The 144,179-nt window shown below is 37.0% G+C and overlaps 1 pseudogene; it reads left to right on the forward strand.

Moving 5' to 3' along the window:
- The first annotated feature begins 93,957 nt into the window (after nt 1-93,957).
- On the forward strand, nt 93,958-94,289 carry LOC129087927 (60S ribosomal protein L35a-like; annotated as a pseudogene).
- Nucleotides 94,290-144,179: the final 49,890 nt, after the last annotated feature.

Genomic DNA, 144,179 nt, shown 5'->3' on the forward strand with positions numbered 1-144,179 from the left:
GAGGTCAGTGATAGTCCATTTGTGACAATAACCTGATGGGTAAGAGTACTAGAAGGATATAAATGAATGTCATTTTATTTTAATATTTTTCCCAATATATCATGTTTTCATTTCCAACACGTTAATTTTTCCAAGCACCCAAATGCTCTGAGTTTCTGTTTGTTTCTTTGTTTGTTTATGTTTATTGTCAGGAAAAGGTGAGAACTAAGGAAATGTTTGTTTATAGGTTTAAGAAGACTTGAAATCAAGGGTATATGTCTTTTCTGAATGGGGGAAAGTAGATCTCTGATAATGTAGTTTCAATTCTCAAAATTGTATTTCTCAGTGTACTATCCACATAAGCAAGACACAGAACAAAACTACAGAAATCTGTGTAGTTTAGAGTGTTAAAAACTAAAAGGAATAAAAATTTCTTTAAGTTAATAAAAAGGAATAAAAAGTAAGAGGGATTTGGTTTTCAGGTTTCTCAAATTCAAAGGCCTCATCAGAATTCATAAGACAATGTGAGCTACTCGACAAAGCTCAAGTTCCTGAAGGCCCAGGGGGCCTCAGCTTTTGAAGATGCTGCCTATTCCTTTTAACAAGCTCAGTTCGCATTTTCACTAAAGGAAAGAAAGGAGGAGAGAATTATTCTTTAAATGCTCAGGAAAGTGAAGCGATATTTGCTGTATTATTATGAATCCATCCCACTAGCTGCAGGTAGTTTTAGCATTTGGTCAGGCAACTCCTAAAGAAGATCCATGGAGGGTCAGGAAGACAACCTGGGAAAAAACTGAAAATTGTCAGACTCATAGAATGAATGGTTGCCAGGGGCTGGATGGAGGTAAAAATGTGGAGGTGATCATAGGTTAATTTGCATCATAGGTTAATTATGCAAGGTAAATAAGCTCTGAAGATCTACTATACATATATATATATATATATATATATATATATATATATATATGGCACAGTGCTGAAAGAGTCAGTAACACTGCATTATATACTGAAAATTTCCTAAAGAGGTATATTTTATGTTAAATGTTCCTATTACATACATGGACAAATATAATTAAAAGAGCAGGAGGAAATTTTGGGAGGCGATAGATAATGTTTATGGTCTTGATGATGGTGATGGTTTCACAAGTATATAATTGGCCCCAAACTCATTGAGTTGTGTACATTAAATATGTACAGTTTTTTTTACATTTTGATAATACCTCAGTAAAATGGTTTAAAAATTTTTTTGGCCATTTATGGAAATGACACTCAAACATGGGTTGTAATCCCAGACTCAAGTATGACAGCAATTTTTGTCTTCACAAGCAGAGAGAGGAGAAAATGTGGTAACACTGAATTTTGTCTGGGAAATGAGAGATCAGAAAATCTAGGGACCAAAAAAGATTTTTAGAAATTATCTTTAATGATCAAAATAATCAAGTGAGCTCTTCATCCAGGTCAATTCCACACTCTATGGTATAAGGCTGGTGTTCAGGAATTTGAGAAAATGTAAGATTATTTCTACCAAACCTGGTAAAAGTAAAAATGCAGTCAAGTAGTATTTTGCATCATAGGATAAAAAAATTAATTTTTGCAAGGTATTCCAAATCTAGAATAGGCACTAGAGGGGGGTGAACATGAAGAAAAAGGTTAGAAATGTTGGGATTGTTTAAAATAATTATAAGGTCCTTGTTCATAAGGGATTTTCACTCAATACAGCAAAGGAAAACAACACGTCTGTATTGAAAAATAATAACCCCAAGGAAGGGAATAACTTTGATTAACAAAGATGTATTGGGCACTGCATTGAGCACTTAATACCTATTATTACCTCTGAACCATTTGTGGGTGGATAAAATATTTCATTTTACTAAATAAAATGCCACTCAGAGATGTTAATATTTTGCAAATATATTTTGCAAGATGCACTGTCAACTGAGTATTACAGAACCTTTAAAACATAAGAAATTGAATCCTGAAAAATCTGTGTGTATATTCTGTATATATGTATATATGTGTATATAAATGTGTCTATATATGTGTGTGCATATATATTTATATATATTATATATTAAATATATATATTTTATATATATATATATATATATAAATTCTTTAAATGTGCTGCTGTCTGCTTAGCCACAAAAGTGTCATTTGACTTTTGGTTTATAACATCTCTTTGCTATTTTTTAGCTCCCATTGTGGGGGATACAGCATGATGCTTATAATGCAAGTTAGATTTGGTAGTTTCAAATTCCAGCTCTATCATTCACTAGCTATATGTCCTTGAGCAAGTTATTTAAGCTGGGTAAGTCTCAGCTTCCCCAACTATAAATGAGAACTAATGAGAGCTACCCCACAAACTTTGTGAAGATTAGCTATTTAAGCCTGAGCACAGTGATGTAAGAGCACTCAATACAAGTTAGGTATTAATTTTGTCTGTTTTCTCCACTGTCCAACACTTTGAATAGTAACCAGCACAAAGTACACAATCAATAAATATTTGCTGATTAATTGCATGAGTTTCTATGAAGGTAAAGTTTTACCTGCCAAATCTCCTCCATGACAGACAAGTGTAAAAGGCATGGAAGGCTCTGTCCAATTGACCTGCATTTGTAAAGTGCTGCTGGGACCCTCAGTCTGGTGTCAGAAAATGAGAATCACACACATGTGAAGAGAGGAAGAAAGCCTCTTTATTGAATGAATACAGCAGGCTTCTACAGCAATGTATTCTCTTCCAAAGAACCCAGATGTCATTAACCCGAGGTCAGCCTGTCCCAGAACACCTCTTATATATCACTTCTTCTGAGACATTTATTTCCCTGACATCATACAGATGAGTAGAACAATCAAAGGAGAAACAGAGCTGTAACTGCCCCTCTTGAGCTAACTGAACTCTAGTGTGTGATGAAACAACTCAACATTATTCTTTTACTCACTTAAAGGAACCTCATAGGCCAGGGTGAAAGGAGAGAACAGGAGGAGAAAAGGTCTTGAGTATATGAACATGAAATGTATCCAGGCCCAGAGTTAATCTTCATTTTTCATATAGAGATATTTGTTGTTCTATTTCAAGAGTTATATGCCATTGCAAAGAGATGTATTAAAATGTTAAGCTTTTCTATGGGAGGCACAGCTAACATTTACGAAGAAACTTCCATGGGCTGATGTCTGTGCACATTACATACATTGCCACATTTAATCTTCACAATGGCCCTTGGAAGAGTTATGACCCCAGGTTTCAGATGAGGAGACTGAGGCTCAGATACATAAAATAAACAGCCCAATCACTCAGCTGCTGTTGTTACATCAAGTCAGTCTAGTCCCAAAATGCATGTATCTTAATCTTTAACTATAACCATACAGGAATTTCACAGTGTTAATTATTTCTTGAAATGAACAAACCTCCAGATGATTTGACCATAATTCTTGTTGCATGAATTTTTTATTCATGGTAATATTGGTAATATTTGTGGTGAAGGGATGGAAGTTCATCTGTATATAATCTCAATCAACATTTTATTCATCAACAAATGCTCTCTTGAGTGCCCCGTAGGTAACTGTTTATTCCTTTTTGACTTTTTAAATAAATCTGTCATTAAATGTGTATGTAGATGAAAAGTTTACTATAGACATTGCAATCATTTAAATCAGCAGTTTACAGTTCACAAATCTGTTTTCTAATTCATTTAATTCTCAACACAAATTCCTAGGGTAAATTGGTTTTCTACCTCTCTCCAGTTGAAGTGTGGGGCTATACATAGCTTCTTAATAGCAGAACCAATACCCAAATCCTGTGCTCTTCCAACTCCAAGACCAGTGCTTTTCCCCTTGTATCACAACTACTAAACTACTGATAACAGTGCACTTGTAATCCATCCAGTACAAGCCACCTCCTCCATCATATACTCCCTATGAGCAGATTAGCATAAGCATAGTTGCTGGGTTGCTGGTTCAGTGTAAATATTCATCAAAAGTGTGCACATTAACAGCCACACACAATAATTAAACCCAAATTAATTTTCTTAGTTAATACATGCCATACAATTAAATTAAACCTTAACAGAAAACAGGGCAGACTGTGACTATTAATCTTCCCCTAAGCAGCAATAATTATTTTTGCCAACATTTGTTTTATTTGCATATATAATGTTACATCACGAATATTCACACACCAGTAAAAATTCTCTCTACATTGCCGGATTGCAAATTAAGAAGTATTAGTTCAGATAGTCTGTCAGCAGAAATAACCACAAATCCTGTTCAAGAGCAAACTGTTAACATTTGGGGCAGCCAGGTTCATTAAAATCAGTGCTATAATTCACAATTAATTCAATGATTGTAAATGGGTGTGCAGAATTAACATACACCCCATGAATGACTAAAGACTAATTGTATAATATATGGAATGTGCCTATAAGTCATATATGAAATACTTCAAAAAAATAATATGTTCATCATTTTATAATTATTATGGGTATCAATCATGGTTTTCTTTGATTGGAAAATTATGTGTGTAAAATTCATTGGTTTTTTTCAATAAATTCTTTTTGGAGATGTCTTATGTGACAAGATCTATGCTAAATCCTGGGAAAACAGTGCAAAAACAATCAGTTTTTTTTCCTTATAAATCTTGCTTTCAATGGCAGACAGATACAGTTAGACCTAGAAACTAAATAGCTCATGCCAAAAGTGTATAATGCCCATACAAGATAAAAAGTGTTTGGGAAACTAATATGAATCTGGTACTCATTCGATTTTGAAAGTTTGAACAACTTATTTAACCTCTAAACTTCAGTTTTCAGTTTCTTCACTTGTAAAACCTGGTATGAGGGTTCGATTTAAAAAAAAGAAAAAAGATATTTGCTATGCTAAGTGCATGCTCTCTATATACTAAGCACTGTACTAAATACTTTAAATGTATTTTCAAATGTTTTTGTTTTGCATATGTATTTTTTATTGACTATGCTATTACAGTTGTCCCATTTTTTTCCTGCCCTTTATTCCCCTCTGCCCTGAACTCCCCATCCGACCAGCATTTCCCACCCCATTAGTTCATGTCCATGCATCGTGCATATATGTTCTTTGGCTTCTCCATTTCCTATACTATTCTTAACCTCCCCCTGTCTATTTTGTACCTAGCAATTATGCTTCTTATTCCCTGTACCTTTTCCCCTACTCTCCCCACTCTCCTCACCCGAAAAGAAAGTGTTCAATTTCTTTCTCTTCTTCTTCTCCTTTTGGCACCCCTGGGATTCGGATGTTGGAACATTTCAAGTTGTCCCAGAGGTTCCTAAGCCTCTGCTCTTTTTTGAATTCTTGTTCATTTTGTTCTGGTTGAAAGTTTATTTCTTCCTTCTGCTCCAAATCATTGATTTGGGTTCTGGTTTCCTTCCCTTTATTGTTGGTTCCCTGTATATTTTTCGTTATTTCACTTTGCATAGACTTCACTTTTCCCTCCATTTTGCAACCATACTCAACCATTTCTGTGAGACATATGCTCTAAGGGACATATAGGTGAAAATATTGATGTGTGAGATATTTGAGAGTTTCCTGCCCCTGTTCTCCTCTAGGACTTTTATGGTGTCTTGACTTATATTTAAGCCTTTTATCCATCTTGAGTTTATTTTTGTGTATGGTGTCCGTTGATGGTCAAATTTCAATTTTTTTGCATGTAGCTGTCCATATCTCCCAACATCATCTGTTGAAGAGGCTATTTTTACTTCATTTTATACTTCTGTCCCCTTTATCAAATATTAATTGACCATAGAGACATGGGTTTATTTCTGGGTTTTCTATTCTGTTCCATTGATTTATGTGTTTGTACTTATGCCAGTACCACACTGTTTTGATTACCATGGCCTTGTAATATAATTTGATATCAATTTTGTGATCCCTCCTACTTTGTTCTTCTTTATCAAACTTGCTGTGGCTATTCGGGGTCATTTATGGTTCCCTTTAAATTTTTGAAATGTTTGTTCTGTATCTGTGAAATATGTTATTGATATTTTAATAGGGATTGCATTGAATCTATAAACTGCTTTAGGTAGTATGGACAGTTTGATGATGGATTCTTCCAATCCATAACATATGTTTAACTGGTAGTTCAGACATGATTAAAAAAACAAAAAGAAAAGCATAATGAAACTCAATAAAAAAATGTTATCTCTAGTGGGTACAGTTCTGCAGTTTTCATTCAAGCATATGTTACTTCTGATGAGAAACATGTGAACTCCATGACAGAACTATTTTTTGGCAGCTAATTAATATTTCCTTGGCTACGAATGTAATGGGGACATGAATGTTCTTATAAACAGAAATATAATCTAGAAGACTGTCACTCTCTCACTGCTCAGTTACTAAGTTTTTTAAGGCAATAGAGAAAAATCTATAATTTGGTGAGGAAATAATAGCTGCTAAGTAAATAAAGAGATTGGCTGTTTATATGGAGTCCTGCCAAATAATGTTTTTCAAGAAATGCTTTAATACCCTATTCAATGAACCAGTGATTTTCAGACTTTTTAATCTCACGGTACACATAAACTAAATACTAAGATTCTACAGCACACCAGAAAAATCTATTATATTTTTTGCCTCTCTAACAAAAAAAAGTAGGTATAATTTTGATTCGTTCACACAGGTGGTTATTGTTGCATTGGCTGTTACTTTTTTCCATTTGACAATCTAAGGGAAAAGTAGTCAGTGCCCATGACTAAATAGTCAGGTATTGCATGTTTTAAAAAACTCTTGTGGTACACCAGTGTGCCTGTTATAGCACACTGGTTGAAAATTGCTGAAATAGACCAAGGAAAAAAAAGACCCAGAAAGAAAATACAATAAACAAATCTAGAGTCCTTTCATTGAGTATTTCACTGGTTGTATCATACTGCTTAGATCAAGATCCCATAAAATGTTTTTGATTTGTGTTTTGATTTTAAAATATTTTAAATATATTTTTTGATTATGCTATTTTAGTTGTACCATTTTTTTCTCCTCTGTTCCCCTCCACCCTACACACACCCTCCCTCCAGCATTCCCCTTCTTCTTAGTTCACGTCCATGGGTTGTGCATATAAGTTCTTTGCCTTCTCCATTCCCTATACTATTCTTAACTTCTCCCTGTCTATTTTGTACCTACCAATTATGCTTCTTATTCCCTGTACCATTTCCCCCATCCTCCTTTCCCGCACTCTCCACTGATCTCAGTCTATGTGATCTCTATTTCTGTGATTCTGTTCCTCTTCTAGTTGTTTGCTTAGTTTGTTTATGCTTCTGTTTTCTTAGATTCGCTTGTTGAGAGCTGTGAGTTTGTTGTCATTTTACTGTTTATAGTTTTTGATCTTCTTCCTTTTTCTAGATAAGTCCCTTTAACATTTCATATAATAAGGGCTTGGTGATGATGGACTCCTTTAACTTGACTTTATCCAGGAAGCATTTTATCTGCACTTCCATTGTATATGTAGCTTTGCTGGATAGAATACTCTTGGATACAGGTCCTTGCCTTTCATGACATTGAATACTTCTTTCCAGCCCCTTCTTGCCTGCAAGGTTTCTTTTGGAAATCAGCTGGTAGTCTTATGTGAACTTTGTAGGTAACTCTCTCCTTTTCTCTTGCTACTTTTAAGATTCTCTTCTTATCTTTAATCTTGAGTAATTTAATTATGATGTATCTTGATGTGTTTCTTCTTGGATCCAACTTCTTTGGGACTATCTGAGCATCCTGGACTTTCATGTCTAGTTCCTTCACCAATTTGGGGAAGTATTCCTTCATTATTTTTTCAAATAATTTTTTAATTTCTTGCTATTCCTCTTCTCCTTCTGGCACCTCTCTGATTCAGACACTGGAAAGTTTAAAGTTGTCCCAGAGGTTCCTAAGCCTCTCTTCATTTTTTTTTAATTCTTCTTTCTTCATTCCGTTCTGGAAGAATGTTAATTTCTTCCTTCTGTTCCAAATCCTTGATTTGAGTCCCAGTTTCCTTCCTTTCACTGTTAGTTCCCTGTACATTTTTATTTATTTCTCATTGCATAGCTTTCTCTTGTTCCTCTATTTTGTGTCTGTACTCAATAATTTCTGTGAGCATCCTGATTTACCACCCTACTCAATAAATTAGAGTTTTGATTTACCAGTATTTGCATCTAGTAGTTTGTCTATCTCTTCATCACTTAGCTCTTTTTCTGGAGTTTTGATCTGTTCTTTTATTTGGGCCATATTTCTTTGTCTCGGTGCACCTGTTATGCTGCAAGGGGGCGGAGCCTTAGGTATTCACCAGGGCAGGGTAAACCGCCCTGCTGCATTGTGTCACTCTCTGTGGGAGAGAGGTCACAGAGAAAACAACGCCACTCACTAGCTCTGCTCCAGCCCCACTTGCCAATGAACTCTCATATAAGACTGGGAGTTCCTCCTGCCTTCGCAACCCCTGCAGTATTTTACAGGTATAGGTTTTGAGTCATTAGTCTCCCAGTCAGCCAGCCAACCCAGAACTGCACAGTCTACTGCCTTGCTGTGGGTCCCCTACCAGTCTGGACTAATGTTTCTTCTTTGATTCCTTGGTTGTTGGACTTCCATATAGTTCAATTTTATGGTGGTTCTGGTTGTTTTTTGTTTTTAAATTGGTTGTTGTCCTTGTTTTGGTTATGCAAGGAAGCAAAGCGTATCTACCTATGCCTCCATCTTGGCCAGAAGTTCCTGACTCTACAAATACTTTTTATTTGTAAATTACAGGTGATATACTATTATATTAATTTCTGATTTACAACATAGTGATTAGACATTTATATAATTTGCAAAGTGATCACCCTGATAAATATATTACTCCTGACATCTTACATAGTTATTACAATATTATTGTAATATCCCCTATGTTGTACTTTACATCCCCACGACTATTTTTACAACTGCAAATTTGTACTTCTTAATCCTTTTACCTTTATCACTCATCTCCATCCCCCTCCCATTTGGCAACCATCAATTAATTCTCTATCTATGAGTTCGTTTCTGTTTTGTTAGTTCATTTATTTTGCTTTTTAGATCCGACATATAAGTGAAATTATATGGTATTTGATTTCTCTATCTGACTTATTCCACTTAGCATAATACCCTCTAGGTCCATCCATGTTGTCACAAGTAGCAAGATTTCCTTCCTTTTTATTTCATTCCTTTTATCATCCTTCATCCATTCATCTATAAATAGACACTGTGGGTGGGAATGTAAATTGGTGCAGCCACTATAAAAAAAAGTATGGAGGTTCCTCAAAATATTAAAAATATAACTACCATATGACCTAGTAATTCCACCTCTGGACTTTTGTCTGAAGAAACCAAAACTACCAATTTAAAAAGATGTATACACCCTTATGTTCATTGAAGCATTATTAACAATAGCTAAGATATGGAAGCAACATGAGTGCCAATAAAATCATTATATTTTATGCAGCTACCACCTGGTTGAATTGCTCTGCCAGAGTAATTGTAAATGAAATGGATTTCAGTTTTTAGCTTCCCCAATGAGAAGGAAATGAATTTTTGGTATTATATATCATTTCCACTTCCTTGGTAGAATCGCTTTCCCTCCTTCAGGTGTTTATTTGGCTGCCTCTCTGTCATACAAGAATCAGTCTCCCTTCTGGGGGTTCCTAATATCTGTATGGGAATCAGTGTGGTTTCAGAAAATTTATTTTTTTTCCTTTTTCAATTCTGTTTTTGTTTTGTTTCCCCCCCTTTTTTTGAGAATTGTGGTACAAAGGCATTCTTTATTTCTCATTTTTTTGTGCAAAGGAAAGACATGGCCCTAGGAGATTCAGACAGTGATCTTGGAATCCATGGAAAGCTAGATTTTAAATGTAATCAAGAAAAGGCAAGGAAGATAGAGAGAAAAAGAAGAAAAGAGAAAAAGAAGGGAAGGAAAAAAGCAAAGGAAAGGAGAGGAGAGGAGAGGAAAGAAGGAGGGAGGGAAGGAAGTAACTTTGACCTCACTGCAATGCTGCATTAAGTCTAAATTGAAGCTGGAAAAGCAGTGAACTTTTGGGGTTTTTTTATGTTTTCTAAAATTTTTCTATTATTGTTAAGCCAGTTTGAGTTGGTTTCTCTGTTATGAGCATCATGAACTATCTTATAAATAGCAACTTATACAAAAGTGCACTGGGTCCATTAAGTCCAAAACTTCTTTCATACATATGATAATCAACTCTTTTTAATTCTTAGACTTTTAGAGCCTATCTGATTTTCCTTCTCCCATCCAGTGGGTAAATAAAAATATCAAAGTGACAAAATGACTCAACCTGTGTTATAGTCCTGAATCACTGGAGTTAACAATCAGGAGTATTGGTTTTGGAGTCATATAGATCAGGCTATCAATGCAGTCTTTTAGGTTATCAACTTGAGATCAGTTCCTTACATTGCCTCCACCCCAATTACTTTGATGTAGTTGTTCTGGTTTCTCTGGATTTCATAACAAATTCCACAAAATTAGCAGCATAAACAGCACAAACATTATCTCACATTTCTGTAGGTCAGAAGTTTGATATGGATCTCACTGCCCTGAAATGAAGGCAGGCATTTGTAGGGCGGTGATTCTTTCTGTCTCCTGTAAGGAGAACCCATTTCTTTTTCCATCTTCAGGCCTCTTCTTCTATCTTCAAAGGCAACAAGGTTACTCTCACTCTCTCTTTTGTTTTCTTCTGCTTTTCAGGACCTTTGTGATTACATTGAGCCCATCCAGAAAATTCAGAAAAACCGCCCTATTTTAAGGTCAATTGTTCAGCAAGTTTAATTCTATCTGCAGCCTTTATTCCCCTTTGCAGGTAAAGTAACTGATTTACAGGTTCAGGGATTTGGATATGGACAGCTTCAGTGGTCATATTCTGTCTACCATAGTACATACACTGTGCTACTTTCCCTTGTAGGCTTGTAAAATTAAATGGCATAAACTATACAAAGTGCTTTGCACTTAATAAGTGCATTATAATTTGCAAGTACTATAATTAAGTAACAAGGGGAGGAGGAGGAAGTAAGAATGAAGTCAATTATTTGATATTCCTAATACAAATGGGAGATCAGAGTCTCAGGATGCAGAAAGAATTATGCAGTTAGCATTGCTTCTCCAGCCCACTCGTCCATGAACCCCATCCCAAATGGTCACCATCTTTGCATTACTCTCTGTCTTCCTGGTGCTCAGATGTCTTGCTCTGGGTCTTACCTGATCCTGTTCAAACAAATTCTTGGCATTCTGACTCCAGATATTCCCTGGACCTTAACAAAGCAAGCCTGGGGGAATCAAGATGGCAGAGCAATGAGTGGAAGTCACACTGGCCTTCTTCTAGGACCAACCTGGAATTACAACTAAATTGTGGAGAAATCACCTAGAACAAACAAGTGAACAATAGTGAGAGAGGAGCCTTATAACCTCAGAGACATAAGAATTGGCTTTTGCACAATCTAACTGGTAAGGAATACAGTAGAGACTCGAGAAGGCCAGAGGGGCACCCACAGGTGGCAGCACTGGAAGGATATTGAAATGGCCAGTTGGATCCCCCTGAGAAGAGCAGAGTCTAAACCAAAAGCAGAGATCTCTAGCCTATAGCACCAGAGCCCAAAAAGTACACAGAAAACAGCCAGCTGCAAAAAGTGGCAGGGTTGTTCTCTACCTGAGACTGGCGGGTGGAGACACAAAGAACTGTTTAAAGGGGTCAACGCATAAATTTTTATATGCAGCAACTTACCCTGGACTCTGGCGAAAGTGGGGGCAGAGTGGGCTAGAAACGCCTGAGACAGACTGGGGAAGGAGGCTCTGGAGAGAGAACTGAGAGAGTAGCTAGCAGGACCTCAGTGCTGACTCATCCCCATGCGGTAGCAGCCATCTTGCCTGGCAGAGACCACTCCTCCTGAGCGGCAACAGCGTCCAAGGACCCAATAGTCCCACCTCCAGGTGGGATTCTACCCTGCCCTGTGCTGTCTAAGCCGTCTGCGGAGTGCAGAGTGCTGCCACAGACAGTAGATCCCTGGCTAAAGGGAGTGCAGAGAGGTCTGGAGACATTTGAGGAGAGACTGGGGACAGAGGCTTTGAGGAGAGAATGGAGAGAGTAGCTGGCAGGATCCCAGGGCTGACTCCTCCCCCATATGGCAGCAGTGTGAGAGGACTCAATAACCCCGCCCCCAGGAGGACTCCACCCCACCCTGAGTTGTCTAAGGTGGCCTGCTGAGTGCACAGTGACTAGATTACCAGCTGAAGTAGACAGCCAGAGACAGTAGACTCCTGGAAGTCTCAAACAGACTGTCTAAAGTCAGACAAGGAAGACATATGACATCATCAGAGGCAGATCCAGAAAGTAAAACCAGCGGTCACCTACCATAGAAGTTCACACCACAAAGTCAGGAAATCAAGACAGATCAACTTAAGAAGCAGAAGCAAAAAAAGAAGAGACTTATAAATAATGGGAAGACAAAGAAATACTACCCCCCACACTCGAAGGGAACTAAGTGAAATAGAGGCAATTAAACTACCAGGTATTGAGTTCAAAACAACAGTTCTAAGGAAGTTCAATGAGCTCAGTAAGATCAAAGAGAATTACCAAAAACTAGAGGGAAATTACAAGGAACTTACTGCAAACTATATCAGTGTGAAAAAGGACATAGAAACTATCAAAAAGAGGCAACAGGAAATGGAGAATACAATTTCTGAATTGAAGAACACAGTAGAAGGAACCAAAAGCAGGCTAGATGAAGCTGAGGACTGAATCAGCGAGACGGGGGACACGGTAGAAAAAAAGCTCCCAGAAAGAGCAAAAAATGAAACAAGACTCAAGAAGAATGAAGAGGCATTTAGGGAAATGCAGAACAACCTGAAATGTAATAATATCCATATAATAGAGATACCAGAAGAGGAGGCTAAGGAAGGGATAGAGAACCTGTTTGAAAAAGTAATGATGGAAAACTTCCCCAATTGGAGGACAGGAAAAGTCCCACAAGTCCAGGAAACACAGAGGGTCCCATTCAAGAGGAACCCAAGGAGGCCCACTCCAAGACACATCATCATGAAAATGGCAAATTGCAAAGACTAACAGAGAATCCTAAAGCAAGCAAGGGAGAAAGAGGTAGTAACATACAAGGGAGCCCCAATATGGCTATCCCCTGACTTCTCAGCAGAAACACTGCAAGCCAGAGGGGAGTGGCAAGAAATATTCCAAGTAATGAAAAGCAAAGGCCTGCAACCAAGACTGCTCTACCCAGCAAGGCTCTCAATTAAAATAGAACAAATAGAAGGGGAAAAAAGGAGTTTTCCAGACAAAAGAAGGGTAAAAGAATACACCTCCACCGAACCAGCATTGCAAAATATGCTAAGTGGTCTGCTTTAAGATGAAGAAAGAGAGTCTGTGAATACTCAGTTCCTTTCACAGTTGCCAGTACTTGATATTACCAATATTTTTTAATATGTTTAATCTGATTATGACAATGATGTGTTATTTTCATTGTTCCTTTATTCTTTGTTGAAACTGAACCTGTTTTTGTATATTTCTTGCCTATTTCTATTATATTTAAAAAGCTTTAAGTGACTTTTTGGTATTCTTTATCCATTTTTTGATTAAATGTTTGTAGAACTTTTTTCCCTAAAAAAACTCCCAACAAAACAAACCATTAACCCTTTTTTAGATGTGTTGCAAATACTTTCCTATTCTATGACTTGTCCTTTAAATTTATATATATATATATATATATAAAGTTATGTATATATATAAAAAACACTGTACAGTCTTAAATGTTTAATATAGTCATATTGTCAATATTTTACTTTATAGCTTCTGGGTTTGAATATTTACTCAGGGTAAGAAAAATATTAGTTTGTTGATCTGTTTATGATGGCCATTCTGACCGGTGTGAAGTGGTACCTCACGGTGGTTTTAATCTGCATTTCTCTGATGGCTAGTGATGCCGAGCATCCTTTCAAATATCTCTGGGCCCTCTGTATCTCCTCCTTGGAAAAGTATCTGCCCAGGTCCTTTGCCCATTTTTGGATTGGATCGTTTGTCTTCTTGGAGTAAAGTCGAGTGAGTTCTTTATATATCTTGGAGATCAAACCTCTATCTGGTGTATCATTAGCGAATATATTTTCCCATACGGTTGGCTCCCTTTTCATTCTGCTGATGTTTTCCTTTGCCATGCAGAAGCTTCTTATTTTGATGAGGTCCCACTTGTTTATTCTTCCCTTTATGTCCCTTGCTGTAGGAGACATATCAGTGAAATAATTGCTGCGTGGGATATCTGAGAGTTTCCTGCCAATGTTCTCCTCTAGGACTTTGATGGTGTTGCGACTTATATTTAAGTCTTTGATCCATCTTGAGTTTATTTTTGTGTATGGTGTCAGCTGATGATCCAATTTCAATTTTTTGCATGTAGCCGTCCAGCTCTCCCAACACCATTTGTTGAAGAGGCTGTTATTGCTCCATTTTATGCTTCTGCCCCCTTTATCAAATATTAGATGCCCATAGAGATCTGGGCTTATTTCTGGGCTTTCTATTTTGTTCCACTGGTCTATGGATCTGTTCTTGTGCCAGTACCAGATTGTTTTGAGTATAGTGGCTTTGTAGTATAGTTCGATGTCCGGTATTGTATTCCCTTCTACTTTGTGTTTCTTTCTCAAAATTGCTGGGGCTATTCGGGGTCGTTTATGGTTCCATATAAATTTTTGAAATGTCTGTTCTATTTCTGTGAAATATGCCATTGGTATCTTAATAGGGATTGCATTGAATCTATAAATTGCTTTGGGTAGTATGGACATTTTGATGAATTAATTCTTCCAATCCATGAGCATGGTATATGCTTCCATTTATTTGTGTCTTCCTTAATTTCTTTTTTCAATGTTGTTTAGTTTTCTGCGTAAGGTCTTTAACCTCCTTGGTTAAATTTATTCCTAGGTACTTTATTTTTCTTCTTGCTATATTGAATGGTATTTTTTTTTCTGATTTCTTCTTCTTCTCTTTCATTGCTGGTGTACAAAAATGCCTTTGATTTCTGAATGTTGACTTTGTATCCTGCTGTTTTGCCAAATTCACTTATTAGTTTGAGGAGTTTTTGGTTGAGTCTACAGGGTTTTCTATGTATACTATCATGTCATCTGCAAACAATGATAGCTTTACTTCCTCCTTTCCTATTTGGATGCTTTTTATTTCTTTTTCTTGTCTGACTGCTGTGGCTATGAATTCCAATACGATGTTGAAAAGAAGCAGTGAAAGCGGACATCCTTGTCGTGTTCCCAATCTTAGTGGGAAAGCTTTTATTTTTTGCCCATAGAATATGATGTTGGCAAACAACAGGTGCTGGTGAGGCTGTGGAGATAAGGGAACCCTAGTACACTGTTGGTGGGAATGCAGACTGGTGCAGCCATTGTGGAAAGCAGTGTGGAATTTCCTCAAAAAGCTGAAAATGAAACTGCCTTTTGATCCAGTGATTCCCCTGCTGGGACTATACCCTAAGAACACCAAAACGCCAATACAAAAGAACCTATGCACCCCAATGTTCATAGCAGCACAATTTACAATAGCCAAGTGTTGGAAGCAACCTAAATGCCCATCAGTAGATGATTGGATCAAAAAGTAATGGTACATATACACAAAGGAATAATATGCAGCAGAAAGAAAAAAAGAACTACTAAACTTTGCGACAGCATGGATGGAACTGGAGAGCATTATGCTAAGTGAAATAAGCCAGGGAGCGAAAGACAAATACCATATGATCTCACCTATAAGTGGAACCTAACCAACTATACAAAGATGCAAGGAAAATAAGACCAGTAACACTGAAAGGAAAAGAAACCAACAGAGACAAGAGGTAAGGAGGTAGGGGGGAAGGAAGGGAAGGGGCAAGTCAAGGAACATATGGCAAGGACTCATGGGCAAATCCAAAGGGGAAGAGTTGGGGGAGGGAGTAGGGGAGGGTGGTGGGAGGAGGCAGAGACAAATGTATTTGAATAAATAAATAAATTAATTAATTAATTAATTTTAAAAAGAGAAAGAGAGACAAAATGATGATCTAGTCAAATCAGACAAAAAATAGTCCAAAAAATTAGAAATTATAATGAAGCATCTTTGAACTATGGATTTAAATCTAATATTTTTAACAATAGACATTGACCCAAAATGTACATTGTTCTTGAGTTTTATACATGAAATTGTCGTGATTATTGTGACATTTAGAAATGAAGTATCCAGAGCTTGCAGGTCAGCTTTTTTACAGTGACGTTTTAGTCAGGCAATAAAAAAAAAAGAAAAGAAAAGAAAAGAAAAAAGAAAAATATTAGTTTGTATTTTCTCCTAAAACTCCTTAAATTCTACATATTGATTTTTAACTCACCAGAATATTTCTTGAATAATGTGTGAAATAAGGCTCTATATTTGTTTTATTGCAAGTACTAATAGTCCATGCAACTTAATTGTTGAATAAGGCTTATTTTACCCATTGATTTGAAATATAAACTTAATCATATATTACATTATTAGACAGATATATACATTTGTCTCTAGAATGCTCATTATGCTTCATTGATCTACTTGATTATTTCTATGCTGGTGTCATGTTGGTTTAATTGCTGAGACTTTATGATGGTTGTAAATTTTTTAATATTTTATAATTACGTTTGACATTAAAAAAATAAATAAAACCAATGTGCATTTAAGAAAGAAAGAAAGAAAGAAAGAAAGAAAAAAAGAAAAGAAAGAGAGATATGGAACTCCTACGTTTTGCAACATGGATGGAACTGGAGAGTATTAAGCTAAGTGAAATAAGTTGATGAAAGACAAATACCATATGACCTCACCTATAAGTGGACTCTATTCAACAAAATAAACTAGTGAACAAAATAAACCACAGGCACGAAGACATGGAGAAAACTGAAAGTGACCATATGGGATGGGGAAAGAGGACAATAGTGGAAAGAAGAAGGGACTAGACAAAGAACATGTATAAATGACCCATGGACATGGACAACAGAGTGGGAATTGACTGTGGGAGTGGGGGGAGGGTGTGGGATGGGTGGAGGGGTAAAAATTGAGACAACTGTAATAGAATAAACATGATTTATAAATTTAAAAAAATTAAAAAGAAAACAAAGCAAGCCTGTATTAATCCCACATATTCTGATAAGTTATTAAACTAATTGGTTGAGAACATTGATTGTTAAATCCCCTGGCCATGTAAATTATTACTTTCTAACAAAAAAACACCAAGGCTCTAAACCTTTTTATCCTAAACTCAGCTATTTGAATTCCACCTCCATGATATTTGTCATAATATTAAATCTCTGTTAATATTAAAATATATTAAATCAATTATTTATTTCAATCCAGTTACTTAAAATAAAACTTTATATCACCACTTAACATAACAAAAACTAATAATACTTGTCATAAACAAAAAGTAACCAAAAAAGTAAATATAAGAAAATGAAAATAATGTCATTCAGATCCAGGTGTTTATCATTGCTTGCCAAGTCTCCGAACCAAAACAGAGATTATAATGGTATTGAAAGCCCATGAACCCAAATAATTCTCAACACAGAATAAATAAATAAATTGTGGAGTATTCATACAATGAAATATGAGATCAAACCCTATAAATCAAAAAGAATGTATAAACTACAACTGCATCCTACAAAATGGATCAATCTCAAACATAAAGTCAGCTCAGAAAAGTCAGACAGAAAATAATACCAGGTGTGTGATGGCACTGCACTTACATAAAGCTCAAAACCAGACAAAACTAACCTGTGGTAGTAGAAGTCAGGATAGCCCTTCCTAGGTATGAGCACAGGTATGAGGGAACTTGTGGAGGCTGGTAAGTTACTGTTTCTTGATCCAGGTCCAGGACACAGCATGCTTATTCCATGTAATACATCAAGCTATAAACTATTATGCATTTCTTGTATATATGATACATTTCAAAGACATGTTTGCTTAAAAAACTTCTCTGCAAACATACACACTAGCAACAAATTGCGTCTTTTTCCTACATGGAATCTAAAGACTCATTACTACACTTTAAGGAACACTGCATCAAGCCAGAGAAATAATGGCAGTAGTATATACACCATAGACCAACAGAGGTCTCTCTCCATCTGATGGCTCTTTACCCAAGGGCTTATTTGGATTGTAGCATCTATACCTCTGTATGCAATAAGATTATTTCCTTGAGGGCAGGAACTGCGTCTTTACCTGTAGAGCCTCAGCACCTAACAGGGTACCTGACAGGAGGTGCTCCACAATATCTGTGGAATGAATGGATGAGCATATGAATTCTTCTCAGAACATGAACTACACTGAGATCCTGAAAAGACAGAATAAGGCCATGCATCTGGATAAGAGGAGGAATTGTATGTAAACCCTAACACTATCATATTTACAAGTCTGAGGATAAACAAAGACTGGAGCACTCATAATCAGCTTGAAATCCATTAAAGGACTGCTGCTATTACTTTGCTTTAAAAGAGCCTTCAGTGGAACTCTGTACAGAGTCTGGTACTTTTTACTATTTAAAGGGCCCAAGGTGGTGCTAGAGCTGTAATATCAGTAATGAAATCAAATTTGTGAGCTGCTTGGACCTGTTAAAGAGAACTTATTTCAGATATTCAGAATAAGTACACATGGAGAGGTAAAGTCATTCCCTTTTTCTTCTTGCTGGGGATGACTAAGAGAAATAAGGATGTCTGAATTCTCCAGATAAGGTCTCAAATGCCTTTCACTTACAAGTTTACAATCAGCAGAACCAATATTTTGTGTACAAAAATGTGCCATATTTAGTCTGACCTAAATATTACAAAAGCCCCAATATCCTCAGCAAAGTATCTGGTATTAATTAGACATTCAGTAAACGAAAGACTCTAACAAGCTCAACTCCTATTTGTTGGCCATTAAAAAAAAAGAGAGAGAAAAAGAGAAATTAATAGATTTTTAAGGTACAGGATGTGTAATGGAGGGAGGAATAAAGGGCATGCAAGAAAGAATTCAGAAGAGAGAGAGAAAGGAAGAGACAAAGAGAGAGGGAGGTGGGTAGGAGGAAAAGGAGGGAAAAAGAGAGGGAGAAATTTTAAAAAAGGAAGTAAAGTGGGCATAAGAAACTCAATATATTCTAACAAACCATTCTGGATGTTTTGCAAAAGGAAAAATAAAAAATTAAACCAACAAAGTGAATTCTAAATGCATTCAATAATAAAAGATGGTGTTATTAGGTTAAAGCTAATGATGCTAACACAGATCGACGAAGAAAAGACAAACGATGATGGGACTTAATTGTTTATTGTCCTACAATATGGAAATTTTTGCTTCAATGTTCAGATATCCGAAATGGCCTGTGCTAATAAGAACAGCAAGAATCGAAAGGGGAGTAGACTGTGGAGAAATGCACCAGACTGGAAAGTCATCAAGCAAGGTAGTTCATTCAACTCCCTATTTTTCAGATTTGGGAATATATGAAGTCAGAAACAAGGTTATTCATACAAAAATGCAAGCAACAGTGCCCCTATGTCTATATTTCATCAGAGGGATATTATGAAACTTATAGTCCAGACTATGAGAAATGATGTAACCTACCCTAATTCATAATTCTCTAAGTTCTTGTTATTTATTCATTGTAGACAGCCTGCTGCTAATTTTTGAAAGAAACTTGCTCACTTAGGCCCCTGATTTCATACTATAGTTGCATATGTAAGATAAATACCATCAAAGTGACTTAAAAATGGGCACTATGTTATATGGTAGATTGTATTACTAAGTTTCCAAAAACTCCTTCTTTAGTATGCTCCTCCCTGAGGATGAATTAAACATGTCTACTCTGTTGAACCCAACAGGTTGCATTTTGTTTACTCAAAAAAGGCTGAAATGAACTCTATCTTTTTCCAAGCAGAAGCTCTAGAGCCAGGATGTGAGTTCCATGCTTCTTTTCCTTCTGATACAACAATAAAAATGTTTTCAGTACAAGCTGCTCCAACAATCTAGGATCTGGAGTAAACACAAGGTGAATCAATCCATGGGAACATGCATGTCCTCTAATTATATAAACCATTAACTTACCCTATTCTAAATAATACAGTACCCAGAGAGAGGAACACAGGTACAAGGAGGGTAATATGGCAATAAATAAGTACCTATCAATAATAACTTTAAATGTAAATGGATTAAATGCTCCAATCAAAAGACAGAGGGTAGATGGATAGATAAGAAAACAGGACCTGCACATATGCTGCCTTCAAGATACCCACCTCAGAACCAAAGACCTACACAGACTGAAAGTGAGGGATTGGAAAAAAACATGCCCAGCAAACACACATGGAAAAAAGAACAAAAAAACAGGGTAGCAATACTTATATCAGGCAAAACAGACTTCAGAATAAAGGCCATAAAAAGAGACACAGAAGGACACCTCACAATAGGGGTGAATACATCAAGAAGGCATAAATATTGTAAAGATACATGCACCCAACACAGTAGCACCTAAATATGTAAGAAAAATCTTGAAGGACTTCAAGAAAGATATAGGTGGCAACACAATTAGAGTAGGGGATGTAAACACTACTATCAAAAATGGATAGATATTCCAAACAAAATATCAACAAGGATATTGTGGAACTGGACAATGCATTAGATTAAATGGATGTACCTGATATATATAGAACCCGTCATCCAAAAAGAAGCAAAATACACTTTTCTTTTTTTTCAAATGCACATGGAACATTTTCAAAGATAGACCACATGACAGGACACAAAACAAGCCTCGATAAATTCAGGAAAATCGAAATTGTATCAAGCATTTTCGTGTACCACAAGGGCCTGAAACTAGAAACAAACCTCAAGGAAAAAAACTCAAAAACATTCAAACTCATGGAGACTAAACATCACACTATTAAACAATGAATTGGTTAATAATGAGATCAAAGAAGAAATCAAAAATCTTCTAGAAACAAATGAAAATGAACACACAACAGTCCAAAACCTATGGGACACAGCAAAGGCAGTTCAGAGAGGGAATTTCATAGCAATATATGCCTACCTAAAAAATATAGAAACATTTCAAATAAACAACCTAACCCTACGTCTGCAAGAACTGGAGGAACAACAACAAACAAAGCCCAGAACAGGTAGAAGGAAAGCAATAACCAAGATCAGGGCAGAATTGAATGACATAGAGACTGTGAGAACAATTCAAAGGATCTATAAATCCAGCAGCTGGTTCTTAGAAAAGATAAACAAAATCAACAAGCCTTTAAGCAAGCTCATCAAGAAAAAAAGGGAGAGAACCTAAATAAATAACTCAGAAATGAAAGAGGAGAGAATACAACTGATACCACAGAAATACAAAGGATAGTAAGAAATTTCTATGAAAAACTATACGCTAAGAAATTTGAAAACTTGGGAGAAATGGACATATCTCTAGAAAAATGTAATATTCCAACAGTGAATGATGAAGAAGGAGAAAGCCTGAACAAACTGATAACTACTTGTAAAACTGAAGCAGTAATAAAAAATAAAAATAAATTTTAAAAAAAACCTCCCAGAACACAAAAGTCCTGGACCAGATGGTTTCACAGGAGAATTTTACAGAATATTTAAGGAAAAGCTAACCTCTATCCTCATCAGACTATTCAAAAAAACTCAAGAAGAGGGAACACACCCAAACTCTTTTTATGAGGCCAGCATCATCCTAATCCCAAAACCAGATAGACACAGCAAAGAAAGAAAACTCCAGGCCAATATTGCTGATGAACACAGATGCTAAAATCCTCAGTAAAATATTGGCAAACTGCAACCAGCAATACATCAAGATCATCCACTGTGATCAAGTGGGATTCATTCCAGGGATTCAAGGATGGTTCAATATTCACAAATCAATAAATGTAATACATCACATAAACAAAAGGAAAGACAAAAAACACCTGACCATATCAATAGATGCAGAAAAAGCATTTAATAAGGTACAGCTTCCACTTATGATAAAAACACTCAGCAAAGTGAGAATAAAAGGGTTATACCTCAGCATAATAAATGCCGTATATGAAAAACTTAGAGCCAACATCATACTCAACGGGCAAAAACTAAAAGCTTTCCCATGAAGATCGGGAACAAGGCAAGAATGTCCGCTTTCACCACTTCTCTTCAACATAGTATTGGAAGACTCAGCACAGTGATCAGATAAGAAGTAGAAATAAAAGGCATCCATATTGGAAAGGAGGAAGTAAAACTGTCATTGTTTGCAGATGACATACGAGTGTACATAGAAAACCCTCCAGGCTCCACCAAAAACCTACTTGACCTAACAAGTGAATTTGGCAAAGCAGCAGGACACAAAGTCAGTATTTAGAAATCAGAGGCATTCTTGTACACCAACAATTAAATATCAAAACATGCATGCCCCCTAATTTTATAAGCCATTAATTTACCCTATTCTGGATGATACACTACTCAAATTAGTGAACAGAAAAATGTGCCAAATACATAAATACATTAATTCATCCAACAAATAGCTATTGAATGCATTCTAATCTGCAGTCTTGTGCCCAATTCTGGGGATAAAATTATGGGTAAGACTTTATCTTTAAAGACAAACAGACTAGGGTTCTAGAAACTCACAAATAAGAAAGCAACATGGGCTTGAGAATTGTAAAGGAAAACCAAACAGAGAGTTGCATCTTGAGCAGAACATTACCAGATGGACATTTTTTGGAGATGACATTCCAAGTAGAGGAGGTAGAACCACTCATACAGGGCCTAACTAAAGGGGAGACTTTGTGTAGGGGAATAATGGAAGGAAAGTGCAGAAACAATTAGGGTTAAGTCAAGGGAAAGAAAATCTTTATTAACAAATTGAGGCATAGAGAGGCAATGGGAAATTAATAGATTTTTAAGGATAGTGAATTAAGATTTTTAGGTGCTTGTGAAGAGATAAAAGGAGAAATAAATGGACTGAGGACTGAAGCTAAGCCCACTTTTTTGTAATTTAATATGACTGTATCAGTATTTTTTGTATCATTAATTTAAAGCCATAATGTCATTTTGTCAAAATCATGTATTGAGGCCACTAATTTTTAATCTCGTATTTCATACCACCACCCTGTATTTCTCCCACAGGGGTTGGCTAAGCTTGAAATCCATTTCATTTAAACAGATCTTCCATTATCTTTCAAATTAGTTTTATCAGCATAGGCTAAATAAGTGTCCAGAATATTTTTTAACCAGCAATTATGGCCTCTAATGCCCCAGGTACATTCTTTGAACAATTAGAACTTTCTAAATCACTACTTTGGTTAGGAGGGAGGGGGCAAGGGAAAGTAGTGGGGGGTAGGCAGAGACAAATGTATTTGAAAAAATAAATTAAAATAAAATTTAAAAAGAAGAAAAAGAAGGAAAAAAAAGTATACCATGTAGTTACTCAGAGGCACTAACATATGTTGGCACAGCATTTTGGTGTCCAGAAACTAGGTAAACACATCAGTAAAAACAACTAAACTGTTTAACTCTAAATGAATCTGCAAGGGAGGCAAATATACAACATATGAACAAAAAAGGGAACTTTATAGTTCTTATAGACCTGTGATTACCAACATCCTTATTAGGACCAAAGAGGAATACACAGGGACCATAAATGAGTTGCATAGCACAAATTTTCAAGAAGCCACAACCACAATTTAAATAAAACTTCGCAAATGCTAAATGGCTTATGCAACTTTTTTTTCCTGAGCCTATTTTTCACCGGCAAGGTTCAGAATATTACTTCCAAGTTCATGGTCAACAGAGTCCCGGTTCTTATTTCCTGGGAAAAAGCGAGAAAGGGAACACTGTATTTGGAATTATCAGCCCCCATAGAAGTCTTGCAGACCACAAACACTCAGCCAGCTAATGAATATGTGACTATTTAATAAAAAGCTGAATCAAGTCCAGGAGGTGAAAGGTTAATTGGAAGTGGTTCACCAACACCACCATTAGGATGACATGCCTTCTTTGCCCGCTTAAGCATAAAAGTTCTACGTTGAACTTTATGCAAAACTTTTTTTAAAAAGAGTATAGTCAGTGATTGCATTCCCATTCAAATTTTACTACAATGTGAAACATAAAATGTAGAGCATAAATTGAGTCTGGCTTTTTATGAATTTGAGGTTATTTTTCTGAATAAAAACATGTAAGTACTCAAGGAATACTTTTACTGAATCCCACAGGCTATAATAAGCATTTATGGTATAATAAACTCCCTTCTAATTTTATTCATTCTCTAAGGAAAACAAACCAACCAACCAAAAAAGTCCTGTTTCATTTGACAAATTCTACCTTGAGAAAAAAATATTCAAAGTGATGGAAAAGCAAGGACCCTCAACTAAGATTACTCTATCCAGCAAAGCTATCAGTTGGAATCAAAGGACAGATAGTTTCCAAAACAAGAACAAGCTAAAGGAGTTCAACACCTCCAAACCAGTATTATATGAAATGTTAAAGGGTCTTCTTTAAGAAGATCAAAAATATGAATAAAATGGCAATAAATACATATGTATCAATAATTGAATCTAAAAAACAAAATAAACAAACAAGCATAACAGAAACAGGATCATAGATACAGAGAATGTTTTGATGGTTGCCAGATAGGAGAGGAGTCTGGGGGGAATGGGCAAAAAATGCCAAAGGGATTAAAAAGTACAAATTGGTCATTTCAGAATAGTTATGGGGATGTAAAGTACAGTATAGGGAATATAGTAGCCAAAGAATATTCACATATATGCATGATTCATGGACATAGGCAATAGAGGGGATTACCTGAGGGAGTGGGCAAGTCCTGGGTAGAAGGGGGTCAAAGGGGGAAAATTGAGACAACTGTAGTTACATAAACAATAAAATATAATTGAAAAAGAAAAATATGAAGGTAATGAATGAGATCACCAAGAGAAAAATGAAAGAGAAAAAGTCATAATTGAAAGGTCTGTACTCTTCATCAATTTTCTATTTTAAAATTAAAAGGGGATATCAGTGCCTATATTAATGTTTGTGCAGGGGAAAGGTGGGTTCTTTTAAAAATTGCAATGGACACTCCATGAAGAGACATACAGAATATCAAAAATGCAAGTTTTTCTTCAGTTAGAAAGTATCGCTATAATTGTTTGTAGGCTTGATAAAGAAATATCTGTAGTGAGTGGAAAACCAGTTTCTGTGACAGATGTGAAAAGATTTAGAGATGCAGTGGTAGAAAAAGTGAATATAAGAGACATGAATGGATACAATCATATGTGTCACCTGACTCTGAAGAACTTAGCAGCTCTTCACATCCTGACTCACTAGTATGTCCATAAGTTGCAATCACTTAGGAAATGTGCTCCAACTATTTTTATGACAAATTTCTGAAGTTTGTGAGTGTTTTACTATCACTTAATAAATCAAAATAAATTCAGAATTATTTTTGTAGTAATATGTCCTCACTTATACTCAAATAAGCTTGTTTGAGTGGGAGATAAAAGGGTACATCTCAACAGGGTTATACCACTTTACATGAAAATATTTAAAATAATATCTGTTATATATTAAAGCTATGGCTCCAGCTGTCCAAAACTGCCAGGAAAGACAACTACCTGCACTCACTCACCTGGTGTCAAGAAAGGATGCGAGCAGGTAGTCAAAGTAAAGGCATTCTTAAATGTGTGCATCTAAGCAAAATATCTGAACAAGGTTTTCTTCCATTGGGACAAGAAACATTCAAACATTGGCTGAACCATCCTTTATCCCACCATGGCTTACTCATCTACCTGAATGAATCATGTTAAGAGGCCAACTCAGGGGCCACAAATCTTGCTCATGTGAATAGAAGTTCAGAGATTCAGAAATCCACTTCATGTTGCATATAGATATAATAGATGCTTTTCGATTCCGTTTTCAAGTATGTGCTACTAGTTCTTGCTCCTATGTTTATGCATGCAATAGTACTTCTGGGGAAATAGAATTTGGAGCTTCTTAATTATTCATAAGATAATTCATAAAAACACTTCTATATTACTGCCTAACAAACTCATAAAAGGCAAAAATTCAGTGATTTTTCTTCCATCACTATCGCTACCTATTTATATACTGCTTCCAGGCAGATCTTTCCAAAGCCCATGTTCAATGGCATCAGTAACTACCTTGGAAATCAACAACTTCTCAGTTTCTGCAAATGAAATACTACTATCAAACGTTAGGATGTAGTATGGTATAATGGGTAAGGCTTCTGGAGTCAGACTGCTTGCTTTTTAATCTAGGCCCTGCCCTTTATTGCCTGTGTACACTCAAGTAGGTTATTTTATTTCTTGGTTTTCAGTTTATTTGTCTAAATATTTTAGGTAGTTATAACAATGTTATATATAGGTAAGAGGTATATTATATATATACATATATATGTATACGATCTGTCCAGAAGGTATCTAGGCATGTAATATGAAAAATAGAGACATTTATTGAAGAAGATACAAGATACAAGAAACATTACACACAGGACAATGGCACCTTAGTCTCATTCAAAGTAGGCATCTTGGGACCTCACACAGTTCTTCCAATTGCCATCAGCTGCCCTGTTGTATTTTCCTGAATCTCATCAATGGTCTGAAAACTTTTCCCTTGCAGAGGTGATTTTAGTTTTGGGAAAATCCAGAAGTTACAGGGCACCAAAACTGGGCTGTAGGGGAGCTGAGTGACCTGGGTGATTTGATGTTCCACCAAAAAACTACACGAGATGTAATGCATGAGCAGGTATGTTGTTGTGATGAAGCTGACAATCACCAGTTGCCCACAGCTGCTGCCTTTTGAATCATTCAAACAGTTACTGCAGAGCAATGTTCAACTTAATGCAAAATTTGATGCATATTTGTTGCTTTACTCACTCAGTCATTTTGAATGCAATGGCCACACAGTACACATGCTCAATCAGCTGGCATCTACCACTTCCAATGACTAGCACAGTGAAGTCCTCATTGTTCACGCATGCACATACCAGTCCGCTCTCCTTGGCTGTCAGGTTACATTGATGTCGCATAAACCATTCTTGTTATATTAAAAATGTCAAGGCTTTTCCAGACATATTTCATATAAATGTATTATATAATAAGATATATGTTTAACATATAATATTATCAAACTATATTTAAATAATAAATATAAAATATATATTTCACTTACATATGTCTGCTATATTTATATATGTATATGTGTGTATCTTAGAATATTAAACTGCTTGACATATTGCAAGCACACAGAAATATTAGCTGTTTTGCTTTTATAACTCTAGCATTTGGCATTCAGTGTGACCCAACCATCCTTTTCTGGGTTTTTATGTCATCCCATTCTTATATATAGCCCAAATTCCAGCCAGACTGCATAATTACTATTCATCAGTCTATCCAAGCTGTCCAGCTGCTATATATTTGTTTCTGCTGCCCGGGCTATTAAGACCACCTCTCCTACCCTAGCTGGGTGGCCGAGTTGATTGGAGCGTCATTCCATACACCAAAAGGTTGCGGGTTTGATTCCTAGTCAGGGCACGTACATGAGGCAACCGATAAATGTTTCTGTCTCACATCAATATCTCTCTCTTCCCCCCTCTCTCTCTCTCACTATCTATCTATCTTTTTCCCTCTCCCTCCACCTCACTTCCTCTATCTCTAAAAATCAATAAACATATCCTCAGGTGAGGATTTTTTTTAAAAAACCCGCTCTACCCACAAATCCCAATTAGGATATCTCTGAAAACTCATTCATCCTCTTAGACAAACTTAAACATTACTCATCCAGGAAGGTTTTTCTGGTCCTCAGTCTCCCACCTGAGAGCATCAACTGAAGAATGGCAAGTGTGTTCACTTTCATTCATTGGCAGTGGCTTCAAAGAAACTGTTGAGACAAGTCAGAGATCATATCTGAAGGATAAGGAGCATCATGATCAATTGGTCATGTCTTCCATGGGCGCTAGAATTGAAGACAGCATCTATTTTCCATCTCTACCCATTTTTTCCCATTTATATAAACACAAAGACATTTGAATTATTCAACTGCTTGTTTTGGTTCAGTTTTGACCTGTGTTGTACTTCTTTGAACATATTTCACATTCCATGAAAGAATAGGCTCCATTTACTCAAATCTGTATTCCTGCAGTGTCTAGTAGAGTCTGGCATACCATATGTGCTCAAATTCTGTTGAATTCGTTTGAGTTGCCCAACCTCACATTCTCTTTATGTAAAAAAATTCATTTATTTTTTTAAATTTTTTATTATTCCAATACATTTGTCTCCATTTACCTGCCACCATTCTCCCCTGCCATACCCACCCCTTCCTCCCTCCCCCCTCAATCCTTCCCCACTTTGGTCATCCATGTGTCCTTCACACCTGTTCATTGATCTGAACCTTCCCCTTCTCCTCACTACCGCCTTCCCTCCCACACTTCCTCCAGTCCCTGTCAGTTTCTTCTTTCTTTCAATGCTGCTAGCCATATTTTCCGTGCCTGCTTGCTTTGCTGGTTAGGTGCCACTTATAGGTGAGATCATATGGTAATTCTTTCACCACCTGGGTTATTTCACTTAGCATGATGCTCTCTAGTTCCATCCATGCCGTCACGAAGGGTAGTAGCTCACTCTTCATTTCTGCTGCATAATATTCTATTGTGTAAATATGCATCGTAGTTTTTTGATCTACTCATTTATAGATGGGCACTTAAGTTGCTTCCAATACTTGGCTATTGTAAATTGTGCTGCTATGAGCACTGGGGTGCATAAGTTCTTTTGAACTGGTGTTTTGGGATTCTTCAGGTATAATCCCAGCAGTGGAATTGCTGGGTCAAAAGGCAGTTCCATTTTTAGCTTTTTGAGGAAATTCCACACTGCTTTCCACAATGGCTACAACAGTCTGCATTCCCACCAATAGTGTACTAGGGTTCCCTTTTCTCCTCAACCTCACCAGCACCCGTTGTTTGTTGATTTATTTCTGATGGTCATTCTGACTGGTGTGGAGCGGTATCTCATTATAGTTTTAATTTGCATTTCTCTGATGGCTAGTAATGAGCATCCTTTCATATGTCTCTGGGCCCAGTGTATGTCATCCTTGGAGAAGTGTCTGTTCAGGTCCTTTTCCCATTGTTTAATTGGATCATTTTTCTTCCCAGAGTGGAGACATGTTAGTCTTTATATATTTAGAAGATCAAACCCCTACCCGAGGTATCATTGGCAAATATATTTTCCCATATGGTTGTCTCTCTTTCATTTTGCTGATGTTTTTCTTTAGCTGTGCAGAAGCTTCTTATTTTCATGAAGTACCAGTTGTTTATTCTTTCATGTCCCTTGCTCTAGGGGACATATTGGTGAAAAGATGGTTGTGTGGAATATCTGAGAGTTTCCTGCCTATGTCCTTTCTCCTCTAGGACTTTTATGGTGTCAAGACTTACATTTAAGTCTTTTATCCACCTTGAGTTTATTTTTATGTATGGTGTAAGCTAGTGGTTGAAGTTCACTTTTTTTGCAAGTAGCTGTCCAGCTCTCCCAACACCATTTGTTGAAGAGGCTATTTCTACTCCATTTTATGCTTCTGCACCCTTTGGAAATACTAATTGACCATAGAGACATGGGTTTATTTCTGGGCTTTCTATTCTGTTCCATTGATCTATGTGTCTTTTCTTATGTCAGTACCAGATTTTTTTGATTACAGTGGCCTTGTAATATAGTTTGATGTCAGGAATTGTGACCCCTCCTATTTTGTTTTTATTTCTCAAAACTGCTGTGGCTATAGGGGGTCGTTTATGGTTCCATATCAATTTTTGAAGTGTTTGTTTTATATCTGTGAAATACATCATTGATATTTTAATAGGGATTGCACTGAACCTATGAATTGCTTTGAGTGGTATGGACATTTTGATGATGTTAATTCTTCCAATCCATGAACATGTTATCTGCTTTCATTTATTTGTGTCTTCCTTAATTTCCTTCTTCAGTGTTGTAAAGTTTTCTGCCTACAGGTCTTTTACCTCCTTGGATAAATTTATTCTTAGGTAATTTATTTTTCTTGTTGCCATACAGGATTTTTTTCCTGATTTCTGCTTCTGATATTTCATTGTTGGTGTACAAAAATGCCTTCATTTCTGAATATTGACTTTGTGTCCTGCTGTTTTGCCAAATTCATTTATTAGATCTAATCGTTTTTTGGTGGAGTCTATGGGGTTTTCTATGTACACTATCATGTCATCTACAAAAAATGATAGTTTTACTTCCTCATTTCCAATTTGGATGCCTTTTATTTCTTTTTCTTGTCTGGTCTCTGGAGGTGGTGAAAGTGGACATCCTTGTCTTTTTTCCAATCTTAGTGGGAAAGCTTTTAGGTTTTGCCCTTTGAGTATGAAGTTGGCTGTAGGTTTTTCATATATGGCCTCATTATGTTGAAGTATGCCCCCTTTACTCCCACTCTGCTGAGTGTTTTTATCATAAATAGGTGCTGTGCCTTTTCAAATGCTTTTTCCACATCTATTGATATGATCATGTGATTTTTGTCTTTCCTTTTGTTTATGTAAGGTATTACATTTATTGATTTGTGAATATTGAACCATCCTTGAATCCCTAGGATGAATCCCACTTGACCATTGTGGATGATCTTAATGTATTGCTGGATGCAGTTTGCCAATATTTTGTTGAGCATTTTAGCATCTATGTTCATCCGTGACATTGGCCTGTAGTTTTCTTTCTTTGTTGTACTTTGTCTGGTTTTAGGATTAGGATGATGCTGGCCTTATAAAAGAGTTTGAGAGTGTTCCTTCTTCTTGGATTTTTGGAATAGTCTGAGAAGGACAGGGGTTAGCTCTTCCTTAAATGTTCTGTAAAATTCTTCTGTGAAACTGTCTGGGCCAAGAATTTTGTGTGCTTGGAGTTTTTTTGATTAGTGTTTCAATTTCACCAGCTGTTATCAGTCTGTTCAGGCTTTCTGCTTCTTCATCATTCACTGTTGGAATATTATATTTTTTGAGAGATGTGTCCATTTCTCCCAAGTTTTCAAATTTCTTGGCATATATTTGTTCATAGTAATTTCTTAGAATCCTTTGCATTTCTGTGTTATCAATTGTTATTTCTCCACTTTCATTTCTGGTATTATTTATTTGGGTCCTCTCTTTTTTGTTCTTGATGAGTCTGCTTAAAGGCTTGTTGATTTTGTTTATCATTTCTAAGAACCAGCTTCTGGATTGGTTGATTTTTTGAATTGTTCTTTCAGTCTCTATGACCTTCGCTTCTGCTCTGATTTTGATTATTTCCTTTCTTCTACTCACTCAGAGTTATGTTTGTTATTTTTTCTCCAGTTCTTGAAGCTGGAGGGTTAGGTGGTTTATTTCATATGTTTCTATATTTTTAAAAAAGTAGGTCAGTATTGCTATGAAATTTCCTCTCAAAACTGCCTTTGCTGTGTCCCTTAGGTTTTGGACTCAGCAACATAGGTTGTGTGTTCATTTTCATATTTTTTCAGAAACTTTTCAATTTCTTCTTTGATCTCATTATTGACCCATTCCTTGTTTAATAGCATGCTATTCAGTCTCCATGAGTTTGAATGATTTTGAGTTTTTTCCTTGAGGTTGGTTTCCAGTGTCAAGCCCTTGTGGTCTGCGAACATGCTTGTTATGATTTCAATTTTCCTGAATTTGTTGAGGTTTGCTTTGTGTCTTATCATGTGGTCTATCTTTGAAAATGTTCCATGTACATTTGAAAAGAGTATGTATTTTGCTTCTTTGGAATGAAGGTTCTATACATGTAAATTAAGTCCATTTGATCTAATGCATCGTTCAGTTCCACAATATCCTTGTTGATGTTTTGTTTGGAAGATCTATCCATTGTTGACAGTGATGACATTGTTAACAGTCCTAGTATCAGTGTGTTGCTGTCTATATCTTTCTTGACATCCTCCAAGATTTTCCTTATATATTTGGGTGCTCTTATTTTGGGTGCATATATATTTACAATGTTTATGTCTTCTTGATGGATTCTTCCTTTGAGTATTATAAAGTGTCCCTCTGGGTTTCTTTTTACAGCCTTTGTTTTGAAATGTATTTTGTCTGATATAAGAATTGCTCCTCCTGCTTTTATTCCCTGTCCATTTGCTTGGAATATTTTTTCCCACCTCTTCACTTTCAGTTTGTGTAGGTCCTTGGTTCTGAGGTGGGTCCCTTGTAGGCAGCATATGTGTGAGTCATGTTTTCTTATCCATTCAGCTATGCTATGTCTTTTTATTGGGGCATTTAATCCATTTATATATAAAGTTGTTATGCATAGGTACTGAATCATTTTTCATTTTTTATCTGTATTCCTCTCTCACTCTTTCTAATCTTCTTAAAGCAGTCCCTTTAGCATATCTTGCAGTGCTGGTTTGGTGTAGATGAATTCTCTTAACCTTCTTTTGTCTGGGAAACTCCTTATTTTGCCTTCCATTTTAATTGAGAGCATTCTGGGTTGAGTAGTCTTGGCTGCAGTCCCTTACTTTTCATTACTTAGAATATTTATTGCCATTCCTTTCTGGCTTGTAGCATTTTGTTGAGAAGTCAGCTGCTAGCCATATCAGGGCTCCCTTGTATGTTACTACCTCTTTCTCCCTTGCTGCCTTGAGGATTCTTTCTTTGTCTTTGCAATTTGCCATTTTCATGATGATGTGTTTTGGAGTGGGCCTCATTGGGTTTCTCTTGAATGGGGCCCTCTGTGCTTCCTGGACTTGTGGGATTTTTTCTCTCCTCCAATGAGGGAAGTTTTCCATCATTACTTTTTCAAATAGGTTCTCTATCCCTTTTACCTCTTCTCCTTCTGGTATCCCTATTATACAGATATTATTACATTTCAGATTGTTCTGCATTTTCCTGAATGCCTCATCATTCTCTCTGAGTCAGTTTTCATCTCCTTCATCTCAGATTCAGTCCTCTGCTTCATTGAGCCTGCTTTTGATTCCTTCTACTGTGTTCTTCAATTCAGAAATTCTATTCTTCATTTCCTCTTGCCTGTTATTGAGAATTTCTATTTTTTTGGGGGGGGGGGGTTATGTTGTTATTTTATTTTATTTTTTTTTATTTTTTTCAATCTTTGTTTTTATTCTCATTCCACATCACATTTAAAACTTCATGGATTTATTGAAAAAAAAATAAGTGAAGGAATTATATAAATATGTGTCTAAGGAAATTTTATATATAGCATACAGCAAGTTCAATGGTTTTCTTTTTTTTTTCCATTTTTTAAATTTATTTACTTTTTAAATACATTTGTCTCTGCCTCCCCCCCACCTCTTTCCCTTGCCCCCTCCCTCCTTCCCTCCCTCAGCTCTTCCCCTTTGGTTTTGTCCATGAGTCCATGCTATATGTTCCTTGACTTTCCCCTTCCCTTCCCTTTCCCCGCCCCCCCTTCCCTCTTGTCTCTGTTGATTTCTTTTCCTTTCTATGTCTTTTTTCACGCTGATATTGTTTGCAATAAGTTCCATATAGTTTTCCTGTAGTTTCTGGTAATTCTATTTGAGCTCATTGAGCTTCCTTAGAACCATTGTTTGGAACTCAGTATCTGATTATTGACTTGCCTCTATTTCATTTAGTTCTCTTTCTGGTGATTCCTCCTTTCCCTTCGAGTGGGGGATATTTCTTTGTCTTCCCACTATTTGTGAGACTCTTCTTTTTAGCTTCTGCTTCTTAAGTTGATGTCTTGACTTTTTGACTTTGTGATGTAAACTTCTATGGTAGGAGACCACCTTTTTTTTTTTCTTTCTTTCTGCAGCTGACTCTGACAATGTCAGCTGTTGTCCAGTCTACCTTAAGCAGTTTTTAAGTGACTTCCAAGAATCTGCTGTCTGTGTCTGTCTCTACCAGCTGTTAATGTTGTCACTCTGCCCTCAGCAGTCAGTGCCAGGCTGAGTCCCTCCTGTGGGCAAGGCTATTGGGTCCTTTCACACTGCTGCCACTCAGAGGAGTAGTCTGCCTGAGCAAGATGGCTGCTGCTGTATGGAGGAGGAGTCAGCCCTGGGGTCCCCCTGGCTACTCCCTCAGTTCTCTCCCTTATGCCTCCATGTCCAGACTTTCCTCAAGTGTCTCCAGACCACTCTGTGTCCCCATCTGTAACTGCTGTCTATGCTCAGCAGTCGGGCTTGCCCAACCTAGGCTGGGGCTGAGCCTCCTGGGGGCAGGGCTAGTGTGTCCTTTCACACCGCTGCTGCTGAGGGGATTTGTCCACCCAAGCAAGAGGGCAGCTGCAGAATTGGGGGTGAGTCAGTACCGGGACCCCACTGGCCACTTTCTCAGACTTCTCCCCAAAGCTTCTTCCCTAGTCTTTCCTCAGGCAGCTCCAGCTTACTCTGCTCCCACCTCTGCCAGAGACCAGAGGATGTGGCTGCCACTACAAATTTTTGCACTGACCCTTTAAATGGTTCCTTGCATGTCCAGCCACCTGTCTCTGGCAGAGAGCACCCTGCCACTTTTCACAGCTGGCTGTTATCTGTATGCTTTTTGGGCTCTGGTGCTATAGGCTGAAGATTCCGTCTTATGGTTTAGACCCTGCTCTTCTCAGGGGAATCCAACTGGCCATTTCAACATCCCTCTGGTGCTGCCACCCATGGGCATCTATCCCACCTTCTTGAGGCTCTACCATACTCCTTACCAGTTAGGTTGTGCTAAAGTTAACTCCTCTGTCTGTCTGAGGTTTTAAGGCTCCTCTCTCACTACTATTCAGTTCTTTTCCAGGTGATTTCTCCACAATTTAGTTGTAAATCCAGATGGTCCTGGGAAGATGTCAGTCCTGGGAATATGTCAGTGTGACTTCCACTCACTCCTCCACCATCTTGAATGTCTAATAAATTCATTTCTTATTTCACTTTGGAACTGATTCATGTCTGAGCCAAAATGGTTTTACTCAAGGGACCTTGACTGGGTCCTCTTTACCCCCATCTGCAGTTCTGCTCTGATCAGACCAATGCCTTCAAAGGTGAAGGTCTAATTAATTCTGAAAGACTCCTAAAACTTATAATTATTCCTCTTGCCTTTTTTTCTACATCTGCATCTTTGTCATCCTTCTGATTCCCTTGTATATTAACTACAGTTTCTTATTTTCTGTATTTTTGATGCTCTGCCATCTGGCGTTTCACCAACTGTGGAGAGCCTGGGCCTCCCAAAGCTAGTCAATTCTTAGATATAACAAATAACTATGCCATTGATCCTTGTTTTGTTTTTCTGCCAGTATCATACTGTTTTGGTTACTATAGCTTTGTAGTATAGTTTGAAATCAGAGAGTGTGATCCCTCCAGCTTTATTGTTTGTTATCAGTTTGATTTGGCTATTTGGGGTCTTCTGTAGTCCCAAATATAGAGTTTTTTGTTTTTATTTCTGCAACTTTACTATATTTATTTTTTCTAATAGTTTTTTAGTGGAGTCTTTAGGGTTTTTTATAGCCAATAAATGAAAACAACCAAAGAGTATAGATGAATGGATAAATAAGATCAAGTATATGAACTTGGTGTACTATTATGCAGCCATAAAAAGGTGAAGTCCTGCCATTTGCAACAACATGGATGACACATATTGCATTATGCTAAGTAAAATAAGTCCGATGAAAAAGACAAATATTGCATGATTTTTACTTATATTGGGATATAAAAGCAAAAACTAATATAAAATAAATGAACAAACAAAACAAAACAAAAACAGACTTACCGAGGCAGGCAACAGAGTGGTGGTTACTGAGAGGAAGGGGGATGAAAAGAAAGCAAAATGGGTAAAGGTGCTTAAATGTATGATGAGAAATGGAAACTAGACTTTTGCTGGTAATCATGATACAGTACTTACAGATATTAATTTATAACTATATAAACTATTGTTACCTCAATAAATTTTTTTAAAAAGAAAGAAATAGTAAGAAACACACCCTGGGATTGTGCTTTTCACATGCAAATTAACCAATCCAGAGTCCATACTCCAAACTACTTTCTCTATCTGGCTCTTACACTCCAGGAGCCAACACTCCTTTGTTCCTAATCACTTAGCACCAGGTACCAGATAAGTAGAGATATACCCAATATGCCACAGCCTGCTACAGTTTTTCCAACTGGCCAATCCTAAGCCTGCTTACCTTCCTTTATCTTGCCTTCCCAATGGAAACCACAATAAATGTTCCAGCTCATACTTCCCCCCTCTCCCTTTGTCTCCTGAGTGGCCCTTGTGCTTTCCCCATTTGCTCTGCATAGAATGGCATGATTCTCCTCTTGGGAACTGTGAGTAACAAATGATCTTTGCAAAGGCAATTGTCTCCTGATCTGTTAGCCTGGCCATACCTGAATAATAATGAAGCTTACGTTTTAAATCAACTTGCCATTCCGTATTCATTGATTCCATTTCCTCACCTCGTTTTCAATCTTGCTTTCCAGAACTCAGAAGAGAATCATTATGTGCCTTGAATGACCAATTTTTAAACCCTTTCCTCCATTAGTTTAGAGATAACCATATGCATCTTCCTCCCTAAATCACCTTAAAGAAGTCTCTCAGTAGGAGCCCTGTTCTGGTTTATTACCTCATAGGATAATGTCATTAGAGATAATCACATTTTGTAGATATCATCTGCAAAGAACAATTGCCTTAAGAGTCCCCATTGAAATATTTTTTTCATTTATAACAAGATCTTAAGATAGTCAAAAAATAAATACAGCACAGAAACCTAATTCTCCGAATCTCTAATGCTGTGAACTGTCATGCAGATCAACACACCAGCAGGTTTTGGAAAACCTCCCAGAAAAAGTGAAATTTCATGATTCCCTTTTTTCTTCTTATTTTTATATTTTTCAAGAAAGTGAAATAGAGTATATGATACTACTAAGCAATGGACTTGTGTATTTTAAATAAATTTTATTTTTAATCTTAGTAATATACAGAATCTGTAATAGTAAGAAACAATAACAAAAGCTATATTGGAAATAAGATTTTTTATTCAACTACCCTCTATCACCCTTCTCATCCACCTAGTCATCATCACATGTTCATATTGCTATTTCTGAATTTATTCATGGTAAACATTATACATTGATTTTATATTATAGTACATAAAGGTTTACCTTCTTTAGGTCACATTTTACCATCTCCATGAATATCTGTTAACCATAGACTCATTCTTCTAATGTATTTATATCATAATTACTAATTAAATAAATCATCAGAATTTGGTTATCTATGTTTATACCTTCAAATTTTGGGGTGTAGCTATGCTAGTTTTTCCCACAACATACAGAAGCCTCTCCATATGGCTTTTCATGATGTCAAATACAAAATTTCCATTTTTCCCTTTAGGGAACTCCCCCTGGGGCCTTCTGCCTTTCCATTCCAAATGGTCCTGGTGTTCCTCTAGGCTTGCTACAGAGCTTTTATTCTGGGACTTCCCATCACTATCAACTGAAATGTACCCCTTGAGAAAGCTCTGTTTCCTGAATTCCATGTTTTCTTCTCACTTGGTGTGTTTCCTATTTTAATAGAGAATATATCTATAGCCTCCTGGGACAGGTGCAACAAGTAAAAATGTCTAAAATTTTCCTTTTCTTAAAATGTCCTTATTAAATACATTCTCTTAAGCCAGAGTTCAATATTTGCACTCAATATAGAGTATTTCTCTTTATTTTTTATATTTCAGTGTTTGCTGAGTGCAATTGATACCCAATCTTTTGTACATATTGCTATTTCTTCATTGTCCTTCTTTCCTCTCTGTTAAAGTATAATCATCTTTTTATCTTTGTTTTTTTCAGGTCTGAGATATTTTCTTGTTCCTTGACATTTCCCTATTATGTTTTCTCCATCTCTTTTCCTATAACATTATTAGGTGGATGTTGGAGCTCCTAAATTAACTCTCACATTTTCTCTACTACAGCCTTGTTGTTATGTTTTTTGACATTTTCCTCCAACCCTTTTACTATCTTAAATTTTAGTTGCTAAAATTATTATTACCAAGAGTTCATTTTTTTCTCAAAAGGTTATCTTATTTCATGGATGGATAATCTTTTCTTATTTCTCCAAGAACATCAGTTTAAAATGCAATTTACTTTGTTACTTTTATTCTTCTTGATTTTTCTTTTCCTGTTGATTTTTGTATGCTTTGATCTCCCTCTTTCATATTGAAGGCTTAACACAAATACTTGGTGGTATTTTTGCTATCCACTTAATTTTAATAGGAAGACACTAAAAGAAACTAGACCCCCATTGTATGTGGGCCAACCTATGAACTAGTATATACCAATACAGTGATCTGGTAATGCAAATGCTTCTACTGGAGAGCACAGAGGTATCTCTAGGGAATATGGTCTGGTCATGGCATTTAGGGAAGGAGGGCTAGAGAATCTTTGAACTCTGGATATACGTCTGACTCTTTCATCAGACTGGTGCCTCAATCATGCCATACTCTATGTGGTCTCCCAGAACTTCTCTGAGAGGAAAAAAAGCGGGGGGGGGGGGGGGGGTAGTTACTTAGCATCAAGAAGTGAAGATGGAGTCTTGGTATTTAACTTTTCTTTATATTTAATTTCTTTATACAAATTGGTGCTTCCAACTGCTGAGCATTTTTGAGTTTCTGAAAAATGAACTTTCCATTTTTCATCAGGATCCTCCTCTGCAAGCACTTAGTCTTTTCTGCTTTCTCTCCTATGTTTCATTCTCATCAAGTCCATTCTTTCATCTCTGTTCCATCATCCAATATATGTTGACAGCTTTCATCTGCTACTGTCTCTTTTCCCTTTCTCATCCTGGTAGGTCTATATTTATTTAATTCCCTTAGTTGCTCTTTATTGGAGTGTCAGCAGTAACCAGAGGAGATAAATGCATTAGTTCTTGTACCATACTTAAAGTTAAAGACAGGTTTGTACATTTTAATGACTAGATTGTTAAAGAAATGAACTATGACTGTGTTAACACATGGGGAATCAATAAGGTAAATGGAGATTTATCCATTCCAGCACATAGATCAGGAAGCCCAAAAGCAAGACATGGACCAGTACATAATGTCATTTAGAAAATTTGTTAACATAGAGGCCCAATTCCTGGAGTTTGGGATTTAGAACATCTGGGTGATGTCTAAGGATTGATATATCTAACAAATTCCTGAGTTGTTTTTATGGTAAGCCACAGACTTAGGTCATTTTGTTATTTAAAACAAGAAAAAAATTTGCCACTGAATTTAGTCATGCAATTTAGAAAGTAAGAATGCATCTCACTAACAATTTTTTTTCACTGAGCTTTAGACAAAAAAGAGAATCAACATTTGTCAAGCACCTAGGCCTTCTGCTAAGTGGCTTTTTAGAACACTAGATCTAAATAGTGTATAAATAGGTCCCCCATTATATAGGCCACTAAGTAATTATCAGAGATAATAAGTCATTTATTTAAAATAATGTGACTAATTAGTGGTAAAGTCTGATTTAAAATCCAAAGTCAGGGTCAGTCCTTAATATAACTCTGCTCAATCAATAAGATGCTTCTGCATGCTTTCAATAATCAATTATAATCAGCTGATTACATGCTGCATTTAGCCAGTGAACTAACCACCAATAAAGATCTGAAGAGAAATGTGATGTGTCCCTCACCCTTTCTAGAAATTGAGAATTAAATTGAGAAATAAAACAAATATTCATGAAATAATCAGAGTCTCTGTATGATCTAAATTCCCTGACTTGGATTCCAAGAATGTTAATATGTACAGGTAGCGGAGAAAAAGAGGAAAGCTTCCATAATCAGTAAATTGGGTAATTGAGTTAAACAACTTTATTTATTTTTTAATTTATAAATCATGTTTATTCTATTACAGTTGTCTCAATTTTTACCCCTTTACCCTCCTCCACCCATCCCACCCCGCACCCATTGTTCCCACAGTCAATTCCTACTCGGTTGTCCATGTCCATTGGCCATTCTTCATGTTCTTTGTCTAGTCCCTTTCCCTTCTTTCCACCATTGTCCTCTTTCCCCATCCCATCTGGTCACTTTCAGTCTGCTCCATGTTTCTGTGCCTGTGGTTTATTTTCTTCATTAGTTTATTTTGTTGAATAGAGTCTACTTAAAGGTGAGATCATATGGTATTTGTCTTTCATCAACTGGCTTATTTCACTTAGCTTAATAGTCTCCAGTTCCATCCATGTTGTTGCAAAAGGTAGGAGTTCCATCTTTCTCCCTCTCTTCTTTCTTTCTTTCTTTCCTAAATGTATACTGATTTTATTTATTTTTTAATATCAAAGGTAATTATAAAATATTAAAAAATTTAAAACCATTATAAAGTCTCAGCAATTCAACCAACATGACACCAGCATAGAAATAATCAAATAGATCAATGAAATATAATGAGCATTCTAGAGACAAATGTATATATGTCTCATAATGTAATATATGATTAAGTTTATATTTCAAATCAATGAGTAAAATAAGGCTTATTCAACAATTAAGGTGCATGGACCACAAGTACTTGAAATAAAACAAATATAGAGCCTTATTTCACACATTTTTCAAGAAATATTCAGGTGAGTTAAAAATCAATATGTAGAATTTAAGGAGTTTTAGGAGAAAATACAAACTAATATTTCTCTTACCCTGAAGTAAAATATTCAAACTCAGAAGCTATAAAGTAAAATATTGACAATATGACTATATAATACATTTAAGACTGTACAGTAATATACACATAAAAAAATTAAAGGACAAGTCATAGAATAGGAAAGCATTTGCAACACATCTAAAAAAGGGTTAATGGTTTGTTTTGTTGGGAGTTTTTTTAGGGAAAAAAGTTCTACAAACATTTAATCAAAAAATGGATAAAGAATACCAAAAAGTCACTTAAAGCTTTTTAAATATAATAGAAATAGGCAAGAAATATACAAAAACAGGTTCAGTTTCAACAAAGAATAAAGGAACAATGAAAATAACACATCATTGTCATAATCAGATTAAACATATTAAAAAATATTGGTAATATCAAGTACTGGCAACTGTGAAAGGAACTGAGTATTCACAGACTCTCTTTCTTCATCTTAAAGCAGACCACTTAGCATATTTTGCAATGCTGGTTCGGTGGAGGTGTATTCTTTTACCCTTCTTTTGTCTGGAAAACTCCTTTTTTCCCCTTCTATTTGTTCTATTTTAATTGAGAGCCTTGCTGGGTAGAGCAGTCTTGGTTGCAGGCCTTTGCTTTTCATTACTTGGAATATTTCTTGCCACTCCCCTCTGGCTTGCAGTGTTTCTGTTGAGAAGTCAGGGGATAGCCATATTGGGGCTCCCTTGTATGTTACTACCTCTTTCTCCCTTGCTTGCTTTAGGATTCTCTGTTAGTCTTTGCAATTTGCCATTTTCATGATGATGTGTCTTGGAGTGGGCCTCCTTGGGTTCCTCTTGAATGGGACCCTCTGTGTTTCCTGGACTTGTGGGACTTTTCCTGTCCTCCAATTGGGGAAGTTTTCCATCATTACTTTTTCAAACAGGTTCTCTATCCCTTCCTTAGCCTCCTCTTCTGGTATCTCTATTATATGGATATTATTACATTTCAGGTTGTTCTGCATTTCCCTAAATGCCTCTTCATTCTTCTTGAGTCTTGTTTCATTTTTTGCTCTTTCTGGGAGCTTTTTTTCTACCGTGTCCCCCGTCTCGCTGATTCAGTCCTCAGCTTCATCTAGCCTGCTTTTGGTTCCTTCTACTGCGTTCTTCAATTCAGAAATTGTATTCTCCATTTCCTGTTGCCTCTTTTTGATAGTTTCTATGTCCTTTTTCACGCTGATATAGTTTGCAGTAAGTTCCTTGTAATTTCCCTCTAGTTTTTGGTAATTCTCTCTGATCTCACTGAGCTCATTGAACTTCCTTAGACCTGTTGTTTTGAACTCAATACCTGATAGTTTACCTTGTCTCTATTTCATTTAGTTCCCTTTCTGGAGATTCCTCTTTCCCTTCGAGTGGGGGGTATTTCTTTGTCTTCCCATTATTTATGAGTCTCTTCCTTTTTTGCGTCTGATACTTAAGTTGATCTGTCTTGATTTCCTGACTTTGTGGTGTGAACTTCTATGGTAGGAGACCACTGTTTTTACTTTCTGGATCTGCCTCTGATGATATCAGATGTTGATCCTGTCTAACCTTAGGCCATCTGTTTGAGACTTCCAGGAATCTACTGTTTGTGGCTCTCTCCTTCAGCTCTTATCTAGTCACTCTGCACTCAGCAGGTTACCTTAGACAGCTCAGGGCGGGACAGAGTCCTCCTGGGAGTGGGGTTATTGGGTCCTCTCACACTTCTGCCATATGGGGGAGGAGTCAGCCCTGGGATCCCGCCAGCTACTCTCTCCATTCCCTCCCAAAGCCTCCGCCCCCAGTCTCTCCTCAAGTGTCTCCAGACCTCTCTGCACCCCCTTTACCCAGGGATCTACTATCTGTGGCAGCACTCTGCACTCAGCAGATGGCTTAGATAGCACAGGGCAGGGTGGAATCCCACCTGGAGGTGGGGCTATTGGGTCCTTTGACACTGTTGCCGCTCAGGAGGAGTGGTCTCTGCCTGAGCAAGATGGCTGCTGCCACATGGGGAAGAGTCGGCACCGAGAACCATTCTCGTCTTTGAAGGCTAGAATGGGTACCTCCTCATTTGTCCAGGTTAAGTTTCTCTTTCAACAATCAACATATTGTCATTCTCTATTAGCATTTTTTTTCATTTTTTTCCATGTGATTTTAAGATAAAAAATGACCACAGCAGGTGGAATGAAACTCTATGGTTTAAGATAAAAATCCCATGGAAAAAAATGAAAAAAGACTAATAGAGAATGGCAATATGTTGATTGTTGAAAGAGAAACTTAACGTGGACAAACGAGGAGGTACACATTCTAGACTTCAAAGACATTGGCTAGCCTAATCCTTGTCTGATGCCACATGGGTGGGAGTGAAGAGGTTAGGATAAAGTTGGCCTGTCTCAGATGGAAGGCTTACCCGACTACGATGAGAGCGAATGCAAGAGCCAATTAGAAACAGATCCAAATGTCCTGCTTGGGTTTTGGGGTGGGTGCTAGATTTGGTATAAAAACTAAAATAATATGACTAAAACAATGAGGTTGATAGTCTCCCAGACCATTCCTAACTGTGATATCCTGGAGTTTAAAGAAAACAAAACAATAAGGAATAGAAGATAGGAAGATGACTCTGTTCACTTATCAGGTAGCTTCTATATATCACTTACCATGTGGTCCCCTATCTATGTTCAAAACGCATGTCCTGAGTGTATTTATTCATATTACAGCTATATAAAAAATAAAAAATACAGTAAAGAGATATTATTGTTATTATTGGTAATGACACTATCTTTTTTAAAATAAAGGCTGTAGTCATTCATTCTGGTGTGATTTATTATTCAATATTTACCAAAACCTCTGGCAATTTAGAGAGCAGTAATTATCATCTTTGACATGTCATAACTGAGGAAAGATATGTATGTCAGAATGCTTTTGGTTCCAAGTGACAGTATCCAACTTTAACTTGAGAGAATTTATTAGTTGTATTAACTCAGAAGGGTGTTACATCAGTTTAAAGTATCAAAGGAAATAATAGATTTGTTTGTTTCTAATTTTCCCCACAGGAGGGTAGAGACCTTGTGTGTCTTGTTTGTGTCTTCTCCCTAGTACTTTGAATATAATCTGATACTTTTAAGGCACTAATTAAATATTCACTGAAGAAATGAATAGTATAAATATATTCTAAGTAAAATATCAATGATCATGTGTACAGGCACCGATACTGATTATAAACAATATGTTCTTAAGTATAAAGTATTCAGAGAATAAACTGCAATAATTTTTTAATTTTTTTAAACCCTCACCCACAGATACATTCATTGATTTTAGAGAGAGAAGTAGGAAGAGAGAGAGCAAGAAAGAGACAGAGAGAAATACCAATTGGTTGTCCCTCGTACCCATCCTGACTGGGGATCAAAGCCTCAACCCAGGAATATGCCCTGTGCCTTGAAAGGGAATCAACCTATGACCATTTGGTGTACCAGATGATGCTCCAAGAAACTGAACCACCCGACCAAGGCTACAATAACATTTTTAAATTAAAGAAAATGGGATAGTAGAAAAGAATATGAGTTTTATAGAAATACTAAATTGCAACTTACCATCAAAAATGCCCAAAGAACTTGATAAAATTAACTGGAGAAAATCATTAAAAGTTACAAAATGGAATAAATACTCATTTTATAAATTTGGCAATGATTGCTTACAGATTGTGAAATATCTTAAATCCAAGAATTTCCTTTTAACAAAATTTGGTTTCACTAGCAAATTGGATTAAACTGTCCTCTTTATTTGCATTAAGGAATAATTTGAAGTGAGTATTAATTAGAGAAATTATATTTTAGGGGGAAAGAAGAGCAACCAGGGGAAATATGGAGACAGACAAACTTAAATTACATTTAGGCCCTAATAGCTAGTTCAGTTTCATAGAAAGATGGAGTTGCTGGGTAAAATAAGTAGTAAGTTAAAGTAAAGTCATACTCTGGAGGTCTTTGAATGCAAGGGTAAAAAGACTGTTTTTAGTTTCATGGTCACTAAAAGATTTTCAAGCAGGAAATTGTTATTTAGAAAGAACAATGTGGCAACATTCCTTACAAAGGATTACTGTGAAGAAAGCAGCATCTTCTTAACTAGAGACTTGACTACAGGAAAAATAACTGAAGTTTGAAGGAAAGATATGGCAGTGGAGAAGAAACGACAAGAAGGGATAGACAAGGATGAAGAGGAAATGGTTGTGCATGTGAGGTCAGACAAGGACCTCAATCTTGGCTTTACCACATTTCACACACTGGTTACCTTGGACATGACACTCAGTAATTACCCTTTGCCCAGCAATTTTACATCTCACTTTTACTGGTTCCAGATCTCCAATCCTGACCACAAAGGAAGCACATGACCCAGGCCTGGCCAATCACAGGGAAGCATCTCCTTGGTATCAGCAATCATGTGACCCAAGCAGGCTGAGTCAGCACCCTTCCCTGGGACTTATATATTACACTAAAAGAAACTCTCCATGTGCAAAAGTCCCCTTTGCAGTAGAAAAGAATCACAGAGACAGGAGAATGTTCAAAATGAATTGAGTTCCCAGTTCTAGTCGTTAAGGCACCCATGCATACAGCTCTTCCCTGATCTTAGAGCTGTCTCAATATGATTCTTAGCTACATAAGCCAATGAATTCCTTTATGAAAATTTATGTTTAATTTTTTCACTTGAAATCAAAAGAGTTTCAATAATGCAAAAGCTCACTGATGTCAGTTTTCTCAATTGTGACATGGCAACATTGACAAAAAGAACCTCACATACCTTCCAGAGTTGTGGTAAGGCTCAAAGTGGAAATCATATTCTAAACCATTAAGCACTATCCAAATTAAAGCTCTCTACTCTGAATAGATGTGTTTTTTTTACCACAATTACCTTAATATATTGTAAATTCACAACCATTTTCCTTTCTTTAAGACATATACGTATCTGATCTAAAACCATAAGGATGACAATGATAATTTATAATGCCAGCTTTTATGTACATAATGTTTTATAGAGCCAGTAAACTAAGAAATAATGTAATTGGAATAAAAATTCAGAACACTTTACTGGAGAATTCTCTTACATAGATGATCTAAGCAATTCTCAGATACAAAGTTTTAAAAAAGGTAATGGCATAACCTTTTTCTGTTAATATACATCTTGACCACAGTAGATGGAATGAAACTCAATGGTTTCAATTGCTTAAAGATTAACACAATCACTAAATGTAGTATAAGTTGAAAGTTTTAAGTTTTGACAATGATTTGCTGTGATTTTTCAACCTGTTCTTGATATTGTTCAATTAGTAAGATCATTTAGAATCATTACTCAGCTATTTTAGATTCTACTTTTTCTTTTCATTTAATTCCACCTTAAGCCCCTTTAACTAAGCCCAAGTGATCAAGCTATGAAAGATTGACTCTAAGATGCAAATTAATTAATATCTAAGATTGTGTGAAAGATTACATTTTGAAATACAGGGAAATCATCTTTTATACTTACATTACCTAAATTTAGAAAGAACAAATTTTTCCATTTGGTGTCTCTACAAAAATGGTGGTATGGAAAATGAATAAGTTTTACTGTTAGTTATGAAGTTTGCTTTGAGATGTAAAATAAAGTTTTTAGTCAAACAGGCATCATCAAATAATAAAATTACAGTCCAAATCCATTAAAGGGATACTTTTCAATTAAGCATTAAACCTCATCTCTCTTCTGTTAATTTTATATGGTTGCACAGGCAAAGAAATTATGAAATATTATTTGAATTGCAAATACAAGCCAAATAATTGTGCTAAAAAGAACAAATCCAACCCGATGGCAATTATCCATGTGAAAAATTAGTTTTCTTAGGAGGTGGCATTGTGCAATTTGGCTTCTAATTGGTGTATGGAACCAATTAATGTCTAACAATGCATTTAGCAAATGAAAGAAAATTTATTGAAAATAACTGAGTAAAATGTCATGCTTTAGTAGAACAGAATAATGTCAGTGTTTTTCTCCTACTCCCTTATTATTTTATAATATTTTATTTTTTCTCTTGCTGTTTAGGACTCATTTGCATTTTCTCCTGGTCCTGTCTTAGCTACTAGTCTTTTCTGGGTTTCCAACTTTGTTCAGATAACAACTGATAGACACTTACCCACATTTTGCTGCGTGCCATGCTATGTGATAGGCCCTGGGGCAGCCACAAACACAATCAAGATATATTCTTGCTTTTATGTTTCAAGGTCTCAGCTCTTGTGTCTCTTTTTCTATAAGCTTTCCTTGATATTCTAAAATTGGTCCCGCCTCAGTATTTCCATAGCAACTTGTAGTTATTTCTGTTTTGCAATTACAATGATGGTGATGATAATGACTAATACTCATATAGAATTTATTGTGTGCCAAGTATCTTTTTTTAACAACTTTACACACATTAACACATTTAATCCTTACAAACCTGTAAAGTAACTATTATTATAATTACTTCCTTATTTTATAGAAGAGAAAATTGTGCCATATAGTAGTTAACTTTCTCAAGGTCATGCAGCTAAACAGGAGAGTTACATTTCAAACACAGACTATCTGCAGTGTCTGTGTTCTTGGCCACTGCTCAATACAGTCTTCCTCTTAGCCAAACTCCACCTACTGACTCAGTGGATAAACTGAAAAAGAAATGAAAAAAGTGCCAAAACTATGAGAATGTAAATTAGCATAAATGCTCAAAACATGTTTGAAAAGTAAATAAGAGTAAGACAACCAGAAATGATGTGGAATCCCAATCAGTAGACTTACACTAAGAAAAATAACAAATGTTTGCACATATGTTTATTTTAACCTAAAATAAAATGTTTTACAAAATATATGTAATTTTTATTAAAGAGTTGATTAATAGAAATTATATATACACACACACACTCCACATACATTTATATGTGTATATGTGTCTGTATATATATATATAATATGTATGTGGTATGTATATGTATGAGTGTATATAAAATTTCTATTAATCCATTCCTTAATAAAAAATTACTCAAATGACTAAAAATCCATCCTGATTATATTAGCTAATAATGTTTTCACCTTTCTTAAATTAATCTGCTTACTTGTATCTTTCTCCCATGAGTCTCTAAGCTGTTCATTTAACAACATGGTCAGCAAGGTTTTTACTTATATATCATGCTCACAAAATACCCTTTAGATAGATGGGCAGACAGATAGACAAGGTGGGAATGGTATAATGGAGAAAAGGAAGTCTGGTAAAGTTAAAGCCTAGAAAGTGAAGAGAGTTGGAGATGGTAAGAAAAGCTTAGGTCAGATTGCAAGGCCTCTGTTGTGTTGGAAAGTTTGAGGACTTTTTGAAAGTAATTGGGAGCCACTCAACTTGAGGATAGGAAAAACATGATTATATACATGTACTAAAAAGAAACTTATGGTGATAGACTAGGTGAAGAAGACATAAGACACAGTAGTATTGAGTGTATGACAGCCATAGGATTGTGCATCACAGATACTGAAGAACAGGAAGCTGAACGGGCCAAGGGCCCCAGCTTCCTCTGAAATCCTTCCTAGCTTTTACCTTGAATCCAAGGTTCCCATGGGCTGCTCACAGGAAATGACTGACCATGGCAGGAATACCAAGCTAGTCCTGTTCCTGGAAACATGAACAACTCTAATGGCTGACTTTGCCTCAAAGACTCCCTGATGGCCTCACAGAACTATTCTTAGATGCAGGGCATATTGGGACACTTCTCACAACTTCTCTCTTGCTTTAACTAGGGGTCAAATCTGCATCACAGTCTGATGATTCTCCCAGCCTCCTCTGGCTCTTTTCCTATTTTCTTAGTAGGTATATTTCTCAATAAATTTCTTGCACATTTTATCTTACCTTGGAATCTGCTTGGAGAAAAGACAAGTGGTGTGCTAGAGCCAAATCATACAAGCCTGTGAGAGCAAACAATTACATTTTCAGGAATTTTGCAAGCTAGTTTTTAAATAGTCCACTATAAAAAATTAAATTATATACATTTATAATTAAACTGTATTAAAATAAGATTAATAAATACTCAAAACTTATGATTTTCTAATTTTTTTACTATATTTTTCTATTACTTATGCTATTCAAGTTAGTTATTTCTAATGAGGCAGACCCTATGTAATGATGTTCTACTGCACTCCTCTCTGTGGGCAGCAATGTCACATTGGTAATTTGAAAATGGCCACAGTAGGGGTATTTATGCCATAGAAATTAACAAATCTACAGAAATCAGCAAATCAGTATTTTTTATCCACTTCTATCACCTCTTTATTTCAGAAAGCTGGTTGTTAAACATTTGCTAGCACACCATTTATTTGCGTTCCTATTGATGCAATTTTGACTACAGAATTTTTGTAGAAAATATATTCAGAAATAACATAGTTGTAATATCAGGCTAGGTTGTAAATTCTCTGAGGTTAAGAACAATGTTTAAATTTTCTTTACAAGTGTGGTAGAGCAGTAGGATACTTGGAAGTTAATTTTAATAAAATATTTTTTAAAGAAAGGAAAAATATGGAATGCTAAGAGGAGAGTAAAACTTAAAAATCAATTTAATTCAATTTCAACATCATAAAATTAAAACAGATCTCCAAAGTTGCTCATGCTCCCAAAAATAATACTGAAAATAGAACTTAAAAAACAAAGCAAAACAAGAATACTCTATATTGCAAAAAACAGAATGGTGTATATTTACAGTTCTAAAGCCACAGCATTTTCCTAGTTTCCCCCATTTGTTCTTTTGTCTAAACTGTTGTAGAAATAGAGCTTTTCAGAGGAAAAAAATCAATATTATTTTCAGACACATAATTTGTTTCAATTCTATCTTCATATATTAAATTCATATATTAAATTAGATATCTTATGTCAAGTTAAGCAATAAACCAAAACTATTATTGGGACTGCCTGTGCAATGCCTCAGAACAAAAGTAATCTAAATGCTTATAAATAAAAACACTTGTTCAGGGATTCAAAAGAAATCCTCCAAATTTGGAGATGTGGGACAAATGTTTTTCATTTTATTTTAACAGGAAGCTGAGTCACTGTCATGGTGATTCTCAGACTTTGGTTTGTAACACCTCTGTAATGTTCCATGACATTTTCAAAATAAAATTTACTTCAATTCATCTCCACTTTTAAAATATAGTACATTTAGAGCAAATGTGATTGGTAAAATCAGTCTTATGTTTGAATAAAATGTGTTTGAACTAGAATGTAAATCACTTCTGTGCTAAATAATCTCCCTGAGTCTTAGAATTAAAGCTCACAAGAACATTTTCTTGTCCCCTCGTTTCTGCCTGGACCTCAAATTTTTCCTCAGCTGATTGCAAAAGTAAAGAGTTTCTAGGGTAATCATATTCCAAGTGTGGTCCTCAGACCAGCAACATCATTTGAAACTTGTTAAAAATGGAAATACTTGGCCATCGCTAAACCAGAGGTTCTAGGGATGATGCTCGCTAGTGTGTTGGTATAAAGCACATCTAGGTGATACCGATGTACATAAAAGGGCAAGAACCACTGTTCCTGGTGTTTAGGTATCTGACAGGATCTATGAAATGAACTTGGATCTTTCTAAGAATGTCTTATCACAAAGAAAAAGCATATAAGGTCATATAGACATTTATGTATATAAATCAGATATTCAGGAAAATAGGAAAACATATTTCCACCAGTTATTTCCAAATATCCATGTGTTCTTAACTGAATAGTACAGACATCTGGATGATGGTATAGATTTTTATCTATCAAAATTATATAAATGAGGAGTTACTTCCTGTTAACCTATTGTCTGTAATAGACACCCACCATCGTGTACACCCCAAGAACACTATCTGCATTAATTTTGCCCAAGGGCAGTTTTTTTTTCTTTTTTTTTTTTTATTTACTTTTTAAATACATTTGTCTCTGCCTCCCCCCCCCCCACCTCTTTCCCTTGCCCCCTCCCACCTTCCCTCCCTCAGCTCTTCCCCTTTGGTTTTGTCCATGAGTCCTTGCTATATGTTCCTTGACTTTCCCCTTCCCTTCCCTTTCCCTGCCCGCCCCCTTCTCTCTTGTCTCTGTATATTTCTTTTCCTTTCAGTGTGGCTGGTCATATTTTCCTTACTTCTTTGCATTGTTGGTTAGGTTCCGCTTATAGGTGAGATCATATGGTATTTGTCTTTCGCCCCCTGGCTTATTTCGCTTAGCATGATGCTCTCCAGTTCCATCCATGCTGTCGCAAAGTTTAGTACTTCCTTTTTTCTTTCTGCTGCGTAGTACTCCATTGTGTATATGTACCATTATTTTTTGATCCAATCATCTACTAATGGGCATTTAGGTTGCTTCCAAGACTTGGCTATTGTAAATTGTGCTGCTATGAACATTGGGGTGCATAGGTTCTTTTGTATTGGTGTTTTGGTGTTCTCAGGGTATAGTCCCAGCAGTGGAATTGCTGGATCAAAAGGCAGTTCCATTTTCAGCTTTCTGAGGAAATTCCACACTGCTTTCCATAGTGGCTGCACCAGTCTGCATTCCCACCAACAGTGGACTAGGGTTCCCTTTTCTCCACAGCCTCGCCAGCACCTGTTGTTTGTGGATCTGTTTATGATGGCCATTCTGACCGGTGTGAGGTGGTACCTCATGGTGGTTTTGATCTGCATTTCTCTGATGGCTAGTGATGCTGAGCGTCCTTTCAAATGCCTCTGGGCCCTCTGTATCTCCTCCTTAGAAAAGCATCTGCCCAGGTCCTTTGCCCATTTTTTGATTGGATCGTTTGTCTTCTTGGAGTAGAGTCGAGTGAGTTCTTTATATATCTTGGAGATCAAACCTCTATCTGATGTATCATTAGCAAATATATTTTCCCAAATGGTTGGCTCCCTTTTCATTTTGCTGATGTTTTCTTTTGCCATGCAGAAGCTTCTTATTTTGATGAGGTCCCACTTGTTTATTCTTTCCTTTATGTCCCTTGCTTTAGGAGACATATCAGTGAAAAAATTACTGCGTGGCATATCTGAGAGTTTCCTGCCAACATTCTCCTCGAGGACTTTGATGGTGTTGCGACTTATATTTAAGTCTTTTATCCATCTTGAGTTTATTTTTGTGTATGGTGTCAGCTGATGATCCAATTTCAATTTTTTGCATGTAGCCGTCCAGCTCTCCCAACACCATTTGTTGAAGAGGCTGTTATTGCTCCATTTTATGCTTCTGCCCCCTTTGTCGAATATTAGATGTCCATAGAGACCTGGGCTTATTTCTGGGCTTTCTATTCTGTTCCATTGGTCTATGGGTCTGTTCTTGTGCCAGTACCAGATTGTTTTGAGTATGGTGGCTTTGTAGTAGAGTTTGATGTCCGGTATTGTGATCCCTCCTACTTTGTGTTTCTTTCTCAAAATTGCTGCGGCTATTCAGGGTCGTTTATGGTTCCATATAAATTTTTGAAATCTCTGTTCTATTTCTGTGAAATACGTCATTGGTATCTTAATAGGGATTGCGTTGAATCTATAAATTGCTTTGGGTAGTATGGACATTTTGATGAATTAATTCTTCCAATCCATGAGCACAGTATATGCTTCCATTTATTCGTGTCTTCCTTAATTTCTTTTTTCAATGTTGTATAGTTTTCTGCATACAGATCTTTTGTGTCTTTGGTTAAATTTATCCCTAGGTACTTTATCTTTTTTCGTGCTATATCGAATGGAATATTTTTTCTGATTTCTTCTTCTTCTATTGCATTGCTGGTGTACAAAAACGCCTTTGATTTCTGAATGTTGACTTTGTATCCTGCTGTTTTGCCAAATTCATTTATTAGGTTGAGTAGTTTTTTGGTAGAGTCTACAGGGTTCTCTATGTGCACTATCATGTCATCTGCAAACAATGATATTTTTACTTCCTCCTTTCCTATTTGGATGCCTTTTATCTCTTTCTCTTGTCTGACCGCTGTGGCTAGGACTTCCAATACGATGTTGAAAAGAAGCGGTGAGAGCGGACATCCTTGTTGTGTTCCCGATCTTAGTGGGAAAGCTTTCAGTTTTTGCCCGTTGAGTATGATATTAGCTGTAGGTTTTTCATATATGGCCTTTATTACGTTGAGGAATGCCAAGGGCAGTTTTATCTAAAGAACTGTGTGACTAGCCATAGGTAAAATCTTAAAATACCTAGGCACTGGGGAATTGCTTGAATCTATAGGTAGCTTTCATCCTCTTGCCTTCTGCTGGTTGACCTCTATTTTTAAACACAAAAAAATAAACAATCTCTAACATCTCTCAACTTCCTTCCCCAACTGGATTCTCATTGTACATTGGTGTTTCCCAAACTTTGTTCGTCATTGAGCATCCCATTTAATTATGTTCTCCTATTCCCATAAATGACTCTATTAATTGTAGGATTTTGTCTAGCAAGATCTATTAAGCAATACTAATTTTGTTTTCTTAGATCCATTAAAGACATAATAAAGAGGTACATCAAACTTCTGATTTACACAAGTGACCAATTATTCCCCCAGCATTTTTGTTTAATAATTACAATTTTTGGTGGCCATTTTGTGTGTGTACTTATGGTTTCTTGCAGAAACATAGTACATATTGGAAATAGCTCTTCATTATCCAATATGATCTACACAATCTCAAAGGAAATAGGTTCTCTTCTCTGAATTCCTTTGATAGTATCTTGCACAGGTATACTTTCTGTGTGCAATTATTCAAAGAACTCTATTGCTTTGAGAAGAGAGTGCAAAATCCCTTATGGGGCTAACAAAGATTCTTCCTCTCCATGCACACCCCATTTCTGTCCTTTGTCTATAAATTTTGACTACCCTGGCCTTATTTCAGGTTTTCAAACAGGCTTCCTGTTTCCCATTCCAGAGACCTTGCACATGATCTCCCCTCTACCCCAAATCTTCTCCCAGCTCCTGTAGCTTGATTACCCCTATTCATTGTCCAACTCTCAGTTCAAATATCTCTTTCTGGAGATAATTCTGTAAAGTCTCCTTCCTTATCATCCACTTCCATGATTTCAGCTCCAGGGTTAGCACAAGGTCTCTAAAGCATTACCTGTTACTACTCTGTGTTTTCCCTCCACTGCAATATACTTATGTCATTATTTGATGACTCACTCTCTTTTCAAAATGAAAGCTTCATAGAGGTAGGACCCATATTTAAATTGCTCTCTTTGATATGCTCAGTACTTACCATGGTAACCAACATATAATTAGGGTTAATTAATATTAGTTGAATGAAAATGCACAAATATAACAAATGCATTGGTTTTTGATTAAGGCTAAGGTATGCAGTAATTCCTGAATGGTTTCTTACTGCTGGAAATAGACAATCTCTGACTCTCAAACTGATAGGATTTCAGAGTTCCATCTAAATATCTAAAGAACCATTGTTGCTGGATTTTGAGACTTCACATGGGGATTTTTCAATTACATGATAAAATGCTTATGAAAAGCCCAAATAAAAATTCATGAAATACATTTTTATACTCAGTATGAACCAAACTATGTAAAAATATAAATGTATGAAAAAATAAGAGTTTCTGCTCCCTTTATCACCTTATCCCATCATTGTCAATGAGAAGGAGGGAGAGTTTAGAACAATAATGCATTCAAATTGTTATTAAAGGAAATCAACATAGGGAGTAGAGGCAATTTAAAATATTGTTATAAAAGAAAGCAATAGTAAGGGCAAAAATAATAATAATAGTAATGTTCTTACAATGTGCTAAACACTATTTTATATGTTTTACATTTAATTACTCATAATAAACTTATGAAATTACTCCTATTTTTATCTGATGTGTTTATCTTACAGGTTCTCCACTCTGAAAACTGTAGGTATTTACTGTTGCCTTTCTATATTAGAGAGGCCATTTTAAGAAGTTAACATGTACACAAAAGATGTACAAAGGATGGGAAGGATCTAGAGCCCTGAGTGTATTTGGGAGGGAAAGAAGAAACACGGAGGGAAAGAAAAGGAAATCCAACAGAAAGAATCTCTTGAGTACCTAATTAAAGAGATTTAATATCAACTGAAGAACTTCCATAAGGGAAGAATAAAAAAATATTTTTGTACCACACTTTGGGTTATAAGATAGTTACTTGTCAGCTCCTAGGGAGATTAAGATCTTTCTGGTAATAGATTGTGCCAGCATTAACTCCCAGATGTGGTGGAACATAATAACTAGGAGAAACACACTCATACATACACAGACGACTAAGAACTAGAAGGAACTAGGCCAACATGTTCATATTGCTTACCTCTGGTAGTGAGTTTATGAATGACTATTATTTTCCTCTTTGTGTTATTATTAATGATAATTTTTGTAAGTTAAAACACAAATTGCCAGAATATATACTGTGATCAGTTTTTTTATATACCAACACTGAATTTATCAATATAAATCATTTATTGCTGCAGTTGTTTGCCATGCTTGTGTCCTCATTCCTTAGTTCCAAAGATGCCTGAGAATCTGAACACTATAAACACAGCCCAAACCTAAGCAGACTGTAAAAGGACTCGTATTGATTCATTAAATTCATGCTTAGTTTATAAGTGTAGTTTAGTTTATGTTTGAACAAGGCAAACGGAGAAAGAAAGTGTTGAGAGGTATTCAAATTTATTTAAATAATTCTGTATTTGAGGGAAATGCAAGGTTTTTGAGTAGATTTTCTGGTTTCTTTCTTTACATGCATTCATGCATTCAACAAATTTACTGAATGCCAACATTACTAAGGGCTGCAGGATAAAACAGAGCATAGGCTTCAGTGGACTTTGAGGATGTATAATCTGTATATTGGACACTTGTCATTCAAGCTACCTTAAATTGTGTTTTTCTTAATATGATTCAATGGCCTTTTGGAAAAATACCTCCCCATTCCCTCTTCACTTATACTCATTTCAGATGTTATGAGAAGGACTGAGCCATTTTCAGGAATGAGCACATGACATAAACCTAGCTGATGAGAGAACATCCCCAACATAGTCACAAATGAGAAATTGCAATTGTTTTAGGAGAGGCATGTGACCCAAACCAGCCAATTAAGAATGATTTACAAATGTATTAGGTAAGATAATGCTAACTACTATTACAAATTGATCCAAAAATATGGAATGATTCAAACAAACTAAAGGTTATGTCTTATACAAATAAAGTCCAAAACGGATTCTTGATTGAAGGCAGTTCTTCACAAAGTAGTGAGTCAGGGACTTTGGCTCCGTGTTTTGGCATCCAAAGTCTCACATGGGCCTCAAGGGAAAGAACATGGAGAATCACATGTGGAGAGATTTTATAGACTGGCCTGGAAATAATGTGCACCATCTCTGCTCACATTCCATTGACTAGAATGCTAGCTTATGGCTGACTCTGGAAGGGGCTCATAAATATAGTCTTCCCTGTGGGCCAGGAAGGAAAGAAATTGGATTTGAGGAATATCTGGACAGTCTCTGACATAGAGACTTTTCTAGATTTATTGGAAAAAGTATTCATCTTTTTGGAGGAGTTGCCAGTCTTGGAGACTGTATACCCAGAGCCACTGGTACCACCTGTGCAGAGTTAACAGGCAGGCCTCACACTGCTTATTCTCAGAGGCCTGCTTGCAAGGCTAGCCCTTGGCCTTTGGAGCATACCTAGGAACTTAGGTTTCAGAAGGCTATCACTCTTTTAAGAGGTAAGATTAACTCCTGGGGCCTCAAATATTTGTAAGAAACAATGTGGTTTATGCTCAACACCTGCCTTCCTCTGAGAACTTAGAATTTTAGCATGTGCTAGTCAGAGAGTATCTACCTGACCAGTCCTTCAAAGAACCTTAGGCACTGAGTCTACAGTGAGCTTCCCTGGTAGACCACATCTCAAATGTGCTAAGGGGAATTAGTGCATCATTAGTGTAACTCCCCTGGTAGAGGACTCTGGACCTGGTTTCCTCAGGACTTTGCTCCATGCAGCTTTTACCTTTGCTGATTTTGCTTTGTATCTTTTCGCTGCAATAAAGTGTAACCATGAGGACAACTATATTCTGATACCTGTGAATCCTCATAGCAAATCATTGAAGCTAGGGGTGGTCTTGGGGGATACTTAATGCATAACCGCACGGGGAGAGTCTATGTGAGACCAAAGCTAATGCAGAGGAAAACAATCAAGAGATACAGAGAGGCAGATTCCCAAATGCATTCCTTAGTCACTCAGATCAAGTTGTAACTGAAGCCAAACTCAGTTGCTGACTTTTCTGTTATTGAATCAATGAATCCTCTTTCGTGCATAAGTCAGACTAAATTGAGGGGTTTTTTACTTTTAAGCATAAATAGGATTGACTTATACAGCATGTTATCTAAATATCTCTTAAAAATATAAGTTGCTTCACTTAGTAGATAGCAAATTAAAGGAACTCGAGCTTCTGGAGCAGAAGCATAGGAAAAACTTCAGAAAGCAAGTTGGCCTGAGAAAGATGGAGAGAGGTCAGTAGTAGCAGTCATTGGAAAATGAAGTCACCAGAAAATAGGGAGAATAGAAATTAAGAGGACCCAGAGTCAAATCATGGTACAAAAACAAGTAAGCAGGAGATGGCCCAAGGATATTTGGTGGCAGAATAACATTGTCTGTAATTTGTGCATAGGGAAGCTAAATAGAATAGAATAGAATAGAATAGAATAGAATAGAATAGAATAGAATAGAATAGAACAGAACAGAATAGAATAGAATAGAATAGAATAGAATAGAATAGAATAGAATAGAATAGAAAAGAAAATATAAGCTCAGTAAAAGTAGGAATTTTGGGTTATTTTATTAACAGCCCAGGTGCCAAAAAAGTGCCTGGCACACAGTAAGCACCCATTAAATATTTTTAAATGACTAAAAGGATGCAGAATTTCATAGAAAACATAAGTCATTAACTACTTTGAAATCAGGAAACTATAGCTGTCATTTTGCATTCATTCTTTAATTTCTTCAGTGATAAATAAGAAAGTCAGACAATGTCTAAATTACAGATATGATATCGAATATTAAAAAACTATATTTCTAGGAAATTTATGCATGGAAAAAATGTAAGTAACAGAGCTCAACATAACATGGGACTAGAAATGTTGAAAAACATACTCATTAGACCTGCTTAGTTCACAGAAATCAAATCATGACAGATATTTTTATCAGTAAAGGAAATCACTGAAATCATCTAATCCAGGGATTCCCAAATCCTTCTGAAAATTGGAACACTCTGGCACATTTAAAAATACAGATTTTGGGGCCCTACCAAGAACAAACAAATCAAAATCTTGGGGTGAGGGTCTGGGAGAGAGGTATTAGGGCAAGGGACACCCTCAGGTGATTCTGATGGTGAGCCAGTTTGAATACCTCTGCATTTTGTCTACCGCCTTAATTTCCCAGAGAAGGAAACCAACACCCAGTGGAAAGCTTGCTTCTATAAGAGAGGATGGCATTTTATGGTCACCAGGATCAGAACTCAAGTATTCCCCCCATGATACTATACTATCAAACTTGGTCAGTACCCCAAACACACAAACCCTACTTTTTGTGGGATACAAAACTCACTAGGAGTGAGTTCCAAAATTCAAACAGAGGAGAAAGAAATACAGGTGTGAGAGGCACAAGATCTCTTGGGTCCCTGTCCTGAATTCAAGATTCTAAATTTCTAATATTAGTATTCAAATTGGGTCCATATCTTCTGAGTAGAAAGCTGAGGTGATAAGAGTGAATTAGAAGTCTCAGACCACCATATTCAGCCTCCAGACATACACACACCCTTTGAGCCAGGCTAATGGAAGTAGGTGAAGCTGAAGCATGATGCTTGTTACGAGTTCAGTACTCACAATGTAAAAGCTCACTCCCAGTTTACAAACTGATGGACTCACTCCATTTCCTTGTTGCCTCAGCCATAGAGTTTCACAGCTCATAAAACTAGAATATATGCACAGTAAATGACCTGAAATTGTTGGAATGTTAAATTTGAGAAGTCTGTGAGTCACTCTAGAGCTGTCCGATCCATGGGAGTTAAGAATCAGGTTTGTCTTACCACCTGTACCCCAATGAATTTTTTCTTCCTCCCTGATTACAAAAGCAACAAAAAAGGGTTTTTTTCCTCAATTTAGAAAGCCAATTAGAGGACACAGTGATTAGTGGCATTTTGAAATTCTAAATGCAAAATTTTAGTCTCAGTACCTTACTTAAACAAATATAAAACAAATAGATTGGTAGGGGCTTCTCTACCTAAAAATTGGGTGTTCTCTTTTTCTTGAATATTATTAATTATGTCAAGTAGAGAATAGCCTTATGAAGATTAAAAAGAATCTGAGTTTTCTGAGAAATGCTATTTATTCTGAGAGGAAAGAATTTGACATCAAACCACTTAGTGCTTACAAAGAGCTCAACAGCAAAAACAAAAGGTAGCAGGATTGTGACTTTGTAATTGTCTTATTCTTAGGAAATCAGCATTTAACATGGAAAAAAGATGAGGTTTGCCATAGCTAATTCTACTATAGATATTTAATTCACCATGTCATATCAATTATCTCATCAAAGGCTGTTCAGGTATTTTTTTCTCACATTTTAACTGCTGGAATGTTCAGCTCTATCTTTTGTTCCTTGATTTATAGCCCAATTTACTTGCCATAAAAACGCATGTGCTCATGCATTTATCCACTTCACTAAGAGTCTTAGAACCATTTGTCTGAGCATATTCCATTTCTTCTTTGTAATTCAAAAAACCCCTGAATAAACTAAGGGACACTTCATTCCTCAGTTTTGTGTTTATGAACCAAATCTGAGATACTGCCCTACTCCATTTAAAGCCATTCACACCTAATGCATTTTCTATTCCTTTCAGATTCCAATATGATTTCTGCTTCATCACTTATCATTTGCACCATACAATCAGTATACTGTCATATAAGCCTTGTTCTAATATTCTCAAATTGTTTTACATGTGCTACTTTCTTTTGGCCTAGATAAAATTTTAAACAGCTTGAGGACAAACACCATTTCTCTGGCTCCTTTTCAAGATTTAGCCAAGGATCTAGTACATCGTCCATAGTAAATAAACATCTATTGATTGAGTTCAATGGTTGCAGATTGACCTAGTTATTCACTCATTGAACAATTATTTATTGGGATCTACTAAGACCCAGACTTTATTCCAGATCACAGGTTCTCAAACTCTATGTGAATAACCTGAGGATTAAAAAAAAAGATATTGATATAACAGGTCTGGGTTGGAGCCTAGGATGCTACATTTCCAACAAAGTCCATGTGATGCTTATGCTACTGGCCAATGAACCATAGTTTGAGTAGCAGGAAACTAGACGAAGGGTTAGAAAACACCTCCTGCAAAGAGCCACACTTAAGGCTTATTGGGCTACATTATCTCTGCCACAACTAGTCAACTCTGCCTTTGTAGTATAAAAGCAGCCATAGAGAATAAGCAAATTAATGGGCATAGCTATGTTCCAATAAAAGTTTACTTATAAAAATGGTTGTCTAGCCAGACTACTGGTAGGTTGTAGTTTGCCTACCTCTGGCTTAAACAATGAAACCACATAGACATGGACCTTTCCCTCATGAAGTTCAAGGAGAGAATATCTACAGGCATTTAAATTCTAGTTTTAGTAATCAAAATATAGATATTTTTCAATGTCAGACATCTTAATTTTGTCAGATAACTATTAGCTTGCTGCTGGTTATTAAGTCACCTAACGTAAACTGGCTTGGCTTAGTCTCTTTCAGGTTCTGCTAGTCTGGTAAAATTTTTAAAAATTGATAATTTTCCAGTGTACCTAATCCATGATGCAAAATATCATCCAATTTCAGGTAAGTATACATTCTTTTTTCTTTCTTTTTTTATTTTGTCTTTTTGTTTTTAAAGGTGAAGTTCACTTGACTCACCAAATCTATGGAACACTTTTATATGGTTGAGGAGATTTTGCCTTTTCCTTTGGACCAAGAAATGTCTGAGAAATTAGCCAAGAATGTAAATGCCTTGATTTCCTTTGTCCTTTGCCTTGCTTTTTGCAGTCTGTCCTTTCTCCTTTCATTCTTATTTCTGAAGACCTGGTAAGTAAATGTCAACACCTATTCATACTTATCTATTTTCTTATAATTGTTTTCTTGAAAACAATTAGTTTTGTAGATAGCTTATTAATCAGGAGAAATAACTGCACACTATAAATAATGTTTTTTTCCCAAAAACTTTTGTTGTATTTTTTTCATTACCATTTATCCCCCTTATACCATCTTCTACCTCTACCTATCCACCCCTATAATGTTTTAATTATTGCAAGATGGTCCTGGAAATTCAGTATTGATTTTTTTTTTTGCATTCATATGTTTCTCTCTGTTTTACTTAATAGATGATTATTGAGCACATGTAGTATTTCAAGTCCCATAAGCAAAGAAGAAGGTAAAACCATACAGTGTCCCAGAATTCTGGGGTCTCCCCTCTCTTTAATTTCCTAATGACCACAGTTTGCTTCTACCTGCCATGTGACTGATTAAAGTCCAGTGCCCTGCCCAAGTGCTTCAGATCATCCCTATAAAACAATTTGCATTGCTCTAATTGTTTTTCATCTCATGATAAAATTCTTCCAACTATTTCTCCTACCATTCTGGCTATCCTATAATTACCATGGAATAATTCTATTTTTTACTTGACTCATCTTGGACAAAGCTTTTCTTTTAATTCTTCAAGCATCAGTAACACTTCCACTAGGTTTCAGAGAAGACCAAAATTTACTGAATGACAAAAATTACAATGCAAGAAAGACTGAAAAACCTCATATCAGATATGTTTTCCTGACTATGTTTAGCCCATCAGCCATACATTTTTTTAGAAGTCCTCCATCTGTTCTCTCCCCACAGCATTTTTCCAGATATTACCTCTGCACTCATTTTTCTACAGCCTACTTCTGTGTAAATCAATGAATTTTCTCTCATCTCCTCCATGTCCCCTTATTTTCACTCTGCTTAGTAGAAACCCAAAGTCAACTAATATTATAACCATTTCCTCACCTAAGAAGGACAACACTTTAGATGACACTATACTATAGTTTAGCTTCTCATTTTTGCTACTTTGTTTCCAGAATAGCCTGTGGCCTTAGTTTTGGCATAATCAAATGCCCATTATAATGCCCCCATCCTCTGCCTACAAATAGTTTTTTATCTGTTCATATGAAATCTTCATCACCTCCTGGAGAAGTGTAACAGCTTCAGGAAACTAGCAAAAAAAGTGATTTTATTTATGTATTTTTTTTGTTACCTATCACTCAGTCTAAGAGGAACTGTCATATATATAAATATGTGTTCAAAAAATACTGAGGGCCCTGACTTGTGTGGCTCAGTGGATTGAGTGCCAGGCTGCAAACCAAAGGATTACTGGTTTGATTCCCAGTCAGGGCACATGCCTGGGTTGCAGGCCAGGTCCCCAGTAGGGGGCACATGAGAAGCAACCACACATTGACATTTTTCTCCCTCTCTTTCTTCTTCCTTTCCCCTCTCTCTAAAAATAAGTAGAATCTTTAAAAAATATATTTAAAAATACTGAGAAAATGAAAAAGGCATAATTCTACCAGGGTACTGAAGAAGAAATAGCAAAATGTGCACTCTGTATTTGCTATCCTGGGTTGGTTCCAATTAAGGAGATAGAAGATATCTTGACGTGTGTGTTGGGAATGGGTCTGGAGTTTGGGAATTGAGACTTTTTAAAAATATTTTTAATTAAAAAAATCATGTGACTAAAAAGGACCTTAATCATTTCAGGGATAAAAGCTTGACCTAAAATATATACCCAGGCTATGAAACATCAGGGGCACAGACAAAAACAGGGTCACATACTACAAGTATTTGCCTTTTCCAGGTCATCTTCTCTTTTATGTTACACTGACTCAGGAGATATCTTTAGTGTGATTCAGTCTGTACAGGAAAAACCACAAGTCCTTATTCATGAGCCCTAGACATTGTCAAACCATCAGCTGACTCATTGTATCTTAAGGTACTGAAACTTTTAGGGTTTATGAAAACCAGTGATACCAAAGCCCTCATTTTTACAGGCTAGGGTCCCAAAGTGACTTTTCCCTGATTTGTAGCAAATCATAGACTAGAATTCAGGTGTCTGCTAACATCTCTATTTTTCCCACAATATCTGACCTTGAAGGGTGCTATCTTAAAAGTCTCTTCAACTTAAAATTTCTGACAACTCAACCAAGCTCCTCTGAGGACAAAACTGAGATGTTGTATGAAATCAGAATGAGCCACCAATAGCTTACCATCACATTAGCACTTAGAATAGCATATATATTCACAGAGGTAGCTTAAATATATAACTAACTTATATAGAGGAGGCAGAAGGTCCATGAATTATTATTAGCCAGGGTTTCTCATCCATGGCACTGTTGACATTTTGGGTGGATAATTCTTTGTTTTGTAAGACTTGACTGTGCATTGTAGGATGTTCAGCAGGATCCCTGGCCTCTACCCACTAGATATGAGCAGCAACCACCCTTCTCCCCTCCTGCCAGTCTCTACACATTGTCAAATGTCTTTAGGGAGACAAATTTGGTCCTACTAGGTTGATAACCACTGTTATATGCTATGTCAAAAGATGTTTCCCCAACTGTCACCAGTACAACATGTTGATAAGGCAAAGCTGAGTTTATTGCTTACTACAGTAAGAGAGATACCCACCTTACAAAGATTTGAGCATCACTCAGCAGAGGATCATGATGTCAAAATTCGTTGGGTATTGGAAGTTCGATTTATGGTGAGGTTTTCAATGCAGAAACTTGATTAGGATTAGGTAAGCATCATGATACAACAGTTCCAAAATAGTGGAAAAAAGTGGCATTAAACAAATAGATAGCCTGATATTTCTCCTGTAAAATGGGTTTATGCAGGAAAAACAAGGAATTGCAATTCACAACATGCTGTCTAATGGCCAACCACACAAGTCATAAGAAATAAAGCAGAGGAAACTCTTGTTACATAGAAGAAGAAGCTAGGAGACATAAATCAATAGTTTTTCCTCTAAGGCTCTGACGGAATGAGAGCTTTCCCTACAACCCCTATCCCCTAACCCCAATTTAAATGAGGTCTCTGCCTGTTAATTCATACAAAATCAAGTATCTTAGAATTATAGGTATTTTGAGGTGAGGGATTCAAAGAACCTTAGGGTAAAATGTCTATTGAATGGTCTGCAGGTATTTTTGGAAGTTCCTGTGATGAACAATAAAACCATTCATATGGAAAGGAAAGCTGTAGAAAAACAAAGTATGCTGATGAAGATGGAGGAATATTTAAGTGATGTCAATGCAGGTAGTTGGGTGTGGTTTTGGTTCCCAGTATCCAGGCTGAGTTATGGGTGGTTCAGGTCCTCAATGACCACCTTTAGAAAGATTCTGATTTAGTACACTCCCCTGGACCTCATTTAGATTTTTAAAAATTATATCTAAGTCCTAAAAAAATACCAACATGTCCTTCTGAGCCTGTGTGGCAGACGTTCTTCACACATTCCTTAGATTAAACCAAACCAACATTTCATTTCAGACAACTGTTGCAAACCTAATAGGAGAGCAGACATCCTGCCAGCAGATGGAAAATTAAAGACATTCTTTGGAATTAATACCAAATAAGTTTATTTGCACATACAGAAATCTCTTCCCTTTCTCATAGAAATTCATACCACCACCCCCTAATCAGAACAGTATTTGGGTTTCTGCCTAAATCAGTGCTTCCTAAATAGCTATTCTTTGTGATCTCAAAAAAAATGCTTGTTGATTGTCGCTTTGGCTTATTATTTTTAGGTTAACACTACTGTATCCTTTACACGCTTTAGGGATCAGCATGATGATCAAAAACTAAGTCAAAGGGCTCATCTAGCTAACCCTAGCTTTTTCTTGAATTGTAGGAAAGTGGCATTTGTCACTAGATTCAAATCAAGCATGTGAAGTTCAAGCTGTCATAGTCATCTCAGTCCTCCAACCCGCCTGTCCTTAACACACCATGAGATGGACCCCAGCCCTAGTTATGCCATTTGAATCCTTGGTCTAGTGGTCTCTGGTGCCAATCTTGTCCATGTATTTTCAGTTGTATCAGCCTGAAAATTTCTTTTGTTCCTCTTACTTGCAACTTCAAAGATCATAGCTTACATATGTACCTAGCAAATAGTATTTAATAAATGTGTTTACTCTTATTATCTACCCCTTTGTGTCTTTTAGGCCCTCTGCCTTCAATTGGAACAACCTCTATGCAAATATGCAGAAGAAAATGTATTATTCCTATGGGTCACATTGGGAAAAGTTCATGTTATTGATGCTTTCTTAGCTACAGAAAGATACTTATTGGCTGGGGAAAAGAGAAGGGAAGTAAAAATTAATTATATTTTCTCTGCTAAAACATGTTTTGGAAGAGGAATTTGTCTTCTTGTCAGATGTAACATTACTAAAGATTTAATCATATAACTCGACTTTCTAGAAATGTCAAAAGTATAAGATTCATCCTTTTACAATCTCTTAAAGGAAAGCAGTGCTTATTAATTGCATTGTTAATTTGAACCTTTTCAGTCTGAGTCTTCTTATAGAAGAGAACCATGCAAAGGTAGCTTCTCACACAATAAATGAACCAACCTCCTTGATTTTAGATTCCATAAGAGAAATTTACAGGATTCATGAAGAAACTTAAGGACAAATTTCACTTTACAAGTGGATTCATTTGCTAATTCTCTGGCTCATCCTTTTTCCTGATTCTCTCACCTAGTTTCTAACTGCATTCAGTAGTAGTTTCTTAGTGAGAATCACAGATACTAAAGAAATTCCAGAAAAGCAAATGTGTAGATGGGGCAATGGGGAAGGTATTAGAAAAAGATAGTGCTGGAGGCATTTGTTAAATTGACTTGGGCCAAAAAAAGTCAAGTTCAGTTCCCAAATAATGTGTTAATGTAATAATTCAAGGTAGTCAGAAGCTTTTATTAAATATAGACTGCAATTCACCCCTCACATTAGAAAGCACAAGGCCCCTTAGGTAATACTTCTTACCAAAAATAGTACACAGTGACTCAGAAGCTTCCACTTACAGTGAACTATAAACTAGCAATTTCTAAGTTCAGACATGGTTGAAGAAAGATTCATAAACAAGAAGGACAGAAGGTGATATTCTTTGCCTTTAGGTTTCCTGAAAGAAAATAGAAAGCCATCCTGTATTTCACCCAGTTTTCAGGGTAATGCCACCTGTGAAAAGAGATAGCTACGCTCCACCAGCCACTATGGCTTCAGTGACAGAATCATGTATTTACAAATGAGGAATGACTCTAGATTCTCCACCTGCTGCATTGTCAAAATAAAGCCATCTTTTACAGGGACATGTGTTTTTCTCTGAGTCACAGAATAGTCCTTAGGTATTCCCTTCAGTGTTATTCACAAGTTTCTTGAAGATTTTAGTTTCTAATTAACTTGGAATTGCTCATTTAAAAATGGTTAAGTCAAAAGCATATTATAAAAGGGGAGGATGACATTTCCTGGAAAGTCTATAAATCTTAAAGCTCAGATCAGATCACAGCTTTGAATTATTTAATGAATTCTGGATTTTAAAATTTAATGCCTCTTTATCCAGTGACTTTGTGTGTGTGTATGTGAGTTATTGTGATTTATTATAAGAAATAAATATTTGGTCTTCATTGCCATTTCTGGCACAGAGCCTCAATACTTGGAACTCCCAGGTGAAGGTAACAAAGATGTCTTTTGCTACGTTAATGAGGTGACTGAAAATTAGTTAAGCATGGGGACCAGTTGCTAGTGGAAGCAACCTAGTGACTTGAGAGTTGGAACTTTCAGTCCCTAGCCCCCGATTTCTGACCTCTGGGGATAGGAGAGGTGCCTAAGATTGAGTTATACCACCAACGGCCAATGATTTAATAAACCATGCCTATGCAATGAAGCCTCCATAAAATACCAAAAGAATGAGGTTTGGAGAGCTTTTGTGTTAGTATACATGTAGAGGTGTTAGGAGAGTGGCACACCTGGAGAGGAAGCTTTGCACCCTTTCCCCTGTATCTTGCTCTATGCATCTCTTCCATATGGCTGTTTCTGAGTTAGATTCTTTCACACACAAAAAAATCCAGTGACATAGTAATGTAAAATGTCTCTGAGCTCTGTGAGCTGCTCTAGCAAATTAATTGAACAAAGGAAAGGGTCATGGGAACCTCTATCTTATAGCCAGTTGGTCAGAGGCCCAGTTTATAATCTATATTTGGGATGGCATCTGAATTGGGATGTGGGGGCAGGCTTGTAGGACCGAGCCCCTTTACTTGTAGAATATAATGCAATTGCCCAGTAGATATGTCAAGTTGAGTTAAATTCTTGGATACCCGGCAGGTGTCTGACAAATGCTTTGTGGTATGTGTAGGTGGGAACCTGCCCCCCCTCATGTTGGAATTGGTACCAGAATATGATATCCTAGTCATTTATTTTAGAAATAAACATATAAGGCAAGTTAGTTGATATAATAAATTTGAGAGAAATTTATCTGGGTAAATCTGAGCAGAAATAGACTTTGATGTGGGAGCAACTTCTGAAAAAAAAAAACAGAAAAAATGCTGGCTGCCATTTGATCATACAATCAAATATTGATAATAGACACTGTGGTTCTGTAACTGAAAGTAGGTCCAGCTGGCTGCCACTATGAAAGCCAATACTCACTCAAGAGACAGGTGCTGATGTAAAGGAAAGTGGTTTATTTGCAAATAGATACTGGCCATCTGGAAGATGGGGAACTCATGTCTCAAAGCCCATCTCCTCATCTCAGTGAAGTCAGAGGTTTTTGTAAGTGGGGGATGGGAAACAGACAAAGAGATGAAGGGAAGGGATTGAAAAGTTCCCTATGTGTAGACTAGCACAGTCCATTCCAACAAGAAAAGTGAAGATCTGGTGTGCATAATCCTGGTTTGTCATCATGGCTTCACATCATCCCAGCTTCATGTCATCCTGCCTCCATGGCTAAATGTCAGCAAATCTCCCAGAGCTGGGATACTTGAAGGTTGGGGCCTGTATCTTTTGAAGTCAGTTCCTAAGATTTTTATAGAAATGTGCTGTTCATCTACAAGCTACTACCTATGAGAGTCAGCACTTACAGAAAGAACGTCAAAGGAATGGTAGGGTATAGGTTACACTTTCCAATTATGATTTTCCACTGTTAAAGTTTCAAGAGAAGATAATATAAAGACAGTTCATATTTGGATTGGCATTTATGTAATGTAAATAAATTACCTAATTACTCACAATCCTTTGAATTCTTGAGCTCAAAAAACTGAAGGAGAAAAGGGAGGAGAAAGAGAAGGTATAGGGAGAAGGAGGAGAGGGAGAGAAAGGGAGAGAGAGAAAGAGAAAAAGATAGATCTTTATCTGCTATATGAAATCAGTAGTGGAGTTTCTACTTAATATATAAGCTAGCCATAGATAAACAGAAGGCAATTATATACATTATTTAGCACACTGAGAGATTCGAATATAGGCTTTTTAAAAAATCTAGTATGTTGAGGGGTGGGTAGGGCAGGGGAGAGTAACAGGGCAGGGGGAGGGAAATGGGGACAACTGTAATTGAACAACAATTTAAAAATATCTAGTATGTGCCCAGGAAAAAGGCAAAGTTTAAACTACACTGGGCCAAAATTAGTGTAATTTTTAGGGGGAAAGTAGAAATATGCAATTAATTTTTTATAATTGTCAGATATTTCAAAGCCCCTTTAATTGAAAACACTAATGATTAAATCAAAGAAAGAAAAGCACATAGCATAAATAGTTATTTAAATATATAATTGAACATCCAACTAAATAGAATTTGGGCTTTTGCCATTTTTAGCAGGTCAGTTAGAGTTAAATACAAATAATAATCTATGTGATTTAGCGTCCTAAATACTATAGACTATAAAAAGTATAATTTGAATATACTGCTACTTCTGAACTTTTAAAAGGTTTTTTAACATTTTATATTATTCACTGTGAACTACAGTCATGGTCCTATTACTTATATGGGACAAAGTACTTAAAGTGATTCACATTCAGAGTGGCTGCATTAAGATGGCACTAAACACAACATTCTCATGCTCTGACATTAATACTTTAGGAATGTTGCCTGTAACATCTCAGAGCTTTACCTCATTAGACTTTAACCTCACGCAATGAATCTGGTTCTACTTCTAAGTCATCTTTCCTGTGTGGTATAGAACTAAGTTGGGTACTGTTTCTTTCTGTTTTTATCTTAAACTATTACTTGTTTCTGAATTAGAATCTTAGAATCGAAGTTTCTTTGGGCAAACTGCAGTGTTTTCTATTTTGTTTTGTTTCCCCAGTCTACTTGGTAGCAATGAGGGAAATAAGTTGTCAACTTTCTAAACAGCATAGCTTAGCCAATGTGTGCATGGCTGCCATAGTTTAGCCTCTGTAGAAGAGGGGTCAAGAGTATCAAGGGGTATCATAGAAATTTGCGACAAATACTATGTGCGGCTTCACTTGAATTCCAATACATTCTCATTTTGCAGAGACTCAGATCATTGTCCTTCATAGCAGTTAGCTCCCAATTCTCTCTCAATTATCTGGGCTAAGACCTAGACCCAAACCAAGCTGGGTTCCAATCCACAAAAAACTGGGTGTGCTTATTTTGTTCTTTAGATTCCACATATAAGTGAGATAATTGAATGTAAACTGTAATTGAAAAATAAAAAAAAAAAACTGTATGTATGCCCTTAGGTAAGATACTGAACATCTTAGCCTCAGTTTCATTATATATAAAATGGGAATAAAAATGACACTTTCTTCATAAGATTACTGTAATGGTTAAATGTGACAATGCATATAAGATACTTAGCACCATGCCTGGCATATATTAAGCACTCAGGAAATATATATTTATTTGACTAACTATGCATTATTAATGATTTCTTTCTAATTTTCCATTACATATCCTTTATCACAAATAATGAGTCTGTATTCCTTTTACTACAAATGTCTGTGGTATTATATGCCTGGTTTGCAGGTTAGCAAATACAAATTAATTGGTACAGTTGTCAATACTTTTGCCAATATAATACTCAAAAACTGCACTCAAATCTCAATGAAACTGGATGTTAGATTATCTCTTGCTCTTTTAATTAATTAGTCACTGCTTCTTTCCCACTACTATGGTGAACTGATAGTTAACCATATTTTCTACTGATAGTTGGACAAATATGAACTAGGAAGAGAGAATCTAGATTATTGCTACAGTCCTGTCCCCATCCTGACAAGACTTCACTGATTTGAAAGGTCACAGACAAACCAACAAACATGTACCCCCATCCAAAATGAGGGAGAGAGAAGATAGAGGCTAATATTAGGGAAAGTACTGACAGTTGTAAGATGCCGTTTTAGGTGGGTGCCTAAGACACAAACATACTTCTCTTAGCCTTTGACCAGCCCAAGACACTTGAGTGGGCACAGATAGTAGCTAAATGTCCTATATTTGCTGACACATGCCTATCTATGGCTAACTGGATCAAGGTGAACACTGACCTCAACTGGACCAATAAAAAATCAATCCATTGGGAATTTCTAACTGAAGCCAGCAGAGTTAAACGTCTTTCTTGGTCACCTAAATTAAAGAAATGCAGACTTTTCTTTAGTACAGCTGTGCAGGAGCCCTCAGCTGCCTTATGCATAGGGAAGCAAAGGAAGCCCTCCAAAAAAGGGAAGAATAAAGAGGATTAGAAAGAAGATGTTGTGCAGGAATCTCAGAGAATGCCTTTGTGCCTTTGTGCATTTGTTTGCAAGCTGCCCAGTTCCATTTCCTGCCTTCAAGAGGACCATATAAACATCTTGCCTTGGTTTAGTAGAGCAGTCCCAAGTCCTTAAAATAATTTCCTCCATTTTTGCCTAAACCAATTTAACTAAGTTTCTGTTTGGTATGACCAAATTAAATAAACAAATCAATTATTCTTGCCACTTTTCTTTTCCCCACTAATTCATAAAATTGACTGCTTCTTTCAAGGATTTCCATTTTTCAGTCCCAGTAAAAATAAATTATTCTTTGTGCCCCACATAAAATAATACAATGGTTGTTATTTAAAAACTGAACAAAACGTTTGAATATATTTGTTTTTGTCTTGTTTATGTGTGGGGAGAGTGTTATGTTAGCCACAGCAGGGCAGGGTGTACAAAATAACACAAAATGCATTTAAATCATCTTCTTATGTTGTAAGTTCTTATGTTGTATGTTGTAAAAAATATACAACAAAAGAAAAGAATATAGATAAACTCCAAATCCACAAGATTTTTTTCTTTTAACTTCTTTATTAAGTTGGTTGCATAAAACATGTATTCCCATACTGACAATTCTTGTCATGAATAAAATCAACAAAAATAAGGTAATAACAAGATGTGCTTCACAAATAAACAATCAAGTGGTCAGAATAGGAAATCTGGCCCTGTACAACAAAAAGATTAAGAAGCAGAATATGAATAAGCCCTGAATTCAGAATATACCTAAAGACACAAAAAGCACAAACCATGAAGATGAACAGGCAATACAGAATAGGAGCAACCTAAGTGGCCAATAAACACAAAGAAAGATCTCAAACCTCAAGAACAATCAGATTAAAAAACATCAAAGGTTCCTTGTTTATAATGCACAATTCCTTAATTACCCATCATATACGTTTCAGTTGACTCTCACAATGACTCAGGGAAGGAGACCTATCTGGCCCATGAGGTATGAAAAGACAAGAGTCCACATCAAGTAATTCAATTGTCTTGCATGGGACTCCAGAGTATATGACTTTAAAAGCATGATATCTCCCCCATTTTCTTGTTTTATTTTCTCTTTGTTTCCCAAATTCTATATCACACTACTCCCATGGGATATTCCACGGTCCAATAAATTTAAGAACTGCTAAACACTCAATCCTCCTCTTGGAGAATTATAATGTTCATCCATATTATATATAGTCTGTAAGGAAATGTATTCAACTTCATTTAACTCAGTATTTGACCAATACATTTTCCAAAGAATCATCATGAAGCATTATTAAGCTTGTGTTGCTAAAGGAGCTATTAATAAATTGAAAAATTAACAGTTGATTAAAAATAAAGTGTTGAACATTTAGTACATTGCCTATTTTCCCCATGTTTGGCTGATACTTTTGAATATATTATCTTTTTTTTTGTTAAGAAATACTAACATACATTAAAGTATAAAGAGATAAAAATCAGCTAAAATCCCATGGCCCTGGGACAACCACAATCAACATTTCATTGTTCATACTATCATATATCTCTCTCTACAGCTACGTGCAATTACAAATGGTTATGTATAAATGAGATTATCATCACAGGATAATTCATCATGACAATCCCAACCATGCCTCCTTTTTCTCTAACACCACCTGCAGCAACACATACACTTAGATACCAATGTTTTAAAAATTTGATGTGCAGCTTTTGATGATTAGATAGATGAGAGAAAAAAAAACAGAAAGAGGGAGAGGTGGTTTCGTGATATTGTGTTATTATAATGAGATCATAATATGTACTTTACATCTTTCTTTGTGAAAACTCTTCCAAATTAAATGTCATAAAATGTTAAAAGGAAATAATTTTGGCTCAAATCATTGAATATTCCAGTGAAAAACTATAGCTTCAGGTATGGCTGGTTATAGAGACTTAATCAACTTTATCTTTATCCCTCCCTTCTAGAATGATTCTTAGGTAAGCGTTTCCTTTAAGGGGGCAAAAAGTAGCCTTTGGAAACTCAGGTTTCCTTCTCTGCTGATTTATTTTTATCTGCCAGAAGTGTTAGTACTTTTATCCCAATAGTTCCTATAGTTTCACACTTACACGTAGTTTGAACCGACTTAGATGATCTGCTTGACTTTCAACAAATTCCAATAGATAGAGCTGTGTAAATTCTCAATGAGCTTTGCCCTTTGAACTGGACATTCAGCCCTTCCAAACCTGAGGGAATGAAATGAAGATGGTGAATCCCCAACTAAAATCTGAAAGGTGTTGGTACCACTAATAATGTAAATAAACACTGGGTTGCCCAAAATCACCAAGATCTTAATAATCATGCTAAAAAATGGAAGTCAATCTGAAAACATAATATTCCACTGAATACCAAGAAAATACAACATAATTATATTTCTCATTCTTGGAGATTTAACTTTAACATGGAATATTAGGACTAAATAAAACTTACCAAATTTTATACTGGGTATCTCAGTCATTCATTACATGGCTGCAAGAAACAGAAGTCATTTGAGCTGGTTTAAGTTAGAGGTGACTTCAGAAAGTCTAAAGAAAAACCTTCACGAACCAGATGGCAAGAAGTATATCAAGTAAAGTTGGGTCTCATATGAGAATTGGAGTTTCATAAGGAGATTATCTACAGGATTTTATAGTCTCCTGTCTTTACATCTGTATCATTTTTTCTTTACAGGTCAATTTCTTCTTTATCCTAGGAATAAGAATGGTCACTCTCTTGCTGATAAAATTGGGGGTTTTAACTCCTTTTACTTTTATTTTTGTATAACTTGTCACTGAAATGTTATTTATGTCTTTTCTGATACCTTCCCCCAAAAATGTTTTGTCAGTGGTTTTGAAATACAAAGATGCTGACTCCATTCCCATCTCCATGTAATCTTTCGTTTGGAAAATACTCCTTTCTTTCTTCATTTTGTTTGAATCTTCTGTGTTGGACTCTTTGTATTACAGGAAACCACCAGTCTTGAAGGAGTAGCTTCGCATAGGAGAGGAACCTTACATCCAAAGCTGCCCTAGCTCTTGAGTGTGATTGTCCAAACAGTGCATTTTAATTTTAAAAGTTCTCAGTAGTTGAGGGTGTGCCAAATCTGTCAGTGTCCAAAGGGGAGGATTTCAGCCAGCATCTAAATTCCGCCTGATTGGAATCCGGACCTTGCTCCAGTAGGTTTAAAGTATGCAAATATATATAGTCCTGTGAGATTACAATTGTAGACCCTGCTGGCCACCAGTGCCAGGTCATCTAAGTATGAGTCCTCCAACGGTTGAAAAAAACCGGGCCTGAGAGTATACAAGGTTCTTCAAGGGAAACGTGGGAGAAGCTGTGAGCAAAGATAGCGGTCGCTCTGTCCGCTTCCGGAGAGCACGTTGTAGGCACCTAGATGTGCCCCAAACCCAAAGCCTGCCCCTCAGGCTGAAGCTCCTGAACAAGCAAATAGGCTCCTTCCACAGAAAAATAAGGGTTGTGTTTTAGTCAGCTATCTGCGCAGTGCCTTGGAGGCGGAGTCTGTCAAGAACCGGCTCTTCAATCATACCAGTCCCGTGGGACCCAAAAGCGCAGCCCCTCCCGGAATGCCCGAGCTCTGGAGCCTCCGAAGGAGGGCAGAAGATGGCGCCTGGCGTCTGGAGGTCTCTGTAAACATTCACAGTCAGACCTTGAATGTGACGCTAATTAGAAGCCTGCCCCTCCGGCTACATCTATAATGATAAATTTATAGGCCTTTTTCACAGGAAGATAGAGCTCCAGGCTCTGTGACCCCTTGCTGTGCCCTGAGGATGGTAACCATTGAAGAGTCCTTCCTCCGCTGGTTACAGTTCTGTGTAACCCAGGAGTGTTAGCTCCATGGCCACCAGAGTGAAGCGATGTAGAAATGTCCCCTGGTAGCGGCAGCAAACAGTGGGCACCAGACGTATGTAAAAGCTCCCCTCGAAGCCATTCGGGTGCTCTGGAGCGGCAGCCGGGAAGAAAGAAGAAGGCGCCCTCCAGTGTCCGCCCTGGGGAGCAGCCCAGCAGGCCCCTGAATATGTGTCAAATCAGATGCTTGTCCCTCAGGCGGCGCTCTCCGAAAGAAGCGAAGGAGTCTCTACCATGCAAAGTCCAGCTCACTTTTATCCGGCCTCTTCCACTGGACCCTGAGCTTCCCGTGGACTCTGGAGCCGGTGAGTCGGCACTTGAGAGCCCTTTAAGCGCGTTTCTCCAATCCGTACACTCTTGTGGGTTTCGTGGACACGAGCCGCGTTGGATTTCAGAGCTAGGTGTTTTGAGGGCTCAGCTCACAGATGCAAGTCTTAAAAATTGGGGGTGCTGGTGCTGGGTTCAAATCCTTCACTCCTCAGGAAAAGCGCTGGGTTTTGAGTTCCTCCCAACTGTTGGTCACTGCGTGGGGATGGAGTTTATGGTGAGATCGTGCCCCAGCCTCTCCCACCCACTAGGATGTGGGCCTTAACACGTTTGCTGGATGTGAAGGATTCACTCAGCCAGTTTTTAGTTTATTTTTCAGAGAAAATTGTTCCATATGTACCTGTAGAGTCAGTGTGTTCATGGAAAGATGTGAGTTCAGGATCCACTGTCTCCATCTTGAACCAAAACCTCATCTCCACCAGACCTTATAATTACAGGATGTGTTCATCTAATTAACTCAAATGTTTATTTCTTAATTCCAAATTCTTGGCACAGAGAACTGGATTGGGATAACTTGGGTCAAGTACATATTTCTGGCATAATCAGATGCACCTGAAGGGAGTAGTTTGTTATCTGAGGGAAGTCTGAGAAAGAGGACGTGGCTTGAGAAGATATGTTGGCCATCTTACGTGGTGTAAAATCATCAGGCTTCAAAATAGCCATCAGGCTTCATTTTGAGGCATTGTGATTAAGTTTACTAGTATTGAAGATGACAACCTAAATTTGAGGACTAGGTCTACCACCTGTTAGCGATATGACTCAGATTATCTCATCTTCAAATGGGGATAATGATAATATCACTACTGAATATGGTTTCTATGAACAATAAAGATGCTTAGAGAACTAAAATCTAAGATTCATACTGGATGCACAGTAAGCACTGAATAAACATTAAGTGTTATTAAAAGCACAAAATAAACGTAAGTTCTGTGGCCAAAGTAACAGTTTCAGATAAGGATTCAATTGAATGAAATGTACAATGAGAGATGCACAAATAGATCATCCAGGAATTCAAGTCTTAATAATCAGAATAAGGACTTAACACTAAAGTTGAGGTTGAGGCAAAGTTCCCTGGTCCCTGTGTTTATGAGCCCTTTGTAAACCTGCAGCTGCTTCTTTTTGCACATGGGAGACCTGCTTCAGCTTCCAACAGACTTATTCTATTCACAACTCCTCTGCTTAGCTGCTGAGGCTTTCACTTGATCAACCTTATGTGGAGTGAGAGCCTGTCCCACTGCAAAGTGGCAGGTGGGTGAAGTCCAATATGGTGTATCCTCATTAAGGCAGAGCAGAGGCATGAAAGCTGATTATGGCAGCTGGGAGCCCCAGTGCAGATGCTGCCATCAGGGGCTGCCAGCCACTCTTGCCTCAGAGCACCAGAGAATAACTTCAGAATCGGCACTTAGAAGGCCATTCAGGCTCAGCTTCTACTTCGCAGTGCATGGACATGAAAGGCAATACCTTTTGGGACAGCAAAAATGTCCTGGAAGCAGCAGGGAGACGGAGCATTTAACAGGTATGTTCTTCTGGTAGGTGGGTGTCAACGAAAATGGTCTCTGGTTACCCATTAAATGTTACCAAAACATTGAGACAGAGACAGCACAAGGGGCTGAAGCAAAACTCAAACACTGTTTCACAGCCAGAAGGAGTGGGTGGGTTTTATCACAATAAACTCCACTAACTCATGAGAAAATCTGTATTCTAAAGTTACCACAGTTATGAGATGAAATTACAATGAAAGTCAAGAGGAATTTAAGTTCACAGATGTTATTCTTAGTATTGGTGAAAGTTAGGGAAAGCCAGTCCTCAGGTTCAATGGCCTCGCTGCCCCCAAAACACTGATAATAAAACTTTAATGCTCACAATGTGGTTTGGAAAGGACTTTGCATGACTTGTGTTCCAATGTATAACTTTTCTTCTGAAATTCAACCCACTTCGAAGAGATCAACATGATCATGTAAATAAAACGTTGATAATAGTGCCTAGCATACAGTAAATATTCAAAACACTGGCCATTTCTCCTCTTCTAGAGTAAGAGTCCTCATTTATTTATATTTATATTTATATTTATATTATTTATATGACATCCTTGTATATAGGGTATGTGCCAGGCAACCTTCCAAGTGCTTTATGTATAGCTCATGTAATCATTATAACAAACGAATCTATAAGGTAGGGCCAGTTGTAAACCCTGCTTTAAAAGTAGGGAAACTGAGCAATAGAGATGTTAAGTAGCTAGTAAATGGTCAAGCCAGGGTTAAAAGCAAAAAAAAAAAAAAAGTTTTAAAGCATGCTTTTAGCCACTAAAGCCACTAATAGCAGCCTATCTATTCTTTGAAGACAGAGAGAAAATACATATATCTATCTGGATTTAGACAGTTCCTGACCCATTGGAGGCATTTAGTTTATGTCTGTTGAACATCAGGAAGAGCAAGCGTACCTTAGTGCATACTTTACCATGTTCATTAACAGAATTTAGATTCTCACTTAAGAACTCAGAAGAGAAAAAGCTTAGTGGAAAAAGTAGCTTCTTGCCTGACTGCTCCACCAATCCAAGTTGAGACTATAGAACAAGTATAATCATAAAAGTGTGTAGATTTTTTATTCCATTTCCTAGGCACAGAACCAAATCATGTTGAGTCATCTTGTCTAATCCCCAGGCTGCCTCCAACTCTCCATCTGTTTTAGTCCCTGCTCCTGCCATGGTGGGACAAAATACATCCTGTTTTTGCTATCTTTTCTATGGGTCTTTGGGTTGCCAGGGAGTGATTCCACCTTTAGGTACAGTTGGATTTAGGGCTCAAATGGTGTCATTGATATTTGGCTACTCTTCCATCTGCCTTTTTCAATTTTGGCCACATTGCAAATTTTCCCTCAACTTGGTTAAAAGGCTACGTCAGCTTCAGATTTTATACTTTCTCAGTCTTATAGTCCATGAGAAAGACAAACTTCAGAATTCTAGCCAGTTTTGTTATAATGCATAGGTTATATGCCATCTGTGAACAAATCAGCTAATAACCAATCACTTTTAATCTGATCCCCTTGGGATCATAGAATCAAATTAACAATAATAATATGCAACAATTTTTATCTGAAATGTGTTACAGCAATTTAAAATGTCCATTCATGGATTTTAATTCTACTTTGGAACCTTAAAATCTTGTTTACTCATTCATAGAGCATAACAACTTGAAAAGCAAAGAAGTTCTTATATGACCTGAATGAGTAATTTTACTTCAATGGGTTAATTCCTCATTTTATATGAGTCAAGAGTTTGATTTAGGTCATTGAAGTTTCTGCAAATAACAAAGGGATATGATTACATGTTTCCAGGTACAACCTTTGTATGGAAACCCAGAACTAGCATAGTAGAAGCTAAATGGACATAGAGTTGCAAATTGGGGAAATATTCCCAACTTTCTTTGGATAGGAGATATGAATAAAATGGATGGAAATTTCTAGAAATATGGATGGAAATGGAGATAAAAAGTGGGGCATGTAGATTCCTGTCATTAATGTATTCAACATATCCATAGTATTTTTCACTCATGGCCCAATTAACAGTCTATCTGCTATAAGTAGCATAGTTAGGCTATTACATGAATTGTACTAAAGGACAAAATCAATGTCTGATTTATTTTGAACTCCCAATGTCTAGAATGGGGCTTTGCACATAAGTTTCCAGTACAGCCAATGTTTCAAGGAGAATGGTTTTATTATTTAACTTCAAAGAGCCAGTCATTTGTAGGCAGATTCTCAGTTGTTCCCTGGAGATAACCCAGCCCTGCAATGGCTATTTTTGCATGGATTTGTGGGGTCCCTACTAGGTACCAAGAGGGCTGTTATTTAAATCTACTAAAAATTCCCTCAGAAGAAGTCATCAAAACTAGGTCAGCTTGTTGTTGAAAAGTATCAGGAAGTGGCAACAAATTTAAGTGTTTGTACCATTTGTATGAATATCAAAATCATCATTGTCAGAAAATCAAAAAACAAAGTACCAGGTGCTTCCTTCTTCTTCATAATTACCCTTCATAAATAATTCTTCTGTTTGTGGTCATTTAATTGAAGCCAGAGAATAACTTCTCTGAGAGAAATTTTCATTTTTTTCTCCTTGAAATCAGATATTTAAGAAACAATATCACTTACAATTCAAATCATGACAAAAAAGGCACAACTAGAATTTTTCCAAGATTAAATTATGAATGTTTCAAGCATGCAGCAAAGTTGAAAGAATTTCAGTAAACATAAAAATACCTACCATCTATGTTCTACCATTAATATTTTACCAAACTTGTTTTCTACATATCTATCCATCTTTCCCCCTCCCTATCCACGCATCAGTCCTTCTCATGTTTAAACATTTCAAAGTCATTTGCAAAAATCAGTAGCCTTTTCTCAAACATTTCAGGATGCATATTATTTACTAGAAAATTGTAGGATGGTGTATTGACCACCCCATAGATTATGTATAGTGAGATAGTAGTTCTCCAAAGGGTGAGTTATTGTGCAAAGACATACCTCACATATCCATTACCAGAACCTAAGCCACAATTTTCTGATTCTGTATCTTCTTTGCTAACACCAAGGATTGCCATCTGGGGAGTGCTTGACTAGTTGCATAGATCACAAGTATTCTTTATAATGATAAGACATAGAAGTTATTTGAACAGAAAGAAAAGCTGCCATGTAAAATACGTAATTTGACTGGTTCTTGAGCCATGAGTATAATTTCAGCACTGACACACCTATAACAGTGCTCTGCCCAAAGGACATGCTTAATTAATGAATTTCCAAATCCACTGTAATATTTTTTATGCATTTTTCCCTGATTCAATATTGATCTAACATGACTACCGTGAATTAGTATAAAAGGCTTCCCCCCATTAGTTACATGCTTTTGTTCTCTGCTTCTCATTGCTGTTTCATTAATTATTGGGTGTACATCTTGCAGAATATACTGTGTGCAATCTGATAAATTTTCCTTCCTGCACTATTACTTGTAGGAGTTGTGGTTTTTAAGTAAAGGAGAGAGTGGCAGTATTAAGACAGGAGTCTAACTAGTTACTTTAGAAATTGATATCCATGCAGTAGAGTTTGAATAACCAGTGTTTTGGCTGGCTTGCTGACTATCTTTTCAGTGACAATGTGTATGTCTATGCCTTATCTGCCACTGTTAAGATTTGTAATTTGCTTGTAGTTCTAATAATCCTGGAAGAAACTCATGCAGAAAATGCCAGGTTAACCAACTTTCCCAACTACTGAGCTGTACATTGTTACTTCAATAAGTCTCGTTTTCTCCACCTATATGCAATGAACTACATGTAAACTCAGTGAGAGCAGGGCTTGTGGCTGTTTTTGCCTGTGGTTGGCTACTTAGCAGCTAACAAAGGGCCTGGTACATAGTAGACATTTTGTAAATATTTTTGAATGAATACATCTTAAACTATTATTTACTCTAGCTGCAAAGTCATTTTGAAATACATAAATATAAGAGCATATTTAATATTATTAATAATAATAATTACATGTAAATATTATATTTTAAATATAATAATAGGGATAATAACAAAGCATGAAATCAAAACCTACAAGAGCATATAGTATAGGTAGTGTGTTAATTTCCTGGGGTTGCTATAACAAATTGCCACAAATTTGAAGACTTTAAAAAAAAAAACCAGTAAAAGCAGTAATTTATTCTCTCACAGATCTGGAGGACTGAAGTTCAACATCTAGGTGTTGGGGGGACTGTACTCTCTCCAGAAGCTATAGAGGGAGAATTCTCCTGCCTTTACCTGGCCTCCCCTGTGTTTGTGTCTCCTCTTCTGCCTCAAATCTCCCTCTGCTTTTCTCTTAAAAAGACACTTGTCTTTGAATTTAAGGCCCACCCAGATAATAAGCCTGAAAATATCCATCATGATTTTTGAGCTCAATGTCCTTAACTCATCTGCAAAGACCTTTTCCCCTATCCCACACCCCGCAACCCAGTATAAAGTCACATACACAGAAGTTAGGACATGGATATAACTTTTTATGGACCATTCAACCCACTACTCACTCAATATTTGTTAAGCACTCCTAATCCTTATCATGTGGAATAATGCAATTTAAGAGTATATTGTGCAGCAAAGGTTTTAAATTAACATACTGCATTTAAAGAACTATTGAAAAATATAACTAATGTATTTTTAACTTAAACAGCAATTTTCCTTTTGTAATAGCTTAGCTCTATCTACTGTATCCAGAACTCAAATTATCCAGAAATGTAGCCAACTGTTGCTATAAAGAAAATTCATTATTTACCACCAACAAAATTAAATTAAAACTGCTATAGATATTAAAGCCACAATTTCTAATTAAAGAAGTTCTATTTGGTGCATTTCTTCTCTGAAGCTGGAATTCTCAGTAACTCTTCAAAAATTTTTGTATCCAAGGTTGTTATCCACAGAGCTGAAATTAGTACAGTGATGAGATATAGAAGCTAAAGTAAAAATCATGTACTAAACATTTTTATTTATATATTTCCTCCTCTAATTGAAAGCATCAAATGAAATATATTGATTGAATGCTTCTTCAGTAATTTAATGGCAGTTGAACTTGGCACATTTTTAAAAATTATGTGTAATCAATAGCTTGAATTCAGGTTAATTTACCTTCAGGGTTTCTTCTCCTCTGCCATTTTCTGAGCTTCCCCTAGGTTAATGGCTCTATAGAAACCTAACATGATTATTTGTATGGGTAGTCAAAAAGACCAGTGGCATGATATGAATTACATTTAATTCATCAAAAACAAAAAATGAATCATGATTTTGGAGCTATATCATAGAGGTAATTGGTTTTTCATTTTATTTGGTGGATATTGTCCCTAAATTGGTGCCATAGATTGGCTGTCTTAGTTCTCCATGCCATTCTAAACTCTTGTCTTTTTTCTGATCCTCCCCTGATATTTTAGTTGCTATCAGCTGAAAACTGAACTTGGTAGGACTTTGATACGTGAAGATGGTGGTAAGGTCTTTTAGGTGCAGTAAACAGTGTAAGACAAGACAGAAACCAAAGTATTCAAGAGGGCTAGGCAGAGGAGTCAACAGTTAGAGTAAAACCCCACTGGTTATTCCACAGCAGGATCCAAAGAGAAGTGGGTGGGACATAGATGGGGAGGAAAAGTCATGTATAGCAGGGGTCGGGAGAGTAAATGTAAAGATTGATGAAAACATCTAGCATGAATGCTCAGCCCTTCCATCATCAGGTGCCAAATGGTTGAAATAGATGTCCATCTCTTCCAAATTTATAGCCTACTGTGAAGGGGCTGTTGGCATCATATTGAGTCTATCCCACTCTTATATTGATTACAAGCATGTAATTATAAATGGAGATGAGAGCTAGCAAGGAAATGAATAAAGTCCCACAAACAATAACAAAGGTACTTGAGTTAGACTAGAGACAAGAGAAGGCTTCACTGAAGAAGTTGTTCAGACTTGAGATGCAAAGAATGTAAAGTATTTACTAGTGAAAAGGGGGAAAGGGAGTGTGGGTGAAAGAGAATAGCCATATGGTAGATTCATCCTGTGCAAAAGATTTGTAAGAAGTGGTAGTATAGTCAAGGAGCTGCAGATGACCAGTGCAGCTTGATATTAGAAAGGTAAGGAGAAAAGTGGCAAGACATGAGGCTAGGGAGTAGACAGAAGCCACTGCCTACCTCTGTTTTTAAGCCTTGAGAGGGGTTCATGGTTGAATTTGCATCCCTTCAGTGAGTGGTGAGACAGAACAAGTTGAAAGAACAGCACTATTCAATCGATCCAACTATTTAAATACACATTTTCCTTTCTTAGAGTCTTTGTGATACTTCCTATTTCTTTTCCCTTACTTCATTTACCTTAATCTGTTGGGTGTTATAGTTCCCTATATCCCTGGCTAATCCCCTTCATTAGACTGTAAGCTCCTGGCCTACTACTCTTATTATAATAAATATTTTCTGAGCTCAAAGCAAAGGCATTGCAAGTACCAACTTATCAATGGGTTAGTTACCAGCAGATCACCAGATCCACTAGGCCTGGTATCATTTTAAACTACTATTAAAATGTGTGGAATACATTTTCAGTCCTTGAAGTTTCTATCTTCATGTATCATGTATCAGCATTTTCCACAGTCTTTATTCTTATTTTATGTCTTCTTCTGTATTTTGGATTATCTCATGTATCCAATATCCAGACTTTACAGATTCACTCATGCATTTATTCATTCGTTCATTCATCATTGGTATTCATACATGCATTTATATATGAATATATACCACATTTTGTACTAGAAAGTAATTGAGCACCATTTGTGGGAATAAATGAATAGTTCTTTAACCAATATGAGCATATTATTCAAACTTTCTGGATATCAGTTTTCTGATAGTGGTGCTACTGATGTTTAAGGATATCAACCACATAGGGCACACTATTTGTAATATAGAATTTCTGAATCCATGCTGTTAACTTTTATTTCTATGAATGTCTTGGTGATGATGATGGTGATGGTGATAGAGATGGTATGGGAATGTCTTTACCAGTTATAGAATTGATATCCTTTCTATGTACTTTAATTACTTTTGGTATTAACATAGTTATTCCATCATTAGTAAAGAGTGTGGCATTTCCGGTATTCTGAATCCCATGCTTATTTAAGTAAAATCATGAATAACAATAATTGCTACCATTTATTGGGTGCTACCAAAGGCTGAATTTTGGTTAGAGAGAGAGAGAGAGAGAGAGAGAGAGTGTGTGTGTGTGTGTGTGTGTGTGTGTATAAATTAATTCAAACTCCAATGCTCAATAATATTATTAAGTTGAGAAGCATGGGTATGAGAGAGAAAAAATTTAAAGACTTAAGACTATCTTGAACAAATACTATGTGTGGTCACTGGCACATACTGGAAGGAGATATTTGAAAACTTTACAAGTTTTTTTAGATCATTTCGTTGCCAAAGAAACATGAGCCTTGAGTTAAAATAAAAAGCCTGTGATTTAACATGAAGCATTAAATGGTCTTTGGGTTACCAATTCTCATGGGATGAGAAAGCTGTGTGGCCCCAAGTAGATCATCTGTGTGGCCTCCAAAAGAGCATAATGTCAAGGTCAAATGTGGCCAAGAAGGATAATGGAAGGAAAGGATATCTAAGAGGATGGATCCAAGGACCACGGAAAACAACAGCAACTTTGAAAGTCAAGTGTTGAGAAGATGGTATGATGAGATGGAAGCTGATGTGAACTTCTTTGATGATAGGTGATCTATAGCAGCAGGACCCAAAGCATACATTTTGTGAAACAGAAACACACTTCTATGTGATAAGCCACTGAATTTTGAAAGTTGTTGTTATCCAGCATAGACTAGCTTAACCTGAATATTACAGATCTATCTTCCATTTCTATACCACATATTAAGTTGTGTCCTACCAACCACACATTTTGCCCCTGATTTTGTGCAACACAAAATGGACAGCTGGCTCTCTGTGACCAGCAGATTCCCAGATAAAACACAAAGGAAGATATCTATGTTAACATAAAACAAACTAGGGCATTAGCTGTCTCCAAAAGTTAAGGTCTAATAAAAGTTTCCAAACTCCTAATGAATAGTCAAGGAACAAAACTCTGGAAGAAGTGAGGTCATTTTCCTGATTTCAAAACACTACTTTTTATTACTATAAAAATAAAAAATTCTTCCTCTGAGAAAACTGAAGGCATTAAAAATATTTTATGTAGCTTTAAATCCATTAGAGATTCAAAGTAGGAAACAGATGACCATGTTTCAGGCTCATTTGAAAATAATTATAAGAGAACTGTAATTAATTCTTTTTGAGTGTGTGTCTGTGTGTATGTGTGACAAGTACTAGTTTAATGTCTATTCAGGATCTGATAAGTTACTTTAATAAGCTAAGACCTCCCACTACAAGTATTATATGAAGTCATTTGTGAGACCTATGTTCTAACAGTGGAAAATTGTAATGGTGAGAAATTGTAATCCACCCCATCATTCTTTTGACATTGTATCTGTAAGTGCTGACTCTGACTAACATGTAGCTTATAAGTGAAGAGCATGTTTATATAAGAATCCTAGGAACTAATTTCAAAAGATACAAAATTCAACCTTCAGGCATCCCAGCTCTGGGAAATTTGCTGACCTTAAACTGTGAATCCAGGATGTCGTGAAGCTGGGATGACTAAACCAGGATGATGCACACTGAACCATCACTTGTTTTATTGGAATGGACTATGCTAGTCTGCACATAGAGAGCTTTTCAATCCCCTCCTTTGATCTTCTTTGTTCTGTTCCCCATTCCCTCTTTATAAAAACCTCTGCCTCCACTGAGAAGTAGAGATAGGCTTTGAGACGTGATTCCCCTATCCTTGCGGGAGATGGGCTTTGAGGATGAGTCCCCCATATTGCAAATGGCCAGCACCTGCAAATAAACCACTTTCCTTTACATCAGCACCCCTCTCTCAAGTATTGGCTTTTGTAGCAGTAGGGAGCCAGAACTATGTTCAGTTACAATGTGAGACCAAGGCTCACGCTATTGAAATACAGCTTGCCTTTGGTGAGTGTCCACATTTGTCTCTTAGTAGTGATTAAAAGTTTAGGAGCTGCAGTGCTATAAGTGGCAATGCTTTGAAGGCATCAGGCTTAGAGCCCACTGGAGACCGAGTCCACTAACATGCAAGGGGCCCCTGAGAGTCTGTTTTAGAACTCTGTTTCCAATCTCATCAACAGGGAACACCAACACAGTTCCTTGCCCAAAAGTAAGATCCCTCCCTCATTTATCACAGGGACCAAATGCATTGCTTTTCTCCCCTAGCAATTAGTAACTTAGTAGTCTTTCTTCAAGATGACCCTTAAGAGATTTGGGGATATTGACAGATATATGGTCAATCAATATTTAGGAGGAAAGGCATGAATCAGTGTGGCAGACATCAGACTCAGCTGAATGAGTCAGACCAGACCCATAAACCGTATTTCAGTTATCTTCCTCTATACTGTGTGTTTCAAGTATGAGAAATCAGGTTATTTTCAGGTTGCCATGTATGTTTCAGTGGCAATGCTATGCACTTAGAAAGAGTCTACATAGAATCCTAACCTTCAAGGGAATACCAGCAGTGGCAGCATCACACCTACCATCTAGTAGGAACTTACTAGTTGCCAGGCATTGTTCTACAAGCTTTAACAAATATATATTTATTTAACTCTCACATTAACCTATAATGCACATTCATTCCCATTTAAAAAACGAGGAAACAAACCAACATGAAAACAGTCAGGATGTCAGGCCTTTCTCCAAAAAAGTTCTTCAAAGTTCACATATGGAACTGCCACAATCAGCAATTTAAAAGCAGACTAGAGAGCTGTAAGGAAGGAAGGGAATATCTTTTTCTTTGTATTAGAATCATCTCCACACAAGAACTGAGTCCTCTTTTCATGCATCCTGGATGAGAATCATGCTTCTTAAAATTAATTGTTATACAGTAGGCACAGAAGGACCTCAGTGGCTTGAGACAGAATTCAACTCATGGTTAGATAGTATATCTTCAGTTTGAAATTAGCCTTAAAAAGAGCTTACAAACATGCAATTTCAAAATAACTTATCCACAGGAGCCCTGAAAATCTTCAACAGTATATTAAATATTTTTTTAAATTTTATTTTTTTAGTAAATCTTATTTATTTATTTTTACAGAGAGGGGAAGGAAGGGAGAGAGGGAGAGAAACATCAATGTGTGGTTGCCTCCTGCATACCCCGCACCAGGGACCTGGCCCACAACCCAGGCATATACCCCGATTGGGAATTGAACTAGCAACCCTTTGTTTCGGAGGCTGGCACTCAATCCACTGAGCCACACCAGCCAGGGAAGAGACTTTTTAAAATTGTAAAACAATCATTTTCTTTTATTGACTCTGTGTTTTAAATATTATGATAATCCCAGATAGACTATCTTAAAATAACACAAGTGCCAACCTGCATCCTGAAATTGCTTAGATTTACTTTCTAATATTTACTAATAATAGCCTTTCTAATAGTTAGGAAGCAGTTTGGTATTTATTACAGGGGATTGCTTTCACAACTGGAAAAGTGAGACTCAGAAATTTAATAGCAGGCTATATGCATTCGTATGGGCAAAGTTAGGCTGCACAAATCTCAAAGTCTCAAACAAGTAAGCATATTTCTTCCTCACTTCATTCCATTGAAGATGGGGAACAGGGCTCAGCTGAACACCGGCACTCAGGAACTCAGGCTGATAGAGGTCCACTCCAGACAAGCATTTCAGAGAAAGTAGAGTCAAGCAGACAGGGGCTACGTATGGTGGTTCTTAAAGCTTCTGTTTAGAAGCTACACATATCATTTTCATTCTCACACTATTGACCAAAGCAAAGCAAGACAAAAGCCAAGTCTAATGTCAGGGGTATGAAGGAATGTACAAATGTCCCCAGTGTTCCATCTTTCATTTGCCACTTCACAGCCTTCTCCATCCATCACACAGGGGTTTTTTTGTTGTTGTTTTGTTTTGTTTTTTGCCCCAGAGGCCTTATATAAACTCTATCAATGGGCTCCCATTTCCTCTGAGATATTGGAGGGAGGAAGGGAAGTCAGGTCAGGGTGTTTAGCCTCCTGGCAACCTGTCTGTGATGCAACCCCTGGTCTGCTGTATTTTCCAAGCTAAGATCACTGCTTCACTCAAGGCTTCTTTATAGGATTCCTTCCTTTCAGGTTCTGGCCCCTACTCCCTCGCCTCATCCATTTACATTTAGATTAGTAACAGCTCCTCCGTATTTTGGATCCTAGCTTTTTAGATTATTTTTAAAACTATATTCCACCCTTTGTAAATATTCCCTTTGTAATAACAACACCTGGATTATCCTAAATTGGGTACACCATCTGTTTTCTGTTGGAACACTGAAAAGGCAACAAATTAGTGAACAATAGTTCAGTCTTCTTGCACTGTCCTATGATGACACAGTGGTTAGAGTAGAAAAGAGGGATTGTCAGTAAGGCCTCTCTGATCTTCAATGATAACGTATATGAAACTATTCTATGAAAATACAGAACATGTTTGCCAAATAATTAAATCCACGGTATTTTTTACCAGCAAATTTCCCAAAAGAGCACAGTAAGAACTTGAAATTTAAGGATATCTTTAAAGTATTGCTGGGAATATAAAAAAATTTAATGTCTGCTCTTTTCCCAAAAACTCCCTACTGTTAATTAACTGAAATTAATTTCTAAATAATGCACTAGTAATCCAAGAGATGTGCTTCTAGATATCCAGCATAATAAACATTGATTATATTGGGGGTTTCATCTAAAAATCATTCAATCCTAGCTTGTCATACTATCTTTATTGATATGTTATTGGCCACACAGTTCATTAAAATGCCAGAGAGCAAGGAATTCATTTTTACTACTCTTCCAGATACAAGATTTTTATCTCCTTAACAGTATAATTCAAGGTCAAGGTTGTTTATTGTGTTTAAACAGAAAAGTAATCAAAGTAGCTTGGGTTTAAAAACACACAGAGAGAGGGAAGTTTGAAGTTTTTGCTTACCCTAAGGACTGCAGCTTTAATCTCAAAATGCAATCTGAAGAGTCTCTGGATATTTGCTGAGGTTTCGAAGTTTAGAGTGGGAGGTTTTTATCCCCCTTTTCTTATTTTACTAGTTACAGAAAGAGTGATAGTAATTATTGCCTTTTATTCCCAAGCAATTTTGCTTTCTGAGTGACTGCATTTCAAGTTCTGTGATCTATCTCCAAGGTAATCTTAAAGTCAACAGACTGCTTAATTCACTGCTTTCTAGGGCAGAGGTATCAGTTTAGTAATGTCTCCAGCCAGTTTCTCACATAGTTTTAAAGGTCTTCAGAAATAATATGTTCAATATTTTGTTTATGTTTGATCTCTATATGAACCCTGGTGGACCTTTAGATATATCAAGTAAAAAAGATAACAAAAATGAAAACCTAGTGAAATACTATATTGTGAACTTCTCAAACCAGAAATTATATTTCTAGTTATATGTAAATACCAAAAGTTCCCCATTAGTTGATGAGAAAAATAAACACACATCCAAGAAAAGTTGTGAGTTGTCAATTTTCTGCAAAAAGAAAGGCATGAGGCTAATAATACACAGTAAATGATGCTCAAGCTCACTACTAAGAAAAAAATGTAAATTAAACAGGGAAAGGGAAGGGAAGGGGAAAGTCAAGGAACATATAGCAAGGACTCATGGACAAAACCAAAGGGGAAGAGCTGAGGGAAGGAAGGTGGGAGGGGGCAAGGGAAAGAGGTGGGGGGAAGGCAGAGACAAATGTATTTAAAAAGTAAATAAATTAATTAAAAAAAAAAAAGAAGAAGTACAAATAGGTAGTTATAGAATAGCCATGGGGATGTAAAGTACAGTATAGGAAATGGAGCAGCCAAAGAACTTATACACAAGACCCATGGACATGAACAATGGTGGGGGGCGGGGGGGACTGCCAAAGGGAGTGAGGGTTCCTGGGTGGAGGGGGACAAAGGGGGAAAAATTGGGACAACTGTAATAACATAAACAATAAAATATGATTTTTTAAAAATCAAAAAAAAATAATAAATGGAAAATGAAATAACATTTCTCTTGCCCATCAGAATGACAAAATTTTATATAAATAAATCCAGTGCTGGGGAGAATATGGGGAAATAAGTATTTTCATGCATTTTTAGTGCAAAGTAAACGCTATCCCTCTTGAAATCTAGCAGTGTCTGTGGACATAAAAAAGTAAAATACTGATTTTTGATCAAGCAATCCCATTTTGGTTGCCCCCATAGAAATGAAACCAATAATATATGTACAAAGATATTTATTACTTTATTTATACTGATAGAAAACTGGAGACAACCTGAATAATAAGGTTAGATTAAATTGAATCTAATGTTAGCTACAATGTAAAAATGACTGAAATTCTTATATTCCAACTTGGAGGAACAATAGTGAAGTATTTTTATGTGAAAAAAAAAGCATGCAAATACATGTAGATACCATGATTATGTTTTTATAAGAACAATACCACAAAATGTCTATATGTGTGGCAGCCAGCCTCCAAGATGGCTCCCAATGTCACCTGCCTCCTGATGTTCATGCCATGGTATAGTTCCCTCCAGCATAGTATCAGGATTGGTCTTGTGACCCACAAAATGTAACAGAAGTACTGCCATGTGCTTTTCAGGGCTAGGTCATAAAAGACATTATAGCTAATGCCTTGTTCTTCATATTGAGTTGATTTTGCTGAGGGAAGCCAGTAGCCATGTTGTGAGGATTCTCAGGCAGCTCTATGGAGGGGTTCATGCGGTAAGGAGCTGAGACCTTCTGCCAAGAACAATCGAGGAGCTGAGGCCACAGCCAACAGTGACATGAGTACATCCTCTTACAAGTGGATTCTATTCTAGATAAACCTTCAGATGACAGCAGCCCCAGGAGAGACTCTGAGCCACAACTATCCATCTATGCTGCTCCAGGATTGCTGACTCAAACAGAGATGCAGTAAATATTTGTTGTGTTTGTAAGTAATAAGTTTCTGGATAATTTGTTACACAACAGTTAACTAATACAATGTAGAAAACATGGAAGAAAACACTAACAGTGTAACATGTCCTTCCATGTTTTCTACATTGTATTAGTAATGTGTTACTAATGTAGTAACATGTAACTACATTACAACTGTTTACTTCAATGTAAACGTGGAAATTATTGTTAAATTAAGTTTCAATTTTCATTTTTATATTTTGTGCTCTGCAGTTACCATACAGAAGCTGTTAAATGCTACAGACAGCATCCTAATGATCTATTTATTTAACTAACTAATACTGCACATATTGAGTAAGTATTCTGAGGCAAACACCATTCTATGTGAAGGTTTAAAAGTAAATAACACAGTGTCCTCAAGAAGATCACACTTTGAAACAGAAGGTAAAAACTAATATTTACTCTCTCCTATTTTAAATAATAATAAAAGTTACAAGTGTACACAGAATGTCATGGGAACACAGCGGGAAAGAAGACAATTATGTTGGTGGAAAATTGCTGAAAACTTTGCAGAGAAACTTGCCTCTAAGTTTCGTCTTGAATGACCAAGAGCAGTTTTCCAGGAAGGGAAAAGGGGGACAGGTAGGGAGAACAATATTAGAGAATACTAGAATTTGACATTTATTCAAGTAGCATTTATGCTACTCTCTGAACATATACTTCCTTCTTCATGTGTCTTCATCATCACAGAGTATGAAAATTAAAAATCTATGTTAAAAAACAAAATCCAGGTTATCCTTATTTTACATTGATTACTATGAGTATAAAATTAAGGGAGAAAACCTGCTGCTGTGTTATTCAGTTTCAAAATCCATTTCAGTGGAATCTGACCATCTAGAGCAGAATTGGAGGACATGGTGCTTTGCTCAAATATCAGCCCTTGTACAATGTACGGCCAATGTCTAAACAATCAGGACAAGTGCTCACCCATCTTATTTCACTGGCTACTCCAGGGCCAAAGGCTAAACGGCTTGCAGGCTGTGATGTTACTTCACAGTCAGTTTCAATTTAATTGTACTTGAGAAGCTGGATGGTTTGGATTAACTGTGCATTTTGTTTTTCACAGCTCTCCCTAGTGTTCAAAGATATCTGCTCTCATAAGCATCGCAAAAGTTACAAATGGTCCTTACAAATAGGTCTTAAAAAAATAAAATAAAAAGGCTTGCATGTGTGCAAAGCAAGCATCAGGCTCTTTTTTTTTTCTTTTTCAGAAAACAAAATCTTATCTATGATATAGGACAACATTACTTAATTAAGTGAATGAATGTCATTCTCCTTCCCATCTCCACAGGTCCCTCTGTGATAACTGAGACCTTACGGATCCATTTCTGTTATTTTTTAATGGCAGCCAATTTCTGCATTTATAGGAAATAAGAGTACTGTATCTTATATTTGCCTATGCCGTTTGGATAGGAGTAATGAACTGTCATTATAATAGAAAAAATAGCAGTATGTCTCTGAATGCAGTTGTTTCTGTTACATTTCTTAAATTCTGGCCACTTTTGCTCAGGTCAGTGCAACCAGGAACAGCTAACTTCATGGACCAGTTTGCAGAGATGGTTCCAAGGTCAAGGAATTCTAGAATATTTGAACCAGAAAGGGGTTCTATAGATTAGGACTCTATAAATTCTAAGTGATGAAAAAATCTTACTAGTTATATAAGAAAATGCATTCTTTATTTGGTTAAGCTGAATGTATGGGCTTATGTAATGGGAAAGCAGGAGATTAGAATCACTATAAGCAAGATTTCAGTCAAGTCTGATGAGTCCTTTCTGTTCATCCCCCCATCCATGAGTTGGGTTGATTTTTCTTAAAGACACTTGCCATTGAACCACCCAAATAGCTGCTAAAGTTCCAGCCTTGCATTTTATCAGGTTCAAATCTATCAGTGTAGAGGACCTATTTTTGGTCCCAGCATCTCCTGAATTAGACAACATCATTTGCTTTGATTGGATTGTTATATCCAATACAACATCAATCATATAGCCCAGGGAATAGACCTCAGGCACAGATAGGCCTTTAGAGCCAGGGTTGGGGTCAATACCATCAGAGCTATAGGGACAGACATGATTCTGCATCTTCTCAAAACAGTACCATCTAGGATTTTGATGAAAAGTAACAAAAGCATTGTAAAGCCTCACAATCTGCTTTATAGTTTAACTACCAAAGTCTATTTGTCTAAGAGGCTTTGCTGCAGACCGAATGTCTGTGTCCCCACCCCCTACACACACACACACACACACACACACATTCATATGTTGAAGTCTAATCCTCAAAATCATGGTATTTGGAGGCAAGACCTTTGAGAAGTCATTAAATTTGAATGAGTTCGTGGAAATGAAACCCCCATGATGGGATTGGTAACCTTCTAAGGGGATGAAAGGCAGTTCTTCTCACACTTTACAGCAGTTTGACACTAGATGTGCTGTAACAGAGTTTTCTGGGACCCTCCATAGAGAGGGGATTCTAATTCAATAAGCCTCTGTCCTAGGTGGAGGCCCAGGGATCTGCATTTGCAGACATCAATGGGTGATTTTATGAATATCTTCCAAAGCCCACACTTCAGGAAAATCATGTCTTCCTCATAAAATACTGTGAGGAGGAGAGTCTTGATATGTTTGGATTTTTCTTCAACACAACACTGTCTTGAAAGATAGTTTATATACATTTGTCTCTAGAATGCTCATTATATTTCATTGATCTACTTGATTATTTCTGTGCTGATGTCATGTTGGTTCAATTGCTGAGACCTTATAATGGTTTTAAATTTTTTTAATATTTTATAATTAACTTTGACATCTAAAAAAATAGATAAAATCAATCTGCATTTAAGAAAGAAAGAAAGAGAGAGAGAGATGAAACTCAACAACATGGATGGAACTGGAGAATATTAAGCTAAGTGAAATAAGCCAGTTGATGAAAGACAAATACCATATGATCTCACCTATAAGTGGACTATATTCAACAAAATAAACTAACAAACAAAATAAACCACAGGCACGGAAATATAGAACAAAATGAAAGTGACCAGAGGGGATGGGGAAAGGGGACAATGGTGGAAAGAAGGGGAAGGAACTAGACAATGAACATGTATGAATGACCCATGGACATGGACAACAGAGGGGGAATTGACTCTGGGAGTAGGGGTTGAGAGTGGGATGGGTAGAGGGGGTAAAGGGGTTAAAATTGAGACAACTGTAATAGAATAAACATGATTTATTAAAAAAAAGTTTAAGGGCATTGACAATTATGCATAAAAAAATAAAAGCCAATTTTTTTTCATTTTTCAAGTCAAGAGGAGTAGAGAATCATTGGCTTCTTCCCTGTTTTATTCAGATGAGCTCTTAGGAATGAGATACAGGCAGGCTGCAGTTTTTGAAATCAATTTTTTATGCTCCTTAGGAGCCACAGGTTCAATGGAGACAAGAGCTGATACTTTGACCAAAGACTAGAGACAGTGGATGTGAAGGCAAAGTAAGTCAAGAGAAATAAGAGGGATACCTGAGCTCAACTCACACAGGAAATAAGTCATGTAAAGGATAAGAAAGTTAATAGCCATCTAAAATGACAGTCAGCTTAAAGAGCAGGTATCGATGTTAAGGAGAAGAGTAGAGTCTGCGAAACCAGACCTCCAAAAGTTGGACATTTTATGTGGAGACACAGAGACAAATTCTCTGTTCACAAACAATAATTTAACCCTGATCGTCGATTCAGACATCTCATTCAACAACTATTCTGGTGCCAGGTGCCAGAGCCTGAGATACCAAAAGATCCATGAATAAGATAAATATGATCACCAGAGCTTAGATCATCTAGCTGCAAAGGTAAACATTAAATGAGATACAGCTATATACAGAATATTTTCCCGATTCCTGCTGCTGAACTTTGGGGCCTGCTGGGAACAGGACTTCTACAACGAAGTATGTCTGAAAGGCTGTGGTCCAAGGTCATTTCGCTGGCTCTAAATGGCATCTCTGGAACCAGAGGGAACACATAGTTCTTCTTAAAATTGAAGGTGTTTATGCTCAAGATGAAATTGAATTCTATCTGGGCAAGAGATGTGCTTATGTGTACAAAGCAAAGAACAACACAGTGACTCCTGGTGGTAAACCAAACAAAACCAGAGTCATCTGGGGAAAGGTAACTCATGCTCATGGAAAGAGTGGCATGGTCCATGCTAAATTCCGAAGCAACCTTCCTGCTAAGGCCATTGGACACAGAATCCATGTAATGCTGTACCCCTTGAGGATTTAAACTTAACTGAAAAGCAAATAACAGCCCTGACTGGTGTGGCTCAGTTGGTTTGGGGCCCTCTGGCAACTGGAAGGATTCTCGTTTGGGGCACATAGTTGGGTTGCAGGGTGATTTAGTTCCTGGTCAAGAAGCAAATGGGAGCCAACTGGTGAATGTTTCTCTCATACGTCAATGGTTCTCATCCTCTTTTCCCCTTCCTTCCCTCTCTAAAATAAGTAAATAAAATCTATTTTAAAGAGTAAATTTAAAAAAATGAATATTTTCCCAAAGCGTGGTCCCCTAAGCAGCAGCAGCATTACCAGCAAACTTATTGGAAATGCAAATTCTCAGGTGCACCCCAGATCTGCTGTCAGAAACTCTGAGGGTAGGACCCAGCCATCAGTTTTAGTGCACCCAGCAGTTGATTCTGAGCCAGGTATCAATGTTCTGGTCCTCATTTGCCTCATTTGTAAAACAGTGTTAATAATACTTGACATGCTTACAGAATCAGCCCACGCTATATGAGGCATGAAGTTCTTAGTAACAGTCCCAAGCTGCCTCATAGCTGAAGCTGCAGGCAAGATGGTTAATGGTCTTATACAAAGTGTTCAAAGCTGCATGGAAGGGGAGACCATTTTCAATTCTTCTCTGATCTTAAAGGCCTCTCCCTGCCTCAGCAGCCCATCAACACAGCAGGTGGAGCTCACAGTCACAGAACAGAACAACTCTGATCCATGCAGAGAGAAAACAGAGATGCCACACTACTGCTTTACAGTACCAGTTTCCTGCTAAAAAGATAGACTCAGCACCTTCTAGGGTCATTCATGAGCATTTTGACACATAAGTTCAATATCCCAGGACATACTGTATTAAAAAAAAAAAAAGACAGTGTTATCACACTTCTAACTAGATGAGTTTTATTCCCTTGCAACATATGTTCATGGGAAAGCATTAGATACTGGATCTGAATTTTTCAGACAGCAAACACAATGCTGTATTACCTACAGGTATTGTCTAGAAGTTAGAATATACTGTATATAACTTTCCTTATCAATTTACTTGATCTCAATAAATTCATTTTCATGTTTGTAAAATCCTATAGCAGACAATATTAATGCACATCTCATATCCCCTGACCCACTTCTGAATTCACCAGTTCACGCTGAAAACCCCTGTCCACCAAGTACTAGTCTCTCTCTGACTCTCTGCCTTCTGTGAGCTTTCTAGGAATTTATGAAACTTCTAGGCAGGGCAGTCAGGGAAAAACTGAGATTTAACACATTGAGGGAAAGGAACTTTCAGTTCATGAAAAACAGGTCCAGCTTCCTCATCTTCCATGGGACAGTTCCAAAGCACATTCTACGGAGAACCTCAGAGAGTCCCTGGCTGGACTGCTTAACATATCTCCATTGGTCGTTTTCCCTACCTTGTGTCATTCTCCCTGCTCCCTCAGCTGTGCTTCCCAGGATCCCCTTTCAGATGAACTACCTGCATCTAAGTGCCTGTCTCAAAGTCAGCTTTCAGAAGAATGCAAGTTTATACAGCTTGAACATGGTACAGCTCTATTCCAAATCCAGGCACTCCAGCCCCACAGCCACCTCTCAGTACATCACCTTCTGAAGTCTGCAGAAGCACTGATCCTTGTCCTACATAATCTAGAAGCTGAAAAGTTCCGTCTCAAGTAATCTAGTCCCAGAACTTCATAAACTAGATCAGAAGTCATTGGGAGAAAACAATAACTGTTTCTTCACTAAAAGAAAAAAAACACATTTTTTATTTATGAAACTACTGAGACGCTTCAAACATAAGAATGCTCCTATGTCATGAAACCAGCCCACCATAGGGAGCACTGTTTGATGTATGTCTCTGGGGAGACTGCCAAACACTGTAAATGTATTTCAATTTTTCAAAGATGCCCAGTGTAACAAAGGAATGTTCAATATTTCCACCCTTTGAAACATTGTTGATTTTGTTATGCATCTCTGCATTTCAGAGACAGCCATTTAAAAACCCAACTTGAATTACACATATTTTAAAAGAACTGCACGTGGTTCATCTAAATGGTTTTATTGTGCAAACCTATAAAGAAAATAGCAGATTTCAGTAAGCAGACTAATCCCAGAGGAAAGCACCAGGAAGAAATAATGCTCTCAGCCATTCTTGGAGACAAGTAGAGAGATTAAAATGCCTTTTGAGATCCCTTCCATCTCTATGTTCCTATAATAAAAAAGAGTAGGTAGGAAGAAAGCCACCACATCCATTCATTAGCTCTATATGAATCCCTTTTCTTCAGAAATATTTCATTCTGAGATTTACAAATGTTATCAGCCCACAATAACAATTTTGGGTTAAAGTTTGAAATGGCATACAGAAAAATTAAGTAATGCAAATTATCAATAGTGCCATCATTATTAAAATGCTTTTGCTTTTAATTTTTCTCTACTATATTATTTTTCTACATTAAATTAAATCTAACTTAGAGATCCCACTAATCAGGATGATAAGAAAACAGTAACTCACATTTGTAAGATGTCTGGGACACTTTTTAAGTTACATAAGAACACAGGGAAATAGGCAGTGTTTGGAAAATAAATGAAAGGCCTGTAATCTTTATCAAGTCACAGTAACCACCAATATGTGAATTTGCCCGTGGTGCCGGTTGGAGATGGGCTGCCGTTTATTGGTCCATAATGCATTGCTATTTCAATAAAACCATCAAAGCCACATCTCTTACAATTTAGGCCCCCGCAGCCGCAATCTCCCACATCACATCTAAAGTAGTGCTCTTGGGAGTGGACACTATGCTCACTACTCCAGGACTGAAACAGCCCTTTCCAGTGTGCGGGAGCTCCAGGATTCCTGCCCTCTTTCTACTTCCTCCCACTTTGCCTTTTCCTCCATGGAATCTTTTTCTAAGAGAATTCTTGTTTCTTCTCAATGAGCCTCTAGGAATATAAATGCCAGCTCCTTTCTTGTCAGTGAGAGTGAGTTGGTTAAAGACATAAAAGTGACCTTTTGTTTCTCCTAACTCACTATGTTCCACCTGCAATATCTAATAACAGCCAAGAACAATGTCTCAAATTTAGTGATTACCACTATATACTAAACACTTTATAGATATCTTCTCATGTAATATATCAACTCACCGGTGAAATAATATTTTTCATGCTATTTTGTAGACTACAAACTGAAACCCGGAGAAATTGAAGGCTTGCCAATGTTGTATCACTCAAAGATCCCAAGCTGGGATTTGACCACAGACTCCCAACTCTAGTTAATTTATTCTTACTAATTCACACTTCAGTTGGACTAATAATAGCTAATAATAAAATATCTTAATAGTAAATGTGTGCTGAGAATTTTCTACGCCCCAGCCAATGAAGTTAGCATTCTTCTAGACCCTGACATAAAGCAGAAGAAGACATCTCTGCCTCTACTGTGCAGCACCAAGGACAACACTTGTAGGGAATTTGAAGGGTAAACTCAGAAGATTCTATTTAAACAATGACAGTGTCCAGCCCACATGGATTCTCCTGTTAGGTATAGAGTATAGGAAAATGCTGAAGACAAAAGCATATAAAAATTGGGAGACTCCATAAAGATGCTATGTCCCAAAAGTGATATAGTAGACTAAAAATGCAAAGAATAGATTCATAACCACAACAATTGAGTTATTTCCTTATTTTTGAATTTTCCCTGGATATTAAAACTCTAAATATTCAATGTCACTTCGCTTCTCAGCTTTAAACTCTGCAGTATCCGTACATTGCATTTGAAATAAAATGCAGACCCCTTACCATGACCCAATCCCTGTCTACCTCTTTAACATCAAAAGCCATCTTCAACACTCCAACTCCTAATATACCTGCCATTGATGCTCTGCTCCTCAAACATTGCAAACTAATTTACTCCTTAGGGTTAAGGCATTTGCTATTTTTTCTCTCTGGAATTGTAACTCCTTTTTCTTTCTTTGTCCAGCTTCTTCTCATCAGTTGTCTCAGCTTAAATGTTGGAGAAGCCTCTCTTTGTTACCCATTCTACCATAACATTGCTCTCCATTCATTCATTCACTCATTTCTCTCTCCATTTATTTCATGAATGTTGAGCTCTATGTTCCAGGATTTGTCTATGCACATAAAACAGGGAATGAACTTGGCAAAGCACTTGTCCTCATGATACTTACATTCTCATGAAAGTGTTAGACAATAAACAGGGAGGGAGGAGAGCTATGGGGAGTATTACTTTCTTGGCCTGCACCCTCTGGCATTGCCAAAAGCTGGCTACGTGCCTAAATGGAAGGTCACAACTCATGTTGCATAGTCCTTATCATGTAGTCATGCCCCAAGTTCTCATAATTGTTTCTCTCCCTTGAGCCCTTCTTCACTAATCCTAGGATACTGTATTTTCCCCTGTAGCTTCTCTAAAACCTGCCTGCTCCTCTAGAGTCACTTTATTCAAATCGTCAAATTACCAAATATATAAGTGCCACGTGCCTGAGTGTTAGTGAAGACTTCACTGGGAGGACAGTAATTAGTCAGAAACCTATAGGAAATGAGGAAGCAAGCACAGGGATAGCTAGGAAAAGCATTCTAAGAAAAAAACCAAGTGCAAATAACCTATATTAGTTCTGTATTGCTGCATAAGAAATGAAAATAAACATAGTAGCTTAAAACAATGAAGATGCATTATTTTATAGCTCCTATCGATCAAAAGTCTGGGCACAGTATGACTGGATTCTCTACTCAGGGTCTCATACTCCTGAAATGAAGGTGTTGGTGGGACTACTGTGTCAACTGAGGCTCAGGATCCTCTCCCACCTCATTCAGGTGGTTTGTAGAATTCGGTTCATGACCAGAATTAGGTCCCATTTTCATGCTGGCTGTCCTGGGTGCTGCTCCTGGCAATAAGAGGCCTCTCAGATTCATAGCCATGCAGCCCCCTCCGTCTTCAAGCTAGCAAAAGAGAACTCCTCAAATCTTCCTCATGCCTTGAATCTCTTTCTCTCTCTCTGTCCTCTAGACCCAAATTTAAGGCTCATGTAATCAGATCAGGCCCACCTAGATTATCTCCCTGTCTTAAAATCTACTGATTTGGGATTTCAATTCTGTAAAATGCCTTTATTGAACTACCTAGTTTCATGTTTGATTAGATAATTGGTAGATGGTATGTGTACATCAGGACACAAGAACCTGGGGGGAGGCATCTTGGAATTTTGTGTACTATCGAGCCTAAGGCAGAAGCAAGCCCCTGTGTTGAAGAATAACAAGAGAGCCAGTGTTCTAGATAAGTGTGGGCAAAAAGAACATTGGGTGATCAGGTCATAGAAGTGGTGAGCAGAAGAAGAGAAGTCAAAAGTCATTGAACTGAGTGGTATGATTTGACTTAGGTGTTAGAAGTGTTACTCTGGCTACATGAAAGTAGACTATAAGAAAGGCAATAACGTAAACAGAGAGGCCATTAGGAGGCTACTGTGTTAACACTGTTAAGAGAGGATGCTGGGTTGGACCAGAGTGAGATGATCAGGGTTGAGAAGGAGTAATATTCTGGATATATTTTGAAGGGGGTGGGACTCTTAGGTTTTGCTAATGGATTAAGTGGGATGGAAGTTAGGAGTCAATGAGGTTTTATTTTCATCCCACTATCACTCTCTTAAAATATTTAATTTATGTATTTATTGCTCTCTTAAAATACTGTATCTATTGTCTACTTCACTATTGTCTGTTGACTACTCATACAAAGGAAGCTCCATGATGGTAGGGACACTCTTGTCCACTGCAGCTCCCCCAGTGCCTAACACAGGGTCTGACACAAAGTAGCATTCAATAGATACTTATTGAATACATGAATGAATGAACAAATGACTTTTACACTTCAGGCACTCATTCATATTCTTTTCACAAGTTATTCCAATATAGCAGGAATGGAAAGTAGATATCTCCTTCAATACACCCCATGAGATCAAAACCAAACCTAAAAAATTATTTTATTCTAATATATTGGCCTCATCAGGAAAAAAGAACTAATTTTGCCAAATATTTACTGGACTTAAATTTTAGATTCTTTCAAATGTATTCAAGGTGTTTTACATTTTAATTTTTTTTATTTCCAACCATCTTGGTTTTCATTTTTCATTTTTGTTTGACTTTCTGGAAGAGAGTTCTGGTGTACCCACTAAACATAACTCATTGCTACTTTCAAGGCAATACTTTCTTAGTTCTGTTGTTGGGCAACATAAGCTTTGCAAACAGTAGAATTTCATGACTCTTTCTGCCCACAGTGCACTTAGGAAATCACTGAGGCTGGAAGAGATGATGAGTTCAAGTTGCCAAGGACTGACTTAGTTCAGGATAGAAAAGAAAGCCTGATAAACTGTAGAAAGAGTAGGCAGTGATTTTTAAAAATCCAGTCTAATAAGGCCTTTTATTTGGCAACCCAGGAAAGTCATCAAGCCATGAAGTGTTTATTATAATGATATTCATAGTAAATATATGAAGTGGATTATGGATGTGAAAAGAGATTGTGCAAAATCTACTTTTTGCTCATTTTTCCTGAAATTTAATGTAACTTCTGATTTAAAAAAATAGGCACTGATCAAGGATACAACAAAATGTCTAGTCCCAAAGTGAAATAATCTTAAAGAGTGTGATCTTGGACTACCTGTTATTTATGGAGGAGAATAATGGTTTGCAAAGATTTCTTTGGTTCACAGGCCAGAGCTCAATCCACTGAACCACACCAGCCAGGGCTTTGGTTTGCAAAGATTTCTGAGTGTTAGTGGTGATCGGTAAGGCAAATTCTCTCCTCCTTTAAGGATGGATGACAATAAAGTTGACTTCTGTGATCAGACAAGTTAGAATACTTTATGTGCTTAGTTGCTAAACCATCTTCTGGCTTAATTGACTGAACAGAATGCTGAAGTGAGGCTGTCTTAAAGTTACATGAATTCCTGCAAATGTGCTCAATGCAGTGGATGCCAAGTCTTCCATCTGAAACAAAGACAGTAGCCAAACTCAGGGTTGTGCTCTCTGACTCATCAGAACAGAGGCTGTCCGTTCTGTCTTTCTGTATGTAAGGCTATGTTCTCCTCTGCTCTGTTTTGTTTACCTAAATTGTAACAGAGTTATGACCATTGAGAAGTAGAGAGGGGCTAGGGATGGAGAAAAAGGAGAAGGAAGGAAAGAAAAAAGGAAGGGAAAAAGGGAGGGACGGAGGAAAGGAGAGAGAAATTCCATGTCTCAAATTTGTGACAACTAGACCCAAACTTGTGAGAAATTCAGAATGCTCTCTAGCTCTTAGGGTCAAATAAGTTCTTAACTTAGTCCAAATTAGCATGTGAAGGACAAGCTGTGTGGAGGAATCACAAACAATTCCTTTATCTTTGAAAAATTATATTTGGCTGTCAGCAGACAGCAGAACATATTGTGTTGTTTGGGATGCAACGTTTCCAAAGCCAACTTAATATACTGTCAGGAAACATGACATTTAGAGACATGCAGTTTTTGTCAGGCCCTTTCTACAGAGCACCTTTAAGTACCTCACTATGTAAATCTTTTAATATTGCAAAGGTCACACAGTGAGAATAGGCCATGTTAAAAGCAGACTCTCTCTTTAAAAAAAAAAAAAATTGTTCAGTTACAGCTGTCCCACCTTAAGGACCTACAGAGATATATAAACACTCTATGTGTTCTTTAAAAATACTCAAGGTGAACAAACACTGATAAGACTTGACTGGTGGGGAAGCCTTCATAATTTTCCCTGACGCCTGAAACAAACAAGGATTTCTTTTTATATTTCTTCTCCTTTATTCCTTACAAGGCAACCATTTCTGAGACCTTCCCATTTTATCTTCCAAGAAATATTTCTGTTCTCTGTCACCAATGTCATTAGTTTAGACCAGGGTCCTAAACTTCTTGTATATGATGCTCCTGAAACTTAATTATACATGTTCTGAATATATATTTATTAATGTACTTGCAATGCATTTGATTTTTTAGGTGCCATATTCTCCTGATTTCTTTTCTGGTTCCATCCAGATCCAGCATCCTTCCCCTCCTAGGCCTTATTTTCTTTGCCCCCGTACATTCACTTTTGGACATCTTTTCCACTCCCAGCACTTATGTTGTCTGCTATATGTTGTTAGTATTCAGATTCTTATCTTCAGTATATTTCTTCCTGCTTAGTTCCAGATCTATATATTGGATCCTTACTTAGCTATATTGAATATATATTGAAATTTTGACTTGGATATCTTAAAGGAACCTCAAGTTCAATGTAACACAAACTGCAGACACTGTCTTATCTCCAAACTGAAAGTCCTTCCTGAGAAAGGTATCCTTACTTAGTGGCGCCACAACCAACCCAGTTGTACAGCCTGCGAACCTTGAACTTACTCTGACCCTTCTCTTATCTTTATCCCTGGCATCTAATCTGTCAATAAACATTTCCCATATATTATACCTCCAAAAGTTCAAAAATGTGCATTTTTATTCACTGCTATTGCTACAATCTTCATCCAAGGCACTGTCAACTCTGACCAAGATCCTTTGGGCGCTGTCTACCTGCCCAGGTTTATTTCCCACCATCCTGCCCTCCCAACACATTGCTTTTCCCACATTGAACTTCTTTTTGTTTTTTAACATATGTTCCATTTTCTCCCTCACCTCTGGGTATTTGCAGTTGCTTGCCTCTGTAACACATGCATTCTTTCCAAATCTGTTTTCACCTGGCTGACTAAAATCAGTCTACAGGTTTCAGTTCATACTTCACTTTCCTTAGGAGGTCTTACCTGAACTCTTGATTTAGTTCAGCACCACTATTATTTGGTTTTCTGTCCTAATCCCTGGTCTGTAGAACAGAGGCTATATTTTTCCCTTCTTTACTATTGTTAGTACTGGATATTTACTAACAATACCGTTAATGTCATTAAGAACTACATCGTTAATATCAATATTAATATCATTAATGCCTGTAATACAGCAGCAGCGTAATAAAAATTTATTGTGTTAATCAATTAATTTATATGTTTACTTTTCTGTCTCTCTAATAAGACTGTGAGATTTGTAAGGGTAGGTTGTCTAATTTTTATGTTAGGGTCTCCAGTACCTTGCATATAATGGAAACTCAATATATATGTATTAAGTGGATGAATTCATGGATGGATGGATAAATGGTTGATTCTAACAGAAAAGTTTATTTTTGGAAAATGTTCCAAACTGTCCTTTTGGTGGTTTCACAGTAATACACATACGGGTTTACTGAAATTGGAAAAAAAGATGTCAGAGGAAGAAGTGATATCAAATAAACTCTTTCAGAAAATAAACTGAGAAGAAAAATACCTTATTTTCAATAACCAAATTACATCTTTATGCCTGTCAGGAAGTATTATAAAATATATCTACTGTGGAATATATTTGGGGATGATTCTTTAACTCTTTCTTTCAGGACACTTTGGTCCCATACCAAGTTGTCTTATTCACACCTAGGAAAATAGGGAACTTTGATGATGTTTTCTTCCTATTATCTCTAGCAACAAAGGGGCCACCCTGACAGAGGAGAAGAAGGGAAGGAAGGGAAGGGAGGGAAAGAGAGAGGGAAGACAAGAATAAAGGAGGGAAAATAATATGTCAAACTTAACATTAATACAGGAGTTTAATGTTTTTTCCCTAAATATTAATTCCAAATTTATGACACTCAATATAACATCTTTTCATTGTTTAAAAAAAATAAATCCAGTCCAATTATTTATTACTCCAAATATAGTGGCTAGAACAACAACATTTGCCATAATCAGCAATCTGAGAGGGCTTGATAGGTACTATTCTTTGCTATACGTGGCACCAGATGGGATGAATCAAAGACTAGGGGCTGGAATTATCTAAATATTTGCACACATGGCTAATGTTAATGTTGGCTGTTCATTGGGACCGCAGCTAGATCTGTGGCCAGAGCACCTACACATGGCCTCCCCATGTTGCATTAGCATCTTCACAAAATGGTGGCTGGGTTCTAAGAGCAAGTGTCCTAAGTGACCCAGGAGAAAATGGTACAGGTCTCCCCCACTTTCAAAAGTTCACTTTATGCCATATTCCTTTTACAAAAGATCTGTATCAGGACCAGTTGTGGCTCACTGAAAGAAATCTGAAGAGAACTTTCACTTTTACAAAAAAAAAAGATGATAATAAAAAGTAGCATTCATGTTTTGCAGCAGCCATTATAGCGGCAGCAGGCACCCCTACCCTGAGCAGCAAGAGCGGCCCTGCCAAGTTCCTTCCCCCTGAAGTACACCCAGCATCTCAGCATCAAGCACCATAGCTTTGAACTGCATCTGTGAGCATTTATGCTTTATCTCCATTTATTTTATTTATCTGTTAGCAAGGTGTGTCCTAAGGTATCAGAAAAACCTAAGAGATCTCCTTAGGATATTAAGCTTGGAGTAAAATTGGATGTAAGTAAGCATATTTGGTAAGTTATTTTTTAGGTTTGTAAATGCTCAGAAAAATTTCCATATAAATTAATGGTGATTATTTCTTTGCTTGACTCCATTTCAGCTTAAAAACATTTCCTTATGAATGCTCTACTTTGATATAGCAAGGAAACCCTGTATTGCCTTTTGTCACGCCTCAAGTCATGCAGTCCACTTCTGCCCCATTCTAGTCATTGAGATGTCACAAACACCCTCCTAGTTTCAAGAGGAGGGGAAGAGATGCCATATTTCTGTGGGTAGTTCCAAAGTTCAGAAAAAACATGTAAAATATTGCTGTGATCACTTTTGTAAAATACAATCTGCACAAAACCATTATGTTCTTTTGGGTCACTGTAAAATGAAAGCTTCAAAGGAACAATGCCAATATTCTGACTCCATGTAAAACTTTCAAGACTCTCCCAGACTAATAATAGTTTGGATCTCTAAATCAAGTAGGCCAAATCTACTTTCTTTTTTCTTTTGGTCAAACCAAATATGAAATATCTGCATTTTCTTGCATACAGTTCACTTCTAATCAGAGATAACTTAGGTGCTAAAACCCGGGATCTATTTTGTAAGCAAAGCCATTGTAATAAACCTGACTACTAACTCAAAGTAAAGCTGGCTCATAACTGATGATTTTTCACAGATAGAATTCAGAATAGAGATGCCTGATGAGGACTCCATAATGCTGAAAGAAGACCACCATGGGTTTGGGAGTGATCAGAATTATGGGCAGATTTAGTTCTGTTTTACTCCTGCCTCCCCTGATAATAGGATGACACACTCTGCCTGCTCCTCTCCTGCCCTCCTCTCATACTTAAACCTGAGAGGCAAAGAACATTTTGGGTGAGAATGAATCTCCTCCCTGGTCCCCAAAGGAAATATAACACAGGCAGCTGCCAGGAAAGAGTAATAAAGTCTATCATTTAGTCTGCCACAATGTAGTTTTGGTAGGTGACTTCTGCAGAAGACAGACAAATGAAACAGTAAAACAGAGACTCAGAAACTGAGGGGGCAAAGGGAGACAGATATCAGATACTCCATTCTTAATGTGACAAGAAAAGAGGGATTAGATTGTTCTGTCCACAATCATGGGTATTTTATTGGTTCAAGACAACACAAAGCAGAGACAGGCTCAGAGAAAAGTTATGTTTATCCCTAACTCTCTAGAAGGAATCTTTTATATAAGTGAAAGTCATAACTCATATTATGGGAAGGTCAGTGAAGAAAATTCTCTCTATGAGTCAAATCTAGTTCAAGCTTATTTATAACTTCACATGATTCACACTATATTCACTTTCCTTTACCACATAGCTGGTCCTATAAACCATCAATTGTCCTTAATCTTCTATATCTCAAGAAAAATTGTAAAAGGCTGCATCAGTGGGGATTTGAGAACCTCCAACCTTGTATTCTCCATAGAGCCTGTGAGGTGTCAGGGACATAAAACTGGTATGAATGCTCTAGTTCTTACATGGCCATTGGTTCCTGATCCTTTTTGACTTCTTGGCCATAGACTTCAGGACATCTTCTGAACAGAGCATCCACTTTTCTTTCTCTTTCTTTCTTCTAAAACAATGCCCTGTGCTACTTAGGGATCCACCCTCTCATCCACTCTTGTTTCATATTGTTTGGGTGGGAGTGGTATGGGGATCCCTGGTGGGCATATGGTTCATGACTACCATATTTTACAGTGGATAATGTGCTCCCATGTATAATGCACACCCACGTTTTTGGCCCAAACTGTCAAGGAAAAAAAAAATCTTCCATTTTAATTTTTTAATTGTTATTCATTTATATTTAAATGCATGTTTTTTGTATTATAAAGGAATTTTAGCATTTATTTTTTAATTTATGGTACAAGAAATTTTATGAAACAAATAATTAAAAAACACAAGAATAGATACAAGGCTTTACAGGTACTACCCATGTATAATATGCACCCTTATTTTTCCCTCAAAAATTTGGGCAAAAAATTGCACATTATACATGGCAAAATATGGAATTTAGGGCTCAGCGTGTAAGGACAGTAGACCAAATCCTTTGACTTTCCAAAGTGAATGTTTGATCTGATGTTGTGAAGATGTAAATCTGGAGGTGCCAGAGAACTAAAGAAACTAGAGATGAGAAATGGAAAAAGACACTGGATTCTGATGGCCTAGTTTGAGTCCTGTATCCAACCACAGATATCTGAATCTGCTCCCTGGACTTCTCCACTATGTCAGCTACTTAATTCCCCTTTTCACACCACTCCGAATTGTTTTATTCTAATTTTTGTATAATTTGCAAGGAAGTTCTTTAAATTTTTTTTATTTTTTAACTTTATTTATTAATTTTTATCAAATACTTTTGTCTCTGCCTTTCCCGCACCACCCATCCCTGCTCCCTCCCCCAATTCTTCCCCTTTAGCTTTGCCCATGAGTCCTTGACATATGTTCCTTGACTTGACCCTTCCCTTCCTTGTCCCAGCCTTCCCTCTTCTCTCTGTTGGTTTCTTTCCCTTTCAGTGTTGCTGGTCTTATTTTCCTTGCATCTTTGTATTGTTGGTTAGGTTGCACTTATAGGTGAGATCATAAGGTATTTTCTTTCGCCCTCTGGCTTATTTCACTTAGCATAATGCTCTCTAGTCCCATCCATGCTGTCGCGTAGTTTAGTAGTTCTTGTTTTCTTTCTGCTGCGTAGTTTCCATTGTGTAAATGTACCATCATTCTTTGATCCAGTCATCTACTGATGGGCATTTAGGTTGCTTCCAACACTTGGCTAGTGTAAATTGTGCTGCTATGAACATTGATGTGCATAGGTTCTTTTGAATTGGTGTTTTGAGATTCTTAGGGTATAGTCCCAGCAGGGGAATCACTGGATCAAAAGGCAGTTCCATTTTCAGCTTGTTGAGGAAATTCCACATGCTTTCCACAATGGCTGCACCAATCTGCATTCCCACCAACAGTGGACTACGGTTCCCATTTCTCCACAGCCTCGCCAGCACCTGTTGTTTGTGGATCTGCTTATGATGGCCATTCTGACTGGTGTGAGGTGGTACCTCATGGTGGTTTTGATCTGCATTTCTCTGATGGCTAGTGATGCTGAGCATCCTTTCAAATGTCTCTGGGACCTCTGTATCTCCTCCTTGGAAAAGTGTCTGCCCAGGTCCTTTGCCCATTTTTTGATTGGATCTTTTGTCTTCTTGGAGTGGAGTCGAGTGAGTTCTTTATATATCTTGGAGATCAAACCTCTATCTGATGTATCATTAGCGAATATATTTTCCCATATGGTTGGCTCCCTTTTCATTTTGCTGATGTTTTCTTTAGCCGTGCAGAAGCTTCTTGTTTTGATGAGGTCCCACTTGTTTATTCTTTCCTTTATGTCCCTTGTTTTAGGAGACATATCAGTGAAAAAATTGCTGCGTGGGATATCTGAGAGTTTCCTGCCAATGTTCTCCTCAAGGACTTTGATGGTGTTGCAACTTATACTTAAGTCTTTTATCCATCTTGAGTTTATTTTTGTGTATGGTGTCAGCTGATGATCCAATTTCAATTTTTTGCATGTAGCCGTCCAGCTCTCCCAACACCATTTGTTGAAGAGGCTATTATTGCTCCATTTAATGCTTCTGCCCCCTTTGTCAAATATTAGTCGCCCATATAGACTTGGGCTTATTTCTGGGTTTTCTATTCTGTTCCACTGGTCTATGGGTCTGTTCTTGTGCCAGTACCAGATTGTTTTGAGTATAGTGGCTTTGTAGTATAGTGTGATATCTGGTATTGTGATCCCCCCTACTTTGTGTTTCTTTCTCAAAATTGCTGCAGCTATTCTGGGTCGTTCATGGTTCCATATAAATTGTTGAAATTTCTGTTCTATTTCTGTGAAATATGTCATTGGTATCTTAATAGAGATTGCGTTGTATCTATAAATTGCTTTGGGTAATATGGACATTTTGAAGATATTAATTCTTCCAATCCATGAGCACGATATAGGCTTCCATTTATTTGTGCCTTCCTTAATTTCTTTCTTCAATGTTGTATAGTTTTCTGCATACAGGTCTTTGACCTCTTTGGTTAAATTTATTCCTAGGTAGTATATTTTTCTTGTTGCTATATCAAATTTTTTTTCTCTGATTTCTTCTTCTTCTATTTCATTGCTGGTATACAAAAATGCATTTGATTTCTGAATATTGACTATGTATCCTCCTGTTTTTCCAAATTCACTTATTAGGTTGAGGAGTTTTTGGGTATAGTCCACAGGGTTTTCTTTGTACACTATCATGTCATCTGCAAACAATGATAGCTTTACTTCCTCCATTCCTATTTGGTTGACTTTTATTTTTTTTTCTTGTCTGACTGTTGTGGCTAAGACTTCCAATATGATTTGAAAAGAAGTGGTGAAAGCGGACATCCTTGACGTGTTCCTGATCTTAGTAGGAAAGCTCAGTTTTTGCCCGTTAAGTATGATGTTGGCTATAGGTTTTTCATATATGACCTTTTATACGTTGAGGAATGCCCCATGTATTCCCATTTTGCTGAGTTTTTTTATCTTAAATGGGTGCTGTATCTTCTCGAATGCTTTTTTTGTGTCTATCATGTGGTTTTTGTCTTTTCTTTTATTTATGTGATATATTACGTTTATTGACTTGTGTATATTGAACCATCCCTGCATCCCTGGGATGAATCTCACTTGATCATGGTGTATAATCTTTTTAATGTATTGCTGGATGCAGTTTGCCCATATTTTGTTGAGGATTTTAGCATCTAAGTTCCTCAGTGAAATTGGCCTGTAGCTTTGTTTCTTCATAGGGTCTCTATCTGGTTTTGGGATTAGGGAGATGCTGACCTCATAAAAAGAGTCTGGGAGTCTTCCCTCCTCTTGGATTTTTTGGAATACTCTGAGAAGGACAGGGGTTAGCTCTTCCTTAAATGTTTTGTAAAATTCTCCTGTGAAACCATCCGGCCCTGGGCTTTTGTGTGCCGGGAGTTTCTTGATCACTGCTTCAATTTACCCAGCTGTTATCGGTCTGTTCAAGCTTTCTGTTTCTTCCTCCTTCAGTGTTGGAAGATTATACTTTTCTAAAAATTTGTCCATTTCATCAAGATTTTCAAATTTCTTCACATATAATTGTTGATAGTATTTTCTGACAATCCTTTGTATTTCTGTGGTATCAGTTGTTATTTCTCTTCTTTCATTTCTGATATTATTAATTTGGGTCCTCTCCCTTTTTTTCTTGATGAGTCTGCTTAAAGGCGTGTCAATTTTATTTATCTTCAAAGAACCAGCTCCTGGATGGTTGGTCCTTTGAATTGTTCTTTTTATCTCTATGTCATTCAGTTCTGCTCTAATCTTGACTATTTCCTTGTTCTCCTTGCTCTGGGATTTATTTGTTGTTGTTTCTCCAGTTCTTGAAGTTGTAGTGTTAGGACTTTTATTTGAAATGTTTCTATCTTTTTTAGGTAAGCCTGTATTGTTATGAACTTCCCTCTCAGGACTGCCTTTGCTGTGTCCCATAGGTTTCGGACAGTTGTCTGTTCATTTTCATTTGTTTCCAGAAATTTTTCATGTCTTCTCTTATCTCATTATTGACCCATTCATTGTTCAGGAGTCTACTTTCAGTCTCCCTGAGTTTGCAAGTTTTTGAAGTTTCTCTTTGACGTTGATTTCCAGTTTCAAGCCCTTCTGGTCCGAGAAAAAGTTTGGTATTATTTCAATTTTCCTGAATTTTCTGAGGCTTGCTTTGTGTCCTGTCATGTGGTCTATCCTTGAGAAACGTTCATGAGCATTTGAATAGAATGTGTATTTTTATTCTTTGGGATGTAAGGTTCTATATATGTCAGTTAAGTCTCTTTGATTCAGTGTGTCATTCAGCGCCACAATATGTTTATTAATGTTTTGTTTGGAAGATCTGTCCATTATTGACAGCGGGGTGTTGACATCCCCTACTATCAGTGTGTTGCTGTCTATATCTTTTTTGAAGTCGTCCAACAATTTCCTTATATACTTGGGGGCTCCTATATTGGGAGCATATAAGTTTACAATGTTGATGTCTTCTTGATAGATTCTTCCTTTAAGTATTATAAAGTGCCCCTCTGGGTGTCTTTTTATGGCCTTTGTTTTGAAATCTACTTTGTCTGATATAAGTATTGCAACCCCTGCTTTTTTCTCTTGCCCATTTGCTTGGAATATTTTTTTCCATCCCTTTACTTTCACTCTGTGTAGGTCTTTTGCTCTGAGGTGGGTCTGTTGTAGGCGGCATATGTGTGGGTCATGTGTTCTTATCCATTCAGGTACCCTGTGTCTTTTGATTGGGGCATTTAGTCCATTTACACTGAGAGATATTACTGATAGAAACTTATTCATTTTTCTCTTTGTATCTGTGTTTTTCTCTTTCTCATTCTTTTCCTTCATTTTCTTAAACCAGTCCCTTTAGCATATCTTGGAGTGCTGGTTTGGTAGAGATGTATTCTTTTAGCCTTCTTTGGTCTGGGAAACTTCTTCTTTCCCCTTCTATTTTAATTGACAGCCTTTCTGGGTAGAGCAGCCTTGGTTGTAGGCCCTTGCTTTTCATGACTTGGAACATTTGTTGCCATTCCCTTCTGGCTTGTAGTGTTTCTGTTGAGAAGTCAGCTCCTAGGCCTATCGGGGCCGCCTTGTATGCTACTTTCTCCTTCTCCCTTGCTGCCTTGAGGATTCTCTCTTTGTCTTTGATAGTTGCCATTTTAATGATGATGTGTCTTGGAGTGGACCTCCTTGGGTCTCTCTTGAGTGGCATCCTCTGTTCCTCCTGGATCCATGAGAGCCTTTCTCTCCTCAAATTAGGGAAATTTTCCATCATTACTTTTTCGAGGAGGTTCTCTATCCCTTGCTCCTCTTCTTCTCCTTCTGGTATCCCTATTATGCGGATATTATTGCGTTTCAGGTTGTCCTGCATTTCCCTAAATGCCTCTTCATTCTTTTTGAGTTTTTTTTCCATTTCTTGTTCTTTCTGGGAGCTTTTTTCTACCTTATCCTCCATCTCCCTGATTCGATCCTTGGCTTCATCCAGCCTGCTTTGCATTCCTTCTCCTGTGTTCTTCAATTCAGAAATGGTATGCTTCATATTCTGTTGTGTCTTCTTGATAGTGTCTATGTCCTTTTCCAGGTTGCTATAGTTTGCTGTAAGATCCTGATAGTTTCTCCGCAGTTTCTCATAGTTATCTTTCAGCTGGCTGAGCTCATTGAGCTTCCTTAGAACCATTGTTTTGAATTCAATATCTGATAGTTCTCTTGCCTCTATTTCATTTAGCTCTCTCTGTGAAGAGTCCCCTTTTCCACTCATTTGGGGAGAGCTTCTTTTTCTTCCCATTTTTGTGAGAGTCTGTTAAGTTATTTATTTATTTATTTATCTGTTTGTTTATTTTTGCTTTTGCTTCAATTAGGCCGTCTAGATTTTCTGACTTTGTGACTTAAACTTTTATGGTATTAGGCAGGTCTTTTTATTTATTTGTTTGTTTGTTTGTTTGTTTATTCTTTAGTTTTCTTTCTGGGCCTGCCTCTGATGATGTCAGTTGTTGGACCCTATATGACCTTTGGTCGTTTGTTTGAGCCTTCCAGGCGTCTATTGTCTGTGTCTGACTCCTGCTTTGGGCAGCTCTGTGACCCCTTCACCCAGGGATCCACTATATCTGTGGATCGCTTTGCACTCTCCCGCCGGCTCCTTGAGCGCGCTCCCCTGGTCCGACAGGATCCCCGGCCCGACAGGATCTCCAGCCTGCCTGGGCGCTTATTTGCCCAACCTCGCACACTTATCTAGCGCCCGTGCCCGGTGGGCATCCCGGGAGTGGTCAGTTTAGGGTCTTGTATTGTGTGCTTTCCCTGCTTTTGGCTCTTTGGGTGCGTTGTCTGCCCTCACCAAATGGAGACTATGGAAATGGGAGGAAGTCAGCTCCAGGACTCTCCGGTTAATCCTGTCTCCAGTCTCTCCTCCATGGACTCTGGGCAGCTCTGTGACCCTTTCCGCCTGGGATCCACTATTTCTGTGGACCACTCTGCACTCGCAGGCCTGCGCCGGTAGTTTTTCGCCTGCCCTCACTGATCTGCGCACTCCCTAGCAGGCCCCATGGGGGCCAACCTGCATGAGCCCTCGCCAGCCCGTGCAGGTCCTCACACACGCTCACCAACCCTCACCGACCACTCGGCAGGAGTGTGCCCGCCTGCACTGGGTGGTTTTGGGCTGTCTATTGTGTGCTTTTTAGCTTTTGGCTGTTTGGGGATGTGGCCTGTTCCTGCGCAATGGAGAGTATGGAAAGGAGAAGGAGTCGGGACTCCCCGGTTCCTCCTCCCGTTCTTTCCCCAATACCTCTGTCTCTAGTCTCTCCTCAAGGCTCTCAATGCAGCTGTGTGACCCCTTTGGCCAGGGATCCTCTATTTCTTCCAGCTTGTCTGCACTTAGCCCCCCAGCTCACATGCGCACAAGATGTGTGCGGAGCGCACAAAAGACAGGTTAATTGATTCCCTTATGCCTGAGCGAGATGGCAGCTGCGGAGTGGGAGGTGAGTTATCACCAGGGCTCCACCGGCCACCATCTCAGTTCTCTCCACAAAGTTTTCCTCACCAATCTTTTCCTAGGGACCAACCCACTTTGCTGCTGCCTCTACCAAGAGATGAACGAAGGCTGCTGCCACTGCAAATTTTTGCGTTGGCCCTTTAAATGTCTCTGCATCCCCAGCTGCCTGTCTCTGGCAAAGAGCACCCCTAAGCTTTTCGGGGTTGTGTTTTGTCTGTGCGTTTTCTTGGTTTCAGCTGCTGTAGTCTAGGGGTCCCTGTTTATGGTTCAGACCCTGTTCTTCTCAGAGGGATCCAACTGGCTGTTTCAATGTCCCTCTGGTGCTGGTGCCTGTGGGTGCCCAGCCCACCCTCTCGAACCGCCACCGCACTTCTCACCCATTTGGATATGTGAGAGTTGAATCCACTGTCTGTCCACGGCTCCAAGGCTCCTCTCCCTCTATTGTTCCATTGTTTTCCAGGTGATTTCTCTACTACTTAGTCGCAATTCCAGTTTGGTCTTGGGAGGAGGTCAGCGTGACTCCCATTCACTCCTCCGCCATCTTTTTTCTTATCTAATTTGCAAAGAAGTTTATAGTCATATCTACTCTGGTGAGGTCAGATTAATTGGCCTCTCTGTATAACTCCAGTTTTAACTGTTGGGTATGATCCTGCTGTGGATATATTAGGTGTGATTGCATCTCTGTAGTTGATATGACTATAGAGCAACAATTATTTTTCCACCCTCAACTCAGGCCTTAGCTTTAGCAACCAGATAATTCAGAATAAAATTTGAAAACAAACTTTATTCCTAGCTTCTTTTCCAACTTTGGCAATATTTAAATAACTAAGTCCACAGAAAAACAAAAAGTAATGGCAAAAGATGGTGGGCCCAACTCTCCAGTTCTTTAGATTATAGTAGCTAACCTGGGCATAACTCATAGCATATTAAGAAAAACCCTAAGTTGAAAGCTCCATTCTATTTCTAATTCCATATTTGGAAGCAATATTTTCTGAGACAGGTCACTTAACATAAGTTCCAAAAAATATGAGAATAAAAGGCATTATAAATGATTAATTGTTAAATATCAATGATAGTACTATTACTAATATTATTGCTAGAATCTAGTTCGTTCTGACCTTCTACCTTTGGTTGTCATTTCTCAGGTGTAGAAAATAGTTTTTATTTTCATCAGTGTTACCAATATAATACAATCATTAAAATGCAGGAAGCATAACTCCTACATATCTAGGCATTTGTTCTATTACAAATAAAGATATATTCCTGTCTCTATTACCTATCACTATCTTTAAAATTCTGAAAATCATATACTGCTTTAAAGGTTCATTAAGCAATTTTTTATGGTATTTTGCAATGTTCCAGAGACTCAAATGAATCTACAAGATTATACGACCTTGGAGGCAGACACATTTTTTTTTTTAAGTAGAATCTCACATCTGAGCTACACAGTGGCTGTGGTACCATATGCTGAGAGAACAATAAGTTGAAAGATTATCATGTGACATAGTAAAATCCCTGAGAGACAACAGGACATTTATCAGAATAGCCTGGAGACAGCCTGACTTTATGTCTGCTAAACTCATATCCAAGAAACAAATCATATTTGGTTTATTTAATTGGTACCTAATGAGAGGACCAGATAGGAATTATTTTTTGTAACACTCTGTCCTTTTATATTTACTTGATTGGAGAGTAATTTCAAAGGAGCCAAAGATAATTAATTGCTGAGTGAGAGTATTGTGTGTGAGTGAAGTAAAGCAAAAAAAAAAATAAATAACCATATGAAGCCAATATATGGAAGAGAAGAAATAGGTTCCTATATTTGTACCCTCAGTGACTTTGGGGGTGTGCATGGTGACCTGTCTTGGTGCATGTGAGTCATATAAATAACTGACGTGATTTACTTGACTCTCCAGATCTGAGACACCTCAGCCTATACTAATGCTGTCACCAAATAATGCTCCAAAGCCTCACATCAGCCTACCCATGACCTAGTGGACCCAATGATTATTAGCCTTTTGATTTTGATTTATTTTTATCACCAAATAAACTCAATCCTTCCAGAATGTGAGTTTTAAATAAATGGTGCAAATATACTTAAGTCATTAAACTTGTACTCATGATGGTTGTCAACTCAAACCAATAAAGTATGCTCCTACACTGCTTATATTTGTTGGCAGTCAAAAACTAATTCCTGGACCAAGACTTTTAATCCATTATTCTTCCTCTAAATTTCTGTAGGGAGGGACTTGGATTATAAGCAATAATCAAAGAATGAGTTTTAGCTCCTCCCTGTCACTCCACATATGCAATTTATCAAATAAATTCTCCAAGATACATTTTGTACCCCTTTTATCCCCTGAACATTCACCTCCAGTCCCTAGTTCCTGCCTCTATTTTGTCTCAGGGTCTCCACTCTTGCCAGAATTCATTTTCTGCACATTTTGTTTAAAATTAAACTCTGATATAACGTATAAGGCCCTTGAATGGTTTGAATCATGCTTTCCTTCTTTTTTCATTCTACTCTTACTGCCTAACTAGCTTGGAATCTTTGTCTCTTCACTTGGTAGATTTCCTTCTCAACCTTTCCCCTTCAGAACTCACTCCTATAAATGCTTCCTCTTCAGAGAAGCCTCCTTGATCCCATCTCCAAAGCAAGCCAATATCATAATCTCCCCAATTCCTGTTTATTCATAAATAGAACTTATATGATCTTTTTATTCATGTATTTGTTTCTGTGTTAATTATCTTTTTCTCTCACTAGACTATCTGCTCCATGTGAACAAGAATCCATCTGCATTCAAAACATCATACTTATTCAATTATTAAAATCATTCGCTCAAACAAAGTCAAGTTCTCAGTCCTTGAAGGAAAACCAAATCCTGAAATAGATGATTGTCCCATGTTAAAACTAAATTGTACCCTCCCCTCACCAGTTCTTCTGCCATTATAGTACATTTCTCAGCCTCCACTTAATTATTCATGTGGCTGAGGTAAGTCCTATCAGCCCTCTTATTGAACTTCTGATTCACAGGCAATCAAATACCTGTGTTGTGATTTTATGTGTCAACTTAACTAGGCCATGATACCCAGGTATTTGCTCAAACACCAGTCTAAATATTGCTATGAACATATTTTCATTGTTGTTGTTCTTATGTTTTTAATGATATTCAGCTTTTTCTTGCCTGACATTTTCTTAGACTTTATTGTTTAGAGCAGTTTTAGATTCACAGAAAAATTGAATGGAAAGTACAGAGATTTTCCATATACTCCCTGCCCTCACATACACATAACCTCTTCCACTATTAACATCCCACTCTAGAATAGTATATTTGTTACAATCTATTAACCTACATTGATGCATTATTATCACCCAAAGACCAAAGTTTATATTAGAGTTCACTCTGGGTATTGTACATTCTGTGTGTTTTGACAAATGTATAATGACAGGTATCTGCCATTACAGTATCATACAGAATAGTTTCACTGCCCTAAAAATTCTCTGTGTTTTACCTATCCATCCTTTCTTCCCCCAGCCCCTGGCAAACACTGATCTTTTTTATTTTCTCCATAGTTTTATTTTTTTAGAATGTTACAAATTTAAAATCAAACAGCATGCAGCCTTTTAAGATTGGCTTCTTTCACTTAGTGATATGCATTTAAAATTTCTCCATGTTTTTTCATGGCTTGATACCTCATTTTTAGTACTGAATAATATTCCAGTGTTTGGATGTACCACAGTTTATTCATTTACCTACTTAAGGACATCTTGGTTGCCTCCTAGTTTTAGAAATTATTAATAAAGCTGCTATTAAGATCCATGTGCAAGTTTTTATATGGACATAAATTTTTAACTCATTTATGTAAATACCAAGGCTCGCCATTGCTAGATCATATGTTAAGAGTATGTTTAGTTTTATAAGAAATTGTCAAATTGTTTTCCAAAATGACTTTATGATTTCGCATTACCATCAGCAGTAAATGAGAGTTCCAGTTGATCTACATCTTCATCAGCATTTGGTATTGTCAGTGTTCTAGATTTTGGCCACTACTGGTATGCAGTCATAGCTCATGGTTGTTTTGTTATTTCCTAATTTTTATACACACACACACACACACACACACACACACACACATCCTATTAGTTCTGTTTCTCTGGAGATCCCTGACTCTGCATGTGCATTAATGCCTTGAACTAAACTAAAAACATAAGTGTGATTGGAATGAAAGAATTCCTCATATGCAAGTACTTTGCTCCTGATAAAGTTCTATACAAACCAAAGAGTAGGGTTCTTTACATGGATTCTAATCAAAGGAAATCTTGTTGGGTCAGCCCTAAGAAAAATAAAAGTGTATTCTTGCACCTTCAGAATTCCTTTTCTGTACCTCTGTCCCCAGTGTCAGATGCCTCCCGTTGATTCTCGGTTGCTCAGGACACTCTGATGACTAATATAGAAGCATCGTAGCAGATTAGTATCAGAACTCATGCTTTCCTACTCTTAGATCTCAGTGCAAATCCCAGCTCTTCACTTACAGCTGTTACTTAGTCTTTCAATGTCTGATATCATCTTTAAAATGGGAGCAGTGTTCTAAGGATAACTGAGATGACACTAGTCAAGTGTTCAGAACAGAATTAGCATTTAAGTCATGCCAGCTGTTTTTTATTATTAAGTGTTTCACCAGGAAGCAGTCACCTGTTATGCTTTGTTCCATGCTCCAAATCATGTGCCTTTGCATATACAGTTCCTCCACCCTGAATTCTCCTTGGCTATCTCTGTCTGTGTCTTCCACAATCCAGGTTACTCTAATTTCTTCTGTGAAATTAAACTATTTTAACCTACAGTAAATTGTCATAGTTCTTACTTTGTGCAGCTAGTTATTGTTTCTTATTTAAAATAAAGCAAGGATATTTGTCTTGGGGCTCCTTTAAACAATTGCATCCATGCCCAGCTTCATTTAACTTGTACAACCTTCTTGAGTAAGTACTGTCATAGTTACATATTGAAAAACTGAGGTTTAGAGAACTTAAGTAACTTGTTCCCAGGTCCTAGAACTAGAATGTCATGATCATGACTTTCAGATCATTACACATAATGCCCATTTTCCCCAATCTTTGAAGGCATTTACTAACAGTTTGATGGATTAATAAATGAAAGCCTGAATATAGATAAATGGGAGATTATGGATTGAAAGGTCTTGGGAGTAAAAATTATTGGACATTTAGATGTTTAGGAACACAGGTGGGTGGCTGTTCCTGCAAACTCCAACTCTTCTAGCACCAGCTTGAAGAACCATGTGCTTTCATTTCCCATGCCTCAGATGAAAAAAAAAAATGCTGTGACTTTTGACACCTTTAGTTGCTGACAGTTTTGTTTCTCATCACCTTCTTTACAGATAGAGAGTTTCATTCTGACAAAAATTTTAAAAATCAGGTAATGAAATGCTCAAGAAAGAAAAAAAGAAGAGTAACATATGTACCAGCAAACATTTCATTGTAGTTTGTGCACATCAAAGTATGGAAAGCGGTTTTCTGTGATTTGGTTGCACATCTAACAAAATTAACCAAGGTCAGTGGCTCTTCGCCTTGATGCTGTTAGAATGACCTGGAGAGTGTTTGAAGGTTGTCATTTAATTGAGAACCTAGAAGTGGGGTCCAAGCATTGGAGCCTTAAAAAGCTTTCTAGGTGATTGTAATGTGGAGCACGAGGTGAGAACTGCTGACTAGGGTAAACTACAGCTCTCACGATATTTAGGAGAGATAAGCATATACAGGACATCTTCCCTCCATTGAGTTTCATATTTAACTACAACAAAAGGACAAGAAAAACACACACTGAAAAGAGACAGTGGGCATGAATATGAAACTTACTAACCAATGAGAAAAAGGCTATGGATAAAACAAAACATTAATATGATAATTTATTAAATGATAAGACAATTTGTCTTCACCAGTCTGCAATGAAAGCAAATATAATACCTGAGGAAAACCACTTGGTTTTAATGAGATGGTGGGAAATGGCCATGGTAATATGATGCTTTCTGTTTCTCTAGTGGTTGCAAGTCATGTTCTATGTCAAAGACAAGGGTTTGTTCAGGAATACATGGTTCTGAGAGTTCAAAATAGTAACATAAACACACAAGGACTTTGAGACCAATATCTCACCCAATATCTAAGGGCCATATTTAGAAACCTGACAATGATACAACCAATGATGTTCTTATTGATTCTAAGATAAAAAGACCACAATTTTTGCATATTATGTCTCTGATGTCTCTGCACATGGTTAGATAAACTAATGTCAACTTATATTTAGTTGTAGTATATGGCCTAATTCTATCTCCAGCATTCCAGCACAGGATTTTGGGACTGTTATAAAAAGGACAGCCATATTGTTTCCATGGAGAGACATAACCAAGCTATAGCAAACTAATCTGACATTAGTCACCAATCTGGAAACCCCACCTTATTATTTTCTTCAAGTACTTCCCAGTTGCTGATTCTTAAAAAGAGCAAAACAATGTGGTAGTGGATAGCTGGTAAGCACAGCTTTTAATTCTACTATAATTTTAATCAATCCTCTTCAAGGTACTCAGTCCAGTAGTGGAGACAGAAAAAGACCCAAAAGAGTAAACAGATTTTACAGGACAGAAAGTTGTGTCTAGCTTGTCTTAGGCAAAATGGGCAAAGTTTCCTACATGGCCTTGGCAAATTCCTTGGACTCTATAGCATGCTATCTGGTTTCCTTTAGGAAACAAATGAAAGTTTCTGCTGACCATATCTCCTTCTGTATGATCTTTCCACCCTTCTCCCCCACATATACATGCATTTGATAAAGTCTCTGCCTTCTGTGAGAGATCAAGGCCATCACCAGGTCCTATGATAGAGGAAAATTACTATTTAATTAAGTGAAGGGGAAAAACAAAAACAAAAACAGGAGCACAGAGGGAATAAAGTCCCTGGACATTTAAGTCAGGAAATGTGTAATGTCATCTTTACTATGAATGGTCTCTCTACAATCTGTTGATTAGAAATAGCCAAGAAGCCAATCCAAAAATCAGATTCAAAATATTTATTTCAAGAATAAATACACTGTTTCCTGGATGTTTAGAATATTTACACTCAAAACATAAATAAATGATTGGCTACAACTTCCAATACCTATATCTTTAAAAAAGAGGGCAATTATCCTGGCTGGTGTGGCTCAGTTAATTGAGCACTAGCCTGTGAACCAAAGAGTTGCTAGTTCAATTCCCAGTCAGGGCACATGTCTGGGTTGTAGGCCAAGTCCCCAGTAGGGGGTGTGCAAGAGGCAAACACACATTGATCTTTCTCTCCCTCTCTTTTTCCCTTCCTTCCCCTCTGTCTAAAAATAAATAAATAAAATCTTTTTAAAAAATAGACAATTCAAATTCAACCAAAATAAAAAGTGATAAGCTATCCAGTATTTGTAGAAAAGATTAGTAAAACACTTGCTTAATTATCTCCTCCCCATATCTTAAAGAGTTATAAAAATTGAACACAATCTATTAAGCAATTTAGATCTTCTGGAAAAGTATGCAATAACAAGTTTTCATTATTTAAATCATATGAACAAAACATGTGGAGTCTTGTTACAAATAGATTTACAGATTGGATCTTAAGGATTTTTAAGTTTCTTGGCAATGCATTCCAATTTATGAACTTATAAGTCCTAAATTTTACAACCAAATTTTTCTAATATGAAACACAGTAACACAAAAGGAGATGTCATTTACATTTCTCACACAAATATTCAAATGAGAGGGGTGAGTAAAAGAGATTTTTAAATGCTTTGGAATATCAAGACTTTTATTATGTTTAGAACGCTACTCTTCAACAACAAAGTGACCACGTGAGACTTTTCCTTCGTTTAGACTAAGACTGTCCTCAGAAATAATTACTTAGGCAATAATTTAAGAATATGCCATCTGGTGTTCAAGGTGGGATGCTGCCCTAGTTCACAAATTCATACTAGAATGTTTGGCTATGTAGAAAACCTCAGTGTATCAGATGTCACATTCACTCCCCAGCCTTTTCTGGGGCCTGACATTCAGCGCCATCCAGTGAATAATAAGGAAATGGAAAGAAGTGAAACTTAGACCTGCTGGGAAGGAATGCAGATACTTGCTTGTCCTTACAAAGTTAAGTGCGGGTTTTCTTCTACCTGGGCATACCCAACTTTGAAAGGACAGAAAAAAGTGTGGAGCACAATAGCACTGATGTAAATGCCATTTTGGTTTCTCATCAAAATAAGTAAACTGTCTTTTTTGATGTCTCAATCAGGAGTTCTATTAAAGGAAAGATCAGTAGTGCCAAACACAATTTAAGTATTCAATACCTTTTTTTCTTATTGGCTTGATTATATTGCCCAAGCATGTGCCCTATTCTGCTTCATTTTACCTGTATAAACAAAAAGTGGCCTCCTTTAAGTAGATTTTTTATAATATAAAATCAATCCGAAGTGGTAGAGGAATAAAAAGTGATTTGCTTTATTTCAGTAATTTTTAAAGGATGCTCTTTGTATCCCCAGTAAGTCACACTGTTGTTTTATATGAAACGTTAAGGAAACATTATTTGCTTTAACAGTTTATTTTAATTATAGATTAGAGAAATATATAACAGTATTCCATACATATTGCTGCAACCTTTAAAAAAATAAGTCCATATAACAAAAAAATGAGCTTAAAAAATATTGCCTTTGGAATAGTAGAGGCTGTATGCAAAAATGGTAATAATAGTGGTTGTGTGCACATGACCAAAGTTGGAAATACTGGTTTAATGGAAACAAGCAAGGAAAGAACAACACCTGTACAATAATATTTAGATGGCATTTGGCCACAAATGTTGATTTTGAGCAATTGAAACACAGTAGCAGTGCTGTTCAGATCTTTTAAAAACTGAAAAAAAATCTCCATTGGATATCTCTTCTAACAACCTGCAGAGAACTTCTTTCTATGAAGATGAGTTCGCCATGACATTCTTATCACCTGCAAACAATAAGTACTTTTTCTCTCTGTCTAATTACCCCACTACCCTAAGTATGAACAGATGAAAACAGTATCAGCTCAGTTAAATACTGATGTTCTGTGGGAGACTAGCAGGCGACTGACTTGGGCTGACACAGCTCCTGTCAAGGTAGTGAGGACCAGACTCCCTTCCTTCCTGGGGTGCTTGATGTGGCTTGCTAGGTAAGAGATTCCAGACACGCCTAAGGATAATGTGCACTAAAATCATTCCCTTTAGCTATTAAGTCTTACAATTTCAGAATAAGATGCCTACAATGAGCTTGAAATTTTTCTCAAAATCTGCTACTTCTTAGAGCATAAACTAGTGATAGAGTTGCTTCCTTTGAATCAGTCATTTTAAAATGAATTGCAGAACGTTGTATAAATTTGTCATGTCTCAAAGAAACACGTGGATTCAGAGTCTGGATTTGTACTAACAAGTCTCTCAAGAATGCCACTGAGCATATAAAGCATATTAAATTTCTTGTTACAGCTAAATAGCACTCCTATATCAGAGATTCATGGTTTCCCCAAAACCTGTCTCCACAGAAAAGGAAAAGTGGGAGAACTTGGACAGTGTAATATGATAAAGGCTGCCAATCAAGAGGACACTGTGAACTCCTTATGCCAAGAGTTAATGAGAAATTTGTAAGCTTCCTCTGTATTTGTAGGTGATTAAGGAGACTATAGAACAACTGAAATAGAAATCATTAAGGAAATACAGAATGCAATTGAAAGGAGAAGTAATTAGGAATTGCATTTATTATTTTGAGAAAGAGAGACAGTATAACTTTGTCAAAATTGAGGGTAAAGATTTCTAAATATAAGAAGGAACAAATTTATACAGACTACTTTTCAGTGGAGGAAGCATAGAGGACATTGCTTTTTTAACTTTTGTGCTTTGGCGTTCTATATTCATTCGTTGGCAGGGAACACAGGGCCCTGGATGTGTCCACTGACTCAGTAATCCTCATGTAGAGATTAGTTATACAGTATGGAAGAAATGCCTCATTTTAATTCAAGCTACCTTTCTTTTGGTCCACTATACCGTTTGAAACATAACATTAACTATAATGGTTACCTATTTAATAACAATGCAAGTTTTAATTATTTTACAGCTTTTAATCGTATCGAATAGAAATATAGAATAGGATTCTAGCTTGGGTCACAGATTACTTTTAAAAAACTTCATAGTTCCAAATTGCTCTAGGAGAGGGCCTGTAAATTTGTGAAGCAAAAGAGGAATACCTCATCTGTATTCTGCTCACAAACACTAGTCCAAGCTAGGTCAATAAAAAATTGGGTAAAAAAGCATGCGCTTGTTATATATTCAAGGCAATCTGATCAATCCGTAAATATTTATTGCATATCTTCTGTGCACCCAGCAATTAGTGCAAATCTTTATCTGAAATTGGAGGTTTTTAATTGGAGTACCTATGTTGATTGGTGCATATAGTTATCTGAAGAAAAGCTTAAAATTTTTCTGGTTTCAGCACAAATAAATGTTTTTAGATATATTGATGTCTTCTTTCAGGGGACAGGGAAAATTATAATTCAGGTGTCATGGACTTGCCTTCCTTATTCCAACTAAGTCAATGATTCTCAATATTAGCTACACATTAACCTGGGGAGTTTGTAAAAAGACTGATGTCTAGTCACAACCCTGAAAGACTCTAATTTGATTGTTCTAGATGTACCCACATGTGAGTATCTTTGTAAAGCTTCTTTCTGCACATCGGAAATACCTGTGGTGAAGAATTACTGCTAAAAATCATAGAGTACAGAAAATTTCAAGCCTCCTGTGATCAGTTTCCTAGGTCAGGTCTTTTATATGGTGTTTCCAGGAAGCTGGCCTTATTCCTCAGGAGTCCTGGGAGACCACTGAAAACTAACCATTTCTTTGAACTTGCTAATGGATTTGTCATTCCAAGTCCCTAAAAAAAATACATATTAGTTAGCCAATACTGCATTACCACATGGCGCCAACTCTCTTTTAAATGACATTAAAAGAAGAGTCTTATTAGTGATTCATCTTTTACACATTTATTAACCTGACTTGTAAAACAAGTGAATTGTAATTTTAAATGATTATTTCAAAATGGTGGTGACACCTGCATGCATTTAAAGCAATCTGTTTTTTTAATACACTCATTTAGCATTTACTCAAGCTACTTTATTCTCCCGGGAATACCACATCTCCAAAATAGCTTCCAGATTGTGTTAGGAAATTTTGAAATGATTTTAAAATAGACTTTCTCACTTCATGTAAAAATTGAGTATTAAAATAGAAAATGGGAAAGTCAGTCTCAACTCAAATGCTTTGATTAGTCAATGAAACTGTGAAACTGTTTCCAAATCTCTGATTTTTTTCAGACAGTAATGCTTACTATTATGAACTCTCCCTCTTCCTGATCCTTTACCCCTACTGGAATGCCTGGCAGAAGAAATTATGGAGAGTAAGATGCATCTCAGTCCTTAAAGACATCATACAGTTGGCATTGACTTTACACAAACTCACCATGGATAGACTGAGGTGCGTCCGGAAAAAAATCCAGCCATTATTAATATAATGAGAACAGTTTGTGCCACATCTGATGTAACCTGACAGCCAAGGAGAGTGGACTGAAATATTCATGTGTGAACAATCAAGACTTCACTGTACTAGTCAGTAGGGGGTGGTTGACACCTTTGAGTGATCATGTGTACTGCATGTCCGCCACTTTCAAAATGAGCAAATAGAATAATGAACATGCATCAAATTTTGTGTTAAGCTTGAACATTCCTCTGCAGAAACTATTCCGATGACTTGAGGAAGACGTAATGAGTGCAGCACAAATAAAAGTGTGGCACAGACATTGCAAAGATGGTTGGGAATCTGCTGAAAGTGATCCACATTTTGGAAGGCTTTCAACAAGCAGAACACCTGAGAGTGTTGAGCATGTGTGGACTGCAATCAACAAAGATAGGCAACTGATAATACAAAAACTAGAAGATGATCTGGGGATTCCAAAAACTACTGTGTCTGAGATTTTGACACAGGATCTTGGCCTGCAAAATTTGTTCCTACCAGAACAGAAGGAACACCATGCTTTATTTGCTAATGACTTGCTTCAAACTGCTACCAATGAACCAGATTTCCTCAAGAAGGTCATAACTAGAGATGAATTGTGGGTCTACAGCTGTGATCTGGAAGTGAAGACCCTGTCATCCTAATGGAAGTAGGCTGGTTCTCCATACCCAAAAAAGGTGCAGCAAAGTCACAGCAAGATCAAGACCATGTTAACTGTGTTTTTTGATTGGGAAGCTGTTGTCCATGACAGGTATGCCCTCCAGGCCAAACAAGTAATAAGAGTATTACTTGCTCTTTGTCATTGAGAGATGCAATACAACAAAAATAGCCACAGCTATGGGCAACTGGTGCATCACATCTCATGCATAGTTTTTTTTGGAAAACATCAAATCGCCCTGATACCTTAGCTCCTCTACAGCCCAGATTTAGTGCCCTGTGACTTCTGGATTCTAGCAAAACTAAAATTACCTTTTAAATGGAAGAAATTTCAGATCGTTGATGAGATTCAGAAAAATATGACAGGGCAGCTGATGGTGACTTCAATAAAGGATTTTGCAGAGTGTTTTGCACAGTGGAAGAGACAATGGGAGAACTGTGTGAGAACTCAAGGTGCCTACTTCGAAGGTGCCTGAGGTGTCATTGTCCTATGGACAATGTATCTTGTATCTTCTTCAATAAATGTCTCTATTTTTAATATTATATGGCTGGATACATTCTGGACAGACCTTGTATTCTACCCTTAGAGCTACTCATAGCTCCTACATCAGACCAAACATATACTGAGCACATTCTATACACCCAACCTCATTCTTGGTGCTGGGGATAGAAAGATCAATAAGACACAGCTGCTATCGATACATAGTTTATAATCCAATGTTTAATTAGCCCTAGGAAATTACCATTAAAAACAGCAAAACAGCTGGTTAGCCTTCCAGCATTGAAGTTTGATTTATATTCTAATCTATTTGGGTTTGTATGTAAATATATAATCAAGTCATTTACATTTTCCAACTTAATATATATCAAAGATGTGAGATGAAAAATAATTGGACAATGAGGGAAGCAATTGAAATACAGTGGTGGGGCTCTTTCAGATATAACTATCTAACACTTAAAATATATGTTCCCTTGTTGCCTCTGGGCTGACAAAACATGTGTCTCCTCACAAGAGGAGATGAGACAGCTGGGTCTGTCACTTCGATGAGTCATTGTGTCACAAAAAATATATTTTTTAATTATTATTTATTTTTTTATTGTTCAAATACATTTATCTATATTTTCCCACCACCATTTTCCCCTGCCCCACCTATCCCCACTTCCCAACTTCAATCCTTCCCTACTTTAGCGTTGTCTATGGGTCCTTTATACATGTTCCTTGACTTCACCCTTCTCATTCTTTCCCACGTTACCACCCCTCTACTCCCCTCTCTTTACTCTCAGTTTCTTTTTCTTTCACTGTTCCTTGTCACGTTTTTCTTGCTTGTTTGTTTTGTTGATTGGGTTCCACTTATAGGTGAGATTATATGGTATTTGTCCTTCACCCCCTGGTTTATCTCACTTAGCATAATGCTCTCCAGTTCCATCCATGCTGTAGTGAAGGGTAGTAGCTCTTTCCTTCATTCTGCTGCATAGTATTCCATTGTGTAAATATACCATAGTTTTTTGGTTCTCATTTATTGAAGGGCACTTCAGTTGCTTCAAGCATTTGGCTATTGTCAATCGCGCTGCTATGAACATTGAGGTGCATAGGTTTTTTTGAACTGGTGTTTTGGGATTCTTATGGTATAATTCCAGCAGTGGGATCTCTGGGCCAAAAGGGAGTGCAATTTTTAGCTTTTTGAGGATATTCCAAATTGTTTTCCACAGTGGCTACACCAGTCTGCATTCCTACCAACATTATACAAGGGTTCCCTTTCCTCCACAACCTCACCAGCACTTGTTGTTTGTTGATTTGTTTATGATCTGGCCATTCTGACCAGTGTGAAGTGGTATCTCATTGTGGTTTTAATTTGCATCTCGCTGATGGCTAGTGAGGACGAGCATACATTCATATGTCTCTGGACCCTCGGTATGTCCTCCTTGGAGAAGTGTCTTTTCAGGTCCTTTGCCCATTTTTTAATTGGATTATTTGTCTTCCTGGAGCGAAGCCATGAGTTCCTTATGAACTTTGGAGATCAAACCCTTGTCCGAGGTATCATTGGCAAATATATTTTCCAATACAGTTGGTTCCCTTTTAATTTTGCTGAGGTTTTCTTTAGCAGGGCAGAAGCTTCTTATTTTGATAAAGTCCCATTTGTTCATTTTTTCCGTTATGTCCCTTGCTCTAAGGGAAATATCAGTGAAAATATTGTTGTGTGGAATAACTGAGAGTTTCCTGCTAATGTTCTCCTCCAGGACTTTTATGGTGTCATGACATATATTTAAGTCTTTTATCCATCTTGAGTTTGTTTTTGTGTATGGTGTAAGTTGGTGGTCAAATTTCATTTTTTGCATGTAGCTGTCCAAGTCTCCCAACACCATTTGTTGAAGCGGCTATTTTTACTCCATATTATGCTTCTGCCCCCTTTGTGGAAATTAATTAACCATAGAAACATGGGTTTATTTTGGGGCTCTCTATTCTGTTCCATTGATCTATGTGTCTCCTCTTATGCCAGCACCAGACTGTTTTGATTGCAGTGGCCTTGAAATATATTTTGGTGTCAGGTATTGTGATACCTCCTGTATCATTCTTCCTTCTCATAATTGCTGCGACTATTCAGGGTCATTTATGTTTCCATAAACATTTTTGAAATGTTTATTCTATATTTCTGAAATACATCATTGGTATTTTAATAGGGATTGCATTAAATCTATAAATTTCTTTGGGTACTATGGACACTTTGATGATATTAATTCTGCCAATCCATGAACATGGTAAGGGCCTCCATTTATTTGTGTCTTCCTTAATTTCATTCTTCAGTGTTGTGTGTTTTCTGAGTACAGGTCTTTGACCTCCTTGCTTAAGTCTATTCCTAGGTACTTTATTTTTCTTGTTGTTATAGCAAATGGGATTTTTTTCCTGATTTCTGATTCTGATATTTAATTGTTCGTGTACAAAAATGCTTTTGATTTCTGAATATTGACTTTGTATCCTGCTGTTTTGCCAAATTCACTTATTAGGTCGAGTAGTTTTTCGGTGGAGTCCATAGGGTTTTCTATGTACACTATCATGTCATCTGCAAACAATGACAGTTTTACTTCCTCCTTTCCAATATGGATGCCTTTTATTTCTTTTTCTTATCTGATCACTGTGCTAAGTCCCCCAATACTATGTTGAATAGAAGTGGTGAATGTGAACATCCTTGTCTTGTTCCCGATCTTCGTGGGAAAGCTTTAGTTTTTGCCCACTGAGTATGATGTTGGCTCTAAGTTTTTCATATACGGCCTTTATTATGTTGAGATATAACCCTTTTATTCTCACTTTGCTGAGTGTTTTTATCATAAATGGAAGCTGTACCTTTTCAAATGCTTTTTCTGCTTCTATTGATAGGGTCAGGTGTTTTTTTGTCTTTCCTTTTGTTTATGTGATGTATTACATTTATTGATTTGTGAATATTGAACCATCCTTGCATCCCTGGAATGAATTCCACTTGATCATGGTGGACGATCTTCTTAATGTATTGCTGGTTGCAGTTTGCCAATATTTTGTTGAGGATTTTAGCATCTATGTTCATCAGCAATACTGGTCTGTAGTTATCTTTCTTTGTTGTGTCTTTATCTGGTTTTGGGATTAGGACGATGCTGGCCTCATAAAGAGAATTTGGGAGTCTTCCCTCCTCTTGGATTTTTTGGAATAGTCTGAGAAGGACAGGGATTATCTCGTCCTTAAATGTTTTGTGAAATTCTCCTGCAAAACCATCCGGTCCAGGGCTTTTATGTGCTGGAGTTTTTGATTACTGCTTCAATTTCACCAGCTGTTATTGGTCTGTTCAGACATTCTGCTTCTTCTTCAATCAGTGTTGGAAGGTTATATTTTTTCTAGAAGTTTGTCCATCTCATCAAAGTTTTCAAATTTCTTGGCATGTAATTGTTCATGGTAATTTCTTGCAATCCTTTGTATTTCTGTGGTATCAGTTGTAATTTCTCCTCTTTCCTTTCTGATATTATTTATTTGGGCCCTCTCCCTTTTGTTCTTGATGGGCCTGCTTAAAGGCTTGTGAATTTTGTTTATTGTTTTACAGAACTAGCTCCTGGATTGGTTGATCCTTTGAATTGTTCTGTTTGTCTCTATGTCATTCAGTTCCGCTCTGATCTTGCTTATGTCTTTTCTTCTACTCACTCTGGGCTTTGTTTGTTGTTGTTTCTCCAGTTCTTCAAGCTGGAGGGTTGAAATGTTTCTATCGTTTTTAGATGGGCCTCTATTGCTATGAACTTTCCTCTCAGGACTGCCTTCACTCTGTTCCATAGGGTTTGGACTGTTGTGTGTTCGTTTTCATTTGTTTCCAGAAGCTTTTTGATTTCTTCTTTGATCTCATTATTGACACATTCTTTGCTTAATAGCACGCTGTTCAGTCTCCATGAACTTGAATGTGTTTGAGTTTTTTCCCTTGAGGTTTATTTCTAGTTTCAGGCCCTTGTGGTACAGGAAAATACTTGTTAGAATTTCAGTATTCTTGAATTTGTTAAGGCATGTTTTGTGTCCTACCATGGGGTCTATTTTTGAAAATGCTCTATGTGCATTTGAAAAGAGTGTGTATTTTCCTTCTTTGGGATGAAGGGTTCTATATATGTCGGTTACATCCACTTGATCTAATGCACCGTTCAGTTCCACAATGTCCTTGTTGATATTTTGTTTGGAAGTTCTGCCCATTTTTGACAGTAGGGTGTTAAAATCCCGTACTATCAGTGTGTTGCTGTCTATATCTTTCTTGAAGTCCTCCAAAATTTTCCTCATATATTGAGGTATTCCTACGTTGGGTGCATATATGTTTACAATGTTTATGTCTTCTTGATGGAGTCTTCCTTTGAGTATTATAAAGTGTCCTTCTCAGTCTCTTTTTACAGCCTTTGCTTTGAAATCTATTTTGTCTGATATAAGTATTGCTACCCTTGCTTTTTCTTTGCTGTCTATTTGCTTGGAACATTTTTTCCCATCCGTTTACACTCAGTCTGTGCGAGTTCTTTGTTTCAAAGTGGGTCTCTTGCAGGCAGCATAAATGCGGGTCATGTTTTCTAATCGATTCAGCTGCCCTATGTCTTTTCTTTGGAGCATTTAATCTACTTACATTTTTATTATTAATTGGTTCCTCTTCACTTTTTTCCCTTTGTACTTGTGTTCCTCACTTTCTCACTGTTGAGAAGTCAGCATCCAGCCTTATCGGAGCTCCCTTGTATGTTACTTCATGTTTCTCCCTAGCTACCTTTAAGATTCTCTCTTTGTCTTTGATATCTGCTATTTTAATGATGATGTGTCTTAGAGTGTGCCTCATTGGGTTCCTCTTGAATGGGACCCTTTGTGCTTCCTGGACTTGTGGGACTTTTTCTCTCCTCCAAATTAGGGAAGTTTTCCATCATTACTTTTTGAAACAGGTTCTCTATCCCTTGCTCATCTTCTTCTCCTTCTGGTATCCTATTATTCAGATATTATTACGTTTCAGGTTGTCCTGCATTTCCCTAAATTCCTCTTCATTCTTTTTGAGTCTTTTTTCATTTTCTTGCTCTTTCTGGGAGCTTTTTACTACCTTGTCCTCCAGTTCGCTCATTCGATTCTCTGCTTCATCGAGCCTGCTTTTGATTCCTTATACTGTGTTCTTCAATTCAGAAATTGTTTTCTTCCTTTCCTTTTGCCTCTTGTTGATAGTTTCTATGTTTTTAATTTTTTCCATGCTGATATAGTTTGCAGTAAGTTCTTCATAGTTTTCCTGTAGTTTTTGATAATTCTCCCTGAGTTCATTGAGCTCGTTGAGCTTCCTTAGAACCATTGTTTTGAATTCAATATCTGATGGTTTACTTGGCTCTATTTCATTTATTTCTCTTTCTGGGGATTCCTCTTTTCCCTTCCACTGGGAGGTGTTTCTTCATATTCCCATTGTTTTGAGATTCTTCTTTTTTGCTTCTGCTTCTTGACTTCCTGACTTTGTGGTATGAACTATGGTAGGAGATTTGTGAGATTCAGTGGTGTACTGTCATTGATCTCCTGAACTTGCTGCTCTTTGGATGCCTTTTATGCCATTTACATTAGCTCTGTGGAAGTATTTTGTTTTTGATTTGGTCATTCTTTGGTGGGTCCTACCCTACAGCTGGTTGGCTGAGGGTCACTCTGCCCACCACATCTTGTGTGTTTTTGTGCAGGTACTGCCAGAACAAACCCACAAAGCCCAGGAAGCAAACCCACATCCTCAAAAATAACTCCTCCCTGCAATCCCCCTATCAACAGCAAATGAACCAGTATTAATAAGGCTGTAAGGAGATTAAGACTATTATTCCAAAGGAAAGAAATAAACTATTAGTATAAAATCTAATGACTTAATATGCACAAACCTGACAGGCCCAAAATGAATGTTAAGAAGCTATGTAGTAAAGAAAATACCACAAATCATGGAGAAGACCACAGTGGATTTCATCTCGGTAGCTCCAGTATTTACTGCTATTTTTTTCTTTCTGGATCTGCCTCTGATGATGTCAGATGTTGACCCTATCTGACCTTAGGCAGTCTGTTCCAGACTTCCAGGAATCTACTGTCTGTGGCTGTCTCCTTCAGTTGTTACTCTAATTACTTTGCACTCAGCAATCAGACTTACCCACCACAGGGTAGGGCAGATCCCTCCTAGGGATGGGGCTATTGTTTCCTCTCAAACTGCTGCCACTTAAGGGAGTAGTCTGCCTGAGCAAGATAGTTACTGTGGTATGGGGGATAACTCAGCAGTGGGATTCCACTGGCTACGCTCTCAGTTCTCTCCCCAAAGCCTTGTTCCCCAATCTCTCCTCAGGCATCTCCAGCCCACTCTGCCCCCATCTTTGCCAGAGACCAAGGTAAGTAGTTGCAAATAAAAATTTATGCATTGGCCCTTTAAACAGCTCTTTGCACCTCCAGCCTCCCATCTCTGGCAGAGAGCAACCCTGCTGCTTTTCACAGCTGGCTGTTATCTGTGTACTTTTTGGTCTCTGATACTATAGGCTGGGGATCCCCACTTATGGTTTAGGCCTCACTCTTCTCAGGGATCCAACTGGCCATTTAAATATCCCTCTAGCACTGCTGCCTGTGGGTACCCAGCCAGCCTTTTCAAGTCTCCACTACAGTCCTTACCAGTCAGGTTGTGCTAAAGCTGATTTTTCTGTCTGTCCAAAGTTACAAGGCTTCTCTCTCACTATTGTTCAGTTGTTCTGGGTGATTTCTCCACAATTTAGTTGTAATTCCAGACTGGTCCTGGGAGGAGGTCAGTATGACTTCCATTCATTCCTCCGCCATCTGGTCCTCACAACAAATATATTTTTATATTGTTCCTTATTTTATAGGCCAAATTACTGAACCACAAAGAAGTTGGGTGATTTACTAAGATCATTATGTTGGCAAGCTGAGATTATAAACTTGGCCATCTCTTAGGACTTTGTACACATGGTACCTTATACTGCTTCCACAAAGATGTACATAGGATTCTGTACCTGTCAGCATCTAGCAAGTACAGCAATCATATTTCTTTTTATGCCATGCTCCAATTTCTAGAAAATTTATATAAATAAAAAACAATATTTATATTGACATATTAACAGGAAAATAAGTAGTTATCTCCAAATTTCCATAAAATTTCTATGTGTTTTATCTAAACTGTTCATTTTGCCTAGACACTATTACATGCACTAATAAGGACAGGCCATTATTACCAGAAGTTGATTGAGAGCTTAAGAGATAGTTTCCTTCATTCTGAATTACTCATATGAAATGGTCATTTAAAATATAAAATTTTAGTGGTATTCAGTTACAATTGTCCCATTTTTCCCCCATTACTCTCCCCTGTCCTACCCACCCCCACTTCCCACATTCAGTCCTCACCCACCATTGTCTTTGTCCATGGGTCCTTTATCCTGGTTCCTTGACTTGATCCTTCCCCTTCTTTCCTTCCTTTTCCCCCTCCCTGCTTTTGGTCCTTGTCAGTTTGTTCCTTGTTTCTATGCTTCTGGTTCTATTTTACCCATTTGTTTGTTTTGTTGATTAGGTTCCACTTATAGGTGAGATCATATGGTATTTGTCTTTCACTGCCTGCCTTATTTCACTTAGCATAATACTCTCCAGTTCCATCCATGCTGCCTTGAAGGGTAGGAGTACTTTCTTTTCCTCTGCTGTGTACTATTCCATTGTTTGAATGTACCAGAGTTTTTTTGATCCACTCATTTAGTGGTGGACACTTAGGCTGTTTCCAGGACTTGGCTGTTGTAAATAACACTGCTATGAACATCAGGGTGCATAGGTTCTTTTGAACCAGTGTTTCAGGATTCCTAGGGTATAATCCCAGCAGTCAGAAATTGTCATTTATTCTAACATTCTGAATACTTACCAGGTCAAAATATATTAAATGGATCTTTTAAGTATTTTGTTTCCATGTTACACCAAATTTCTAATATTTTTGGAACCAGATGAAAAATTAGCTCTGGCTTTACAATTTCTCTGGAGATCCAAATGTAATCACAGCATTGCCCACCTTTGAATAAATATATTTGAATTTTATTTAATTTATTATCAATTCTTAAGGATGTATTATCAATTCTTAAAACTTTTTATAAGGCTTACTTGTCAAATTCTAATTCTTTGCCATAACCTAACTGGCCCTTCGTGAACTCCCCACACCCATGCTCTCTCTAGGGCTTCTTATATCCTTCTCTCCCTTGGCTCGTGTGCTTTAGCTGCACAGACCTTTCTGTTTCTCAAGCAGGTTATAGTTCATTGAATGGGGCAAGTAAGAATGGCTCCACTTTATTATCTTAATTTCTAAAGTTTTCCTAAAGAGAATATCCTTTATGAATTTTCTGCCACTGACCCATCCTAATCACCCTCACAGGACTGGCTTAATGATCTGCTCTTGTCATCTTGAAATTCTTAATAACTTTTTATTAAGGGGGACTTTATTTTTATTTTTCCCTGGATCCCCCAGCTCTGCCTGCTTTATTTATGTATTTGTCTTTGGATAATAATTATCTAAAATGCTGTTGCTTATTTTTTTTTTTTTTTTGCCCCAGCTCTGCTTGCTCTATTTATTTATTTAGTTAGTTAGATATTGGTCTTTGGATCATAATTACCTAAAATGCTATTGCTTGTTTATTTTTTCCTCACTCTACAAAGTATGAGCTCTATAAGAACAGGGGCTATGTTTATCTATACTTTCAATGCCACATGTGTCCTATGACTGCTGAGCAAGTTCATTACTTGGTTGCCCCTTTGACCCTTTGATCCTGAGGAAGCTCAGGAAATCTTATAATGAGAGATGATGAAGGTATTAACCAAAAAACATTTATGCACAACCCATGGACACAGACAATATGGGGATTGACTTGGAGAGGGGAGAGGGTAGGGCTGGATGGAGCTGGGAAAGGAGGAAAAAGCGGGAACAACTGTAACAATGTAAACAATATAAATAAATAAATAAATAAATAAATAAATAAATAAATAAATAAGAACTACTCAAGAAAAATTAGCCTAAAGCTTTTTACATTCTTACAAACACAGAAATGTTACAGTGTGAAGATGGGTTGGGTCAGTGCCATTAAGGCTAATCAAAAGTAAGCTGCTACAGCTGCAAAAACTGAAAAAGAGGAAACAACGGTTGAGTCAATAAAGAATCAATTATTTAAATTAATGTGGGAGAAAAGCTAATTCTCAAATGAAAATTGAACTCCACTCCATACTATAAACCATAATAACTATGTGTAATGTGGCTATTAAATGTTCTTAGTCTACATAGTAATTATGTGATCTTATAGTCTGTTTATTAAATATACTTATTAGGGCAAAAACTAATGACTCCATACCTTACTCCTAAATTATGAAGTTAAAGTAATGTTATATTTTTTAAAAGACTACCTATGCTTCCCTTTTACTTCAGACTTACAAGTATGTTTTCAATTTTAGATCAGAACAAGTACCTGTAGCTACATTTTACCCTGACTAATTTAACTATGTCTGCTCCATGCAAGAGTGTATGCAAGTATTACATTAATTAACTTCAGGGTTCTTTTTCTCAGCTCAGTTGGTTGACATAACTTGTAAGGAATAAAATGGCAGAATAATAGCTACTGTGGGTCTACTTGTCTACTTGCAGCAGTAAGGCGAGGTTCTCTGTCAAGAAAGGAAAGATTTTACAGAAAAGGTGGGAAACAGCTTAGCAATGTGGCTGATCTTGGACAGAGCCTAAGATGCTTGAGTCTGTGTGTCAGTGGATCTTTGTGTAATGCCACATGCTGGGTAACACTCTAATGGCGGGGAGTTTCCATTGACATTGATATTTTCCCAAATTGTTTCTGAGTGCCAGCTATAGTATTGGCCCTTAATATATAGATGGATAAAAACATGGAAAGGATCCCAAAGCCATCAAAATTTGAATATTTCTAATGATTACTATTCATATTGCTTCTGTTTCTCTAGTAGAACAAAGACTAATACATACATGTAGTTTGAAAATTAGCAGGTGAGAAAGATCTGCCATGCAATCACTAATTAGAAAAAATCCACTGTACAGTTATCTTACTGTGGGACATAACAGACTTCAAGATAAGAGTATTGCTGGAGATAGAGTATACTTCAAAATTACAGCAGGGTTAATTCATCAGGATGATAGAGCATTTAATATGTATGCATTTAATAAATAGCTTCAAATACAAGAGACAAATATACAGAGAACTGGTAGAGAAATAGACAAATTGATAACACAATCACTTGAAATATTAAGGATATAGAAGATGTGCACAAAACTACTAAATTATCTTAATTTCTATTTTAAGCCAACAGTTTTAGACTATATATTCTAGCCAAGTGCAAATGAAGTTTTTACCAGTACAGTCAAGCAATATTCCATAAAGCAGGCCTAAATAAATTGTAATTAATCAAAAATATACAAAATTTGCTCTCTAACACAATAGAATGTAACTAAAATTAATAACAAAATAATAAATATAAAACAATCAAATAAATTAAGTGGAATGCTTTTTTTAATTTATTTTTTTTGTTCAAATACATTTGTCTTCACCTTCCCACCACCACTTTCCCCTGCTCCCCACCCCCATCTCCCTCCCTCAGTCCTTCCCCACTTTGGCTTTGTCCATGAGTCCTTGCTATATGTTCCTTGACTTGACCCTTCCCTTCTTTTTCCCTGCCCACCCTGCCCTCCTTCCCTCTTGACTCTGTTGGTTTCTTTTTTCTTTCATTATTGCTGGTCTTATTTTCCTTGCATCTTTGTTTTGTTGGTTAAGTTCCACTTATAGGTGAGATCATATGTATTTGTCTTTCTCCCCCTGGCTTATTTCACTTAGCATAATGCTTTCTAGTTCCATCCATGCTGTCGCGAAGTGTAGTAGTTCTTTTTCCTTTCTGCTGCATAGTATTCCATTGTGTAAATATACCATAACTTTTTTTAAAAAAATCAGAATAACCATCCATAATAAGCCAACAAACAACAACTGCTGGTGAGGTTGTAGAGAAAAGGAAACTCTGGCACACTGTTGGTAAGAATGCAAACTGGGTGCAGCCACCATGGAAAATACTGTGGAATCGCCTCAAAAAACTAAAGATGGAACTGCCTTTTGACCCAGCAATCATACTGCTCGGACTATGCGCTAAGAATTCTGAATCACCAATTCAAAAGAACCTATGCACCCTGATGTTCATGGCAGCATTATTTACAATAACCAAGTGCAGGAAACAACCTAAGTACCCATCAGTAAATGAAAGGATCAAAAAGCTGTGATATATTTACACAATGCAATACTGTGCAGCAGAAAAAAAGAAGGAACTCCTGCCCTTTGCAATAGCTTGGATGAAACTGGAGAGCATTATGCTAAATGAAATAAGACAGGCTGTGAAAGACAAATACCATATGATCTCACCTGTAAGTGGAAACTAATCAAGAAAACAAACAAATAAGCAAAATAGAACCAGAGACTTGAAAATAAAGAACAAACTGACAGTGACCAGTGGGGAGGCAGGAGGGGGATAACAGGGGAAAAAAAGGGAAGGGGCAAGCAAAGGAACACAAATAGAGGACTCATGAGTATGGATAATGAGGGGAGATTGGCTATGGGAGGAAGGAAAGATGAGGTAGGGGTAAGTGATGGGGAAAAATGATGGTACAACTGTAACTGAACAATTTTTTTTATATTTCTCCACATATTTTCTACTCTATACATATATTTTTACTTTATGCTTTATTTTTTCCTTTTTAAAAAATTCTTATTTTATTTTTTCCATTACCATTTAGTCCTCTTATACCCCTTCCCACCTGCAATCACCACACTGTTGTCTATGTCCATGAGTCCTTTCTCCTTTTAGCTCAATCCCTCCACTCCCTAACCTCCCCGCACCTTAGCTGTCATCCTGCTCTCTCTCTCTGAGTCTGTCCATATTTGCTTGTTAGTTCAGTATTTTATTTTTAATTTTATCATTCAATTACAGTTGACATTCAATATTATTTTGTATTAGTTGCAGGTGTACGGCATAGTAAGTAAGACACAATCATATCAATTATAAAGTGATTCCCCCAATGTTTCCAGTACCACCCTGGTACCATACTTAGTTATAACAATATCATTGACTATATTCCTTATGCTATGCTTTACATCCTGTGACTATTTTGTAAATATCAAATGAGATCCAACTATACGACAGTTCTGCACCCACTGTTTTTTTTAAATCATTGATCTTAGGTTTTTTCGGATGGCTTTCTTTTTTTTTTAATTAATTAATTTATTTTTCCAAATACATTTGTCTCTGCCTTCCCCCCATCATTTTCCCCTGCCTCCCTCTCCCGACTCCCTCCTTCAATCCTTCCCCACTTTTGTTTTGTCCATGAGTCCTTGCTATATGTTCCTTGACTTGCCGTTTCCCTTCCTTTTCCCTGCCCACCACCCCCTCCTTCCCTCTTGTCTCTGTTGGTTTCTTTTTCTTTCAGTGTTGCTGGTCTTATTTTCCATGCATCTTTGTTTTGTTGGTTAAGTTCCACTGATAGGTGAGATCATATGGTATTTGTCTTTTGCCCCCTGGCTTATTTCACTTAGCATAATACTCTCTACTTCCATCCATGCTGTCGCGAAGTTTAGCAGTTCTTTTTTTCTTTCTGCTGAGTAGTATTCAATTGTGTAAATGTACTATAGTTTTTTGATCCAGTCATCTACTGATGGGCATTTAGATTGCTTCCAACACTTGGCTAGTGTAAATTGTGCTGCTATAAACATTGGGGTGCATAGGTTCTTTTGAATTGGCATTTTGAGATTCTTAGGGTGTAGTCACAGCAGGGGAATCACTGGATCAAAAGGCAGTTCCATTTTCAGCTCTTTGAGGAAATTCCACACTGCTTTCCACAATGGCTGCACCAGTCTGCATTCCCACCAACAGTGGACTAGGGTTCCCTTTTCTCCACAGCCTCGCCAGCACCTGTTGTTGACAATAATTTTTTGAATCTCATAAATTGGTAGAAAAATCAAAATGAAAATTAAAATTTATTTTGATCTGAAAACAATGAAAATATAACAGCAAAATTTATGAACAGTTTCATTTCCTTTGGATACAGAAAACAAAATGTTATTTTAATCTAAGAATGAGAAAGCCAGATAATTTATAAAATCATAACTTTTTTGAGACCATCAGAGAACTAAAGTCACAAGATAAACACATTAACCAAATTCTAGAGTAACAACTTCATCTGAAGAGAGCATGATAAACAAATTGTTTTATGTTTGGCAGAACATAGGAACAGAAGGCAGCCATTGTAAAAGTGGATAACAAATGATAAGATTTCCTTCTTTTTTCTGCTGAGTAGTATTCCATTGCGTAAATGTACCACAGCATTTCTTAACCACTCATTTATTGATCAGCATTTCGGCTGTTTCCAATCTTGGCTATTTTAAATAATGCCACAATGAACACAGTGGTGCATATATTCTTTTGAATTAGTTTTGCGTTTCTTCAGATATATTCCCAGAAGTATGATCACTATGTCAAAAGACAGTTCCATGTTTAATTTTTTGAGGAAACTCCATACTGATTTCTAAAGTAGCTACACCAGTCTGTGTTACACGCCCCCCCATAAATTCAATTTAAAAAATATGGGAATCAAAATTAAAAAGTGACATTTTCTCTTATTTCCACATGATATAATTACCATAAAATACCTATGAATAAATCTAACAAAAAACTATTTAAAATTGCTTAACTGAAAACGCCAGAATATTGCTGAGAGAAATTATAAAATACCTACACTGAATTCATGGATTGTAAGACTTAATATTATTAACATAAATATTCTCCTAAAATTGATTCATGAGTTGGTTCAATGGGATTTCAATCAATATACCAGCAGTATTTTTTATATTTTTAAAGATTTTATTTATTTATTTTTAGAGAAATGGGAATGGAGGGAGAAAGAGAGGGAAAGAAACATCAGGGTGTGGTTGCCCCTTGCATGCCCCCTATGAGGGACCTGGCCCACAACCCAGGCATGTGCCCTGACTGGGAATCAAACCAATGACCCTTTTTTTTGCAGGCTGGTGCTCTATCCACTGAGCCACACCAGCCAGGGCAAGTATTTTTTAAATTGATAAAATGACATTAAAATATGTACAGGATGTAATACAACCAGTTATTTAAAAATATAAAATGAAGAACAAGGCTAATGATTTTAATGAAAAATATTCTCAAAATCACTAATCATCAGGCGTATAAAAATCAAGACCACAGTGAGATATTACCTCATACTTGTTAGAATGACTATTATCAAAATGAAAAAATATAACAAACATTGGTAAGGATGTGGAGAAAAAGGAAAACCCTGTGCACTGTTGGTGGGAAGGTAAATTTGTTCAGCCACTATTGAAAACAGTATGGAGGTTCCTCAAAAAATTAAAAAGAGAACTTCCCATTGAACCAGCAATCACATTTCTGGATATTTATCCAAAGAAAATGAAACACTAATTCAAATAGATATATGTATCCCTATGTTCATGGCAATATCATTTACAGTAGCTGAGATATGGAAGTAACCTAAGTATCCATCAATAGATGAATGGACAAAGAAGGTGTGATATATACAATAAAGTATTACTCAGCCCAAAAAATTGAAACCTTGCTAAATCTGCAACAGCATGGATGCATCTAGAGGGTATTATGCTAAGTCATGTAAGTCAGGCAGAGAAAGACTAATACAGTATGGTTTCACTTATATGTAGACTCTAAAGACAAAACAAAATAAAAACAGACTCACAGATGCAGAAGATAGAGTAGTGGTTGTCAGTGGAAGAGGGTTGGTGGAGTCAGCAAAATAGATGAAGGGGATTTAGAGGTACAAACTTTCAGTTATAAAATAAATGTCATGAGGATGTAGTGTACTGCATAGGGAATACAATCAATAATATTACAATAACTTTGGTGATAGATAGTAACTAGACTTATCATGGGGATTGTTTTGTAATGTATATAAATGTTGAATCGCTATACTGCATACCTGAAGCTAATAGGATATTGTATGCCAATAATACACCCAACAAAAAGAAAACCATAGTAACCAAAAAAATTTAGAATATTTTGAGAATATATGTGAGAATATAAATATATATTGATAAGAAATAATAGAGCTCAAAATAAACAGAAATATCTATATATTTTATATATATACACACACATACATGCAGGAATATATATATCAGTTGATTTAAGGCAAATGTACTGAGGCAACTCAATAATAAAAGGAAAAAATTATTTATAAATAAATTGGCCTGAATCAAATGAATATATATACACATTTTTAAAAAAATAGACCTTTGCCTTATACAATGTAAAAATTAACTCAAAATGGATCATAGACCTAAATGTAAAACCTAAGACAATAAAACTTTTATAATGAAACAGAATAAAATCTATGCAACCTTAGAATTTAGAAAGATTTTTGTACATCTATAAAATACTTTTAAAATTACCCTTTGTGACATATGGATGGACCTTGAGAACATTAGTCTAAGTGAAATTAGCCAGTATAAGAAAGACAAATACCATATGATTTCAATCATATATGGAGTCTAATGAACAAACTGAACTAACAAGCAAAATGGGGACAGACTGAGATGGAGAGCAGATGACAGCTAGTGGGGGTGTGAGGGGGTGGAGGGATTGAGCAAAAAGGAGAAAGGACTCATGGACATGGAGAGCAGTGTGGTGATTGCTGGGGGAAGCGGAGTATAAGGGGACTAAATGGTAATGGACAAAATACAATAAAGATTAAATCAAAATAAAACTTAAAAACATTTAAAAATGAAAAATGAAACTTCATCAATATTCAAAATGTTTCCTTTCAAAAGACAGCATTTAAGAAACAAAAAGCAAACCACAGATGGGAGGAAAATATTCACAATACATGTATTTACTAAAGGAGTTATATCAAAAACATATAAAATTCTCATACAACTAAAAAAATAAGAAGACAAACCAAAAAAAATTAAGGCAAAAGTAATTCAAAGGCACTTTACTGAAGAGAGACAGAGACAGAGAGGTAGAATGACAGAAGGAAAAAAGAGATATTAATAGTGGGTGTGTACATGGAAAGATGCTGAATCATTAGTTATCAGGGAAATGCAGATTAAACCAAGAAAGACATGCCAGTACATAGCCATTAGACTATGACCTCCAGAATGGAAGAAAGAAAAACCAAGTGTACTTCATTTCCGCTTTAAAGAACCTCCCCCACAAACACTGTACTGCATATGATTTTGCATACATGTCATTGAATAAAACTTGGTTGCATGATCATATCAGCACAAATGAGGCTAGGAAATGCGATGTTTTAGGTGGACAAATCTGGATTAAGAAATAGGAGGAAAATGGACATTTAAAGAGTTAGAGAACCTCCAGTAGTTATATAATTGTATAATTAGTATAATTACATAATTAATCCCCAACGCACATGGATGTATCCCAATGTACATGAAGCTGTTTCAAAAATAAGATCACAATACTTTATATTAGCTTGCAGTTGATTTTGACACAGTTTTTTTTATTTCTTTTTTCTTAACTATTCCTTTTTTATTTTTTTTTATTGTTGTTCAAGTAAGTTGTCTCTATTTCCCCCCCCCCCCACTCCCTGCCACTCCACTCATCCTCTCCTCTCACCCTCCTACCTAACACCTTTGGCTTTGTCCATGTGCCCTACATACCTGTTTCTTTACAGCCTTTCCTCTATATTCCTCCATTGTCCCTCTCCCTCCTCCCCTCTGTTTACTGTCAGTTTGTTCTTTATTTCAATGTCTCTGGTTATATTTTGCTTGCTTCCTTGTTTTGTTGATTAGGTTCCACTTATAGGTGAGATCATATAGTATTTGTCTTTCACTGCCTGGCTTATTTCATTTAGCATAATATGTTACAGTTCCATCCATGCTGTTGCGAAAGGTAGGAATTCCTTCTTTCTTTCTGCTGCTTAGTATTCCATTGTGTTAATGTAGCACAGGTTTTTGATGCATTCATTTACTGATGGACACTTAGGTTGCTTCCAGCACTTGGCTATTGGAAAATGTGCTGCTATGAATATTGGGGCACATAGGTACTTTTGAATTGGTGTTTCAGGATTCTTAGGGCATTGTCAGTTATTCCTGTGGACTACTTATTACTGCATTTAAACTATATTTTTATTTACAAAGCACAATGATTAGGGAAAAAGAGAAGAAACAGAACCTTCATTGTGTTTATTCTCTCATTTTGTGGGACCACTTGAACTTTTATTTTTGTTAAAAATTGGGGAGTTAATGTTAAATAAAATATTCATGAATTTCTGACAGATGTAATTTTATATTTAAGGCTTTTGGACTTCAAGATGGCAGAGGAGTGAGTGAAAGTCACACTGACCTTCTCACAGGACCAATCTAGAATTACAACTAAATTGTGGAGAAATCACCTGGAAAACAACTGAACAATAGTAAGAGAGGAGCCTTAAAACCTTAGACAGGCAAAGGAATCGGCTTTAGCACAACCTAACTGGTAAGAAGTGTGATAGAGGCTCGAGAAGGTTTGCTAGGTGCCCACAGGTGGCAAGCACCAGAGGGATATTGAAACAGCCAGTTGGATCTCCCTGAGAAGAGCAGGGTTGAAACCATAAGTGGGTATCTACAGCCTACAGGACCAGAGCCCAAAAAGCAAACAGAGTCCCCAAAAAACAGGTAACAGTCATTTGTGAAAAGCAGCAGTGTGCTCTCTGTCAGAGACAGGTGGCTAGAGACGCAAAGACCCATTTAAAGTGTCCAGTGCAAAAATTTGTACTGGCAGCCACTTACCCTGGGCTCTGGGGGAGGCAAGGGCAGAATGGGCTGCAGCAACCAGAGGAGAGAATAGAGAGGAAGGCTTTGGGGAAAGAACTGAGAAAGTGGATGGCAGGGATCTGGTGCTGACTCGCCCCACATTCTGCAGCTGCCATCTTGTTCAGGCAGACCACTCCTCCAAATGGCAGCACCATGAAAGGACACAATAACCCTGTGCCAAGGAGGCTCAACTCTGGCCAGGCAGTGCACAGGCATGGGTGCTGAGTACAGAGAGGCAGTCACAGAGAATAGATCCCTGGCTAAAGGGGACACAGAGTGGTATAGAGATGCTTGAGGAAAGTCTGTCTCGAG

The sequence above is a fragment of the Pteronotus mesoamericanus genome, unplaced genomic scaffold, assembly GCF_021234165.1.
Source record: "Pteronotus mesoamericanus isolate MK-2021 breed Mesoamerican mustached bat unplaced genomic scaffold, CSHL_Meso_final scaffold_54, whole genome shotgun sequence".
Classification (NCBI taxonomy): domain Eukaryota; kingdom Metazoa; phylum Chordata; class Mammalia; order Chiroptera; family Mormoopidae; genus Pteronotus; species Pteronotus mesoamericanus.